The 144,179-nt window shown below is 46.1% G+C and overlaps 1 protein-coding gene, 1 long non-coding RNA gene and 1 pseudogene across 2 annotated transcripts; all 3 read right to left on the bottom strand.

The window, feature by feature from the left end:
* Positions 1–33,504: 33,504 nt before the first annotated feature.
* On the bottom strand, positions 33,505–34,402 carry LOC144142916 (uncharacterized; annotated as a pseudogene).
* A 19,973-nt stretch (positions 34,403–54,375) lies between these two features.
* Positions 54,376–70,602, bottom strand: LOC144141410 (uncharacterized). Its single transcript, XR_013316585.1, has 5 exons — positions 70,496–70,602; positions 69,144–69,314; positions 64,668–64,815; positions 55,467–55,586; positions 54,376–54,456 (listed from the first exon to the last, which is right to left on the bottom strand). It is a non-coding gene; the product is annotated as an uncharacterized LOC144141410 (long non-coding RNA).
* A 656-nt stretch (positions 70,603–71,258) lies between these two features.
* LOC144142915 (venom metalloproteinase antarease-like TtrivMP_A) lies at positions 71,259–136,469 on the bottom strand. Its single transcript, XM_077674753.1, has 9 exons — positions 136,399–136,469; positions 129,103–129,275; positions 125,181–125,273; positions 123,483–123,609; positions 123,333–123,382; positions 106,483–106,554; positions 106,265–106,404; positions 72,734–72,786; positions 71,259–71,269 (listed from the first exon to the last, which is right to left on the bottom strand). The coding sequence occupies exons 1-9, from the start codon at positions 136,460–136,462 to the stop codon at positions 71,259–71,261; spliced, it is 783 nt and encodes a 260-aa protein (XP_077530879.1). The 5' UTR covers positions 136,463–136,469.
* Positions 136,470–144,179: the final 7,710 nt, after the last annotated feature.

The raw sequence follows: 144,179 nt of genomic DNA, 5'->3' as shown, positions 1-144,179 counted from the left end.
GATGTAACGGAGAGGGGACAGTTAGGCATCTTATATACGGCACACAAAATCAACGAACGTTAGCAAGCTCGAAAAATATAGATCAGTGTTTTTCAAAGTGTTGGGGTTACAACAAAATAATGAATTTTAAAGCTGTATTTATAATCGTTGTAGCACGTACTGTCACTCCGTAGGCCCTGCATTAGACGAAATGCTTTCTCAGCCTGACAGTTTCTACACTTAGGCTTGCTAGATGAAATAGCACATATTTTCACTAACAGGTCTGTTGTCATTACACAATAGCTTGCGATGGCAGTACGTAAGCTTGTGTCGCAGATCGTAGCGTTCATACGTGAAAGCTAGCGTTTACTGAAGTTCCAAGCATGTCCCAAACTGGGAAGCTTTTGCATAAAGCTTCCTTTCAACTGCTCCTACAGTGGTGCAAAAATAGTGAAGTTCGGGTGCTGACTCTACACCGAGGTAGTTTCCCACTTACGCGTAGCAGCCGTTTATCATCAGGTGGAGTACCCCGGGTTTCACGCTATCGCCATGGAGCTGGACTGTAGTATCAGCCAGAGGTCTCAGCACTTTCAGCAGTGCTTCAGGTGCGCGCTGCTGAATTCCCCCGCTGGCCAGCCAACAGATTCGTTTGGATACTTGTTGTTGCACTGCTTTATCACCGAGACCACCACCGCAAACACAACAGGCTGCAAAGGCAAATGGATGATGGATGATCGTACACAATTGATGAGTATACTTAACCCTCTGACCAAGCTCATCCTGCTTTTTCCACCACTATCAGCTCCGACCTCTCTCCGGAACAATGGCGGCTATTAGAAAACGCCGCCCACATGCCCCAGCGCACACCTGCTCGTCCATCAACCAGTCGTTGGTCATCTGATGGTATCTTAGAGCAGAAAAAGGCGCATTCATTCGATTTTGCGTCCATTACCGCGCACTGAATTGAATCTCACAGGACGACATTTATCTAATGCCCTGCGTAATGATGCCTTGGACTGCTTACAAGAAGTGGAATATTTTTAGTAAATATCTTCGGTGTGGTTATTGCCAAATTTTAATGCAAGAGGCGGATAAGAGGAAGACAGCGTTTGCGACATCTTGTCAACTATAATAGTTTAACATTATGCTCCTTAAACTACGCAACGATTCTGAAACATTTGCCCCAACGATCGACACTTCTTCGGGGCATTAAGTGGACAACATGGCTGTGTTATGCCGGTTACAGGTATTTTTTCTAGACACTTTTGTGCACCTTTTCAGCGGCTGGATTAGGTACTAACATGCCTCGATGTGATGGACTCGTTTGGCCTTGTGGGTGTACGACGCGTAAGAACGGTACTCGAGAGGGAAGAGAAAAGAAAGTATATTAACAGCGCCACAAGAAAACGAGTCAGCGGGAAAAGCGGTACAATCGCGGAGCACAACAGCAACAAGACACTAGTCCGATACCCCTAACCAGCGTTCAATAGAGGGGGAAAAAAACGTTCTCACAGCCGCCTCGACGGTGGATTTTCGGCGACGTCGATGGCGGGTCGTCGCCGGTCCGAGACACGGTCGAGCGCTGGCCGTCTGTCGCCAGCTCTGCCCGAGCGAGACGGAAGAAGATGCACCACGTCCTACGTGGCGGGTGCAGCGCTGGTTGCGCCCTGGGCCGTGATCCCGAGCCTCGGCCAGTCGCACGATCGCGCCCCGGGCGTCTGCGGGTCCCACACGGGTCGGCGGGACTCACACGCCTTGTACTACTCGAACGGGATCACAGGAACTGCGGGTCCGCCCCCGGTCCTTGCCCGCTCGTCAGCTCCGAGTCTCCGCTGCTGCCGGAACCGCGTTCCACCTCCAGCCCTCCTCTTCCTCCTTCACGTCTTCGTGCGCCGCGCGTGGTCCACTTTTTTTCCAAGAATTATGGCCAATCCTCACAATCACCCCCCACTTCAAGAGGTTGTTGCGCTCAAACAACCTGCTCAGGCTGTTCGGAGGTTGTCCGTGGGCCTTGATGCGGAGCGTTCAATGTCTTTGACAGCGCGCACACACACAAGCGCGAGGATAGTTCAAATTAACGGGTATAAAAAAAACACACACCCGTTGATAAAGCGAAGGCAGAGATAAATTTCAAACAACCACACATCACTCTAGCCAAAACAAGTGAAAAATTCATTGCAGCGGTGGAAAAAAAAACAAGGAAAGGTAAATGAATACAGTTAGGGTGCGGACAGTCGACTCATATAATCGGCTCCAATGTTCTCCCTACCCTTGATGTATTCCACCACAAAATCGTATTCCATAAGAGCCAGGCTCCACCGTAACACACGAGTGTTGATGTGCTTTGCCGAGTTTATATAAGCTAGGGGCTGGTGGTCACTTTGCAGTATGAAGGGTTTCCCAAATAAATAGACGTGAAACTTCTTCACGGCCCATATGAGTGCAAGTCCTTCTCTTTCTATCGTGGAGTAGGCAGCCTCACGAGGTAGGAGACGTCGGCTGGCATACGCAACAGGGTGCGCAATTCCGTCATGCTTCTGCAGGAGTACGGCGCCAATGCTGGTCGAGGAAGCGTCGGTCCGAAGGATGAATGGTTCGGAAAAATCAGGAGCTTTGAGAATGGGCTCCTTGGAAAGCATTTGCTTCAGGGTGTTGAATGCCGCTTCCTCGGCGTCACCCCAGGCGACTTGATTCGGTGCTCTCTTTTTTGTAAGCTCCGTCAACGGATGACATACTTCGGCATATCGAGGTACAAAATCTCTGTAGTACCCAGTCAGGCCTAGGAAAGAGCGCACCTGTTTCTTCGTCTTGGGGCGTTGTGCAGCCTGAATTTTTTCAAGCGTCTCTACCTGGGGCCGAAGGAGACCATGACCAACCATGTGACCAAGGAACTTGACCGAGGAGTACCCGATCTCGCTTTTCTTCGGTCGAATGGTCAGGCCGGCTTGCCGGACCCGTCGGAAGAATGCCTGAAGAATGTCTAGATGCTCCAGCCATGTTTCTGTCGCGATGAGCACGTCATCAAAGTAATGGTAGACGTTTGGGAGGCCGTCGACTAGTTTTCGCATTAGCCGTGTGAATACTGCAGGTGCCGTCTTAATGCCAAAGGGCATGAACCGAAATTGGTACAGGCCAGAGGCGCAAGAAAACGCTGTCATTGGTTTTGACTCCTCGTCCATAGGCACCTGCCAATAACCTTTCGTAAAATCAAATTTAGAAAAGTATCTGCATTTGCCTAGTTTTGCGAACATCATGTCAACTCTTGGGATGGGCTCATTGTCATAGACGAGGATCGAATTCAGCTGACGGAAGTCGACACAAAGCCTTATGGTGCCATCCCTTTTTTTCACCGCCAAGATGGGGGACTGATAAGGGGACTCCGAAGGCTCGATGACACCTAGCTGTAGCATCTGCTGCACCTCTTTGTTCACCGGTTCCTGAATGGCGAAAGGGATTGGGTACTGGCGCACCTGGATCGGTGTGTCCGACGTGAGACGCAACTTGCACTGGACCAGATCGGTCCTGCCTGGGACATCTGAGAAAATAATTTTGTGCGTCTCTAGGAGGCCAGTAACTTGTTCCCCTTGTTCTTTGCGTAAGTCCGGGGAAACCGCAACGTCGTGAAACGTTTCTTGCTGGTCTACAGGCAGACACGGCGGTTCTTCCCCGTCCTCAGCCTCGAGTGCGACAGAAGCCTGTTGGCGTGTTTGTGCAGGTGCAATCCGGGGTTCATACTTCTTCAACATGTTTATGTGGAACAAGCTGGTTCGCGTTCCCAAGTCGATGACGTAGTCGACATCATTTCTTCTTTCAAGCACAGTGAAGGGCCCCTTCCATGTCAGGATGAGCTTGTTCGTGTCGGACGGGAGAAGAAGCAATACTTGGTCTCCAGGGCTGAGTTGGCGCCTTTTCGCCCTTCTGTCGTAGTAGCGTTTCTGCACTACCTTGGCTTTGCTAAGCTGTTCGTGTGCAATGCGACAGGTGTCTTCCAGGCGTCGTCTCAGATCGACAACGTAACCGTACGATGTCTTTGTGTCCTGATCCATCCCTTCTCCTGTCCATAACTCCTTCAAGATGGCCATAGCACCCCTGACGTAGCGGCCATAGATCAGGTCGAAGGGCGAGAAACCCAGGCTGGCTTGAGGCACTTCGCGGTAAGCGAATAGTAGCGGCGCCAGGTACCTATCCCAGTTTTTAGGGCTCTCCTGGCACATGCGACGAACCATTTGCTTCAGCGTGCCGTTGAACCGCTCGACAAGCCCGTTGGCCATGGGATGATATGGTGTCGTGGGCAACTGTGCAAACGAGAGGAGCCTGCTCAGCTCCTTCATCAGGCCTGATGTAAATGACTTTCCGCGGTCGCTAACGATTTCTCGTGGGAAACCAACGCGGGAAAAGATTTCCATCAACCCTTCGGCCACTTTCTCAGTCTCAATACTCGGTAGAGCAACTGCGTCTGGATAACGTGTTGCAAAGTCTACCATTGTCAGGACGTACCGATTCCCCTTCTGGGAGGTTGGGGAGAGAGGACCGATAATATCGATCGCCACTCGCTGAAACGGGGTCTCGATGACTGGCATACTTCCTAGAGGTACGCGCCCCACCAGATGTTTCGGTACCGTTCTCTGGCACACATCACACGATCTTACAAAGCGCGTGGTATCGGATCGCACGCCTGGCCAATAAAACTCCTCCAGCACCCTATCCGTTGTCCTTTTGATGCCTTGGTGGCCGGAGAGAACCCCTTCATGGGCCATTTTTAGAACAAAGTCCCGGAGACCGCTAGGAACGACTAGTTGTTCCATCTCCTTCTTCGATGGGAGCCGACATCGGCGGAAAAGAATTCCGTGCACGAGGACGAAGACCGTTTCTGCTGTCTTCGCGGTAATTTTCCTGCCAACCGAGTCGAAGCAGGACTGAAGCGTGCGGTCTTCTTTCTGCATCGAAGCGAGCTCCGTTGGGCTTATGTTGAGTGGGCTGATGGAAGCCACAGGTAGCTGGTCCACGCGTTTCGCTGCACTTGCGCATTCCTCCTTCTCCTCCTTGACGGATGGTGGTTGCGCAAATTGGCTTGGCCTACGTGAACTGTCGTTGACCTTGCTGGACTTCGACTTCCGCTTGGAAGAGGGATGTCCTTTCGGAGAGACGGAAGTGTGTTGCTGCCCCTTCCAGTTGACGTCCGGCGCTGCGGCATCACGAACGCCAGCGACATTTCCCAATATCACCTCGTAAAGAGGGTTGTCCATGCAGGTCGCTGTCACGTGGCCGGTGAAGAATGGGCAGTCAACATACACTTCGGCTTCAGGTAGGCACAGAGCAGTGCGGTCAAGAAGGTGCACAGTGCTCATTCCTCCTGTAAGCTTCGAATCGGGAACCAAAGAACGGTTCACGATTACAGTGTTACAGCCGGAGTCGCGTAACACGGTTACTCGCCTTCCTTCCAGCCAACCGTTAGGCATCCGATCCTTGGAAGCCTGGGAGGTTTTGTGGCTGAGGGCCAAGTTCCTTTGTTCATAAAGGGTTGCCAGCTTGTCCTCATTACCATCGCGACACTCCGTTGGACGGCTCAGCGAACATGACGCTTTGTTCGCAGAGTCTACGTTAGGGCACGTTTCCGCTTTGTGTCCGGTCTTGCGGCACTTAAAACAGGAAACAGTTTTTTGGCTAGTGGAAGCCCTGGTCTTCGACCAACAGTCGGCTGGCTTGTGCCCTCGCTTGTTACAAAGGAAGCGGTGAGGCTTTCCTTCGACATCCTCGAGGTCAAACATTCTTGGAGGCACTGGTGGCTTGCCAGACTCTTTCTCCTCTCGGCGTTTCCCTAGGTTTGTAAGACCTTGGGCCTCGAGGTAGTTGTCAGCATTCTCGGCTAACTGGTCTAGCGTTTGACAGCCCCTTTCCTTCAAAAAAATGGCCAGCTTATCGTGACACTTGCTCAAAAACTGCTCCGAGACTATTTTGTCACGGAGAGCTTCGTAGGTTCTGCTGGTCTTAGCCAGTTCCTGCCAGTTATCAAAATAGCCTAACAAGCGACCAGCGAATTGGCGGCCTGTCTCAGAGTTCTCTGGTTTGGCTCCACGAAACTTGGTGCGGTACCCCTCTTCAGTGTAGCGAAATCGCTGAAGCAGGGTCTGCTTTAGCTTAGCATAATTCAGCGCATCATCTGCAGCCATGCGTCCGACGACACTCAAAGCTTCGCCAGTGAGGCATAGGTTCAATGAAAACGCCCACTTGTCCTGCGGCCAATTCTGGCTCGTCGCGACGCGTTCGAAACGCTGGATGTAAGCGTCAAGTTCATCGCGCTCTTCATTGAATGTCGGGATCAGCTTGTGGGGGCTGTCGTACCCATGGGCGACGCTTGTAGCTGCAGACGTGCCTGACTCTGCGCTAGCGTTGGGCTGCTGCTGTCGTACTTGTAACTGGAGTTCAAGGACCGACCGCTCCATTTCTAAGCGAGCTGCCGCTTCGCGATTCGCTTCCCGTTCCGCCGCGCGTTCTTCCCTGAGTCTGGCACGCTCTCTGTCAACAAATTCTTTCAACTCAGTACCGGAGAGGCCAAATTTCTCCCCTAGGTTCACCAACTTCTCGAGCTCCATTGTTGTCCGTCACACACACGGTAACAAGGCAAGGCTCTTTAAGGTGGAATTAAGAGCAAAGTCCTGTCGCGGACGCCAGATTGTGATGGACTCGTTTGGCCTTGTGGGTGTACGACGCGTAAGAACGGTACTCGAGAGGGAAGAGAAAAGAAAGTATATTAACAGCGCCACAAGAAAACGAGTCAGCGGGAAAAGCGGTACAATCGCGGAGCACAACAGCAACAAGACACTAGTCCGATACCCCTAACCAGCGTTCAATAGAGGGGGAAAAAAACGTTCTCACAGCCGCCTCGACGGTGGATTTTCGGCGACGTCGATGGCGGGTCGTCGCCGGTCCGAGACACGGTCGAGCGCTGGCCGTCTGTCGCCAGCTCTGCCCGAGCGAGACGGAAGAAGATGTACCACGTCCTACGTGGCGGGTGCAGCGCTGGTTGCGCCCTGGGCCGTGATCCCGAGCCTCGGCCAGTCGCACGATCGCGCCCCGGGCGTCTGCGGGTCCCACACGGGTCGGCGGGACTCACACGCCTTGTACTACTCGAACGGGATCACAGGAACTGCGGGTCCGCCCCCGGTCCTTGCCCGCTCGTCAGCTCCGAGTCTCCGCTGCTGCCGGAACCGCGTTCCACCTCCAGCCCTCCTCTTCCTCCTTCACGTCTTCGTGCGCCGCGCGTGGTCCACTTTTTTTCCAAGAATTATGGCCAATCCTCACACTCGACAACGCTGGCCTTCAGCTCAAGACCAAAAAGTGCCGTTTCTCAGACACGCCTTCAGCCAAGAAGGAATTCGGTACCGAACCGGCCCAGAAAAGATTGCTGCTGTCAACTTCCCACGGCCTCAGCAGCAAAACGCTCTACGTAGCTTTCTTTGGCCGGCGTCTTACTTTCGACGCTTTTTCAAAAACGTTTGCTTCAATAGCCTCGCCCTTCAACAAACTCCTTAACTGTGGAACTCCCTTCGTCAGGATGGTTAACTGAAATAGGTTTCCAATAGCGGATTACTGCGCTGACCTCTTCGCAAGCACTCTGCCATTTTGACGAGTCCAGACCTCTCACTATTCAAATGGAGAATCACACGTATTTTCTAGCGACATTCACTTCCTAACTACTGTTGAGTAAAACTACACCGTCACTGAGCAAGAGTGTCTTGTGGTTTGGGCTGTACAGACATTTTGAGGATACCTCTATGGACGTCACTTCACAGTAGCGACTAACCCCTGTTCCTTATGCTGGCTAGAGATATTCTAAATTCTATGACGGTGCTTCGGACGCTAGTATCTACGACTACAGGAATGTGTCTTCTCCTTCACATAAAAGCATTTAAAGCACCTTTTCAACTAAGTACCCGTTCGTGGCGTGCTTTAGTCATCTAGGACTTCCGCGGTATTATCACCCGGCACTGCCTTCCATGTCGCACCCTAAATCGCACTGCATTTGATGACGGCCTGTCTAACCTGTCGACCCTTGATCAATAAATTGGCAGTTGGCAGTTAGTAAACAGAGATTTTTTTCGCAAATCTGAACGCCGCGGCAGTTGAGTGTCTGCCGAACACAGCCTTAGTCCTACAATGTGTAACAGAACTTCCATACGATATTGCACCTTTTGGGTTACCAAATCCAGTCTGTAATAAATAAGGCATGATTCTTTTCGTGCATGATAAGAGAATGTATTGGCGCCAGCTTAAATTATTTATTTATTTACACCAAATATGCCCGCACATAACAAGGTCACTTCTGGTTTAGTCCCAGCCTTTAAATTGGTATTGGTGTTATACGAGCGTTCGGCAACACGTCGCATTTTTCTGTAGAATACTTGCAGATTTCATGATTGCTTTTTTATCCTCCAACCCATTAAGAACATTATCGACTGCAGACCGTACAACTGCTTCAAGGCGTTCACTTTGCAAAGTTTCACGGGTAAATATGGCCGGTAAGTGTGTTTGTCACTAAAGTGCGGTCTTTGTGCTCGCTATGTATGTATTGGGGTATATTTCAGGCAATCGACATTTTCTTCAGAAAATGTTTAGAAATTATTGGGTTTTCTTTTTAGCAATTACAGGTGAAAGTTTGCTTCTGCGATGCAAAATTACGTTACTGTTTTTGATAACCGGCTTCCTCCCGACCAAGTTATTTCTAGGCGTACTCAGAGAAGTTTTCGATAGACAGGGAGATTTTGTCTGGGGCATTTTATCTTTTGCACATTGGTATGTTGCCTCAAATATTTATGAGTTCTGCGTATTGTTTTTGCCTACTCATAATTTTTTTACAAATCTGTATTGATTTCCGATAAGAAATACCCATCCATTCTTATATAAACATCCTTGAAAGGTACGCACAATAAAGTAATAAAATGAACCCTGATAAAAACTAAAGAACCTGTAACAAGAAACGTGGAGGGTCTAGTCCCACATATTTATTTAGCCAACCACAGACACACCGAGCCAACCTCCGTGGCGGCTCAGTGGTTAAGGCGTTGCGCTGCTGCACACGAGGTCGCGGGTTCAATTCTCGACTGCGGCGTCCGCTTTTCTGATGGAACTGAAAAGCAAAAACGCCCGTGTGCACGAGATTTCGGCTCACAATAAAGTTCCCAGGTGGTCAAAATTATTCCGGAGCCCTTCACTACGGCGCGCCTCATCGCCTGCATTGCGTCGGTGCGTTACACCCTTCAATCAATCAGTCATTCAAATTCTTCCAGCTTTTGGCACTCTGTAACGACACTCAGGACTTCAATACTGGAGAGTTCTACTATGGGGCGCCTAGTAGCCTAGATATAGCTTCGCCGGGTTAAAAGCCCAATTCTTTTATACGTTATGTTAACAAAAAATTCTACATGCGCCGGCTCGGTATTTCGGCTCTGACACAAGGCTATGGAGATATAAAGGGGAGTGAGATTAAGTGCTAGAAGCGGTGGGCCACGAAGAGTTCAAGAAATATGGCGGCCACTCGCCCCTGATTTTGTATAAAATGCAGGACAGTGAAAGGATCATAAATCAACAATTTAGTCCGGGTGAAAACTGGGTTGCTCCTCGTTGGTTGCCGTGCAGCCGCGGGGCATTTCCATTATCTAACCCCCACGTTACCACTAACTGGTGCACGGCCGTCACTTCCATGCGGTGGTTTAGAGAACAGACAGGTAGACGTCAAATGGTGTAAATGCCATACTTGCCCTATCGCTATCTTGCATGCGCAAAAAACCTCTGACAAGTATCACCTGCTACGTATCTACCATCACGCGAAACAGAAATTTCGATTGAATAAGAGAGCTCTCCTTGGCTATGGAACTCTCATTTGTTTTCATTTGTTAATCAGTCGATTGCGTTTCTCGCTCTGCTGGTCGCTGTAAACCGCTACTATTTTTTTCACAGTGAGCAATAGCCGTCAATTCTCCGTTAATTGTTAATTGTGGTTCATCCCATCAAACTTCCCAACTATCTCCTCCAGATACATTGTAAACAGTGTTCGCGAGATGTTATCTCCCTGTCGTTACTCATCGTTTAAAGAGGAAACAGGTGTAACAGAAGAAGTAGGCAACAAAAGCAGATGTAGACAACCGCGTCGTACTGCCATACAGATCGGGCACTTTCCGGTTTTCTTTAAAACATTCATCCTGCTCGTACATCGCTTATGTTTCTCGTCGGACCGAAGGTCACCTCTACTCCCTGGTGTTGCAATGCTTCAACGACAGCTACAGTGTTTACTGAATCAAACACTATTTGCCAGTTCATAACTACTACGTAATTGGGCATAGTACACTCCGGGGATCTTTCCTACCACTTGACTGACGACATGGATTTCGTTCATAATTAGAATCCTATCCTAAAACGAGCCTTTTCTCTGGGTGCTTGGAATCTAGTCTGTCACCTACAAGGCTAACTATTAGTTTGGCAAACAGTTCTTATGTCAACTGAGAGTTCGCTTATGGGTCAGAAATTCTTAATGTCTTCGGTATGTCCCTTCTTGAGAATCACAGTTGTGAGGCCAATAATCCAGGCTGTGGGAAATGTTCGAGTTGTTAAGGATTCGGAGATATTCAAATTAAAGAAAGAGAAATGGACTTAGGCAGGCATTGTACTGAGACAAAATGACAACCGATGGACCGCTTAGGTAATACATTTGGCGCCGAGGCGCGGTTCTAGAGGAAGGCAAATGACAATGCTTGATGAAGAACAAAACAAGAAAATTTTGGGGTAAATAGGCTCCACCAGCGGGGACCGGGGTGGCTAAAGGTAGACCTAAGAATATATAAGTCGGTTGTTCAGGATGGTGAATAATATTATTATTATAATCATCGGCCTGGCTGTGCCCAATGCAAGATGAACACCTCTTTAAAAGATCTGAAACGACGCCTATCGCTTCTGGCCCTATTCTGGCCCTAAATTGTCTAAGCTGATCTTTCCGTCGAATATTTGAGCGGCCCCCTTTTTATTTGAAGTATACTGAGAGCCACTGTTAAACGTACGGTCGATCTGTGGAGCCTTATACGAATAAAGTGGCCCGCCCACCCTGATTTCGTGGGTTTAATTTAATTTAGAGGGTCCTCTACACGAGTTGTTTCCCCAAACCGCCTCGCAGTTTTCTCATCTCTAATGGTGACCCTTAGTATACTTTTTTTCAATGCCTGTTCGGCTTATCGAACTTTTTATTCCAATGGCTTACTACGACCACAGAATGGGACACTATGTGAAAGAGCTTGTTACACAGTTTATTGACAATGGGATACGCGGCAATCGCGGTGTATGCATATGACCCTTCCTTAGCCCTTAGGTATTTTTATAAACACCACCACTTTCAAATCGTCACTTGTCTGTTGCCGATATTCGATGCGAAGGCCTCCTAACAAGGACATTGGTCTTGAAGGAAATCGCGTCTCTTTCATCTGTATAAACGTGGAGTTCAGGGTTGTTGGTTAAGCGAGCAAGTGTGTGTGTGTGGGGGGGGGGGGGGAGGTGGCGTGTTGCGAAGCCAAGATTCGTGTGCTCTACAACGACATGCCCCTTACGCTCGTGAAAGATTTCAACATGGTTGTCGCACGGCCAATGCAACATGACTGCGTCCTTTTTTTTAGTTCGGGGTGTTAGACAGTAACAATCCTAGGATGCGAGAGGGAAAATGAGAGCCCTATGTGTGTCTTTTTTTTGCGAGAGTTTGCCTTACGGCATAACAGCTATATATACAACATCACATTTGTGTCACGCAGAAACGTAAGCAGAGACCGGTACTGAGGCCCCCAGATCCACCGCTGTAGATCAGGGGGTCTCCCAGGATAGAGCCTGTGTCTCGGAGGTGTTGCCCTATGTGTGTCTGCTTCAATAAATTTCAGGTCCTTAAATGATTGATACAAAATAATGCGTTAGATGTATCCAGAACTCCAGACTGCAAAGAAACGTCTTTTCTTGTTTATTTTGCTGTTCATCCTTCTTCACAGAGTGAAGGGGCAACGAATATTTTACAGAATTTTCTGATTTTCGGCCACCCTATAAACCATCCCTGAAGATCAGGAATTACTGGTTTCGCGTACATACAGCTATTCCCTTGATTTGTTGAGCTATGTTTTCTTACCAGCGCCTTGCCGCGCGCGGAACTCCTATCTCGTGTTGTAAGTGAAGCGGGTGTTCCCTTCCATATCTATTGTACGCCACACCTGCAATAGCTTTTTTATACAGGAAAAGTGTTGCGTTCTGTTAAAATCCTAGAATTTCCTTGTTTATTAAAAATGTTCTCGGTCGAAATCGACATTTTTTGAAACGCCAATAAAAATGGGTGAAGGAAAAATTTAACGCCGTTCCCTACGCCGAAACTCCAGTGTGCATGCCCCTTTGTTGACGGTTTCTTCGCCTCTTGTGTTTTATCGTTGTTTTGAGTGCACAAGTTCGCTCCAATAAACGGCAATTTCTACAACAGCCTCACTTTGTGTATTTCCTATATGTCACTTTTGGTGTAGTAGCGAGACCCTAAAGTTTTAGGCGTGGCGTGATTGTATGTTGCACAGCAGGTGCTGACTTGAGAATCAATTTGCGCTCCTTTTCTTCTTCTTAATTCCCATCTTTATTTCACGAGAAGTAGCCAAAGCCTTTGCAACCCTAATTGCGGATATTGTGTGTCTCACATACGGCCTCGAACGTTAATTTTGAGTATTTTCAGAAATGAGGGCAAATGTTCTGACTACCTTCTTTTGCAGTTTTAAGGAATGTAAGCATCACAGGCTTGGAGGACCTGGAGGAATTTTTCGATGATTCAAAAGTGTGTAAACTTTTCTAATGGCCGAACATGGTTCCGGTGACATTGAAATTTTGGTTTCGCTCAAACGTTTGAAAAAAAAAACAAGATGACTGAGAACATAACGCCGGATACTACATATATAGAAAATATTATTTTGTTAGCATATAAACAATATTAAAGCTTATGAAGTGGTAAAGCAGCCTTTTTATTGTGGAAGATCTTCATGTACGTCACCACTATTGTCAGCAGTGGCCTTTGATAAGTGCCGCCATAAACTGGATGCCTAAAATACCTAAAATAGGCTACAAATATACCTTGCTTATGTCTGCTCTTCAAAGTACCTGAAGGTCCTTTCAAGTACAGTTTTAGGGAGCTTTGTTACGCTGGAATTACTTGCAAAAAAGTCAGAGTAAGGTTGTTTACGTTTACATTTGCTGACCTCATTTTGGTAGCTCGAAGGCAACATAGAAAACATTGCAGGAATGTCGCTTTCTAAAATTGGCACTACTCTGGCGACAGTGCCGTGAGGCCAAGCTCCGGGACTTCGAAAAGTTATACAGCAAAATCGTATTTGTCAGCTGTTATGAGGGAGTCATAAGTTAACAATTTCTCGAAGTATTCTTAGCCATTAAAGTGTAAAAGGCTCTCTGGCATAGACCTTTACAGATGCAAGTACTGTGAATGTAAATATGGCCTTTCATTTCATGATGAGAAGCAACTGTTCTTCAAAACATTGCTGTTTTCTGCAGGAACTAAAATCCTAGCACGCTAACGTATTGCTTGCATGTATTGATCACTACATTTTGTCGCCTATTCGCCCGCATCATTCCATGGTCAAACGTAATTTGCTCGTTCTGATTCCAGATGCCCTTGATACCTACAGATTTATTTGGGGAATCCATGAACACTATGCTGCTTACGACCGACTGTGTTGCTGTTGTTATCCTCCAAAAGCGGGAAAATATTTGCACTTGTATTACTCTACGAAGCCTGGCCAACCGTCCCCGCATACGTAAGTTCAAAAATTGCTCGTGCCATGCAATATTTGGTAATATAAGAAACGGATGGTTCAATTTTTTTATAATCTTAGAGCCCTTCATTGGGGTTTCATGTGTCGGATTTTCTGACTCCTTATGCGTTGAACCTTTTTAAGCGGTGGAACGTGCATAGCTTATATTCTTCAGCAATTAGCGAATAAAGTTATCAAGTGTAGGTGTCTCAAAAAAAGCTGTTAATCTCGGGAGCAAAGCATTTGAACAAAGGACAAGTGTCCTAAACTACCTAACACAGCATAGCAAAATTTATATTTTACAAAACACAACCTGCACATCCACAGGATTGCAAACTAGAGGTACGAGTGTTTAAAATACAGGGAAAAAACCTTTCAAATTGCGTATTATTTCAAGTTTATTCTATTACACACTGCCTGAACAGCAATGTAACACAATTTATCGAATATGCACGGTGGCTTTAAATGCTGGTTCTTGGGAGGCTGAAAAAGATGACCGGATTTTTAGTGTTTTTTGTTAATAGCAACCATGTTAAGGATGCGCTTCAAGTTTTTTGTGATGTTCAAACAGAGGGCGAAAAGAATCTTTAGGCAAACATTAGTTCTACACAAAGCTTTAAAGCAACACACAAACTTTATGCTCATGTGCTGCGGAGAATTTTTAACTATGTTATTCAGTTATGACACCTCGGCTAATTCAATCGGATCCGCCCTATTTGAAACTTTCATGTTCTTGCAGGTGGCAAGTAGTTCCCTCCTTTTCGTAGTTAGTGGTCCAGTTGATTCTCTACATGTTGCTTCTCCCACACCTGCTGCTGATTAACTGAGTTTCGATGTTAGGTTGTCATTTAGTTGGTCTATACTGCCAACATTCTGTTCGTTGAGATGGTGATGTTTTGAATAGTTATTTTGAACTCCTGTGATCTGGCCCTGACTGACTGCATGCGGATGTCTTATTTTTAACCTGCTTTCTTCTACTTTGTTTTGAGGTTCAGACTGAGCCTGTGTCCAACCAACCAATGACTGCTGCTCCATATCTTAGCTCTTCTACGTTTCGCACAATACCTGGGTTGTTGGTTATGATGAAGTCAATTTTGCTTTTTCTGGTACCATCGGGACGTTGGGATGCCCATTCCTATTCTTTCGTTTGTAAAAGGAAGTTGCTCATAAACCTCAGGCTGTTTCACTTCGCAAACCCCACCAGAGCATCTCCTCGACTGTTCGGGTTGTGTTTATGGAGGATTTTCACTGACATGCCTCCCATTTTATTATTGCCGACCTTAGTATTATATCTCCCGTCCCGGTCGTGAACTGTGTTGTCGCCTTCTTTATTGCTGATTGAACGTCCTCCTATGAGCTGTCTATGATTTCATCATCATAGCTTGTTGTAGGCTCATAGGCCTGACCAGTCTTTAACCTGTATCGCTTGTTTGGCTTGATCACAACAGCCGCGGCTCTCTTACTAATTCTAAAAACTCCTCCGCGTGCCCTGCTACTTCTCTGTGGATTAAAAATTCAAACCCGTGATTTCTCTTCTCTGGAGTCCTTTGTAGCACAGATGTTGCCCTCTAGTGAGCTCCATGAAGCCGTCTCATGTCCTTATAACTTCGCTTACCCCTATAGTACCCCAATTAATGGCCGAGAGCATCTCTAGTAGCACAGCGAAGATTACCTTGCTAGACAGGACGGGGGCGTTGCCCCTTGCCAAGTTTAAGTTCCGGTGGCGGTCGTTCTGGAATCAGATTCTTAGCACTATCTGCTATATCGTTCTTCTCGCCGCCGCCGTCGGCCGTTGCTCTGCAGCTGCTTGGAAATGATGCCGAGAGGTGAGTTGGTTAGCCATGAAAGGTGGCGGTCAACTACTACACGAGGGTGGTCTGGTTTTCCTAAGGTGAGGTATTGCTATTGCTTATTGTATCCCTAAGGACCTTCCTATTGTGGTTGAACCTTTCTAGTGTAGCTCCTTAGGGATCCGGGATGATGGGTGCGTCCGGAGCAGGAAGCATGCCCTACTTTCATGTTTGCGCATAGAGAGCCAGACAATAGCGAGAGGGAGAGGGAGAGACGTTTTACAAAACGACTTTGTCGTACAGGCGCGATGGGATACTGAGCCAGTGATTGTCGATTTTGCTTTTGATACGCGCAGTTGTGTAGGAAATGCCTTAGACACTGCCTTATGGATGAGAGAAGGATGAGAAAGGGAGCCAATGCCATGCTGAAATGTCTAACTCCGAAAACAAAGATTAGTTCGAGCCAGCCGTCCAAAGCGACCTATAAAGGTGTATTGCCATCATTCTTCGCCTTTTTAACACTATTGTATGACGAAGAAGTGCTTATCGTCCTTACTAATGCACCGAATCTAGCTAGCGGATAGTGCGAACGCATACCCGCGATATTTTGTTAACTAAGTTCAGGGAAAGCATGCTGATGTATACGTCACCATAGCGTGCAATTTCGAAATTTAAAGGTTTTTAAATATATAATTGCGTGATTGCCTTCCGAACCTGCAGAATTACAAGAGGACCAAGTTGTGGGAGAATTGTAAGGGTTATGCTTATGCACCATTTTATACAGAGTGTTTGGTGTTGACTAGATTCAGTCACCAGCTTAGTAGAGAACATTTAGATGCAGCCGAAGTGGATCGGCTTATCCACGCGTGCGTGAGCCTGGAATCTCTCAGCCTATGTACAAAGGATCATATTCCTTTTCTCTATGTGGGGATGTGCATTGCTTGTGAGACCACGAGCCGTCTTGTGTTTTCGGGGTTTGTATTTTTCCTATATATTAGGAAGGGTTTTACTTTTGCTCCGTACATGTTTCTTTACAATTGTTGACCCATTTCTTACGTACAACTGCAACAAAGTTCATTTTCTAATAAACATAAGGGAAAGCCAACATCTTTCTGACACCACTGAGCCTTTTGTCTCTTTTTTGCAGTCTTAATAGTTTCTTAAAAGTATGTCTAGACGGAAGAAACTTCCACTCAACTGTTGTACGCGTAGTGTTTGTACTGATTTTTCATGCAAAATTGACGTAACTGGCACTCCGTGTCCAAAAAACTGGATGCGTTGTCGTGCAGTGTAACAAAATTTGATTCATCAAGTACCTCTACTTCCAGGCATACAAAACCTGTGTAAGATAAGCAGTGCAAGATGCCGTCAGCCTAAAGGATAGTTATATGCCATACATCTCGGGGAAGTCACAAGGTCTTATCTCAGATCAATAATCCGTTATAACCTGACACAATAAAAGAGCGGCCAGGGACGAGTTTCGTGGCACACTACCTGTCATCCGAAACTTAGAAAAGTATTCATGATGACGGGTTTGATGCTTATTGGCGCAAGGCCAATCTACGGCAAACAACGCCAAATGAAAGTTACATGAGGGATCTTATCGGCCGTCTCCTAACGATGTAGCAACGAACATATTCTAGCGAGAATACCAGTAGCGTGGCACGAATGCTCGACATAGCAACCCTTAAAATTACATAGCCTAGGTAAACCTTTTTTTCTTTCTTGTGCTATCAATGCCTGAATCCTGATCTTGAGAAGATCCATGTTAGGTGAGAGTTGTGCGGCCCACACTAAATCCTTGCTGAGTTGGTACACATAAGCGCTTGACTCAAAGTTATCCTCCCGTCTAGATCAGACTAAAAAGAATGCTAAGCTGCAAAGCGTATAGATGGTCGTCCTTAAGTTTTATGTACGTGTTTCAAGGTAGATGCGGAACAGGGAACAATTGTGGCTTTTTATGAAGCAGCAACTGTTGATTATATTCGGCAGAACCGGGAATAGAACAAAAATAAACGCTTTCCCATATACCACGTGCACGCAAGAGATCCGTGTTTCGTAGTACGTAAGGAGAATATTCTCATCAACAGGTGCTGTGTGGCTGTGCCCCTAAGTTTCAGAAAGGGCGCAAGAAATGAAGTAGCATCCATCTAGCAGCTTAACACAGAAATGAGCTGCTGGGGAAACGCTTCTGAGTCCTCCACAATTCCCTCAGCTTCAGAGACCACTAGAGACACATTTTTATGCATCTGCCTTTGCTACTTTCGGTTATTGCAGTTGAGTTGCCTTCCACCAAAGGAATATGAATAAACTACCAACATAGTTATTTTCCATCCACCTGTATTTCTTCTGCTTAGCATTTCATGTGTCCTACAGCTGGTTGAACATTTTTTGGGGTGCGCTTTATTTTCATAGAGACGAGAAGAGCTTAAGGAACATTTAAAAACAACGTTTGCGTGTCTGCGTGCTTTACGACGGCCACCTTCAAAGAATATATTTAGGAGACACAGAACCCTTAATGACGACCACGGGCGAGAGAATTGCAGTTATTAAAATGAATACTAGCTCAGATCACCAACCTTCGCCACTGCAGCCACGCTGAACGAATAAACCATGTGTCTAAATGATGCCACTTCCACAGCGAGGGTAGTGACGACCTTCGGATCGTGATTGCTACTGGTGTAGTGAGTGTATATATATATATATATATATATATATATATATATATATATATATATTTATATATATATATATATATATAGACCGAAAAGATAAAAACCCACACAGAGCGAGCAAAAAAGTAAGGTTAGTAGAGACAGAGACAAACGAGAAAGACTTAGAAAATAAACATAAGTTTACTGACGTTTCAGGGAGAGGACTCCCTCTGAAGAAAGGGAGTCCTCTCCCTGAAACGTCAGTAAACTTATTTTTATTTTCTAAGTCTTTCTCGTTTGTCTCTGTCTCTACTAACCTTATATATATATATATATATATATATATATATATATATATATATATATATATATATATATATATATATATATATATATATATATTTATATTCATATATATATATATATATATATAGAGAGAGAGAGAGAGAGAGGGAGAGGGAGAGAGAGAGAAAAGACAGGGTAGCCAGCCACGAAATTAAAGGATAGCAAATCGGAATGGTCATTTTATTATATTTGATACAAACACAGTTTCTTGAAATAAAGTGGACAAAAACATGCCCGCTGGGTGGTCAGGTTTTCCCCACTTGTTTGTTTCGCCGTCGTAACTGTCGTTTCATGTAGTCACGGTACTCAAACACCGCGACACTCGTGTAGGCATCGCGCTAGGACGTAACACGTAGTAAAATTCATGGGGACACTCGTTTACGCCTCGCGCTTCAACGCTTCGTGCATCAAAGAAAAAAGAGTTTAACAGCAAAGCTGCGCGCATCCATCCCCAAACGATCTCATATCCTTTGGCAGAAACGCCAGGGCGCCACGAATACACTGACACTGCATGGCTTCGCGTAACTGAAGATGGCACGGGATTTTTTGGGCCCCTTTCAAGTGACGGGTGTCCATCTCAAACAAATATTTTTTGATTGACGCAGGACTGCCTAAGGGAAATCAAATAAATATCCCAACTCACCATTTCCTTATCTAGTTTTTGCGGCCCGGGTAAGTTTTTTTTGTATCTGGGTATCTCTGTGATTTTCTGCGTTAAGAATGAGCAATTCAGCGCTCTAAAATGCATGGGCAACAAACTTTACGTGTGAATGTCCGTACACTACCTTTCCACTGTAGGTATGGTGCAAATCAAGGTGACAAACTGTAATTTCATGCTGTCTATTCATTCCTAAAATTCTCAAAATAAAATAAAAAAAGATAAAATGCGTTTGTTTATTTCTGACGGCGAACAAAAGTACCACCGAGGACTAATTTATTGTGACGATTCTGTATATTTTTGCATGATTGGCAGTCCAGCCGAAGATACTTATAGGTTAAGGCATCTCGCGTAAAGGAAGCTTCCTATGTATTGCGTCATTCAGGAAATGTATAATACCAACGTAGCATATTGGTCAGGCTAAGAAAGCTCAGGATCCAAGGATGTTTTATTTGTTCCAAGGTTAGCTCCGAAAAACGCTCCGTCTGAAAGGATTATTGCGTGCTATCTGACAATGTAAAGCGGATGATAAAAAATTCTGGCGTTTTCGAATCATTATGGGCATACGCTCATACGGAAATTAAGTAAACATTGTGAGATCTGCTTTGAAAGCAGTTACTAGTAGGTGATCTAAAACTGTTTTAAAACCAAATATTTTGTCGCAAAATGCCTTCGTAAGCGAACTCCCGAGCCAAGCATTTTCTCATACACCCTTGTTTGAAATTGTACGAAGCGGTGAAGTAACAAATGAAACATAATTCATGTATTCTCTTAGTTTACTTACATTTATGATGTTTTAAGAGTCTGTGCCTTCCAGATAACCTATTGCGGGCGTCTGCGTATTTCTTTCGTAGCCGAATCATATACCACTGGTTGAAATAGTAAATTGGCGGAATTACTTTTCTCAAAATGGCAAATAAGGAACATTCATTATCAAAGCTTTCCCATAACCCGAAGATGACCAGAAATAATGAATTTTGAGACGGACTACTCATACACCACCATTTTCTGTGTCAAGCCAAAGAAAAATGAATAACCAAAGCGCACACTACAAACTTACACTTCCTGTGCAGCAAAAAATATTTAAACAAGAATAACGGCAAGGGGTCTAGAATAGCATTTCTACTTTTATATTACGTCTTTTTAGCTCTTTGTGACTATGATTAAGACGCGGTTTCAAAAACACAAATTTCAGAAACTTTTGTTATGTTCGCCTACAAATTTTGCCCAAAATGCGGCCGTGGCTGTTTTAACGCATTTTGTCATTGATGAAATGATCTCACAAAGAGTACCTTTTTTGGACAAATATGAGTTGTTGGTTCCCACACAATGTCAATTATACATCCACGCTGTTATGGTGTTTTATACGTGGGGGATGACTTGACCAACAAGTGCCTCTTTCCGTGAAGTTGAACAAGCACTAAGTGGAGTACAAGCGGCTTTCAGAGCTAATTTAATAATCCTGTAGGTTTTAGGTCATCAAAGTTAAGGAAGCATTTCGTTTAAGATTTAGTGCAAACTTTTATCATCTTTATATGTTTGTACTACTTTTATGAGAAAAAAACTGAAATATTTGTAAAATTTGATACCCCTTTGGGGGACATTCGAAGTAACTGTTGCTTGACCACTAAATTTTCAAAAATAAGACACCACTGACAACTTTCGCCATAAGGTACGCCAGAAATTCTTGATATAAGAAGTAACAATGTTTTCTTCAGCATTATAATAAATGCACTGCATGTGCTGAAAAGAATCCAAGTGCTTTATGGTGGAATTTTTAGCACAATGTCACTCCATGTCCCCGTGGAAGCCTTTGCCTAAATCAGGTAAACAGTCTGCTTTACATCGCTTGTGATAAACAAGGAATATTCATATGTTGTGCCATCTTCTCATATTATTGTGAAATGTCATAACAAGTGAAGCTTTTATAAAACCATTATTATTAGGATGTTACTCATTCGAAAAAAAATAAAAGAGGATCTTTACATTCAGGTTCATTTTTTTAAGAGTTCGGAAACTGGAAGTTGTGCAGAAACAAAAACGTTACAGGAGCTGTGCTTGCAGGAAAAGATACCCTCAAGCACAGCGTTCTCAATTCTGTGGGCAAGCTCGCGGATATACAAACATCATAGAAAACACTTGTTCTCGGAATACGGCTGGCCATAGGTCAAGAATTTTCGAAAACTACTCCTAAATACTAAAGTGTAAGAATGTCTTCCTGCTCTTATACCCATTTAAGGACAATAAATGTTGCATTGTAGTTTCTAGAGAGCCACAAATAAAAGTTCTTTAAAACGAAGTGCTGCATTATCCGCAAAACAAACTACAAGATTCCAAACGCACGTCTCTGCACAACAAAATACTGCCGTTCCTGGAGATCTTCTACGGAGTTAACATCATTTTGTTTGTTTCGGTTTTAAAGCCTTGTGACACCGAATGGTCATTTGTAAAAAGCAAATATGGGAATCACGCCGGTTACTGCCAATGGCCTTAACTGTAATCGCAACCATGGGACATAAAATATGGGATGTATTTTTTGAAAATGACTGCCTATACGTCCCTGAACAAGTAAGCACAATGTTGCCCTCATCAAGCAGTATTTTAGTAAAAGTGAAATTCATTCTTCGATGCTTGCCAAAACTGCAGCAGTAATAAATGTGGTTTTAGGTATAGAATAACCCTGGCCACGCCAGTAAGACAACTATATAGAGTATAAAGTGATCACTTAGCTTCACAATATTTATAGCGTTACACATTCATCGTAATAAGCCAACAAATGGAAGAAAGTTTTTAACCTTCGGCAATCAAACAGTTCGTCTCAGCGTGAGCACGTTTGGAAGGAGTGGCTGGTATTTTGTTGCGTAGGGGCACAGAAACAATAACATTACGTATAAAACACACGGTATTCAGAACGTGAGCATTGCGAAAGGAAGGAAGGCATATTCAAAAAAGAGGAAAGGCAGGAATAAAAATTGTACTTAGCAAAACCAACAGTTTGCGTTAAATGTTAGCAAAAACTGCAATCAAACGTGGAAACCAAGTTACTAAACACATTAGGCCTTCTTAAGAGAATTTTCGAATTGGTCTTCAATACGAGAAACAGTGCTGTGCCTGCACGCCTGTTCAAAGATCATCAAACTAATATTCGGTTGCTAGCATCTCTGGCTAAAGAAGTGCTGAAATTTTAAAAAATCAAACAAAGTAATTTTGCGTAGGTAAGTGATCAAAAACTATTTTTAAAACTGTTTTGTCGCAAAATGCCTTTGTAAACGAACTCCCAAGCCAAGCATTTTCTCATACCCCCTCATTTGAAATTACAGAAACCGATGAAGTAAAATACAAAACATAATTAACGTATGTTCTTAGTTTCCTTTAATTTATCATGTTTTAAGAACCTGTGCCTTCCAGGTAACCTATTGCGGGTACCTGCGTGTTTCTTTTGTAACCGAGTCATACAGCACTGGTTGCAAAAGTAAATTGGCGTAATTACATTCCTCAAGATGGCAAATAGGGAACATTCATTATCAAAACTTGCCTATAACCCGAAGATGCCCAGAAATAATGAACTTTGAGACGGGCTACTTATACACCACCAATTTCTGTGTCAAGCCAAAGAAAAATGAATAACCAAAGCCCACACTACAAACCTACCCTTCCTGTGCAGCAAAAAGTATTTAAACAAGAACAACGACAAGGGGTCTGGAATAGCATTTCTACTTTTATATTACGTCTTTTTAGCTCTTTGTGACTATGTTTAATACGCGATTTTAAAAACACAAATTTCAGAAACTTTTGTTATGTTCGCCTACAAATTTTGCCAAAAATGTGGCCGTGGCCGTTTTAACGCATTTTGTCATTGATGAAATCATCTGAGAAAGAGTACCTTTTTTGGACAAATATGAGTTGTTGGTTCCCACACAATGTCAATTACACATCCACGCTGTTACGGTGTTTTATACATGGGGGATGACTTGACCTACAAGTACCTCTTTCCATAAAGTTGAACAAGCACTAAGTTGAGTACAACCGGCTATCAGAGCTAATTTTAGATATCCTGTAGATTTTAAACATCAATGTTAAGGAAGCTTCTGTTTGAGATTTAGCGCAAAATATTGTCGTCTTGATTTATTTGCACTACTTTATGGTGCAAATACCTGAAATATTTGTAAAGTTCGAATACCCCTTTGGGGCACATTCGAAGTTAACTGTTGTTTGACCACTACTATTTCAAAAATAAGACACCACTGACAAGTCTCGCCATAAGCTACGCCAGAAATAAATGATATACGAAGTACAATGTTTTTCTTGTGCATTATAACAATTGCACTGCATGTGCGGAAAGCAAGCCAGGTGTTTCATGGTGGAAGTTTGAGCACAACGTCACTCCATGTCCCTGTGGTAGCCTTGGCCTAAATCAGGTACTCTGCTTGACATCACTTTTGAAACACAAGGAATATTTATATGTTGTGCGATATTCTCATATTATTGTGAAATATCATTACAAGTGAAGCTTTTATAGAACCTTTATATTAGGATGTTTCTTATTCAAAAAAATTGATGAGGATTTTATATTCCGGTTCATTTTGTCAAGAGTTCGGATTCTGGAAGCTGTGCAGAAACAAAAACGTTGTAGGAGGTTGGCTTGCAAGAAAAGATACCCTCAAGCACAGCGTTCTCATTTCTGAGGGCAAGCTGGCGGATATACAAACATCATAGAAAACAATTGTTCTCAAAATACGGCTGGCCATGGGTCATGCTTTTCAAAAACTTCTCCTAAATACTATAGTGTAAAAATGTCTTCTTGCTCTTACTCCCACTTAGAAGGACAAATAAATGTTGTATTGTAGTTTTTAGAAAGCCACAAGTAAGAGTTCTTTAAAACGAAGTGCTGGTATATTAGCGAAACAAACTACAAGATTCCAAACGCACTTCTCTGCATAATGAAACTCTAGCGTTTCTGGGAATCTTCTACGCAGTAACATTTTTTGGTTTTGGTTTTAGAGCCCTCTGACACCGAATGGTCATTCTTATAAACAAATGTGAGAATCACGTCGGTTACTGCAAATGACCTTTACTGTAATTGCTCAATGGGACATAGAATATAGGATATATTTAATAAAAATGACTGCCTATACGTCGCTGAACAAGTATCAACATGTTGCCCTCATAGCGCAGTATTTTAGTAAAAGCGAAATTCATTCTTTAATGCTTGCCAAAACAAGTAATAATGTGGTTTTACGTATAAAATATCCCTGGCCGAGCCAGAAAGACCATTATTTGAGTATAAAGGGATGATCTCGGTTCACAATATTTTTAGAGTTACAAACACATTCATTGCAATAAGCCAACAATTGGAAGAAGTTTTTAACTTTCGGTAAACAACCAGTTCCTCTCAGCGTGAGACACTTGTGGGAGGAGTGGCCGCTGTTTGGTTGCGCAGGGGGTAAAGAAACAATAACATTACGTATAAAACACACGGTATTCAGAGCGTGAGCATTGCAAAAAGAAGGAAGGCATATTCAAAAAAAAGGACACGCAATGACGGAAGTTGTATTAAGCAAAACCAACAGTTCGCTTTAAATTTTAGCAAAAACTGCAACGGCGATCAAACGTTGAAGCCGAGCTACTAAAATACATTGGGCCTTCTTAAGAGAATTTTTGTATTGGTCTTCGATACGAGAAACACTGATATGCCTGCATGGCTTTTCAAAGATCATCAAACATATGGTGACTAGCATCTCTGGCGAAAAAAATATTATGTATTTATTTATTAGTTTATTTATTTATTTGTTAAAGTACCCTAAGTGCCCGGGCGGGCATAACATAGGGCGTGATTGAGGTATAACACACTAATATTCCAATTATATAAAAAATAACATCGAGTGAACAAATAGCAAAAAAAACAGTAATAATACAAGAATTGCACTCAGAAATCGCACGGTACAAAGCTAAACAAAACTATGAAACAAACAATAACAAGCGATATGATGTCGTACCGGCAAGAACCAATATGTTTACAACATAACAGACACAATGAAATGAAAGTTAGATATTACTTTCAGTCGTTAAAAAGGGGAAAAGTGCTGTTTGAAAAGACGAAGCGTCTGTTAGTGTGGCTAGGTTTGCAGGTAAAGAATTTAATTTGTTTATGGCCAATACAAGAGGGGAATTCTGATGTTTTTTTGTCGGGGCAAAAATGTTATTAACTTTGTAAGCATTATCTACGCATGCCGAAGTATATGGTGCCGGAACAATTAATTTACGAGCAAAGGCCGATGGGTTATGGTACAGTCCATGGAAAAAGGTAACCTTGAAAATTGCCTGCGCAGGGTGAGAGGGGGAAGATTTAGTTGCTCTTTTAAGGCAGAAACTCTTTGGCATCGCGAGTATGAAGACATAATAAACCGAGCGGCTTTGTTTTGCACTGATTCAATTGTGTTATGAAGTCCAACTTGGTGAGGATGCCATATTATTTGCGCGTGTTCGAGAGAAGGGCGAATCAGGGTACTATACGCCTGAAGCTTCGTGTCAGAATTAGCCAGATGAAGGCGACGTTTAAGCAATCCCAGCTGTTTAAACGCCTTCGAAGTGATTTTTTTATGTCGGGACCCTAGTTTAAGTCGGAGGTATTTTTACGCCCAGGTATTTAAAGGATGAAACCGTCTGAATTTCGGAGTCATATAATAGATAATTATAAACTATCTGATCTAGTTACGGCAGAAAATCGGACGTGTTTAGTTTTTTCTACGTTTATTTGCATTTGCTATTTTTGGCACCATTCAGTTAATGTTGATAAGTCAAGCTGAAGTGCACTACCATTATTTAAAATAATAAAGTAAAAAAATAAAACAAAGTAAAAATAAAAACAAAAAACAATAAAAAATAAAAATAAAACAAAGTAATTTTAGATGCCTAGCCTACTTTTACATCCGCAGTCCTATGTACCTCGCAGCAAGTATCTGGAATGCTGGGATATTTCAGCATTAAGGTAACTTTGTTAACACGATCTCCTACAGTCTGGCCTTTCTTTGTTAGCACCCTTCGTTCTGGTTCACATGTTACTGGCGCATTAATTAGGTATCAACAGAACTTTACAAGGTAACAGTAAAAAGTTACTCAAAAACTGCTCTAAAATCGTGATTAAGTTGTTGCTTTCCTGGTGTGCAGCAATCGGCTGCTGTCATTCAGCACGTTGCGCGAACGCGACTTGGCCTGATAGTTTGGGTCGACGGGAAGGTTAACTATATCTCCTGCGGCTCTAAGCGGCCTTCTGTGCATTATCGATTTTATGAACATGAAATCGATTCAAAGGCAGATTAGGTGGTCGCTGATTTCTATCAGCGCCGTCCAATGCTGTTCCACAGCAGGGCCTCTGGCTTGAGACAATCAAAAAGCTGTTTTGTTATCCAAACCGTTGCCAATGAGCACGGGAGAATATTTCTGATTACGTGGTTTTGGGAATGCTTCAGGCCGGGTGTCAGGATGTTTTGATTCCGTTTTTATGAGGCTGGTCCAAAACAATCATTTTTTCGCAGACGTTGACGAGGTTAGTTTACCGTTTTCCATCAACTTTACTTAAAAGTGCATTTCGCGAATGTGCTCTCTCTGGCCCTTGTAACGAGCGTACATCCGTTGCTGCCAATAAAGATCTGCATCTGTGTCGTATGCGGCACGTCGTGTTTGGACTTCGTCCTCATCAAGTTCTGCCACTAAGCCACCTCAGCTAGCCCAGCCTAGGACGAAGGGTCTGTGCTCAGCAGCGTGCCTTCCTGCTGCCTCTCGTTCGTACTTTGGCATGCAATTGAGTGTTTTAGGGAGTTTTCCGGGGGTATGCAATGCAAGGCCAAAACAACATATGCACGGTCTTTGTATCGATGACATAGAAGACATTGCGAATAGTTTAGTTAAGGGAGGTACAGTAGTTTTTAATTCTGGACGCTTGTTAGAATCCCAGGAATTCTAGCAATGCAAGCAATGAAGTTAAGCAGAGTCGAGAGCAACTTATCTTTGCCAAGTGAGGCGTTGCATGATATCATCAGACACGCTGAACGTTGAGTTGTTAACTTGTACAAAAGGGAAGGGCTATGAAAAAATATCGCACTGTTTTATTTGTTCAATGAATGGTCCTTGAAGCTGATATAACATCAGAACAACATGCAACAATGAGATCGGCGAATCGTAGTAAAATCTTCCTTTTGATTTACGTTGTTCTTTTTTGACATTACAACCACAGTCCACCTATGGGGAAACTTCAGACCGTATATTTATGTGTAGGGTGATCGAAATAATCATTTTAATTGATATGCAGAAATTCCACGGTCCCCCGAAATTCACGCTTACTCTTATTGTTGGATACAGCTTTTTTTTTAATTCTTGCGTTAGGCACTTGTTGGGAAAGCTTAGACTGACCGCTAAGTTACAATATGGGTGACATGAACATCGTATTCGCTATTCGAACAGCTCAACTCGCGGAGAGTAAAGACACCTTTCGCGTAGCCACCATTTCAAGCTGGTTATATTTCTTGTAGTTGAAACGATGATGCCTAAGAAAATCATCGGACTGCATTTTGTCTTGTATACCAAAATATTATAACACCGCAATCAGTGATTTCCCATCAACGCAGCCCACGCCTCTTTTGGGCACTATTTGAACTCCTCCCTTTACAATATAGCAGACTCCGAAAAAATGTCAAAACTTTGGAGAACGTATTTATGATTGCAAATTTTGAATTAGCTGCTATAGACAATGACAAACTGCCGTTTTAAACTATCCGGACCATTTTTGTCCAAGTTCACTAGATCACATTTAGTCTGTGCTTTAAAAAAATCTTCCATGCACCGATGCCTTTTCAAGAGCATACCTCTCAAGAACTTCCTGAGGAAGAAGGATATCTCGCAGAAAAATTGGAAGCAAAAGCTATTATACGCCCAGGGGACACTTGATTTTCTCTTTTCTTAGATATGCGCGGAAAACTTCATGCAGAGGGTAAAAGCAATGACAAAAATCCGGATTATTCATCTGATAAAGACGGCAGGGCATGAGCTTCCAGTCCGAATGTTGTTGCGTTACAGGGAGGTCAGGAAAAAGTTTATTTCGGCTTTCCCACCATTGCCGTGTTTCTTCCATTGTTATCGTGGCGTCTCTCATCACACTGCTCGCTTCGGTCTAGATTTCAAAACTTCTCCCGAAGCTCATCGACGCAGGGATTGAATGGTATGCAACAACCAGTGTTATTACCTTAAGCAATTATTAAATATGCAAAAAAAATGTAGCCAATGATAGAAAGTATCCTCACCTTTTAACATTTCTCACACCTTATGCTCCAGGGCTAGTTGACGGCTGTATACATAAAAACATGCACCTACTGACGCCGCTAATATTGCAAAGTCTTTTTCTTATATGTTTTCGTTGCTGATGTTGTCCTGGTTAAATATGATCCATGGTACTTTGAAGATGATCATACGCCTTTATATTGAAGAAAAAACATGGCTATTCAGCAGCTCATTCGTTGCGTCGCTGTCTGTGAAAGGAGAATGGCTTTTTTTCACGTGTCTGAATTTTATAGTTCCAGACGTCCTATAGCATGCACCTAATATCGGCAGTAGCAAAAGGAGGCTGTCAGTGCCAGCGCACCGAACATGAGTAAGGGAGAGGATGAACAGAGACTAGCTCGCCAACCGAGAAATCCGTTCTTACCGTGCACTTTTCCAATACATGCTGGCATATTTTCAAATAGTTACTGCACAGCTTGTAGAAAACAGAAGGTAACCGTTCTAAAGCTTTTGCTCTTGTTTTATGAATGCTTTGAATGAAACCGTTTAATGACTGCTTTCGGGAACGCTGGGAGTGAGCAAAACTACCGAATTGTTTTTAACAATATTGATTTCGCATTCAGAACATTGAAGAAGTCTTAGTTTCTGGTGTTTTGTGTCCTTTCAAAATGAACTACTCTGAAACTGCACTAATGAGCCTAAAAGGCAACATACCCGATTTTAACTATGGCTTTCTTCTTAGGTAAAGCTTTATATTGCATTCAGTAGGACATTTGCATGATTATTGAAGCTTGCCTGTGCAACAAAACGTTTTTGAGTAGGCAAAATCTATATTGATATCAGGCTTCCCAAAAGGTGACAGCCGCTTCCTGAAAAGCTATGGTCCAATTGCCTAATACAGTAATCCCTCTTTGCAACGAAATCGCTTTACTAGAAATATCTCTTTATTTGAAATTTCTACTGGTCCCAACCTCAATGCATGCATTTTAAAGCGCATTACTCGAAGCGCACGAAGAGCTTGACCCGCTTAGAGCGAACTGGCGAGTGGAGGCACCGGCGAGCGGTGACGACCCAGAGGCGAGTAAAGCTGTAAACCTAACCGGTGAACCCAGGCTGTTTCCCCGGCGATGTTCTCGAGCCGGTCATGCTCGATGCGCCCCATGTGACTTCAGACAAACGGTCCAGATGCGAGGTAGGGGAAATGAATTTGTTTCAGTGATATTCATGAATGGCGTGGATGCGATGGTGCGAGGACACGGATAATCTAACCGTAGAATTAGCAGTGTCGTCCGTAACCTGGCGCCAGAAAACCCTTGTCACATCACATCACATCACATCACTTTATTACATTAAAGACCCCCCAGAGGGGGTATTACATAAGGGGCCGGAAGCAGCTACAACGAATGCAATACATATGCAGGGTGGGTATAAGTACGAACAGGGGTAACCACTACAGAAAGGAGAAGAATACATATGTAGGATCGGTATATATGTGAACAGGCGTAACACTTTGCCGAAAGAAAAAACAGGAAAAGGAGACACAGCGAGAACCAGGCGAACAAAAAGGAACAATTTTGAGTATTCAAATTGAAATGAACCGAGTGACATGTGTGAATGTTGAGTGGCACACTATGGTGGCACAATACTACCATAGTGTGCCACTCAACATTCACACAACATGCAACCCGCTTCCTTTCAATTTGAATACTCAAGAGTGTCACTTTTTGTACCCCTGGTTCTCGCTTTGTCTTCTTTTGCAGTTTTCTTCTTTCGGCAAGGTGCTACGCCTGTTAATATTTATACCGATCCTGGATATGTATTCTTTTCATTACTGTAGTGGTTACCCCTGTTCGTACTTACACCCACCCAGCATAATCCGGCTTTCTCTGGGGAGTGCCCCCACTGTGCGTGCACGTTTTCAAACGTGTTTCACATGTTGCGGGCATGCCCCACTACTCGAAGTACCCTCATTTTCCTTCCCACCCTCCGCGCGAGAGAGCTGGGAGGCTGCCCAGCTCGGCTGCTTAACCCTAGAGAGCCAACGTGCTCTCCTGGCTAGCGCCCGTGCAGCCGCGGAAGCCACAAGAGTTCGGGACTAGGGACCCCTCCTAGACATTGTAAAGGGTTGGTCCTTCAGGCCGTACCTATCTCTCTTTTGTAAATAGCTAAATAAATGTTTTTCACCACCACCACACCACTATGGTGGCAAGATCAACGGAAAGGCCATTCCAGTCGGAGGCTGCGTTAAAAAGAAAGAGGCAAATGTGGTGGTACGGGCACGTGACCGGGCGACATGAAAAGAATGGGTGGTGCGGTGAGATATGCTGGCAGGAGGCAAGATACATGGTTAGTGACCGAGTGGACTGCGATACAACTTGTGGAACAAAATGAGGCTTGAAACTCGGCGACGAATGTTAAGGTTTAAAAGATCAGATTCTTGTATAGGAGATGAAACACTCACGTTGTACGATTATCAGGAATGAATGAATCTAGCTGCTCGATTCTGAACGAATTCTAGTGTGTCGGTTAAGTATGCTTGATGAGGGCTCGAGATAGGTGACGCGTATTCAAGTTGGGTGCGAATTAAAAATATGTATGCTAGCACCTTTACATGAGGGGGTGCATGACGTAGGTGTCGTTTTAAGAAACCAAGCCATCTGTTAGCTGATGATATGATAGTGGTAATATGTGCGCGCCACGATTAATCGTCGCTCAAAGTGACTCGCAAGTACTTATAAGTGATGACATTTTCTCATGCAACTTTACGGATTTGATAAGAATAGTTGAGGGGGTTGCGGCGAAGGTGAAAAAAGAGGGACTTGCGTTTATTAGGGTTTAGTGTCATAAGCCAACGATTGCACCATTTAAGTACATGATTAATATCATCTTGCAATGCAAATTGAGCGGGTGTGTTAGTAACGGTACGGCATACTACGCAATCGTCCTCAAACATACGAAAATTCCTCGATACATGGAAAGGTATATCGGTAATGTATAATAGGAATAATAAGGGGTCGAGAACACATCCTTGCGGGACGCCTGGCGTTACTGCCCGCGGGTACCAGTTATGTTCATTACCAGTACAAATTGGGAACGATTAGTCAAAAATGCAGACTCCAAGTTAAAATTTTAGGGTTTAAGTTTAATTTCAAAACTTTTAACATCAGGCGGTAGTTGGGTACTTTGTGGAATGCTTTTGCAAATTCTAGAAAGATGGCGTCGGCATGTATATTATTGTAAAGGTTAGCGTGCAGGCCATGAACTAAAAGGGCAAGTTGTTTCACATGAAATATTTTTTTCATATCCGTGCTGTGCTTGATGAAAAACGTTATTGGAACAAGAAGTGCATGATTTCGGTGTAAATGACGTGTTCTATGAGCTTGCATGGCACGGTTGTTAAGAAAATGGGGCGATAATTAGGCGGACATGATATACAACCTGATTTCAAGACTCGCATGACCTTTCCTGTTTTCCAGTTGATTGGTAGGTTACCTGTGGATAATGGCTGACAGAAGAACAGTGACAAATATATGGCAGATATGTGTTTGATATTTTTAAGAACTTTTGCGTTAATATCGTCTGATCTCGCTGAGGAAGAGATTTTTAGTTTGTCCATCAACAATATTTTTCCTGCAGCGATAAAATCAATACTGACCATTACAGAGACGATGCTAGACGGAAAAATCGGAAGGAGACTGTTAGTTTCGTTTGTGAACTTGGAAGCGAATTCTGCGTTGAATAATTCTGCGCATTCAGAATCCCTAACTTCCCTCCGGAAGGATTATTCAAAATAATAACTGGCATTTTCTTAGGCCTAATCACCTCCCAAAGCTTCCTAGTGTTCTTTACAAAAATTTTCGGACGGTTAGAATGAAAAAAGGTGCTTTTTGTGGTTTGAATGGCGTTATAATAAAACGTTTCGGCTTCTTTATGCCTACCCCATGCGCTGGCGGCTGCTGCGCGTGTAGCTTCTCGAAAAAGTCGTTTATTTTAATTTTTAAGCCGCTTTAAAAGTTTGGAAAACCATAGATTTTTATCACTAGAACGGAAGTGAGTAGTGAAAATAATTTTTTTAGCTCGTTAATTTTATCTTAGAAAATTAACCAGTTATCGTTCACTGATCGTTCACTAAAGGTTGTTTCAAAATCAGGTAGGAAGGCCGCGAGTTCAGTGAATATTGCATTGCAATTCCCCATGTCGTATAAACGTATACTCTTACTGCATGATTTACGTAGTTCCAGGACGAATTCAAAAACAGCATAAACAACTTTGTGGTCTCTAATCTCGGGAAAGTGTGTAATATGTGATAAGCTTTGAGGCTTAGTTGTCAGTATCAGGTCCAGAATATTTGAAGTTTCACCAGAAGTGCGTGTAGGTTCTGTTATTGGCTGTGTCACGTTAAAATTTAGGCAGACGTTAATGAAATATTTTGTTCTGGAGTGGCCTGTGAATTATTGGTTGCCGGCATTACAATCGATTTCGGGAAATATAAAGACTCCATACAGTAGGACATACGAAGTACAATATTTAGTAGTTAGCTGGTTGAGCATATCGCTTAGATCTTGTGTGAAATCTGCGTTATTGTCCGGTGGCCGATAACACACACCTAGGAGAACTGTCTCCGGTACAGCTCGGCAGACTAATCACAGAATTTTGAGCTTGCAGTGGATATTATATCAGTGAAAAGGATAACTCTTATTGAACAGAAATAAGTACGCCCCCTGAATGCATTTGTTTCCTGTTTTTTCCGGAATACAACAAAATCTGGAAATTCGGCTAGAACCACACTATCCGTGACGTCATCCCTCAACCACGTTTCTGTGAGAACCAGTATGTTGCTGTCCGATGTCGATACAAGATTTGATACTACGTCGCGTTTTGAAATCATGCTACCTATATTAGTGATTAATACAAAGAAGGAAAGGCTAGTTTGAAATGTTGTAACATTCGCACGTTTTGTTCCTGTTTTTTTTTTTACGACGGGGCTATTGCTCTAAAATTTCGTTTACAGTTTCATATATTTCGTTGAAAACGTATGGTTTTTTACCAAGAAACAAAGTCTTGCACCACAGAGAGAGGGGTTCAGATTTGGTACTGGCAAATTCGACAAGTTGTTTTCGGGCTTTTCTAACGGATTCGGAAAGAACTTCTCCAATACTGTAGTTTGTGCCTTTCCGTTTACGTACATTCGAGTGAATTTTCTTTTCAGTTGTAAAGAAAATGAATTTGGCTGTCATAGGCCGCTGATGATCATGCGGGTGCCGACCAAGGCGGTGACCACTTTCGATTAGGTTAGGGTCAAGAGTTAGGTTTAGATGGTCCCGACAGTGGTTATTAACTATTCCTTCTGAATCTGCAAATGTTTCGGAGGGGTTCGGGTCAGGGAGGCCGTAGAAGGTGAGGTTATTTCTTCTGTACGATTTTAGGCGTCGTCAACCCGCGCCTCCATGGCGCAGATTTGACGGGCCATTTCTGCGGTGTTACCATTAATTGTTTCGAAATTCTTCCTAACTGTTAAAAAACCTTGGTAGTGAACTTTAAGCTTCGTAATACGTTTATTTAGATCAGCCATGGCTTTGTTTGTTGTTAGTAGCTCAGCTTTAAGTCCTTGCACTTCCGCGAGTAGTGTAGACGGAGCTGCAGATATCTTTTGCAATTCAAAAAGAATAAGGTTTGCAGGGAGAGGGTCTTTAGGCGGGGAGTCGTCAGGGAGAGAGTTGCGGCCGAGGTTGGACTCCACGTCCCCCGACAGAAGTAACAGAGCACAAGCGACATTCACACATTGAATGTCAAGGGCACAACAGCAATGAGGGCTCGGTAGCTGTAGCAAAAAACAATCATTATTTTTTTAGTGAAAAGGTCATGTGGTACACTAACCTTCATTCCAAAGACGAATGGGTTAGTGGACCGCGCGATGGCATAGCCACAGAGCCACAAAAATTCACGGCTGCACACCTCGGGAAATAAGTTCTCAGTGATCATGCAAAGCTCTTAGTGCAAGCCGGTCAATTTCCATGACTGCGCTTTGTACCCACAATGAGCAGTAATTGGTTTGTTTAGCTCAACAAATGAATATGACTCGCCCCGCGGCGTTCGAGGCACTTTCCAGCGCCAAACACTCGTAGCGTTCCGTGACACCAGCATGCCCGCGATAAAATTGGCGACTTCCACTGCCTCTTTTATGTGCGGCGTCCACAGCGCCATGCAATGTTTTGCCGAATTGGAGCAGGGGTTGCTCGCGCCCGGCAAGACCTTCAAACAGCCAAAGCTCACTTCCTTTTTGCACCTGAATGATGTTTTGCTTAACTGAATATATTGTGCTTTGATTCATTGCAGCTGTGGCGCAATTAGAGCTGAAATGCTTAAGCTCTTTCTCATATTGGCGCTTATATCAAAATAGCGCTGATAACAATTTTTGCCTTCCAGCAAACTTCGTTATAAAAAGGGATCACTGTACTTTCCTACTGGAGTTACAAAAAAATTTAGTGCCCCTCCACTCTGTGCAGAAGGATGACCTACAAAGCAGCGCATCTTCCACAGAGTGCAAGAAACAAAACACCTTTGTTTGTTATTTACGACTGAGCGTACTTCCTAGTCAATTACCTGAATGAAATTTGGAACCCAACCGAGCTCTATCCTAATGGACAAAGCCAGAGCGGTCTCTTTCCCTCCCGCGTCATACGCAACTTACCGTTTTTATAACATGCCAACCCAATCTTGCTGGTTTTTATAACATACCGTTTTTATAACATGCCGGCCACGTTGCACCTCAGGCCAACACAGCGCACATGTAATCAGTAAGGTTATGAAACCTATAACTGCGCCCCCCCCCCAATACTACCCTCCTCTCCCAACGCGTGCACGCATCAACCGCCAACCAGTCATGAGCGGGTGCTTCGAAGTGAAAGATACTGGCCAACATTTATCTCTAAAACGCTTTGAAGGGGGCATGAAGACAAAATACAGTATTGTTTTTTTCGAAAGAGTTCGTGTTCTACAGTGCCCCCAGCGCTCGTCCGGAAGCAAGCGATGCTTTATTACCGGCGAAATTAATCAACTTATGCTAAAATTTTTATTCTCACGCCAGAACGCGTGTTAGAACGACGTTTGCAATGGCATCGCCAGGACAGGTCTTTCAGCTCAACTTGGTGAGGAACGGAGACTTGTTTACTCTTAGCCAACCTAGATTGCTCCACCACACCGCAGTAAGCCGTTTTCTGCTTTTGGTTTGCTTTTGACCGTATTAAACCTGACTTGTTTTTTTATAGGGAAAATATTCGTTTCGTGAAATATAGTGAAACATTCTGGTGACGACGTCTTCCTTCTTCGCTTTCTCCGGTAGTAGACCGAGCTCGTGTAGGAGGCCTTGCTGTCGGTGGCGGGTACGAGTAACGCTTGCTTGGCGACTTGTACAGGGTTTAGGGTGCATGAACAGCGCACCTATACCAAGTCCCGCATCCCAAGACGACGCAGTTGTCATCAAAGAAACCAAGTTTATTGGAGCGAACTTGTGTTTCCCTAACAACTTATAGACTGCACAGGTGGCGAAGCAGCAGTCAATAAAGTGACTTGCGATTCGAGCGTCGGCGAGTCGAATACCGCGTGTCGGCTCTCCCGGCTTTTTGTCTTTCAGCGCGAGTGTTTCTCGAACTGTCGATGTATATCGATAACGATATAGATCAAAGAAGAATATTCTAGGCTATCGCTTTAGGCGAAACGCTCTCCTTATCAAAATGAGATAACCCGTACGCCATAAAACTAATGAAGGAAATATGCGCTTCGCTTGGGACACACATAACATAGCAGGGCTCCGTAGAAAGTAAAAACAAAACATAAAAAAACCCAATGCATGGTTCGCGGCATTACTCCTCTTTAACCGTGCATCGACCTGATAGTAAAATAAAATTACAGTCCGATCCAACAACAACAAAAAGTCTGTCATCTTGCCCAGTAAGTCTTAAGGCGAACCATGTGGACGAAATCGGGTCTCGTGCGCCGTCGTGATGTGCCGGAATCACCACCGGGGATCACTTTGTGCGTACGTTGGCCAACACGTCGTAAAACCAGGTAGGTTCCTAAATGGAGTCGCAGAAACTTCTCACTGAATTCTTTTCGCCTGATGCGAGTCCAAACCCACACATGATCCCCTGGTTGGTCCTCGGGGTCTCGCCGTCAGAGGGTGTTGCGTCCCGCATCGACCTGCTGTTTGTCTGTTGTACGAACTGGAGCGAGCTGGCGGGCCTCCTCCACACGCGGAAGGTGTCCTTGGACGTCGGCGTTGAGGTAGTCGTCTTCTACCTGCCGAAGCATTGCGACAAGCATCGTAGTCGGCTGTCTTCCGCAGACAAGCTCGAACGGTTTCATCTTCATAGTTGCCTGGATTGATGTCTTGCACGCAAACGTGACATACGGGAGGACTTCGTCCGAAGTCTTATCAAAATCGGCGAACATAGACAGCATATCCGCAATTGTGTTGTTCAAACGTTCCGTTAGTCCGTTCGTTTGGGGGTTGTACGCCATCGTTTTTCAGTGATCCGTGTTGCTGTAGCGCAATATTTATTGCATCAGATCCGCAGTAAAAGCCGTTCCGTGGTCCCTGATTAGGACTTCAGGGGCTCCATGTCGCAGAACAAATTGTTCACGAAGAACTTCGCGACTTTCTTTGCAGTCTCCCTGGGAATAGCGGCGGTCTCTGCGCAGCGCATCATGTAGTCTGTCGTTACGACAACCCACTTGTTCCGGGTTTGTTATGTCGAGAACGGGCAAAGGAGACACATTCCAATCTGTTGAAAGGGGCTTGATGGGACGTATATCAGCAGCAGAAGTCCGGCGGGTAACGTCGGCGGCGTTTTTCGTCGTTGGCAGTCACGGCAACTAAGAACATAGTGGGTGACGTCGGATGTAAGGCGGGGCCAGAAGTACTTCGCCTTAATTTTTGCAATGTGCGAGCTGTTCCAAGATGTCCAGAAGACGGGGTGTCATGGCACACTTCCAAACTTTCGTCACGAAGGTCTCCGGGGTTCACAAGTAGATTCGTCGTTCTCGTTCCTTGCTGAAATTTTTCTTTACAAGGACGGAGTTTTTAAGGCGAAATGCTGCAAAGTTCCGCTTGAACACTCTAGGCACGGCGACGTTGCGTCCTTCGAGGTAGTCGATCGTAACGCGAAGGTCGGGGGTGGCACGCTGCTGGGCGGCTAGGTCGCTCTCTGTCATGACTCCGAAGAACGCGCTGTCTTCTTCGGAGTCCTGTGGTGGGGTCGACGGAGGCGCGGGGCAGGCAGTCAGCGCCGGTGTGTTTCCTGCCGGATTTGTAGGCTATTGTAACATCGAAGTCTTGCAGGCGCAACCTCCACCCCCCAAGACGGCCAGAGGGGTTCTTCAAATTGGCGAGCTCACACAGCGTATTGCGGTCTGTCGCAACCTTGAACAGTTTACCATACACTATGGGCGAAATTTTGAAATGGCCCATATAATAGCCAGGCACTCTTTCTCGGAGGCATTGCTGGTTTTCTCCTCTTTCGACAGACCACGGCTTGCATACGCGATTACCTTTTCGCAACCGCTTTGCTTTTGGACGAGGACGGCACCCAAACCTATATCGCTGGTTTCCCTGGGCATTTCCGTTTCGGCGTTTTCGTCGAAATGAGCGAGCACGGGCGGGTGTTGAAGGCGTTGTTGCAGCTCGCCCAATGCTTTTTCTTGGGCGTTTTTCAGGCCAAACGGGTGCTATCTTTTGTGAAGCACGTGAGTGGCTCTGCAATGCGTACGAAGCCTTCGACGAAGCGCCGGTAGTATGCGCAAAGTCCGAAAATTCTTCGCACGCCCTTCTTGTCTTTCGGACTTAGTAAATTTGCAATGGCGAAAGTTTACGCCGGGTCAGGTAGGATTCCCGCGGCGTTGACGACCTGTCCCAAAAACTTGAGTTCCTTGTAAGTGAACAGGAAGTTTTTGGGCTTAAGCGTTAACACCGACGAGCGAATAGCCTCGAGTACAGACTCCAACCATCACATACCACAAAGTCGTCGAGGTATACGAGGCACGTGTGCCACTTCGGCCAGCTAGCACAGTGTCCATGGCTCTTTGAAATGTTGCTGGCGCCGTGCACAGCCCAAAAGGAATCACTTTGAACTCGTATAGGCCGTCCGCGGTTATAAATGCAGTCGTCTCTCGGTCTCATTCGTTCGCTTCAATTTGCCAGTAACCGGTCTTCAGGTCCATCGATGAGAAGTAGTTCGCATGACAGAGGTGGTCGAGGGCGTCGTCGATTCGTGGCAGGAGATACAAGTCCTTTTTGGTGATTTTGTTCAGCCACCGGTAGTCAGCGTAAAACTTTATTGTGCCGTCCTTTTCCTTCACGAGTACGATCGGTGCAGCACAGGGGCTTTTTGATGGCTGTATGATGTCGTAGCTGAGAATGTCGTCCACTTGTCTCTTGTCTCCGGCTGGCTTCCCGCTCGTGTTAAGACACGCGGTACAGTGACTGTCGGGTAAGTCGGGCTCCATCTTCGGTTTGCATTCGGCGCTTCGCTAGAGGTGTCTGACGTAATTTTAAGTTCGACGAACATTATCCACTGTTACGACGCAGGAAAACCAATAATATGTTATGTTCTTCTTGGGGTGGCGCCGGATTCACGTCGAAGAGATGCGGAAGCTTGATTGTAACTTCGAGTGCGCTTTCAAAGTCGGCGGCCCCGATGACATCACTTTCTTCTTGCGTTTCTTCCAGGAACGCAATTGCAGTGCCCTTGTGTAAATGCTGGTATTCCTCGGTGAAATTATTGATCAAAAAATGGGAATGGCATTGCCTAAAGCGCAATGCCTCTTCCGACAGACACACCGCAGTTGAGAAGCAACCTTTGGTCACTCTCTATATAGTGTGGATGTCAGAAGCAGCATCCTCATAGTAGACGGTGATCATCGCGCTTGCGGGGCGTGGCAGAGTGACGTGATCGTCGGTGATTCTTACAGCGTAACAGTGCTCGGGGTTCGGTACCGGTTCCGTGGAGTGATCGGAGGAAAACGTTACTGACTTGTCCTGTAGATAAATTATTGCACAGTTGTCCGTAAAAATTTTATTCCAAGAATTGCGTCGCGGGAGCAGCTAGGCAAAATGACGAACGCGGCAGGGTTTGTGGAGCCGTCTGTGGTGATGCGTGTTGTGCACGTTCCACTTGGCGTTACGAGATGGCCTCCTGCTGCGCGTATGTAGGGTCTGTCCCATGTGTTCATAACTTCCTTCAGCTTAGATGCAAATAACCCACTCATAATGAGTAGTCGGCTCTGGTGTCTATGAGGGTGATAAATCAAAATCCTCGATGGACAGCTCGACGTCGGACGCCGGCTTCCTGAAGTTGCGGGTACGTCGGGGCGTCGTATTTGGGCTTGTACGTGTTGTCGGTCGGGAACTGTGCGTCGTTGTTGTCGTCGGGTTCTCACCAGCAGACCCGGTCATGTCCGGAATGCGTCGCACTATTAGGTTGTCGTCGTGTTTGAGAGTCACAACAGGTTTAGTTAGATCGGGTCGTCGGGTTACGGGTATGGTGTTCCGTGCGCCCTTGCGTAGTTGGAGCGTTTTCGTTTTTACGCGGTTGTGCAACTTTACCACCAATGCTTCTACTTTTCACTACATGGGCTGGGGGTGCTTCCACGTTCGAAGTCGGCATTGCTACGGCGGTTAGGCGACTCGTATGCGAAGAGCGACGGCGAACGTTTGAAACAAGCTGGGCCACCGCTGGTTTAGATAGATATTTGTCGATCTCACTTGGTCGTTGGCTAAGAAGGGGGCGAGGTACGTCGACGGAGAAACCAGGCAGTCCGAGTCTCTTGCATGGGCAGTGACAACAGATGTGGTCGTCCTCTCCGCAGTGGTAGCACAGAGGACGATTATCGGGAGTTCGCCATACGTCTCTCTTCCTCGGCGTCTGGTTTCGGTGTACTGGTGGTCGGGCGAGCGACAGTGGGCAGAGGTACAGCGGGCCATCTTGAAGATGGGTTGGAGCAGGGCGGGGTTTACGAACAGCTGCGGAGTAGGTCATAGCGTGTCGTTCGCGGGGGCTTCTGATGGGTTAGAAGTCCCCAGTGCCTGTTAGAGTTCTTCTCGCATCACGTCAGTCAGGGAGGTGACTTTGGGGTTGCAGCGTCGTTGGATATAGTTTCCGAAGCTCATCACTGACGACTACGTGGGTTTTTCCCCGTTCGTCTTTCGTTGCGAATCCAGGGACGTTGAAGAGGTTCGCCATACACACGTTGGGTGGTTGATCATACTGCCTCGAGCTTATGTCGAGGGTCCTCTCGATCATGGAAGCTTCAGTCACGAATTCAGCTACGGGTTTAGGGGGTTGCGAATGAGTCCAGCGAAGAGCTCTGGTTTAACGCCCCGCATGAGACAGCGCAGCTTGTTTTCTTCTGCCATTTCGGGATCAGCTCATCGGAACAGCATATTCATCTCTTCAACAAACACTACAACATCTTTGTTGGGGTGTTGGATTAGCGACTCCACCAACAGCTCGGCGCGTTCTTTACGCACGACAGCTGTGAAAGTATCAAAATACCGTTTTGAACATGCTCCGTGATGTTAGCGAGGTCTCAAGATTTTCTAACCAGACTCGAGCGGAGTGTTGGATGTAGAAAAACGCTTGCCTCGCGGTTTTTTCATCATCCCACCGGTTGAAAATTCGAACCCGTTCCAGCTTCGCGAGCCACTCTTCTGGCTCTGCACTTGGCAAACCTCGGAATGAGGGAGACTCCTGAGGTTGCAGCAGAACAATGGGAGAGTTGGCTTGGTTGACCATCGTGCTTGTCGCGATGTCTTCCTTTTTCACTTTCTCTGGTAGTAGACCTAGCTCGTGTGGGAGGCCTTGCTGTCGGCGGCGGGTACGAGTGGGGCTTGCTTGGTGACTTGCACAGGGTTTCGTGTGCATGAACACCCCACCACCCCCAGATGTCACGCAGCCAAAGACGACGCAGTTGTCTTGAACTAAAACATGGGGTTTGGAGCGAACTTGAGCTCCCCAAACAACTCAAACACTGCCCAGGCGGCCAAGCAGCAGTCGACAAAGTGACTTTCGCAGGCAAGCGTCTTCGAGTCGAATACCGGGGCGTCTGCACTGCCGGGTCGTTATCTTTCGGCCGGCTTTTTATCTTTCAGCCACATACTCAGTTTTAATTAAAATGTCCATTAAGTGCTGCAGTCATCTTTGTTTACTTCTGCAGTCACATTTTTACTACCAAGAGGGTGCAAAGGTTGGCAATTCGAACGGGAGGAAAAATGCAGAACCCTGGTCTAGATCCTCTAAGGAGTGGCAGAAATGCAGTCATAAGTGTTAAAGGCTCCCCATTAAAATTTTTAGTTTGATAGCAAGGCTTTTCTTCTCGTCTTATCAGTGAACTTCGATTCCTTATTTCTTGACGCCAATCTTGTAAATGGTGAAGAGGCAACACTCATTGAAAGGTAAAAAAAGAATTGAAATATAGAACACGACACAGCATTCTATTTCTGGATATTTCTGGAGTCGTTTTGGTTGCGGGGAAAAGTCAAGTTAATACAGCCATTTTAATTTCGTGAATGCTATGAGGCTAGTGAAAAGTGAATGGGGTGCTGAGTATATACCGGGTGAAGATGTCGAGGGCGCTGCTCGCGTGGACGAGATGCGTATTCATCTTGTACATACCATGTTGTGTGAATGTAGAAGTTCATAAACTGTCAAGCAAGAATCAAAACGACAATGAGCTACACCACGAGAGATCATTGTGCAGGCTGCGTGTTGGGACCCCACACATTTATTCTACGGCCGTTAATGAGTTCTAACGTGCCACGCCAGATTCCGTTAAGCAACAAAGACGCATCCCTCTAGCCCTGCGAGATTGCATCCGAGTGGCCCCAATCCCTCGAAATATGCGCGCCAACTACCACATTGGCCGCCGGGCTTCTCGGGCTCGAGCCCTTACTGCGCGATACGGGAACGACCCCAGCGCCCTGTACACCAATGCTACCCCCTACCCTGCGCGCGCCGGACACGTAGCCTGTGTAGGGACACATACTGGCCAATGCATCAATGCCGCTACTACTCGAGCAACCTCAATCGATGTCGCTGAAAAATAGCCATTGCCCTGGCCACCACTTCCCGCTCTCAACCAGTTACTATCCTCACCGATTCACAGACAGCAAGCCGAAACTACCAGATTGGCCACATTTCATTATCAGCCCTACTCATCCTCCGAAACTGTTCGACAATCCCCGATATCTGCATCGTCTCGGCTCCTGGACACGCCGCCATCCCCGGCAATGAAGCGGCTCACGCCGCGGCTCGCGATATATTACACCGAGCTATTGCCGACGTTGGCCAATGTTTACCCCCTCACGATCAACTCCACCCAGTCAGTGGCTACACGGAGATTCTCGCGCATTACCAGCAAACTCGCCGTCGTCTCCCACCACCACACTGGCGCCTCTCCAGAGAGGAAGCTACAACTTGGCGACGTCTCCAAACAAATACCTACCCACATTGCACCCGCCTCCACCTCATCTTCCCCACCCAACAACCTTCCCTCTGCGCTTACTGTCCCCAGCCTTGCACCCTCAACCACATCATATGGGAGTGCCAATGAACTCCAGACTTGCCCCCCGTTTCCAACCCAACCGTAGAGCAGTGGAGGGCTTCCCTGGCCAGCCCGGACCCGGATATCCACCTTAAGTTGGTGACCCGAGCACGGACGGCCAGCCAAAGTCAAAGCATCCCGGACTAGGGACGCCTTCCACGGACCGAGGCCCGCAGATCAGCCTCTCCTGCAGAAATAAGAAATATTTCTCTCTCTGTCTCTCGAATTCAAGAGAAGTATCGCCCAGTTAAAAGGAGGTAGGTTGTTCCTTATTTGTGCCAGATGTTTGAAGCCTGGGTTGCGAGAAAAAAACTGACAGTGAGATGTTATAGAGCTTTTTACGCTACTGAATAACCGAGAAACGCGTGGGTCATTGCTGCGTAATGGCAGAAAAAAAACCTGTGGCGTTATTTTATGCTTGCAGATATTTTTTTGAAAGCTGTAAAATATTCTCGCTATGGCTTTTAACTACTAGGTGTCCTATGGCGTTCCCAGACCATTTGCCATCATTTTTTCGAATATGCAATTCAGGGTATGTCACTGTTGTGACGAAATATTGATGCCTAATATAAAAGGCGAATAAGTGCGTGCATACCTTGTTATACATCGTATGATAAGGGTGATTGCTTTTCTGCTGACAAATTTCAATTATATTTGTCAATACGTATTTCTTTTTCTTATTGGAATGTAACGGGGTTTGTATTTGGCCTACGCCAGAAGTTTTAGGTGATGTCATTTATTTATTGCATGAAAATGCCTACAGCAAAAACTAAAGTGTTTACACCGGTATTTGTTCATATGAACACTACGTACGTTACGGCGGTTAAGTGAAGATTCAGAATTTCACGCAGTGAACAACTGCTGTCCTTTTCAGATCGTTTTCAACGGTAAACATTTCAAGAGACTTTGCATGCTTTTTGTAACTCTCGTCATTCAAAATGCACATGTCCAAGAGAGCACTAAATACTGACGAATACGCTTCAAAGCACTCATATCAATTCTTTAGTTAAAACGCGTGCAAAGGTAAATAATTGACGTCCACGTTGAGTCAGCTACGACGCCCCGTTAGCAGGCGCAGCTATCACGAGCACCGCAAACTGCGTTTGCATGTAGGGGCGCCGCAGATTGCATGTCTACGCAACTACCGGCAGTAAGCAGCGTGAAGCGACGTGTCACTGACACGGGGGCACCAGCGGATATTCATGCATCCACATGCCTACTTGCGGAGCCGGGCGGTGCATGTGCTTCTAATCCGCGCCCACCGCCGGCTTTTGGGAAATATGTTGTACTGCGGACCCGCTGGGACTGCTTTGCATAATATTGTCACGTACGAAATATCACCGGCCATGCCATCGCCAACTTCCCCCCACTGAACAACGGACGTTCTTCACGTAGCCCGTCTGAAACTGTACCCCGGTCCACGACCTGCGTCGCTTTAATTAGCACGGAGACGGCGCTTTCAGCCACGGGGGTTATGCTACGCAGAGGAAGAGTTTGTGCATAGCCTATGTATGTATCACATTGGGACATGTGCGAGGTACTAGCCAAAAGAAGATGACGGTAGTGTGTTCGGACTCGGGTAACGAGCTAGACGACGAAGTAGAAGAGGATTTTTTGCCTTGCCTGCGCGGTGCTCTCAGGACTGTAAATACACTGTGTGGATGCCTCTTGTACCGCTTGGCTTCACGTCTTCCTTCACGTCACCGTAATAATATATTACGGTGACGTGACGTCGGGGATCTGGCGCCGACATGGACGCCAGTCGCTCATTCCTGCTTTTTGTTCAGATTGCGCAGGTTGCGCAGGCAAATTTCGGTGAATCCGGACCGACAACATGCCCGCTTCTTCAAGAAACTTCAGCCCTGGATGACGCCTGTTCTGTTTATCGTGGGATCTGCAACTGCTACCCAACGCAACCAGAGTCGCCGCTGCCGAGACACTCCGATTATCTTCACTATGGCTGGCAACCCGGGACGCGGCAAGACGGCATACATCTACATAAGCTGTTGCTCCCGCCCCTCACTTTGGGATCTGGCGCCGACATGGACGCCAGTCGCTCATTCCTGCTTTTTGTTCAGATTGCGCAGGTTGCGCAGGCAAATTTCGGTGAATCCGGACCGACAACATGCCCGCTTCTTCAAGAAACTTCAGCCCTGGATGACGCCTGTTCTGTTTATCGTGGGATCTGCAACTGCTACCCAACGCAACCAGAGTCGCCGCTGCCGAGACACTCCGATTATCTTCACTATGGCTGGCAACCCGAGACGCGGCAAGACGGCATACATCTACATAAGCTGTTGCTCCCGCCCCTCACTTTGGGATCTGGCGCCGACATGGACGCCAGTCGCTCATTCCTGCTTTTTGTTCAGATTGCGCAGGTTGCGCAGGCAAATTTCGGTGAATCCGGACCGACAACATGCCCGCTTCTTCAAGAAACTTCAGCCCTGGATGACGCCTGTTCTGTTTATCGTGGGATCTGCAACTGCTACCCAACGCAACCAGAGTCGCCGCTGCCGAGACACTCCGATTATCTTCACTATGGCTGGCAACCCGGGACGCGGCAAGACGGCATACATCTACATAAGCTGTTGCTCCCGCCCCTCACTTTGGGATCTGGCGCCGACATGGACGCCAGTCGCTCATTCCTGCTTTTTGTTCAGGTTGGTTATACTTACCTTTCTGTAAGCGGCAGACCTTTCAAAAAGTCGGTGCCAGATCCCAACTCTCGCCTGGCTATTGTCGTTTGGAGTGTTCTTGAGCTCTTCGCGAATTGTCTGTCTTGTGTCACTGCTTTGCGAAAACAATTGCTGCTGTCCGGTGACATAGAACAAAACCCGGGACCCCTGACAGAGGATCAACTAAGCCAAATGTTCAACGTGGTCATGACGATCCCTTCAATGCAATCAAAACAGTTGGAAATACTTGAGGAAATTCGTTCTATTCGGCAGGAACAACAAGTACTTGATAACAAGTTATCCGAGCTAACTGAGAAGGTCAAGGCTGTTGAAAAGGACGTTTCGTCGGTATTACCGATGAAGGACGATGTGGCGCGGCTTGTTTCTGAAACTGCTGCTCTTTCTTCTGCGTGCGCAAGGCTCGACAACTGCCAAGATGATCAAGAAAACAGGTTAAGACGGAACAACTTGATTTTTTATGGCCTTCGAGATGACGCAAACGAAACTTGGTCCGATGCAGAGGCCACTGTTATTGCGTTCTGTTCAGAACAACTAAAAGTTTCAGTTGATCCTGCCTCTATAGAAAGGGCCCACCGACTTGGCCGTTTCACCCCTACAAAACAGAGGCCCCTAATTGTGAAGTTTCTCTCCTTCAAGGGCAAACAAAAAGTGCTTACGGAGGCCGCTAAACTAAAAGGAACTGATCATGCGATAGGTGAAGACTTTTCGGCTAAGGTTAGGCAGGAAAGGCAGAAGCTGCTTCACTTTGCATGAGAACAGGGTGGGGAATACAGACTACGGTTTAATAAACTGAAAATGGGTAAAGAAACTTTTGTTTATAACAACGTAACGGATGCTGTGGTCCCATGTAGTTCGTAGCCACGACAGACAATTCATTCTTTGGGTAGAGGGTCTTCAGGTAGCCATGACCTTGTATGCATTTTAGTTAACTGCCGCAGCCTAAAGAATAAAACGGCCGAATTCAACTCGCTAATAGAAATTTCGAAGCCGCATATAGTTATTGGTACGGAATCCTGGCTTGACGGCGCCATAAATGACGGGGAAATGTTCCCTTCCTATTATTCCGTGTACAGGAAGGATCGCAATTCCCGTGGTGGTGGCGTATTCATCCTTGTTCATGATAGCATAGTAAGCCAACCTATGCACTTCGAGACAGAGTCTTGCGAAGCTGTCTGGTGCAAGGTTCTACTGAAAAATGGTGTTTCCGTGGCCCTTGGTTCCTTCTACAGACCGCCTGGGTTACGAACTCCTGAGCCTATGTTCCAACTGAGTAACATGTTGTTAAGCTTGCAAACAAGTTATGTAGTTCTTGGTGGAGACTTTAACTTGCCTGACGTTGAATGGCAGTCCAGCAAGCCGATACTGCGGAATACATCTCTCTTGTACTCAGCCTTCTACGAAATGATCAATGCGCATTCATTATCCCAACTCGTAGAAACACCCACTCGAATCAGTGCTAGCAGCGCGACATTGCTCGATTTATTCTTTTGCAATGACCCTTCCCTTGTATCGTCTGTACTCACGATTCCCGGTATTAGCGATCATGATATTGTTATCGCTAACGTAACCTGCACGGTCAAGAGCCACCGGCCTACAGAACCAAGAAAAGTGTTCTCCTATGATAAAGGCAACTACAGCTTGCTCTCGCGTGCGCTAGATGCATTTTTGCCTGAATTCCAGCAGCATAGCTTATCTCTTGGCATGAACGAACAATGGAATCTTTTTAAAACAAAGATCTTGTCCCTAACACAAACTTTCATTCCTTCGCGCATTATCTCAGCTAAGCGCCGCACTGATAAGCCTTGGCTCAATAAGGAACTTCGGTCTTTGATAAACAGAAAAAATCGGCTGTTTCGAAAGTATTGTAAATTGCCCCAGCCTGAGCTACGGTCCAAAATAAAAAAGATGACCAAAGCAGTGACGAAAGAAATGACCAAAGCGCATGAAACTTACCTAAACTCCCTGGGCGAAAAACTGAAAACCAACCCTAAATTGATGTGGAAATATGTCAAGAACAAAAATAATTCTAAGGCTAGTATTCCTGACGTCATGGACGGCATAGACTACACAGGAAATACAAGGGGCAAAGCCGAAAGCTTTAACGTGTACTTCCAATCAGTGTTTAATCGGCAAACTTACCCCAATACTATGCCGCAAATTTTGAACCCGCTTGCGCCTATGCAAGAAATAGTAATATCCGAAGCCGGCATCGTGTCTCTCTTGGGAAAACTGGATGTGCACTCAGCTTCCGGCCCAGACGGGATATCAAACTTTATCCTAAAGCACTGCGCTGCGTCCATAGCCCCCTTTTTGACCCTTTTGTTCCAAGCATCACTTCGGCTGGGTGTTTTACCGGCTGACTGGAAGAATGCCAATGTAAATCCGATATTTAAAAGTGGTGACAAAACCAATTTTTCTAACTACAGGCCTATCTCGCTGACAAGCGTTTGCTCTAAAATACTAGAACACATCATTTATACAAACCTAATGACTCATCTACAAAAAAATAACTTCTTCTCCCCAATGCAACACGGTTTTAGGGCGGGCTTCTCGTGCGACACGCAGCTTATTGAATTTGGGCACGATATTGCAACTTCCATTAACGCAGGCACTCAGGTTGATTGTATATTTTTAGATTTTCGCAAGGCTTTTGATTCTGTTCCGCATCCCTTGTTACTGCGCAAGCTATCTGTTCTTAACATACCTACTGAACTGCTGAAGTGGCTGGATGCTTATCTTTTCGAGAGAAAACAGTGTGTGGTGCTTGAAGGCCTGAGTTCTTCTAGTATTTCTGTGTTATCCGGTGTCCCGCAGGGCTCAGTTTTAGGCCCACTTCTTTTTTTAATATTTATTAATGATCTCCTGAACTGCACTTCCAGTCGCACTAGATTGTACGCTGATGACTGCTGCATCTATCGTGATATAACCAGCGTAGCAGATGCGGACCTTTTGCAACGCGATCTTAACTCTGTTTTTTCTTGGTGCCAGTCGTGGGGGATGACGCTCAATCTAACAAAGTGTAATCTGGTAAGGTTCACCAACAAAAAGCACCCTCTACTTGTTGACTACTACATGGGCGGGGCATGTTTACCGGTAGCCACAGAGTTTAAATACCTCGGAATCTTTTTCTCTTCCAACCTGTCCTGGAACCATCACGTCAATTATATGATAGTAAAAGCGAGCCGTGTGCTAAATTTCTTAAGACGCAATTTCAGGCGAGCTCCTACTAAGGTCAGGGAGACTCTGTATCTGACGAATGTGCGCCCCATTTTGGAATATGGTTGCAGTGTCTGGGACCCCTACACAAAGACAAACGTTGATGCACTAGAAAGAATACAGGCTCGCGCCGCTCGCTTCGTAACAGGTGATTACGATTTTTCTAAAAGATCAGCTGACATTTGCAGAAGACTTGGATGGCCTCTACTCGCTGAAAGACGCAAATACCTCAGACTCTCGTTGTTATATAATATATTCAACTCCAGAACTGGCATTAAGAAAGAAACTTATTTAAAACAACCAACATACGTATCCCCTCGTTTAACATACGTATCCTCCCTGTTTAAAGATTCGCGAGCTTAACTCCAGGATTAACACATTTAAGTACAGTTTCTTTCCCAAAACAATACATGACTGGAATGCTCTACCGGAGGAAATTGTCTGCTCTCCCCCATCTTGTTTTGGAAAGCGTTTGCAGGATTATATGCGTCAGTAATATCCCGCCGCCTTGTTTGCCGGGCTTACGGGTTATCTGTGTTACGAAGCGCTTGTTGTCTGTACATCCTTTCTGTACATCTTCCTTTCTTGAAGTGCTCCTTTTCCAACGCCAATTCACCGCTTTGATGTATACTCATTATTTAAGGAAACGCAACCTGTTTGTTTGTTTGTTTATGCGACAATTGTATTTGTACTTTGTGTCCCTTTTTTCTTATTCCCTCTCCCCCCTACACTAATGCCTGTAAAGGCGATGTAGGTATTTGAATAAATAAATAAATTAGACTCCGGTTTAGAAACTTCTGTGCCCTATGCGACGTTCAAAAGTTGGATTTGAAGGTATCATTGCTCTTCGTGAGGGACTGGTTATAGTGTATATTGGAACCCTTTTGGGAGTGTTAGTGCAGCGTGTCTTTGGGCTACTTGTACTTTTATAACGCATTTCAAGAAAAAAAACTGCACGTCAAAGATAAGACAAAAAGTTGCAGAGACATCTACGTTTGTATCCTAAGATTTAAGGCACGATAGCAATACTTCGACTCCCACGTAGAGTTTCCGTGCGCAGCTGCTGCATTACCGATCTACGCTTCACGAGCACAAAACGTTATCTAAAAGAGAAAGGCTAGCAACCAGGGTTATTAATGACCGCGTCCCAGGAGAGACAAAGGCTCTCTGCGCTTCTGTGGCTACAAATGCGAGCGTGAAAGGATGTAGATGTGAGGTGTTTGTCAGTTTGAGTGAGGGTGATTCAGTTTCAGTGTATCAAAATGTTTATTCAGTGATGTCTAGGCCGGGCTGAACAATTTTGTTTTTTTTTCAATGAGAGAGAGAGAAAGAGAGAGAGAACGAGAGACAGAAGATCTTTGATCAGGAAGAAATAGTTGGGGTTTACGAAAATGGGGTAAAGAGATGGCAGGGAGCTCATAGGTAGAACCCGTGCCTACGACACCAGTTGTAGCAGCTCCTTCCCTTGCCCTCTCAATTAGCTCGCGCTGTTCTTGAGGTAACCACCTGGTCAGATCTGTCTCCCATGCTACGAAGAAGCGGAACATGCTATGTTTCAGTTGTTTCCCCATGGCCCTACCTTTGGACATGGCTAGGTTACGCCCAAGAGGGTAGATGTTTCCCCATTTTAGCAGAGTTCTAAGTTAATGTCTGATGTTCCAACCGAACAGCTTAAGGCATATGGATTTTCCGATAACTCTATTTGTTTTCGTACACAGAGTATCGGATTCCTTGGCATTGATACCTCGCAGCAGGGGGAAAGATTGCGTTCCCAGGTGTAGGATGAGGATTCATTCTGGAAGTTTTTCGAAGAGGGCAGTGTGGTAGTCGGGGTCACACGGGGCTCGGTGTGTGAGTGCGTGCGCCTCTTTCATAGTGCGTCGCTCGCTTGCACACCATTCGATCCGGCGGTCAGGGTGACGTTAACTTTCTGAATTATAAGTGGGGATATCTTACCTAAGCGCTTGGTATTCTGCCTCCAGAAAACTGTATAATGTTTTTCGTGACACTGTAATGATGTTATACTTTTATTTAACTTTAGTTATTGGGATCGCCAAGGGGATGGCTCCAACTTCCACTTCTTTGTTCATGTATGTTGTAGGGTGATGAAGTCACAAAGATTGCCAGAGTAGTAAACTACGACAATTGGGTCCTCGTGCTTGCGTATATCCCGGAGTCGATGTATACTGGGGTCTCATGATATTGCAACTTTCCCCGAATGAGCTTGAGCCTGCCATACCGCCCTTTCTTGTGTAAAATTGTATCCATGTTTTTGGTAGAGAACAGTTTTTATCCGGGGCCGCTAATTCGGTGCCATTGCTGTCATGGGGTGCAGTAGTTTCCTTTCAAAGGGGCGGAGAGGGGGTGCCTGTCTTTTATTTTCTGTTTGGGGGTGCCGCTTCGGGGATACCTTTTCAAAGGAGGAATTATGGCCCCCGCTGATTTTGTTTTTACATCCACTTTATTGGTGCTAGAAGCGTGCATTGGTTTTTTTTTTCTTGAAATGCCTTAGGAAGACACAAGCTGAGGACCTATACATCGTCAATATCTCCAACACCCTAGTTTGTACGACTGCAGCGTGACGGCCTCTCCGATTGACCTTCACCTGCAGTTGTCCTGCGCTTCCCGAGTCGATTCTTTCCTCGGAATGATGCTATTTCATCCCTCCATCGAGCAAATGGCCATGCCCGTCTGCTAGACCCGTCTGTGCATGTTCATTCTGTTGCCTTGGTGGTCTGCCCTTTGTTAGTTTGTGTCATAGTCAAAATTGCGAGATTGAAAACTGCCTTACATGCTGTCCTAATGATGGTGTTTCTTTCATTTTCTTTGGTGCGGGTAAATTTGTGGTATGACAGGCTCTGCATTATTCTGGTCATGATGAATGGTTACATGAGTCTTGTCGTTCTTTTTGTCTTTTTCTTGCTCTTTCTTGATGGGAAGTTTCGCTTGCGGGCAATGTATGGTGAAATAGCTTCTCTTTTTGGCAATTGTGAGTTGGGAACTACCTGCTTGTCTAGAACCCCACCACGCATTCTTACGTGGCTGCTCTCTGGGAGAGTTAGTTTCATTTGTAGGATTATTTTTAACTTGGCCGCATGGCGCCATCTGTCGTTCACCAAACCGAGCTTTCAGCGAAGCCACACCCGTGGGAATATTGAAAAGTGTGTTGAAAACCTGTGAGATTGGACGGCTTATATTGGGATTAATTTGAGATATTTTCGACTTATAACCTATCCCATCTTTGATTTCTGAGAGACCAGCATTAATCCTTTGTCCCCTGTTCAGTTGTCACCCAGTGTCGGTTCCCGCATAAGTCCTGGTGAAAAACACAGCGCCGTTGCTGAGTGGGTAAGGCGTGGCCCTGCTGAGCGGAAGGCCGCTGGTTCAATTCCCGGCCGCGGGCGTCGTTTTTCTGATGGAAGCATCAAATAAAAACGCCAGTCCGTCTACATTTCGGCGCACGTTAAAGATGCTAATGCGGTCAAACTTGTTCCGCAGGGTTAAACTACGACATGCCACATAGCCCACGAGTGGCCTCGGGAAAATGGATTACCGGAAATTTACATTTTTGATCTTCCGGTGGAAACGCGATTTGGTGTGATGGCGTAAGTTACATGCACGGGTGGAGACGATGCCTGCCGAGCACGCTACCGCTGACTGGGCATAGAACAAACTTCACCGCGGAGGCGCAGAACATGGTGAAAACGCGTGTCCTGTCTTTCGTAACAGACGTTATATCATTGTCCTCCTTTCCAAACTTCTGTTACCATTGCCTTACTTTACTGGTTCAGCGGAGCCCTAGAATCTTGCTGCCGCCGTCGTGGTTTCTGGGTGGCAGCGGTGACGTATTACGGTGCACGCCTGATGAGCATGGCTGATAGCGAATGGCTAGAAGCCACGGGGAAATAAAAAAATGTGCCTAATACCGCTAACCCGCTAATAAGGAAGGGACATGGCAGGCGCAGACCCGTTAGTTTGCAGGTTCGATTGGTCGCGTTGTGACACCCCTGTGTGCTGGGTCTTGTTTTCTACGTCCCTTTCTTTTTAAGGAATGCTTTGATAAAATCACCACCGCTGCCAAGCCAGCGAGACAAGATGCAAACAGCAGATGCAAGACAGGCCGTTAACTTGGGACGAAATTTATAATCAATGTGCATCAAACATTTAGTTCACGCAGAATGAAAGATGTAATTATACATTTAGTGCTTCCAAGTGTGTCCCATTGAGTAAAATAAAATGTTTGGAGGGATTGCGTTTGTATGCTGAAGATTGTGTAACGCACACACTTGCTCGCGGTGTGTTGTGTTTATTTCCGCACTGCACTATTTCCGTTGTTTTATTCGACAATGGCGTATAAAGTCAGAACAGAGGGACGTTACAGCCTCTATTAGGCAATCTAAATGAATAAATAACAAACGAACCAAACTTTTGTAGGTAGCCAAAGGATCACTTTCAAACTGAAGGTTTCCAAGCATTTACAAGACGTCCTTTACGTAAATTCAGTAATACATCTAAAACCTATTATACAGGTGCTTTAAATAACTTTTTAAACCACATTTTTCTGGACGTTTAAGAAATTGGACATCCTTCGTCGAGAAAAGGGTTAGCGAGGTGGATGTTAGCGGAGCTATGAGACGTCACCGCAGCAGTGGGCATTTTTTCTTAGACGCTTTTGTGACCTTGTTTTCATCTGGGACACACGCAGCATATACGTTTCGTAACCCTTTGTGATACCTGGAGCGTATGTATCATACACCACGGCACGAAAGCAAAATAAATTTAGAAAGATCGGTTGGCGGACTCTAGCTTCAAGGTTGGTTATTCGGGGTTCTGAAGCCTGTCGCCAGACCCACCCGATTTGAGGTGGTTCGTCGCTGCCGTCAGGGCGGTGCGATAACACGTGGCCAGGGGAGGTATGCCCACGCCACCATGGCGTGGGCATACCTCCCTTTCACCAACACCCACTTGGTTTAGCCGCGGAGGTAAGCTCCCACTTACCCTGCTGCTGCTCCATCCTTCACATTAGCGCGCTCGCCAATCCCTCGTTCCGCTCTTGAAACCTCCGGCAACATCTTCGCATCACCAACAGGCTACACTACCAACGTGTAAGACGGTTCTACTAGCTGCTATTAAGCGGCTATAAAGTAAAATTTCTTATCGAATGAAAGCGATGAAGCGAGTACAGTGTTCCTTCTCACTCTGTCTTAACCCTGCAATCGCAGAGCACCTTAGTCTTGCCCATATTGTTATTCATCACTCCTGCCTGCGGAAATTGTGTAATGCTCTTATCCTCAACAATTAACATCCCAACCTAGCCCAATAAAACCATCACCACATACGCAAGCCTTCAGAAAGGAACCTTTATTCAGGAACGCGTTTGATTGGATAGTTCGGTTGTTTCTTGACGCATTCGCCGTTTATGCAAACCTGAAAAGGAAACAAAGACTCGCGCTTCAAATGGTTTCCCACTTTCTCAAACCCAGCAACGTTAAAATGTATGTAAAAAGCGCGCATTTAATCTTGACTCCCGATTTCAACCGACCTATTGGCATTGAAGAATTTCAGGCAGATACCAACGAAACTGGAAATACGACATTTTCTTTATTCCTCGACGGTTACGGAGGAAGACAGCATTAAATAAATTAATAAGGTCAGTGGATGTGTTTGTACTAATTTGAGAAATTGAGAGGGTCACACTGAGCATGCTTTGAAAATTTTCTCTATAAAACGGACTATGTTAAAAAATTTATTTTAGAGGTTCGGAAAGCAAAACAAACTAAAAGATATTTAGTGTGACTGTAGTTACAAGCTAGGTTGAGGTAGAAGGGCAGGGACGTTTCGAGTTACAGCGCTTAAAACACACATGAAAACATCCAGCTGCAGATTATCAACGCAGAACAATAAACTTAACGTTAGTTGTGGGTGTAGCACACGTTTGCCTAAGCTTGCTTTAGTTGAAGCGACGTGTAAAAGAATCACGTTACAAATGTGAATAGCCCCTAAAACCATGTGAATTGTTTGCAGTATTCTCACAAGTGCGCCAGTAGAAGTCGCCAAAACTGCTTCCAACAGCGCTACACTAGACACGCCACGATTACCCGGAGGTGTTGCGCGGCATGCATAAGCGGATGCTGCTTAAAGCGAGTGCATTGTATCCGCAAACCCTAAACTACTTCACTACAAGTTCTCAAAGTGTAATCCCGCTGGTTTAAAACGCCACGAGGGTGTAGGTACCTTGTAGTGCGTAATTTCTCTTCCTATATAATATTTCGTATTATCTTCAGCGCACACTGCTCTTTTTAAATTTTTGTTCTAAGAAGTACCTTCACATTTTTGGCTATCAGTAGCTGTGCCTTTTAACATTTTGCTTCATTTGAAAATTCACTCATGCGGCAGTTCTCAATAAAAATATTCTTTTCAAAATTTATTACACATACCATACGATGTGGCTTCTTTCCGTAACACTTGGTGCCGTCGAGGAGGACTTGATTCCAGAAATAAAGGCCTTTTTCCCACCACACGGCGCACTGTGTTACGCAACCAATTGTGCGGTTTTTCTGCATGTTTCATAAAAACAAAGATTCAGTATCAAACAGGCAACAATAGTACCAGCAATATTTCTGATGTGTTGTCAAAAAAAAGTACAGTGCGCGATACAAACCGCAATAGCACTTCCGTTTATTCCATGCAATCGATGTACATGAATGAATGGAAGTTAATAAGGGTAGGGCTTCCCTGGTTTTCTCGGTGAAAAGGCCGTCCTACCAGAAATGCACAAAGTAAATTCGATCTCGTGGGAAAATATTTTTAGTGGCAACTAATGTGGGTATCCGGCAGGCTTACAGCACTGCCTGCGTCCATCGCGTTTCCGCAGTTGGAATACCAACAAAAGAACCACGGCTTTAGAATTCCATGCTCCGCGGCATAGTTACGCTGCGGCTTTACATTACCACCGGGCTTATGCTTTGAGGTACAACGTCGTAAAGCGTTACTCGTACCCTGAAGTGCAGTTCATTCTCCGTTGCTAGGTAACTTTATTCCAGGGGTTCTATTCCAGAAGGCCCGAGTTTGAGCGAAACTCGGGCAAGGCGGACCTGTGGTCGTAATATTATGCTCATGATAATATTTCGGGGAGGAGTTAAAACACGTTTAGAATGCGAATTTTACTATTTACTGATTATTGCAGTGACGTAACCTGACGAGGGCAGCGCGCTCCAACGATGCGCAAATTGGCCGTGGCGCATCTTTCATTGCATTCTCTCGCTCTACTGATGCACCAGTGGCTACTAGGGCAAGCGAATCCAACTACTTCATTTTATTGCAAAGTTACGTTGTTAATCTGTATTTCACTACAGATATGATTTATTTTTTATTCAAGGCGTTTGTATGAGCTTTTTGTTTGAAATTTTTCGTCCTAAGATGTAGTTGCTACCATCGGTTGCAGACAATGTCATCAGGTGACTATGGCCGACTGGCTAAAAAGGTTGGCGGGTGATGAAGCGCGCCACATTTAAAACAGTTGCTGCTCCTATTACATTTTTGAAACGCTCCGCTTTTCTATAGAAATCTCTTCTCGGGGCACGCTGCTTGCGTGCTTTAAAGACGAACGCCTGGCGATACGTATTAACCGCTTCTTTACTGGTACATTGTACCTGCGCCTTTTTACTCGCGTTATTTTCTTTGTCTCTTGGCACGGATTAGTTCGACCTGCTTCTTTTCTACTAGAACGTCTCTGCGTCAGTCTCGTCTCTTTGATTTGTCCGTCTTAGTGTGTGGATTACGTCAGCAAGCCTACTCGAACACGCCGCAGCCTCCCTAGAATCGGGGTTCTACGTGATTGGTGTGCAGCTGTTCTACTCCCGTGACATCACATCCACGCGAAAGACGGCACAGACTGTCTAAGAACGACACAGGCTTCAAATTCACGGTGTTAATTTTCCGAACCGGCCGCATTAGCTCTTCAAAGCTCCCCATTTCTGGCTAATTCCACAAGGGGCCGTGTGCTAAGAAGGAAAGAATAGTAACACAACAACTTTTCAGATTTGTTTGCTTTATTTCGTTTTTCTCTTCCCCGCTCTTGTTTCACGAAGCTCCCCACAGGTGTTTTTAATAGATTTCAATCCCATCACTCACCTCTCTTCTTTCGCCTCTTTCCACTCCCGCTTACCCTACCTGTGGTGTCACGCGGTTACTTTATTTATAAATTGTTCCCTTTACTAGCTTTACGTGCTCTGCTTCCTGCCATATGACGGTGACACTGAAGAAAACCAATTGAAATGTTTGTAGATTGCCTTTGATAGGAGACAGGCGCCATTTATTGTATACGTGTACACGTATAAGCTATCCTGTGGTTATGTTTTAACAAAAAAATGTGCGACAGGCAACGCCTCCTCCGCGTTGAAAAATGAAACGCACGGTCATGCAACGCCTCGTTCGAAATTGTTTTGCGAGCAGACGATAACCGAAGCACACACTCCGGCTGCCGATGGATAGACGGCCGGTGTATCCTGCGTAAGCTATGCCCGCCGAACCACCTAAATGAAAGGCGACATGTGGGAAACACGTCTTCAGTGATCATATTGCGAACACACCGCTTGGCTGTCGACTGGTGGCGGTGGATGGTTGCGGTCCCTAACAACGGTTCCGTGAGAGCTGACCGTCACGTACAACTGCAGTACACAGAACACTTGCTCCACGATGGTCATGGAGGGAAAGCCGCCTCTAAATCATCGCAAGTGGGGTTTGTCGCCAAATCACTGCACAGCTAATGCACAGTGCTCTTGTAAAGATAGAAATGAGCTCGAAAATACTCCTTCGTTTAAAAGGCGTGTTGGGGTTGAAATATGCCTGTTACGCCGATCATAACAATAAACCACGCCAAAGCAGCGGCCGCCACGGGCGTCACGAGTTCAACTCAGCCATGCAAAATCATGGCCGAGTTTCCTCCGAGTTCAAATGTTAATTGTAACACACCCAGCCTATTCGTGCGCATGGCGTAGCAACAGAAGCCACACCCACCCATGGCGGCCACTTATGTGGGCGCCATGAGTCGGTCACCTCCGCCGCCACGTAGTCGCCATTCGGTGCCCGATAGCGGTGAGAAGAACTTAGCACCAAACAAAAATGAAGTCCCCAAGCCACTGTGAGCCAATGCGGCCACAGTCGTGGTGGTGTTCTATCCCAAGTGGGGTGCACTCTTGTCCGAGGCGATAGTAGCCGCCAAGGGGGCATGGTTTTCTCACGACAGCCTTCTTCATATACCGCGAAAACACAGTCGCTGACAAATAATAGGACTTCAACGTCTAAAACGCATTCGCCAATGCTCAAGCACGCTCTTGACACGCTGAATTGGGAAGATTTCTGATAAGCGCCCGCCCTGTGCACTCAAACAAGCCGTAAACAAAAGCCAGATTTGATGGTTGGGAGCAGGGCGGGTTGTATTCACTGCAGTGGACCCTTTTGCTTAGTTGGTTTGTGCTTGATGACAGTTGCACTCGGTCTACCCTCAAGCAACGTAGCAAACATAATTTAGCGGAAGAACAGAACCCGGAGAAAAACGGACCGCCCCTCACCGGGCATGAACTACACCTACAGGCTGGTTATTTCAAAGTAATAGTGGGATTATCTAGTTTGTGCTAGGGAATGAGCATTGCAGCTCGATTTCAGATAGCGCTACATGCGTATGATATCACAAGCCGTACTTTATTAACATAAGCGGCGCGAATAAAGAGCGCTGAATATGCCAGGCGTGATGTGCGCGGTTGCGCTGTTTCTCTCGAGGTGCCTCGGATGCTCCGCTCTCATTACATTCATAACCCAAGCCGCTTGAAACTCAGGCCTTCTGGAAAAGCGCCACTGGTTCAGCTCCGGATGACAGACTTTTATAGCCTTACTAGGAAAACAGTAGTTAGAGTGTAAGACCTAGAAACATCATTCTTTTTTTGGCCCTGAATAGTTGCAGACACTTCATTAGGCGTCTTTGTATGTGTCTCAGTCTCACCCGGGTAACGTGAGGAAATTTTCTTTGCGCCCGTATACCTAAGTAACTTTTGTTTGTCATTCTGTCCTTGAATTTACGAGTATAAAACCAAACGTACCGAGCCGTGAAACCATTGTACCGTTTCAACAATTTCTGTCGCGTAAGTTTTTCAAATACTCTGGTTTCTTAAACCATGCACTTGCAAACGAGTTCACACACGGTTTCTTCCGCCTTTCAAAGTATTAGTTCTCTGTTTTGGTTGGCGATTTTCTCCTTCCTACGGCTAAGTGCCGCCAATGGGGTCCGAAACTGTCGTTGAAAATCTCCATACCACCTTGATACACGTCATCTGAACCACGGCCCACACCGGCATGGTAGCAAAGAGGCAGAACACAACACGACACGAGGACATACTGTAAACTTACGTCGGTGCAAACCTCGTCCACTACTAACACGCCAGATCAGCCACGGATCAGGTAACCGCGTACCATGGTATAACTACGCATTACATCCAGGCTCGCCATGAGTACCTTCCTGCCCACTTTGCGGTAACCAACAGTCCAAAGCGCTTATGGCGACTCTCTCTAAGAAACCTCCCCTTGGCCGGCCGAGCACTTCTGCACCTCACCATTCCCCTCGCCAAATTGTGCACACTGTGGAATCCTAGTCGAGGTGATCCACTTCATGTGGGCCAGTCCTCATGACTCATTTCCCTGTATATTTATAACAAGCTGTGTGAAGCAGCGCTGCGCAGCTCGGACCCAGAGGTCGAGATTCTTCAGGTCACCCGCGCTGGCAACGCCGCCGGTGGTCTCAAACGGACGGCAACAAAGCTGCCCTGAACCAGCCTAAGGTTCAATAAAGATATTTATTTCTCTCTTCCTCTGTCTTCAATAAACTGAGCCGTGCAGGCAAAAAACAGCGATGAAGGAGGTAATGATAGAGCAGGTGATCAACTGGCTGAGGTATTCCAGCTTCTATGAAAGGAAAGGTTCGCCTCCTCGTAGTTGTCTTTATTCTGAGCCTATCAGTTCTGAAAATTTCTACATTCTCTCATAGCTAGTAGAGAGTGATTGCGTGTAAATGGTCGTGCACAGGCAATGTAATTAAAAAAAATGTTTTGGTGCGAAGACGTCGTATGACAAAGATGAATTCGTGCAATAGTATTAAACTCTACAACACAAATATGAAACTTAAATGAGCAGTTCTATGGAGTCCATACACTTTCTAACAGCTTAAAGCGTCATATAAGAGAAGACAAGCATAAACTGAAAGCATTGAAGACGGGGTGCAAACACACCTAATATTCAAAGTTTGCGATACGAGTTTCCAGGAATGGTACTTTTGAAATTTATGTGTTGATGTTCTGTTTCCTGGCCCCACGCCTTCAAATTCCACAAGTTCTGCAAAAATCACTGCAACTGTTAAAATAAAACCCAGCGCAACTTTTGTTAACTTTCTTGCTACCGATTTGTTAGTGTTTTTGCATTTAAACCCTTGTTTTTTGGACAACTAATTTCTAACACAAGTTTATTATGGTGCGGGTCGTGGTATCCAGTACTGCATATATAACGGCGCCTTATGAAGCTGTCTTTTTGTTTACATATTGTCGTCCCCAACAAAGGAGTAGGTGCGTACCCAGAGTAGACCACTGGAGTCCGCAATTTGCCCACGCAATACGCAAAAGGTGGTGAGAAGGTTCCTGGGCCTTTGCTCCTACTACCGACACTTCATTCTGAAAGTTTTCTACTTCACGAAGGAAAACGTTTTGTTGGAATGGACTTATGAACAGCAACGGCCACTCGAAGAAATCAAAGGTGGGTTACAGTCACCACCTCTTTTGTGGCAGTTCGACCAGGAGGCAGCGACAGAACTTCAGATTGACGCAAACACCAAGGGGCTAAATCAGCGGGGCGCTGATCAAGCCATTGCATATTGGAGCTAAGTGCCCTCAACGGCGAAAAGCAATTACTCCGCCACTAAAAAAGAGTGATTCGCTATCGTTTGAGCAACCACTAAGTTACGCTCCTCTCTTTATGGGCCCCGATTCCTTGTGGTGACGGATCACCAGTCCTCAAGCTGGCTGGCCAACCTCAAACACCCGCCTGGTCGCGTACAAGGGTGCAGCCGGAGGCTAAATGTTTTCGACGTCACTATAGCTAAAAGTGTGGGCACAGGCGCAGTGACCACGACTGCCTCTCTCAGGCTTACATGGATATGTACAGGCGAACTTGGAGGCGCGTCAACAGGAAGAGGCTGATTTCCCGCAGATGATCCGCTATTCGGACGGCCTATTTGGAGTGTTGTCCCTACAGCCTTGAAACGTGTTGTGCACGCGCTAACGTTTTGGGGCAATGTTCCCTACAAGAAAATTCTAGGCTGGTGGCCAGTCCGGGCTCCTCGTAGTCCAGGACAGCCTACGTAAGAAGGTTGTTGATAGTTGCCACGATGGTCCGTCTTCTGGACACGTCTGTTACAGCTGCACGCTATTCCGACTTACCAAACCTGTGCGTTATTACATCAGAACATGCCGAGAATGGCGGCGGCGAAAGAGGCGCCCAACACGCCCTGGTTTACTTTTAAATCCAATAGAACCACCGATTGCTCCCTTGCAGCAAGTTGTAACGAATTTGCTAGGTTCGCTTCTTTTATCAAACGTACGTAACCACTGGATAGTAGTGGCTATGAACTATCAACCAGGTACGCCGAAGCCAAAGCTTTTCCATTCGCAACCGTATTGGTAGCTGCTGTTTTTATGCAGAACATTATTCTATGACATGGTGCACCAGAGGTCGTAGTCACCGACTGCGGTTCCTCATTCACTGCTAAACTAGCGCTAGACATACTGCGACTACGTCACGTCAGTCATCACCAAAATGCGGCGTAACACCGGCAAACAAATAGAATGAGAGTGCGCCTCAACAACAACATTCAGATATGATGGCGGTAGACGTCGACGTAGAGTATCGAACATGTGATGAGCTTCTAGATTTTGTGACCTTGCGTTCAATACCGCGGTCCAGGAGGCAACAGGATTTTCTCCGTTTTATCGAGTTCACGGAAGGCAAGTCCCCGCAATGCTGGAGGCCATGTTGCCCTCTTGCCCAGTGGCGATACTCAATAGGACGCTCAGCTAGTTTCGCAGACCGTGCACAGAGGGCGACCGGCAATAAGTCAGAAACCGAATTTCCACTAAGAAGTCAGGCGGTGCTTCTCGTTACAATCTTCGCACACTTTACGGAAACGTAAGACCAGGTGACCAGATTTGTGTTTGGCCACCATTTCTGCGCCGCGGGCTTAGCAAAAGCTCCTTAATCACTCTTTCCGGCCTCAAGCAATACCGCGCCTTATCAGTCCGTTCGTAGTCCCACCGAACATTGTGTCCGGATGTTGTGCGCCTCAACCGCTAAACTTGGTAGGGTACTTTGATCAGTAAGATTTCAGCCGCAGATTCACAGTGCCGCCTTTCAGTTTTGCTATCCTCCTGAGGATTGAGGTATTGAGTTGTAAAAACCAGTTTTGTTTTACGTAATAAAATTTTTCACAGTAAAGATATGCTTCTGATATAATTTTTTGTTTTCATTGACGTTTTGGTGAAAAGCTATCAGATGTGCAATATATTGCACTTTGAGACTAAGTTGTCAAGACTCCATGAAACATGACGTCATAGACATTCTGTGTGTTGTGTGTGTGTTGTGTTGTCTGTTTGTGTTGCGTGTCTGTACTTTGTGTGTGTGTGTGAGTGTGCGTGTGCGTGTGTGCGTGTGTGCGTGCGTGCGTGTGTGTGCGTGTTTGTGCGTGTGTGTGCGTGCGTGTGTGTGTGTGTGCGTGTGTGAGTGTGCGTGCGTGTGTGTGTGTGACTCGCTCGTTGCGATGAAGATAAAGAAGGCGATGGGCTGCAGAAAGTCTGTCCCCTTCTTGACATTAGTAGAAACGTTTGCCTCCCTTGGCTGTGCTCACCAAACATCCCCGCTGACGTGCAAATTATTCCCCTAACAGGTAAGTGGCCAGTGACACAGTTGGTTCCTGGGAAGTGCAACTGAACTGAAGAATTTTATCTTGGCTTACCCTGAAGTCATTGTATTAGATGTTCAAATTTTTCAGGGAAAAGAAAGCCTCACACAAAAGAAACAGCATAGACTCGGGGCTGCTTGTCCGCATTTGCCAAAAATCCTCTCAAGAATTTCGAAAGCAGAGGCAACACGGGCATCTAGAGAAATTTTATTATTGATTTGGAATAAATAGACCCTAATTTTAATAGCTAGAAAAAAGCGCGTCAAAATCATTGTTTTAGCATAAATGTAGTCACAAGGGGTAAACATTTTCGTCACGTACAACCGGCGTCCCATCAAATTGGGGAATGAAATGGAAAAAATACTGTAAGGTCAACGGAGAAATTGCAGTTGTGAATGATATCTTTGTCTTTCATGAGCTCATCATGCGAAAACCCAGAGCTTCACTGTAGTTTTAAACACATGAATTTGATTTGCTTTGGCGGCGTCGATAGAAATCCGTCGGACTGAAAGACGCCGTTGATGTTCGCTAGTATGGGCGCAATCTCGCACGTACATGTTCATGAAACACCGACACATTGCACCACGAGTCGCTGCTGTAGCCTGGAGATACAGGTTTTGGTTTCGCGTTCAGCCAATTCTGTTTACCGAGTGCTAAAATCCTAATGTGCACTGCGGTGCACCCGGGGTCTTAGGAGGCTACCTAGCCGCATCGGGACGATGCCTTCTTTAAGAGGGGGGTAATGCCACAGCCGTTACTACCCATTTACACGGCGAACGGCTAACCCCACTAATCAATCGTGTTGAGCTCAGCTCTCTTCATCATCACTTCACGATTTGCAATTATATGCGACTGACGGCCGGAGGAAGACGACGTCGTTCGCTTTCTGCAAGAGCGCGGACACTGCTTAGAACCGAATGAGTTTCTGGGAATAAAGCCTATTCTATGAACCCGCAACCACCAAGATCTATCGTCGCATTGGTTACAATATTTCTACTACATTGTGTTTGGTACAAATCGTGTTTCTCTACAAGTAGGTGTTCCTCTTATTTCCCTTTGTATAGATCTGCCAACAACATAGAATCATTTTATCTTTAGGAACAAACGATATTCGAGGTGTTGTAAGCTACAAAAATGAGCAACTTTTACACTTTCCTGCCAACAGTGGCAGGTGAAACCCTGCATCGCCGGCTAAAACTTAAAATTGGTTTTACAAATTTATTGCCGAAATGCCTGCCCTTTTTCCCCGGTTTGCTCAACACTTATTACAAATCTCTTGATATGACTCTAGACGCTACTGACACATAAGCTCACTGATATTTCCACCATATAAATAATAGGTCCCACTGACGTATGAACTTCTGAAACAAGTAAAGTGTGTTTTCGCAGCTACCGAGGATTAATCTAATAAACACAGGGTATCATGTTTTGAGAAGGGTAAATCAGATATACGGGATTCTGTCTACGAAATCGACCGCTTTTTCGTGCTTTTGTGTGACTGGTTTTTTCATTTCAGCTTACTCATGGTGTTTCAAAGCTAGCTCGTTGACTACGGGGGGCAACAGAATACAACTAGTCTACTTAATATGTGATAGGGGAGGTTATTTTCTGTTTTTGAGTAGAGATGAAATGAAAACGTACATACTTTGTTGTGATAGGTCCCCGGGTTCGCTAAATAGCTGAGTTTGCACTGCTTGTCCCTGCTCAAAAAATGTCCAGGTAATGTCTTCGATTTGTGCTTTTTTAAACGAGTTCCTGTAGATATCTGGTAAAGACAATCGATATTTGTTGCCCTAGAGAAAAAAACGGCCATAATACATTCAATTTTGATACGGCTAAGAATCAATTCTTTTTTGCAAAACCTAAGTACATAGAACATGCAACTGCTTGAAGCACCCGTGCAAAGACCATATCTGCAGCAACCACAAAATCCTCCATCCCTTATAAGCAGTTTTAACTCCTGAGGTGAACCTTGCATAACACACGCACAGTCAATATAGTCACAAGGTTAAACGTAACTAATATAAGAAGGCAATCTCAGAAAGAATCGGCGTTTGGACCACTACAGTAAACTGACCTACTTTATTTTTTTAAGAAATGAGAAAATCGAATATTTTCTTTTGCCTCAGACGGACAAGAAATGGCCGATTTGGAATGTCTTTTTCGGTGGCGTACAGGCCATCTGCACTGAAATTTTCCCCAGCGTAAAACGTTTGTCATCCAATGGCGCATAAAACAAGAATGCAAACTGCAAAACACTGCGTTTCAAACAGGAATGCGGTCGGCGCAAACGGCTCGTGAAGATTGGTGTTTTCGGAACTCAACCCCGAGCGAATGGTGGCCATTACCGCCGCCTGACTTGACGTATAGGTGATGGAACGGGAGCGGGCGTGCCCGCGCCAACGGCCGCTCACAGAAGCCTCCAAATTCGCGTTGTTGCGTCGCTGTATCGCAATGTTACTTCCGCAGAAAAACTTCGACTAACATTTTGCAGAGGAAAATAAAGTTAGGCGCGATTCTGGCTTTGCTTTGCTATCAACCGAAGTTAAATAGACTCTCAGCAGTTTTTGTTGCCTGGGAATACCTGCCTGAGCAGCAGTCCTTGGCGTTGCGAGTAAAAGTGCAGGTTGCTTGCTCGCTTGTATGATAGCAAAAATCAGCTTTGGTTAGCGGGCGCCTTGGCTATAAGCCCGTATTTTCTTTGTTTTTTGTGGGGGCCGGGAGCGAATTGGGCACGGGCGGCGATCAATGTGATAAAATGTTTTTGCTGAAGCAGAGTGGAAAGTCGGGCTTGTTCAAAATGGTTCATGACTGGTTACTCCGTACAAAAACCGTTTGTGTTTTGTGCGTGGTGAGTGTTCTTTTCTTTAGACCAGCTTTTTTGTACGCAGTCATTAGTCATGTTTTTGGTTTGTATTTATCTGCACACAGCTTTGTGAATGTTTGTTCAGTAACTTTCACCTCACTGCACATGATTGAATTGTAAAATTGGTTTATGCGTATGACAGCTTCCGAAGCTAGATGAGGCCCTGAAGCGTGAGAAAGACCTATGTACTGCAATTTCGTACTTCCACGAGGGGCATGTGGAGTTGATAATGTTGTACTTTCAGGTAAACTAAATTTAACACTTTACGAAGTAAGTACTTTGCTTGTTTATTAACAATAATGCACTTTATCTTATAGCAGAGGAGACGTTTCGTTAGCTTTCGCACTTAGGGACGATGACGGCGGATAATTGTGCTGTTTTTAGCTCACTGAGCGAAGCAGAAAAAGGTAGCCCGAAGTGTTTCTACCGACACCTAGAACAACTCAAGTTAGGTCATCCAACTTTTGGAAGTGTATAATGGTTGGAGGTAGTGTGGGTCCTGCCCAGATACCGCAAATATTGCCCCGCCGGAGCACGAAGAGTCAAGGATTCATAAAAGATTTTTTTGTGGCAGATGCAATAGGAATGATAAATGGACAGGGAAATGCGGGTTTCGCGGTATTGTTATAAGCACGAGTATTATATTCAAGCATTAGGTTTTGCTAAATCCAGAAACATCACAGGCACGCGCATAGTTTCTTGGCTTCTCGAAAGAATTCGGGTTGTGCTGCCTATGCGGTTAGTTTTAAAACACGTGGAGCTGATGGCGGGACAGCGCGGCGGTGTAGCAGAAAAATTCCCAGCGAACGCATCCCTGCGCACGGCAGCGCGTTATGCCATTCGCCGGGGAAGCGCGAACTCCACGGGACGAGTTCCTCTTCTCTGTCACAGGCCATTCGGAACTTGTTTCGGCGACTCTCCACCTCTTGCAAATGTCGTCTGCTCGGAGCTACTTTAAACGCTTCCAGTTAGTGTTCTAAGCAGGTATGTGGCCTGGAACTTCGCCATGGTAATGTTTACCGCACAAGCCACGTATTCGGATCATAATTGGACAAAGAAAATTGAGTGCAGTTGGCCTGTAAGACTCACACGCGCATCATTGTTTTTCGTGGTCAGCCTTCATAATGCGTGTGCACATATGAAGCCGCATTTAGGTACGAAATAGGGTTCTACACGTATGTACTCTGTTATATTTGGTCACCAGTTTCCACGCTCCTTATTAGAAGAATTTTGGAAAGCTATTGTGACTTAGATCGAACATGTTTCCGCGTCAAACTTGTTTGTAAGATGTTAAACGACGTTACCGCATTAAACGATCGATTTATTTCTGATTTCAATCACTAACGGCAAGGAGCCCCGTTTGACCGAGGCATCAATAACGGATCACTTTTACAGATTTCATCTCAGCAACGAGTGTGGTTGGTAATCTTTCTGCCCAGTCAGGTACGATTTTTTCAAACTAGTTCCATTTGTGAAGCCTTGACACAGAAATTGCGACCACTGAAGTATCTGTTTCGTAGTTTCTTGTATAAAAAAATAATATGAGTGGTAATTACAAAATGCAGCGTTGAAATTGTCCATAAAAGAAATTTTAGTAAAGCATTAAACCACACCGACGGTTTAGTTAAAGCGACGTATCTGGTCAACAATGTAAAGTTTTCCTTACCCCGAACATTTCTAGATGACGCGCTTTTGCTCTTACACCAACCCGTAGAATATTATATCAGGAACAAAAACTGGCGGTTCCTAAATAGTCGAAGGTAAAATGGCCTCCTCACATCGTAAAACCCCCCGAGTGGCTATCTGAATGGCTTTTGGCCCACTACCACAAAGTCGTCACAGTTATTATCAGTATGCCTTACAGTATGGCCCGTTCTAGGAATCATCTTCGCGACTCCTCTTGGTTCCTCCTATTACCCTAATTTAACGAAGCCACGCGTACACACAACAGTAATGATCCACGTTTTCATTACCGTACAATTGGTACAGGCGCTTTTAGAGCAGCACACTGAAGAGCTTAATACCAGGTATATTTTCGTTTCGGGCTGTGTGTTCTCGCCATGTGAATATAGACTCCCATTCCCACGCATTGCTGAAAGCACGGGTCGTGCGTGGTAGTGGTATTCCCCCACGCTAGGGTCCTAAAACAAAGCACTTTCGCTGTATTGGAAGATACACCTCATGTACTCCGCTTATCTGTACATTTATATGTATGCTTACCCTTCAATAAACTTCAAACTTCAAATCATGTTTCGGCTATTGTACTTCAGAAAAAGAATGGTCTGTTTTTTTACACGACGGCGTCGCTTAACCTAAACCGCAGCCCCAGCTGTGACTTCACCTGGTCACTTGAAGTGATCGCTAACACATTTTGATTTATTTATTGTCATCTGACACTAATGCAAAGAAAACTGGGTGTTCTGCAAACTTGTCCTTAGTGTGTAGCGTGAGAACCGTAACTACCACACACAGATCAGATCTTTATTTGACGTTATCGTATGACACCACACCACTATAAACTGCATAGCGAAGCCTATTTATGACAGGTTTTGGTATTTAAGATTCAGCTGCATAAATGTCGCAGTCGTTCTTCCGAAAAACTGGTAGTCTTGAGCTCTATTTCCTGTCATGGTCGCACTTATATTTGTAAGGTGACCGAATGCGCCAGTAGCAAAATTATTAAACACACAAGTGGAATAATTTATTGCGTATCTTTCCGCTTACAGTCGCTTTTTTTCAAGGTCGCAGAGTGAATAAAACATCCTGCATAGGCAACCTTTACCATGAACAAACTACATCGGCGCCTTGCCGTATTCATAAGCACATGCAAAAAAAAAATTTAAAAAGTGGTTGAAATAAAGTTTCATATCTATTTTTGAGGACTAGTAGCATTGTACCACGTAAACAAATCTGTTTAAAATATACATCCCCCATATGTATGTAATATTAGGCCGGCTCTTTATTACCATTTTAAATATTGTGAAGCGTCTCAAAGGCAGTATAACGGTGATCTAGCGCCACGTTTTACCATTTTCATGGTGAGAGATCCTTACCCGAGATACAAAAATATTATCGCATTACAAGCATGACGAAACCATTGTACTTCGGATGCCAATGTTAAGCTAGCGATAAAGCCATTTTTTTAAAAGCTATTCTTAAAATATGTGTACATATGCCTTTTGTACACATCTAACAATATCAATTGGCCGGGTTTTTAAACTATTAAGCAAAACTGTGGGTGAGAGTCATGCTTACTTTGCTACAGTCGACATCGAACGGTCGCAGCAGGAAGAAAATTTCAGGCTATTCGCATCCTTAACGATATAGCTCATTATATAGCCATCCGACCAAGGGCACGCTGTGGAATTGGCGTAGTAGCCGGGAAGGTAGGTTCCTTCTTCTGATTGATCGTGGGCACAACCTAGGCTGTGAAAAAACACAATTGGTATAATTTATGGATACGCTGGAAAAAAGTAAAAACCGATAGCGGACCACTTATATTAATATCATGCATAACTAAATCTATTCACTCTAAACAAGTGGGGAGTTTTAATTCAGAACATTCCGTAGCACAAAATATATAGTACCATATATTTACTTTTTCGGCTTTTGTCTTCCGTCTTCTGCTAATGATGTGCTATTAAAAAAACAGTAAACTTTTGGAATGCAGCAAACAGTTTACAGTTCTGCCTATTTTTCTTCACTATAGCCCTCGCGTAATGGCAACAATCGAACGTCTGAATGACGTTGGATCACGTCAGAGTTCTATACCAAAGGTGCTTGTGTCCAACAAAGTAGCCACGATTGGGAAAGGAGCGAATAAGATTACATTAAAGACCGGTATTTTTTTACTTCACACGCGCTTCTATTTTAAGAAAATTGTGGGATACAGTCGCCTATAGGACCACAAGTGGAGCTTCATTTGAAGTAACACGTTCGAAATATTTCATTTTTGCTAAAGAAGACCAACTTCCTCAGCTGTTTAGTCCATAATGTATAACATGTAAAATAAATCTCAATGCTGATGATTTAAAATACCTAAAAAGCCTTGGTTGCTGCAAATCGTCATAAAGGCTGCACATTGTTCCGCTTATAACTTTGCAGCTTTGCATTATTATTTTGGTTAGCATTTGTCTGCCATCCTGCAATTTTCTCATGCTTCGTTCACAGGCTTCAACCTCTGTAAAATATAGTATACATGTATGAACTGTTCAAGAGTCATTTACAAAAGTAGAGGTACGGAAATGTTACTGCAGAAAAATACGCTTCCTTTGTGAGTATTAGGGCATATAGAAGTGAAAGTTATTGGCATCACGTTGTTGCTATTGTTGCTTCACATTCTAACATCTAACATTCTAACATCACATTCTAACATCTAACCAATTGGCACTGATTTTTAAATAATTAACAACAAAAATTCTTTGCGCAAGACCACGAGCCGCCGTGGCAACTAGGTAAGCCATAGGTACCTCTCGAAATAATCACCCCACACGAGAGGTGTACCCATCGAGTGTGCGTTTTTACAACATCTCGCAGTCATATATATTGTTTTACAGAAGAGCCGAATAAAACCTACTAGCCTAGAACTCAGCGATTTTTTCACTTACGTGTGAGCCAGCTCGTGCGCTATTGTCCGGATTCCAGCGTAGGTGTATGCGTAGTCTTCACTAAAGCCAACTCTCTCTGCCTTGCATACGGATGCAACGAAGGCAAATCCTGCAGAATTGATAAATACAAAAAGAAATATTGAGTTTAGTAGAATCCCTTGTTCGACTTCAACAAAATGAGGAAATCCGAAACTAGTGCCACGTTCCTACGTAGAATTCCGTTATAACGACAGCATTGCTTAAACATTTTGGATGAAAATACCGCGTCCAAAAAACGTAAAACTGCCAACTGATAACTCAAAAATGACCGATGCGCTACCCGGAAATCGGCGAATGCTCAAAGGATAAAAAATTGCGGATGTTACATGTAAGATACAATCCACGTAATGCGGTAGACCTGGGTTGATATCAACTTGCGTGGGATATTTTTATGCTAGCGTGGTTGGCGCAGTTGCCTATTTTCTAGAAAGGTTAACACATGCGAGTGCGCCGAGAGGTGCCAGACGCTGCGAAAAGCGTTCCTCCCTGTTTGTGAGCCAGCAGATCTGAGCGTAGAAAATCCGATACACGCAGGAACTGGTGCTTCGCAGCAGCCAGTGAAGCCAGTCGCTTCCCACAGTGATGTCAGCACTATTTGGGAAAACTTCCCCTTGTTTACTCTTGCGAGTCGCTTTCCGGACACCACGGGCGCGATCAGTGCTAGCCAGTTTTATCTCGTGTAAAATAATACCCAGCAGCGCACGCTGCCAGAAAGCAGCAGCCATTAGTTAAAAACTGCGAAAGGAGAGAAAAGCTGCCATTCTTTAAAAGCAGTTGTAGGCCAAGAAATGGTCTTTTTGACGCCAAAGCTCTTTAGAGACCTCCTATCAGAAGAATGAACATTAAGTAAATTTTGCGGTTGACGGGAAACGGTAGACGATCAAGAAACCCTTAAAGAACCACAGATAAAACTTTCTTGCTGACGAAACATGAACGTTTCAAAAGTTTGAAAAAAAAAAGCAACCCGTAAACGCGCGTTCGGACCGTAAATGGTCGTTAGAACCATGAACTATTAACCATCTGCATCAACACCAGCTGCAATACGTCGCAGCGCATGCAATGGATGTAATCCAATCCACATTTCTACCGTAATTCTTACGCACTGACTCCGTTAGTAGCAGGGCTGTTTTGTTGTAAAATTGTTATTCCGAACACAACTTGTTTAGACTACGTTTGACAAAAATGGCCGTACACACACAGGCGCTCTGTTGATATTTGTCACTTGAGTGGTACATCTTGAAAAACTGCTAGGCGGCATCATATTTGGCCGGCTATATTTTTAGCAGCAATGCACTTCATACTCTTGTTTGCACTTATTACTTTTATAGATTGAGCTAGATTAAAAATAGGGTAAGATAAGACGTGCACATAATGCCAGTGAGTTTACTTTGGGGGTTACGGGCGCAAAGTGTACACCACATCGAAGGCCTCATAACACGCCCTTAACGGTTATACACGTATATTTTGGTAAAAATTGACGCATATTCACAAGGTTTACAAAACCTATCCCATTCTTTCGATGTATTAAACAGACAAAATGATCAAAAAACAGGCAATTCTATATTTGAGCTACGAATTGATTATGAGCAACATAAGCAGTTTTATGATGTTTGCAAAATAAAAACCCAACAACTCTTTTTCTACATTGGCTAGCAGTTAAACCTTTTATGTTACACCGTATTTCTTGCCCTGCAACAAAACTGACAAAACAAAGATACGACATGTAAACTCGTGCATTAATTGTACTCCTTAGCTTCTAACGGCATTTGTGGTTAGATATGTTTTCTTAATAGGGAGAATCATTGCAGCATTAAGGACACTCTAACATAATTCAACTTGGGCTACTTGGTTCTTGGTTTTAATAAATAGGTTCTGTCATGATTTTCGAAAGCATGTGGCTGATATAATTAAACTGGGATTTTCATTGTTTGGCTGTAGGGTTCCACAGTGTCCAACATGTGATGTGACTTGTGTCGCTTTGTCAAAGGTGCAAAGCATGGTACGTTCAAAAGATTACCAAATCTTTTTCAAGTAAAAAGTGTTGGCCGTGACTGCCATACTCATCCAATTTTTTCCTCGGCTGCCACATTTTCTTTTCTGGATAGCATGGATTGTATACTTTTTCCAAATCACTGAGAATGATAATTAGATAAAGACGTACTTTTGTAAAAAGGTTTGATAGAAATTGTGTATACTTGCCTCGATAACTCGTCTCCCACTCGCCCTTCTCATTAACACGAACCATGTCGTAACTGCAAAAACCAACCATTGATCAGTGGAAGCCTCATTTCAAAACTGGCATTCGCCAAGGCAATTTTAGTGGAACAAATTGTGTCGGATGCAAACAGAAGACTCCGGCCAAGCAAGGCACCAGCCTTAGTTTTGGAACGCTTCGTGCCTGCGTTGAGCATATTTCAGACGCAGTATCAGAAATATACGTTGTTCGAAATAAGTAAAACATCCATGGCCTACGTGTCTTTTTTTCATAAGAAAAGTGAGCTTGGGGAATCTAAAGTTATTTTAACAATAGAGTGCCACTTTGTGCTTTTGCTTCTGAAGAAGTTTTGTCCTCGCTGCTTTTGTTTACCGAGAAAGATAGCTAAAAAAGAGTGGTCGTTTTGGTCTTTAGATGTAATAAATCGTAAATCTATGTAGTTGTCGCTGTCATACAACCGGTCCATGCCCACTGAAGAAGGCAGCTGTCTCCTATAGAGCTTCAACAATTACCGTTGCGCGATCGTTCAGTATTCTTTACCCGAATTCTATTTCCTACGTCTTTCATATAGTAATCTTCTTCTCTTACTCCTAACCGCATCTCTATATAACCTACTAGTTGGCCAACCATTGCCTTGGTTTCTGGAGGCACATTCCCGCAGTACCACTCTTTTTCCCTTAACATGAGCCAACATGTGCTCCACGCACTTTTTGTCCCTTAACATCAACCCTCCTTTCCAAAACCGAAATAGTACGTAATTTCATTCCTCATTTGACCAACCCACATTTTTTTTTCATATTGTCACGAATCAAGGACGACGCAGTTGTCTTGCAGGAGAAACAAGTTTATTGGAGCGAACTTGTGCTCCCCTAACAACTCAAAAGAATACAGAGGCGGCGAAGCAGCGGTCAACAAAGTGACTTGCGTCAGCGAGCGTCGCAGAATCGAATGCCCCGGCGTCCGCACTGCAGGCTTTTTATCTTTTGGCGCGCGTGGTTCTCGAAACGTCGATTCGCATCGAGAACATAGTAGATCCAAGAAGATTATTCTGGGCTGTTCACGTTAGATCGGAATGCTCTCCCTATCACAACAGATAACACATGCGGCACAGAAAGAAAGAATGGAACACGCGCTTCCCTTGGCGCAGAGATAACACAGACCGGCGCAGCCGGGCGGAAAAAGCAAAACACAAATAAACAAACCCAATGTATGGTTCGCGGCATTACCCCCCCCTCTAAGAGTGCATCGACCCGATGCTAACATAAGCGACAGTCCGAACAAATGAAAATAAAAGTTCGTCATCGTCCGTAGAAAGGTTTTAAGCGAACCACGTGGACGACTTCAGGCCGCGTGCGTCGTCGTGATGTGCCGGAGTCACCATCGGGGATCACTTCGTAGGTAAGTTGGCCAACACGTCGTACAATCTGGTAGGGTCCGAAATACCGTCGCAGGAGCTTCTCACTGAGTCCGCGTCGTCGGATGGGAGTCCAAACCCACACACGATCCCCTGGTTGGTACTCGGCGTCTCGGCGTCGGAGGTTGTAGCGGCCCGCATCCACCAGCTGCTGGTCCGTTATACAAACTCGAGCGAGCTGGCGGGCCTCCTCCGCACGTTGAAGATATCCGTGGACGTCGGCGTTGAGGTCGTCGTCTTCTACGTGCGGAAGCATGGCGTCGAGCATCGTAGTCGGCCTTCTACCGTAGACAAGCTCGAACGGCGTCAGCTGTGTCGTCTCCTGGATAGCCGTGTTGTACGCAAACGTGACATACGGGAGCACTTCGTCCCAAGTCTTATGTTCAACGTCAACGTACATTGACAGCATATCTGCGATTGTCTTGTTCAGACGTTCTGTTAGTCCGTTCGTTTGGGGGTGGTACGCCGTCGTTCTTCGGTGATCCGTGTTGCTGCAGCGTAATACTCCTTGCATCAGCTCCGCAGTAAATGCCGTTCCGCGGTCTGTGATTAGGACTTCCGGGGCTCCATGTCGCAGCACAACTTGGCTTATAAAGAACTTCGCCACTTCTTGTGCAGTCCCCCTCGGAAGAGCGGCGGTCTCTGCGTAGCGCGTCATGTAGTCTGTCGCTACGACAATCCACTTGTTCTGTGATCGTGACGTAGGGAACGGGCCTAAAAGGTCCATTCCAATCTGTTGAAATGGTCTCGATGGGACGGCGATCGGTTGCAGAAGTCCGGCGGGTCTTGTCGGCGGCGTTTTTCGTCGCTGGCAGTCACGGCAGCTCCGGATGTAGTGGGTGACGTCAGAGGTAAGGCCGGGCCAGTAGTACCTCGCCTTGATTTTTCCAATAGTGCGGGCTGTGCCCAGATGTCCGGAAGACGGGTCGTCGTGGCACGCTTCCAAAATTTCGTCACGAAGGTCCGCGGGGATGACGAGAAGGTAATTCGCTCTTGTTCCGGGGCTGAAATTCTTCTTCACAAGGACGGAGCTTCTCAGGCTGAATGCTGGTAAGCTGCGTTTGAAGCTCCTAGGAACAGCAACGTTGCATCCCTCGAGGTACTCGATTATGACGCGTAAGTCGGGGTCGGCACGCTGCTGGGCGGCTAGGTCGCTCTCCGTCACGATCCCGAAGAACGCGCTGTCTTCATCAGAGTCTTGTGGTGGTGGGTCGACGGGGGCGCGGGACAGGCAGTCGGCGTCGGAGTGTTTCCTGCCGGATTTATAAACGACTGTAACGTCGAACTCCTGCAGGCGCAAGCTCCACCGCCCAAGACGGCCAGAGGGGTCCTTCAAATTGGCGAGCCAACACAGCGCATGGTGGTCTGTTACAACCTTGAATGGCCTTCCATACACGTATGGGCGTAGCCGGTCTTCAGGTCCATCGATGAGAAGTACTTCGCGTGGCAGAGGTGGTCGAGGGCGTCGTCGATTCGGGGGAGGGGGTACACGTCCTTTTTTGTGATTTTGTTCAGTCGCCGGTAGTCAACGCAAAACCTTAATGTGCCGTCTTTTTTCTTTACGAGCACGACGGGCGCAGCCCAGGGGCTTTTCGATGGCTGTATAATGTCATCGCTCAGCATGTCGTCGACTTGAGTCCGGATGGCTTCCCGTTCGTGTGAAGAGACGCGGTACGGTGACTGTCGGGTAGGTCGGGCTCCATCTTCGGTTATTATTCGGTGCTTCGCTAGAGGGGTCTGACGTAGTTTTGTGCTCGACGAAAAACATTCGCTATAGCGACGCAGCAAAGCCAATAATTTTTTCCGTTGTTCTTGCGGTAGCGCCGGATTCACGTCGAATGGCTGCGGGAGCTTGAATGTTTCTACGGGTGTGCGTTCAAAGTCGGCGACTGCGATCACATCACTTGCTTCTTGCGTTTCTTCGAGGAACGCAATTGCAGCTCCCTTGTTTAAATGCTGGTACTCTTCGGTGAAATTAGTGACCAAAACGTGAGATTGGCGTCGCTTAAAGTGCGCAATGCCTCTTGCAACGGAGACACCGCGGTCGAGAAGCAACCTTCGATCACTCTCTACGATAGCGTCGATGTCAGAAGCAGCATCCTCACAGTAGACGGCGATCATCAAGCTTGCGCGGGGTGGCAGGGTGATGTGATCGTCGGCGATCCTGACAGCAGCACGGTGATCGGGGTTCGGCTGCGGCGTCGTGGAGTGATTGGAGGAAAATGTTATCGACTTGGTCTGCAGGTCAATTATTGCGCCGTTGTCCGTCAAAAAGTCCATTCCGAGAATCACGTCGCGGGAGCAGTTAGGCAGAACGACGAACGCCGCAGGGTACGTTGTGCCGTCTATGGTGACGCGTGATGTGCACGTTCCACTTGGCGTCACGAGGTGGCCTCCTGCTGTGCGTATGTGCGGACCGTCCCATCTGGTCATAACTTTCTTCAGTTTAGACGCAAATGGTCCGCTCATTACCGAATAGTCAGCTCCCGTGTCTACGAGGGCGACTACGTCAAAGCCGTCGATGGACACCTTGACGTCAGATGCAGTCGTCCTCGAGTTCCGGGTTCGTCGGGGCGTCGTATCTCTGCTTGTACGTGTTGATGGTCGGGCACTGTGCATCGTCGTTGTCGTCGTCTTCTCAACGGACGTCTCGGTCAGGTCGGGTACGCGTCGCGGCGTATAGCTGTTGTCGTGTACGGGAGTCTCGTCAGGTCTGGGTCGGGTCGTCGGGATGAGGGCATGTTGTGAGTCACTGTCTTCCGCGAGTCGTTGCGTCGTTGGAGGGTTTTCATTTTTCCACGATCGTGCAACTTTACCTCCAGAAGTTGCTGCTTTTAGTTTCCCCCGCGTGGGCTGGGGGACCTTCCACGTGAGAACTCAGCATTGCTACGGCGGTTCGGCGACTGGTATGGGTAGGGTGACGGCGAACGGTTGAAACGGGCTGGTCGACGGCTGGTGTTGGACAGGTACTCTTCGATCTCCGATGGGCGCTGGCCAGTTCGGGGGCGGGGTGCGTCGACGGAGAACCCTCGCAAACCGAGCCTCCTGTAGGGGCAGCGACGGTAGACGTGGTCGGCCTCTCCGCAGTGGTAGCACAGCGGACGATTGTCGGACGTTCGCCACACGTCGGTCTTCCTTGGGGCAGGGGGTTGCGCCGCAGGTGGTCGGGCCGGCGAGAGGGGACGACGGTACGGAGCCTCGTGACGATAGGGTGCAGGTGGGCGAGGGCGATGTACAGCAGCCGCGTAGGTCATGGCTTGCGGCTCGCGAGGTGCTACTGGCGTCGTTGAAGTTCCCAGCGCTTGCTGCACTTCTTCTCTAATGACGTCGGTAAGAGAAGCGACTTGTGGTTGCGGCGGCGTCGGGAGCAGTTTCCGCAGCTCCTCCCTCACTATTTCGCGGATAGTGTCGCGTAGTGAGTCGGAGTTGATAGCGCTGGCACCAAGCGTCTCCGAAACCAGCGCATTGATTGGGCGGTCGTACTGCCTCGTTCGGATTTCGAGCGTCTTCTCCATCGCGGCGGCCTCAGACGCGAATTCGGACACGGTCTTGGGGGGGTTGCGAACAAGGCACGCGAAGAGCTCTTGCTTCACACCTCTCATCAGAAACCGTAGTTTCTTTTCTTCCGTCATTCCTGGGTCCGCACGGCGGAAAAGTCGCTTCATTTCCTCGACGAAGATTACGACTCCTTCGTTCGGGTGTTGCGTTCGAGTTTCCAGTAAAATCGCAGCTCGTTCTTTTCGCACCACGGTCGTGAAGGTCTTAAGGAACTCGCTTTTGAATTGCGTCCAGTCGGTCAAGACGCTCTCGTGGTTTTCAAACCAAGTTCGGGCTGCATCCTCCAAGTAAAAGAAAACATGCCGGAAGGTTTCTTCATCGTCCCACCTGTTGAAAATCCGCACGCGCTCCAGCTTCTCCAACCATTCCTCTGGATCTTCAGCGGGGGCTCCCCGGAACGGTGGCGGTTCCCGGGGCTGCTGCAGCATGATTGGCGACGTTGTTTCTTGTACCATGGTGTTGGTTGCAGCGTTCCTTCTCTTGGGCCCTTCTGGCATCAAACCGAACTCGGGTGGAAAATCTTGCAGGCGGAGGCTGGCTCTTGTTGGACTGGCTTGGCGGCTTCCCGAGGTTGCAGTGGGCATGAAGGGTGCGTACCCAGCACCTCCACCAGATGTCACGAAGCCAAGGACGACGCAGTTGTCTTGCAGGAGAAACAAGTTTATTGGAGCGAACTTGTGCTCCCCTAACAACTCAAAAGAATACAGAGGCGGCGAAGCAGCGGTCAACAAAGTGACTTGCGTCAGCGAGCGTCGCAGAATCGAATGCCCCGGCGTCCGCACTGCAGGCTTTTTATCTTTTGGCGCGCGTGGTTCTCGAAACGTCGATTCGCATCGAGAACATAGTAGATCCAAGAAGATTATTCTGGGCTGTTCACGTTAGATCGGAATGCTCTCCCTATCACAACAGATAACACATGCGGCACAGAAAGAAAGAATGGAACACGCGCTTCCCTTGGCGCAGAGATAACACAGACCGGCGCAGCCGGGCGGAAAAAGCAAAACACAAATAAACAAACCCAATGTATGGTTCGCGGCAATATCACCAATGTTCTGCATCGTGCGCCTTCAACACCACTGCAGATTGGTGGTACAACACCTTTTTTTTGTAAAAACATGTATGTTGATGTTTTTAGGAGTGTTAGCGCGCTTTTCGTGTTTGTGCGAACGCAAAGATTACAAAGGGGACTTGTTCATGGCAGTCATATTCCTTTTTAAGAGTGCTCTTTTTGGGGGTTTGTGCGAATACAAGGAGTACAAAGGGCACTCTTCATGACTGCTGTTTATCAATAGTTAAGTTAGGCATCAAAGCTTGACGTCACGGCTAAGAAGCAATGCTTAGGCCTAACTTAATAAAGCTAAGTTCGAGGCTAACAGGATGTCAAGCAACGTCGTAGTGATTGTACTTCTGGGGCCTGCAACAATTCATGACGTTAAACATCAACGCGCAATGCCTGGCGTTATTGGTGGCCCTCAAAAGGTGTCGTCGCCACCTTTTTTTAGTGAGGCACCTTCCCGCACGCGAGTTGTATAGCGCAAAAACAGAATTCACAAATGGGGTTAATGAAAGAAGATCTGTAGAACTAAGCTCCACCAATGTTAGGCCATCTACGATTTCGTGTCATTATTTTTACCTTAAGCGTCGTGTCACAGCAAATAGGTATGTAACGGGGGAAGCGTGTGTTCTGCCACGGCATATGCTCGTTCTGTTCACGGGGCTGGGGCAGCGAGGTTTGGCCATGGTAACAGTCTTTGCTACAGGCTACTGTGGAGGTGGTTCGCTCATTTAAAGTGTATATTTGAGGTTTAGGGCATTTTGATTATGGACTAAGCGACATGCATATGCGGCTTGCGGGCATTCCACGGTAATTCATACAGTATAGTGAATTCTCATCCTGTGCAGACGGACTCCCGATACGAGTGGCCGTTTTTATTTCTCTTCTTTATCCCCCTAGGGGCGATACAATCCGGCGACACTTGCTGTTTCAATAAATTCGGCCCACAACCTTTCACATTTATGGCTACAAACATGCAACCCTACAAGATGGTGTTCCAATGGTAATAAAATAAGCTGCCGACGTGGGACTTACTTTCTCCACCAGTAAGTCAGAACTCGATTGATTGATTGTCTGATTAATTGATTGTCTGATTAATTGATTCATAGATTGATTGATTGATTGATTGATTGATTGATTGATTGATTGATTGATTGATTGATTGATTGATTGATTGATTGATTGATTGATTGATTGATTGATTGATTGATTGATTGATTGATTGATTGTAGGGTTTAACGCGCCGACGCAACGCAGGCGATGAGGCGCGCCGTAGTGGATGGCTCCGGATTGATTTTGACCACCTGGGGATCTTTAACGTGCGCCGAAATCTCGAACAAACGGGCATTTTTGCTTTTTGGCTCCATCAGAAAAGCGGCCGCCATGGCCGAGAATTAAACCCGCGACCTCGTTCTCAGCTGCGCAATGCCTTAGCCACTGAGCCACCGCGGCGGGTAGTAAGTCAGAACTCATTTTGGTATCGCAGAAGAGGAGATCCAAGGTACCACCAGACATTAGAGTTCATATAGAAAACAACGCGATTCCAGAGGTGTCTACCATTAATATTATGGGGATTTGTATCCAAAATAATCGGGCTACCACAAAATTACTCCGAAAATTAGAACAACATGTTATTCACACTATAGTACTCATCAGACGACCTCCAACCGCCGAAGGGGTCTCAACGGGGAGGAGGCAATCCGACTGAACCAAGCTTTTGTTATCAGTAGGATCCTTACCTGCCTTACCTTAACCCGCCTGCCACAGAATTAGATATGATTAATTGGCTCATCCGAAGGGCATAGAAATCTGCCTCCATCTCCCTTTTAAGACACCCACTATCAGATTCGCAGGCCTTGGCCTGCTCAATACGACAGAGCAGCTCATAGAAGCCCACCTTCCCAATCAGGTAGTCCGTCTGTCTAAACCTCCCACTTGAAATCGTATTCTCAAGAGGCTAGGTACAGGTCGTATTGACTACCCGGAGGCTAAAATTCCCCTCCGTTTTGGAACCGATGAGAACATTATAATTAAACCAATACACCACAACATGCATCCCATACACGAGGCGAGCCGCTTAGAACAGAGAGCACGTGCTATCCAAAAAGGACTCCTCACTCGATGCGACGTGGTCGATGTGTAGGCTGCAGAATAAAGGCACCGTTCTGAATTCGCCATCGCACTTATTAACGATCCTGATAATCAACGTCGCGACTCCGTAACCTTATGTACTTCCTATCCCGCCACGGCGGAAGAGGCGGCAATAGCTTTAGCCCTCTAACAAAGGTCGACCCCCTTAATATTGATCTTCGATTCTAAAGCGGCTATTCAAAATTTCGAAAAAGGCCACGTTCGCGACAGGCAACCAAAATTATCTGACGCCACCGACACGACTCTGGACTCCGGCGCACGCTGGCCTCGCGGGCAATGAGATTGCCCACAATACGGCTGGAGGGCTCACAATCCCAGCCGCGGTAAGCTTGGAACCTTATACGGGGCCAGGTCCGCCAGAGACAGATTTCGTACGTACATAGAAGGAAGCGTTCACTACCGCCTCGACCACCATAGGTAACCCCCGGCCCACGTAAACCTTACTAATTCCGAAGAACAGACGCGACGTCTCCTTCAGACGAAAACGTTCCCTAATCCCGCTATACTCTACTGAACTTACCCTTTCATACCCTTCCACAGAACACCCTGCATGTGGAGCCCTCGCCACCCTTCTCCACATCTTCTGGGGGTGTCCCAAGGATGCCTTTCTCTAATTTCCTCGGATGAGTAGTGGGAGGAGGTGCCAGGAGGTGCAAACCTCCTTGGTGACCGGATCTGCCTATGACGCCGCCCGGAACACTCCAGCGGCTAAAACCGCCCCTAAGCAACATAAAGCTCAATAAAAATGTTTTCTCTCTCTCTCCCCCCCCCCCCCCCCACCCCTGAAAGTCTCCTACTTTAAGAGTAAAACCACAATCTGCGGGAGTGCGAGCAATGGGGACTTGGACAACAAGGAAGCAACCATCTTAGTACAGCTTTCAGTACGTAAACCGAAGAGAACATCACGGCTTCAAGGTAAGAGTGGCCATGAGAACTGACCGGATCAGTTTCCATCAACGCGCACCCGCGATAAAACAACCGAAGGAGGCGCGAAACTTACTGGCGAATACCTGTCGATGTTAAGGGGCAGTTTGACGCACGTTCGCCCTACCTACTCAAGTATGACGAATACAAGTCATATTCGAATTTGTGCTCATTGATAATAAACAATCGATGGGAATAGGTGCGGCCACGTTAACGCTCAGGACGGACAGGACTCAAAAACAGCTCCGCTGTGGAAACGGCCTCAATGTGTTCAACTTTCGGAAGCGCGGTGAAGAGCATATCTCTCTTTATCAGCAAACCTACATCACCCCCTCCCCCTCCCTCCGCGTATCCTGGTCCTTTCGTATGATAGGGTATTTCGGAAGCGTTACATCATAATAATTTACGTCCCTGTTAAAGCAAGTTTTTGGGATTGCTAGAAATAATAGTTCCAAGCTTAAAAGTAAAGATTCTGTTGAGGCACGAGGGTCCGATCTGTGGCCGCGGCGGACAGATTTTCGGATATAGACGAAAACCGAAAATTTCCGTGTCTTCATGGTGTCGGCGCACGGCAATGACCCCCAGGTGGTCCAAACTAATAACTAATACGGAGCTCTCCACTACAGTGCCCCTCATCGCATGTGTAGCGTCCGCTAGTTAAAAACTAATACCCAATCAAAAGTAATGACTCAGTCGCGTCGAGTTTGCTGTCCATACTACTGGCAATGACTTTTAGAACAGTTACCGCACGCGATCGTGAGCCCGACGAGGGAGTAGTACAGGTTTACTGTTTCATCTGTTGGGCCAGGATGCAGTGAGGTTTTTTTATGGTACTGTAGCGGAAGCCTCACGTCACTACCGCGCTGGTGGTTCCCGCCGATGGAGCCTTCTCCTTTATCTCCTCTCTGCCGCCCGCGTGCCGAGAATGCTTCTTTTGTAGCGGACGCTTCTTGGCGACGCCGCTGCCTGCTCACTGCGGGGTCATTTTCTCTTCCCCTTCAAAGGTCGCTTTTTGGGGATGCTTATCTTGTTGTTAGGCAAACTCTTGGCGCCGCCTCCGCTTGGTCACTGGTCTTCCGTTTTCGACTCCCCTTTTAGGAGAAGCCGCGAGTTCGCCTCATTTCCCTCATCGGGGACCTACTTGACGCATGCTCCTTTTTAAAATAAACATTGTTCCCGAGCTGCTACAAAATTTGTGGCGCGGACAGCGCTCTTACGAGCACAGCAGGGCGAGCCTGGATGACAACGCTGCTTCCTCCACGCCGGCAGTCCTCGTCACAGAAATAAAGCTACAACATATTTGGCCTAAAAAACCCAAGGGTTTGGTTCAGCCAAGGTGAGGGCAGCTTCCAGCTTCGGGACATCCCGTCGCAGTCGACGAAGTATGTTCACATCGTAGCAGCCATGCCCCCAGAAATTTCCGTCGACATCTTTGTATCCCCGCAATTACAAGATGAATGTGATACCCTCAACAGATAATGTTAGATCTTGCGGAGGCGCCTGAAGACGGCATGCTATTGCAGCTCTTATCCCAGAAAGAGCTGGGCGTCCGGATGCGGCTGCGCCTGCTGCACTGGATGCGGAAACTGCTCTGTGTTTACGCACGTCAGGACGGCCAGCTCCCACTCTTTTGTGAACTTTTTCTTCGACCGCTCCCCTCAGAAGGTAGCGTAGTTCTCGCGGGTTGAGATTAGGCGTCTCTCGATTGAGAGGCGAAAACAGCCGACCGTATCTCGGAATGCTCTACTCAAACCTTCGCGCCCATAGCTGCTGCAAGAACACACAAACATCCAGATCAATTGTCATGCCTCGAGGGGAAACTGGAACAACTTACCGACATCATGCAGCACGTTTCGCTGTCTGGCGCTCCCCAGCACGTCGTTCAACGACGTAACCGATACTTTTCAAGAAACCCAAGCTCTTCCCAGCAAAGCTTGTCACGAGAGAGACAGAAGGTAGTTTACTGGTACCTCCAAATGCTCAGGCCAGTCGTTAGCGGGCGCCTACGACATCAGCCCTCCACCGTGCCAGCTGTTATTCGTAGTTGACCGCGTAAGCAACACGCGAGTGCCAGAAGCAACGGGCTCCAAACTCTGCATTGTCCCGTCAATCCGCGAGGATTGCCGTCGTAACACGAACATGCCGTCGCTGCAGGCGGTGAATAAGACTTGCATTTCCACGTACGGCTTCAGCTTACTGACAATAGACGTCGGATTCAGAAGCTTGTTCGCTTGGCCTTCGCGTGGCGGACGTTAATTTCGCCATACTGTTACCAGACATCTTGAGCCACTTCAATTTGAATGGGAGTGTACGCAACGGGTGCTTCAAAGATAACAACACATCCCTCAGCGTGCATTGGTTGGAGTCACACATCTACTCATCTTGCATCTGCGCTTCCCAGCCAGTATCTGCCTACCACCAAGTCCTGGGTGAATTTCTGCCTCTCACCAAGGCCTGCAACACAGAAAAACCTGTGAGGCATAACGTCACTCACCATATTGTTACCACCGGACCAACACTAAGCCCCTTGCCACGAAGGCTGTCCAGTAGGTGGCTTCAAACTGCACGCGGGGAGTTTGAACTTATGCCGCAGCTGTAAACCAGTCGCCCTTCATCGAGCAGCATTTATCTCCTTGCACATGGTGCTTAAAGACAACGGGGACGACTGACGGCCGTGCGGTTATTACACAGCCTTGAACGCATCAACATCGCCGGACCAGTATCTCCTGTCGCATATTCATCAATGCAGAGCGTGGCTGGGAGGTGGTAAGAGATTCAGCAAGATAACCTTGTCACGGCATGCCACCGAGCCCCCGTCTAAACGGAATACATACCAGGAAGGGCAATAACAACTCCATTCGGCCTATTTGACTTTGTCCGTATATCCTACGGCCTGAAAATCCGTCACAGATCTTTCAGAGGTTCCGGGGGGAGGCCACCCGAGATCTTTCTTTTGTTTTTGTCCACCTGGATGACATTTTGGTGGCCAGCAGAACTCCGAGCCCGCCCAAAATTCACATCCGCCAGCTCTTCCAGCGTCTGTATGAGAACGGTCTTCTGCTGAAACCTCAGAAGTGCGTATTTGAGTTCGAGGCTCTCGACTTCCTCGGCCACCACATCACTGAGGAAGGCATTATGCCAATAAAACCGAGGGTGAACTCCATCAGGACGTTTTCTTCTCCACTCTCTTGCTGTAAATCTTCCAGAGTTCCTCATGACTGTGAAAGTCTACCGGCTGTTCTTTTCATCTTGCACTGGAGTGCCCCAGGCACTGACCGACTAGGTGCGTCGAGATTCCCCAAAGGCACCAAAATTCCTTTGGTCTGAAGAACACCAAAACGCTTTCCAGAGAGCTAGCGAGCCTGCTATGGCTACCCTTCTCATTCATTCAGTGCCTGACGCCCCTACAAGCCTCATGGTTGATGCCTTCTCCGCGTCGGTCGGAGCAGTGCTACAGCAACAAGAGGGGAAAGAGTGGAAACCACTGGGGTTTTTTTTGGAAACGCCTGAAGCCTACTCAACTGCAGCACACCACTTTCGGAAGAGAGATGCTCACAATCAATTGTTACATCAAGTGTTTCTGCTACTACGTCGAAGGTCGTGTGTTTTACAACTTGCCAGACCGCAATCCCTTCACCTACGTATTCAACAACAATTCCTCCTGCTCCTAACGGGAACTTCGTCAGCGCGCGTTCATCTCTGAGTTTTCTACAGACATTGCCACGATTCCGGGGTAGAAAACGAAGCAGATGACGTCTTCTCTCCAGTCATAGCTTCCGGTACAAAACGTCTTGTCGAGAAAGCTTCTTTTCTAGAGTACGCTTCCTAGGGACGCCACCGTTTGCTCATTGTGAAGTCATTTCCTCGTCCTCTAAAACGGCCGCCTTGCGTTGCTTTCCGGCCGACTTTTGGTGCCGCTTTCATCTGCTCGCTGGGGGGAGGGGGCTTTTTTCCTCTCTCTTTTGGGAGAACGCCGAAGTGCCCCTCCTTTCCCTAGTGGGGTACGCAATCGACGTACTCCTCTTTTGGCAATAAACAATCGTCTTGAAACTGCGAACCGACACAACGTATGTTTTCCAGTCTCATTCAGCAGCCGACATCCCAAGATGCTACAGGACATTTATCTTTCTTTTTGATACCAGCATGATTCCTTGTCATATCTGCACAGTCTGACATTGAATAAAAATTCTTGGTCTCTGGATTTTTGGTTAGATTCTGAACTGCTACAGAACTTTCGCCTTTTTTATCAAGTACACAACAAAATATCGTCTCTGGATGTAAACGTGATCCCTTAAGTTAACACTCTGTATGTGTTTGGTTTATCACCGCCAACCAATGGTTAAGTATATCCGTCCAGGTTTTGTTTCGCTACGGCTTCCATAGTCGCTGTAAGCGCTTAACTGCTATTGGCTGCGTTTTTGCGGTACCCTCAGTGAAATGTCGCTGATATGTTTCTCAAGGGAGTATTTTTTTTAGGAACGGGAATTCCGTGAACAATTAGATTTATTCTTTGAAAACGATTTTTAAGTTTATTTGCGCCCACTTCAGAGTCAGCTGCTGTCTTTTGCAGATCGAAAACATGTTTCATGCACCCTTTATTCCTAGTGCCTAGCGCACACAAACATTCCCACTTTTTTTCAGTGAATGCAAGGCAATATTTGCTGTTTGCTGCTACGTCTACGGACTCTTTTTGCAATTTTTCAGAGATGGTAGTCTTTCTTCAGCTACTTCAACGAGTAAATGTTCGTGTGTGTATTTCTTTCTGTCTCTCTGTCTGTCTGCAACGTGATTCAGACACCCGGCCAAAGTGAAACATTCTGCACAATAGTTTTATATACCCAGAGCGAAATCTAAACGTCTAAGCCTGCTGCCCATCTTCATACTTTGCAACATTGTTGAACAAGAAAAAACATTGCGCAAACATAAAGCAGAAAATCAATACATAAGTGGTATTTGCAGAGTTCCTCTATAACAAATTCATGGATGGTTCATGGAAATGAAATACTGCATAAGCTGCCACAAACTTTTTACTCGTGGCCTGCTGTCAGCCGCGCCACTAAAGCTTCTAGCGGCATTTTAGGAAATTAAATATAAACAGTTACGAAAGGTTCCACTATATAGGTTCCACACTCCGCTTGGAACACACGAGAAACAGGAAAACGCGGTTCGGTAAATGTTGAAGTTGGGCGCGTCAATTTACGCGCGTCTCTGCCGTACGGCAGCATGGAATCCGGGCACCTGGCCCGGGGCAGTGAAATGCGGTAAATTCAAATTGGTTTGACCAATCCTCTAGCGTGTTTACATTGGGATGAACGCGACGGGAGAGAAACAGCATGATAGGTGAGTGGGAAATCGACGGAGGCATTTACTTGTCAAATGTCGACGAAATACTCTTGTCTTTCGTGGACACTTGCAACGAAAGTAGCAGATACACGGAAATTCTTCATTCCAGCAAGATCGGGCCTTCAATGTATTTCCACGTAATAGCACCAATAAGTTTTTCATGATGAAAACAGCGCCCCTACAAAATAAACTTAGGAGCCTTGAGCAGAGCATTGAAAAGCAGCCGCGGTAGCTGAACGCAGACTTTCTTATTGCGCCATTTCGCCGCAGGGCATCATAGTAATTGAAAGAAAAAACGAAAGTTGCGAGAGAAAAGCAGCTTCATGCACTACAGTATGCCATACGGGGCAGATTCAGCAAGAATGTCCAAGAGCTGCCTGTAAACGGGAACATGTGTCCACCTATGAATATCGGGCGCGCGGCCTCGTCGGTGTTCTGGGGCTACCATGTGCAGGGTTCGGGCTGGCTGGAGTCCAGCCCGAACCCATTAGACCAGGAGGTGGTCTAATGTCGCTTCCGCAGCGGAAACAGGGCAGTAGGGGCAGGTTACATAGGTAACCGCAAAGCTATAAGTCCATCAGGTGTCCAGCAGGCGTCAGTGCAACGCCCAGGTGAGTTTCCTGAAGCCTGACCTCCTCACGGCGGGATACGCCCCCAGGAAGGTCAGCCCCACGCGGAGGAAGAAGGCCACGCGTGGAGCGCCCAAGAGTCTCTTTTTTGATTAGAAAAGCGTCCTGTAGGGACAGCTGCGGAAGCGAGAGTGGGCAAAACTTGCGGAGGAAGAGGAGCAAAGTCGGACTCGACGTGGGTGGGCGTGCCACGGCGAGCGCAGACGATGCGACCAGGGCACGGGAATGATTTCAGTATCCGGTGCACATCGCATGTAATGCCCGACGGGCTGTTTACGTGTCGCATCTCGTGAGTAGCCTGTGTTCAATCGGTGTAGATGATCAGGCAAGACGGCGGGGAAACACATAGACAAGGGCCTAGGGCACACAAGCCATCACGGATGGCGACGAGCTCTGCCAAAACCGATGCAAGTGGTGCCTCTCTAACAAACGTTCATGTCTTGTTTAGAGACGGAATAGTAGGGCAAACTAGGCTCGTGTGGATGATGCCATTGTTAACCCCTGTATCCACATGGGCCTGTAGGACATCCGGTGTGTCGATAGGGGTGGGTGGGTTTGTCTGCGGCTCTGTGCGAATAATTTTATACGCCTCAGGAGACGGTTGTTGGTGTCTTGTGGGTGGTGCTATTGCGGTGGCTCAGCTGGAAGCGGTATCAGAGGCGATGCGGGGTCATAGTAGTGCTCTAGTGCTGCGGCGGCAGGAATCGATATAGTTTTAGAAGATGAGTCGATAGACGCTTCTGTACCAGCTCGTCCATTGTGTTAATTTGTGCCTCCGCTTGCAGGGTTGGAATGCAAGTCATGCGTGGAAGGCCGGTGATCACTCGCATTGCCGCCCTGTGTGCGGTTTCCAAAGTATCCCAGTCGCGCAAAGTGAGGTGCTGGAACTGGGCTTGGTAGACGATACGCGCTGGAAAGACTTCCAGCACTAATACATGAAAGAGACGGGAGCAGACACTCCCCGACGTCTCGCCGAAACGGCGGAACAAGTGTAGCATGCTGGCTCCTTTTTGTCGAGTGGAACAAACCCATGAAGCTACAGAACCTTCTGCGCCTATTTCTAACCCCAATACAAAACTATGAGCAGCAGTTGCCAGGGGTTCGTCGTTCAAGGACAGGCATTTTGGTGTCTGTGACAATCGGCGGCGACCCCTGCGATTGGTGACCGATATGTATGTAGTCTTTGAAGGGGACAGATTTAATCTAGTGATTGAGAACCACCATGAAGTATTGTCCAACGGCGTCTGTGGACCTGCTTGAAGACGGTGCAGTTGATTGTGTACAGACCACACAGTCACATCGTCTGCATGTACTAGGATGTGTCAGGTATTTCAGCATGAGTCTATGTAAAAATACCAAAGGCATCATGGCCACGCTAAATAGCACTGGAAACAGCACAGAGCCTTGCGGAACGCCTCGCTCCAAAACAAAGTGGCCCACAAGGTTTTTTTCAAGTCCGATGGACAAGGAGCGGCTCTGAAGAAAAAACGCTACAAAAATTCATACTGCTGGTGGAAGGAAAAGCCACTGTAGAATACTGATTATTGCAAAGTGGCTCACGTAGTCATAGGCGTTGTGGACATCCATAGCCAGGATCGTGCGGATTTTGTTCGATCTACCACCTAAAAGCAATATAGACGACAGGTGGTCTAGACTGTCTTTTGTGACCAGGTGCGTACGAAACCAAATCTGAGCCGAGTGGTACCATTCCTATCGTTCTAGACACCATGTAAGATTCGTGGCTAGCATCCATTCAAGGAGAGCTTACAGGCGGTCGATGTTAGTGCGATTGGGCCAAGACTACTCCGATGGTCAGGAGCCTTCCCAGGTTTCGGTATCAGCACTACTTCGGAATGCTTCAAGCGGCCCGGAATGTCACCAGAGCTCCAGATAGCATTCAGCCAGTCGAGTAGCCACTGTATACTGTGACCGTCGATGTTCTTGAACGCTTCTTAAGTTACACCGTCCGGGCCCGGTGCTGCCTAACTTCGCCTTGTCTATTGCCGCTATTGCCTCCAAAACCTCAGTCATGGTGAATGCTGTCTGGACCCCGTCAAGGTCTTCCTGACGGGGAGGCGAACCAGCCTCTGGTGGCAGAGTAGGTGCCCGAGCAAATGGTGGTAGGGATTCGTCGTACTTTTGAAAGAACTCTTTGGCCTCTTGCGGAGCAAACTGGCACGCGGTCCGTCCAGACGCGAGCCACGCAGTGGCAGCCGGTTTTTGGGGGCATCCACCGAGTTCCATACGACAAAAAGTGTGCCAGATAGACGCAGTGGTAGAGGATGGCCGTAGTGAGGCACAACAGTCCAGCACGCAGACATTTGCTAAAAGGTTTTCTCAACTGCACAATCAAGGCAAACGGGTTGACAATACGCCCGGTAGCAACGGTACCATTCTCTTTTATTCCCGGTACAAAGAGCTGTGGTCTGATGCACAGCGGTGTCGCTTGTCTATTTTTAAGTACTACTCATGCCCTTTGCGTTGATTTACCAGGTAGGCTGATCCAGAATTCTTTGGCGTCCGGAAGCACTGATTATAAACCCACGTGGTCGGCGTAGTCACAGATGAACATTGGATGAGTGCCGCGTGGCGTTATTTATGGCTTAACACCATGTGAAGCGTCCCCGGTGCTGATGGAAGCTCTCAAGGCTGATGCAGAAGAAACACTTGCAAGCCGTTCTATAGGCTGCCGTTGTCGTCTACTGGAGTTTTGTGGTACCGCCCGCACTTATAAACCAATTCGGGGAAATCCTTTACAGCAAAGCTTTCTACCGATCACTGATGTCGCCTGTACTTTATCTCAAAACCAGCTGAAGGAAAGCAAATTTTTCTGTGGATGATGATGATGGGAGTGAAGTGAAAACAAAATGGTATCCTTGATCAAAATCAAACCAGGGTTTCTCGCATTTTCAGCCGTTTGCTATCGGATTGCGCCAATCTAGCACGATTGAAGCAATTTGTATTTGCGAGAGGGCTGTACCTACATGCAAAACAAAACAGCAATGGATTGCCGTAATCCGTATAGCCCTACACAGCGTCTCCCAGTCTTGTCGTCCTGTCGAAGAGGTTGTTGATTTTAATTGAGCTTTCTGACCTTCCCGCCGATCTATCATCGTCGAACTTGAGGTCTTCTGAGGCTCAGTGAGGTGGGATAGGGATGGGGTCTAGTTACGAGGAATTGGGTACCCAGATCCTGACGCATGCTTGTTGGTGGCGATCTGACAGAGACCAGGACGCCAGGGTGGGGAACGCTAGGCAGACATTTTGAGCTGGTGGCCGGACCCATTGTTCAAAATTCGAGCTTTGTCATTTAGGCAGATGGTACAGTGGTGCCTCGCTCGTAAAATAGGCACTCAACGATTACGTGACCCAAGTGAGCTCGTACCCTGAATAGTCGGCAAAGAAATGCCGAAGGCGCATGCGATTGTTTTCGTAGAGAGAGAGTGAGCGAAAACTGAGAGGTAGAACGTTTTACTGTGGACTGGGGAGGTAAGTTCTGCTAGTGCAAGTATGGTGAGAGTAGTTTGCTTGATTGTAGTCGGCGAATGAGTATGAGAAGGATGCTTTTTTTTCTCGGTAGACATGTACCTGCACACAACACGGCAAACTGACCTGCTCTGGCGACATCCTGTAAGAAATGCGTTAAGCTTCCAGACGAAACACCGGGTGAGTGCAGAAGCACAAGAGGGAAGTACTGCGTGCTCTCCAAACAGATGGGTCACCTCGCTGTCGACTCTGACTAACGGGCACAGAAAAATTTCCAGAAGAATGGCAAGGAGCGTGATGCTGTCAGGATCCATAGAAGCTCCCGTCGACGATGGCGTCATCTATTAACGGTATGGGGAAAAATGTCGAAATATCTGTCCGTTACCGTCGCTCTAGTGCGACACCCATCGGGTGCAGCCTGCATAAAACCGCCAACACAGCCAAACACCGTAGGGCTTACCACCTGTGAACGGGAAGCAAATATACCAAACGAAATGTAAGGAACTGGAGCTTGAGCAGCAACCGAGCCTGTGTGTCAAAATTCCGCCAACTTGAGCAACAAATGGAAAAACTACTCAGTGACTTTTTCCGATAGAAAGGAGCTGATCGTGAATGCTTGAGCTATGCTAAGTGTAAACTAGTTGACACAATCCGCAAGGGGAGCGAATGTATTGAGCGCTGCTGGTGGACAGCCCAATGGCAACGCTTCGACGCATCGCCACAAGTGGGGCAGCAGGAAAACCGGCAAAGCCCTACCTTCGAATCGGGCAAACCAAATTAGCAAAATCCCACAACGAGTTAAAAGGTTGCAACAGCAAAAGTGCAGCAACATGTACCTTCGCCTAACGATGAAACAGAAACTTGCAAAGCAAACGAAACTGACTTGGGTAATCAACTCCTGCAGGCTTAACATCGAAAAAGTGGCCGTGTATCTCCTCGTTTTGTTGCAAATGTCGTCAAAATACGATCAACACCTCTCATGCTGTTCCTGTACCGTCGTACTCATCCCAAGGTAAACACACTAAAGGTTTGCACCAGGCGATTTGAATTTAGCGCGTTCCACTGCTACAGGCCGGGTTCTGCGATGAGAGCGCTGCAGTACGGCGGAGACGCGCGTGAATGGAGGAGGCCGAATACAAGGTTAATAGAACCGTGTGGCCGTGCTCCAGGTGCTTTACAAGTATAACGTGGAACCTAGCTAGTGAGACCTTTCGTTGCTGTTGCCTCCGGATTTTTTATATGCCGCCAGGAGGCGGCGGTTTTCTGCAGTAGATGTAGAATATCATTTGCTAGCGAAAAATTAAGCATCCATGAATTTTTAATAAAGGAATACTGTAAATATCCTTTGTGTACTAATTTCCTGTCTTATATTTGCGGAATGTCTTGTTTTTGTTCTAAAAAGTTGACAAGTATGAACATATAAACCCGGCTTAGACGTTTACATTTCGCTGGGAGTATATATTACTATTGCGCAATACCAATTTTACTTTGGCCGGGTAGCTGAACCGAGTCACAGACAGAGAGACAGACAGACATGCAAACAGACCAAATTCGACGTTGTGTATGCCAGGTGGTATCCGTAGCTATCTAAAAGAAGTTGTGGGCTTGTCACGGTTTCTGTGCGCACGGTTTTCGTTAGAGTTTTTCAGCGCAGTCACTAGGAAGAGACGGTATAACGATCTCTGCGCCTTTTTTGAATGCAGAGCATTTCAGTAACTCACGATGTCACCTGCGTTGACGTCCGTAGTCGTAGTCCGCATCGCTCCCCGTCGGTCTGTCATTGGATTGGATTCGGTTGGATTGGCTTGGATTGGCTTGGCTTGGCTTGGCTTGGCTTGGCTTAGATTGGATTGGATTGTTTTGGATTTGGATTGGATTGGATTAAAGTGGATTGTGTTGCGTCATAGCCGCGCCACGTTGGGTCATAGCCGCTCCACGTTGCGTCGTGCCACGGGAGGGGGTTCACGGCACGTTTCACATTTCACCATCTTCCTGCCTCTCGCGTGCTGTTTTAAATGCAGAGCATTTCAGTAACTCACGATGTCACACGCGTTGATGTCCGTAGGCATCCGTAGTCGTAGTCCGCACCCTCCCCCTACACTATATAAATACCCATTCATCGGCTGTGGTCACAATGCAGTCAAAGAAGCAAACGTACATTAAAACATTAAAACATACATTTAAAAAGCCTGAACAGTATTTGTCACAGTGATGAGCGAGTGAACGATCCTAACCTCTTCAGGGAGCAGTCTCGGTCTTCAAACATCCCCCTCGGAAGGGGCACGATCAAATGCAGAGCATTTCCGGGGGCGCACGACGTTTAGTTTGCGTTACGTTAATGTTGTTGCACTTGTGGTAACTGCCGACGAGGGAGCGCTCGTCAGCAGTAATTTGAATGAGCCAAGGATATAAGGCGCGTTCGTAGCCTCCCATTCTGTGTGTGTCGGCTTTGTGGCGCAGTGGGTAGAGCAACATGTACATTGCGTTCCGCCCAAAGGGTCGAGGGATGGAAACCAGGCGCCGGGTAGTATTTTTTTCCAATCCCTATGTACAGAATTGCTCACTCGGCTGGCACGGGTCGAGATGTGTTAATACGGGTTAAAACAAAGCCAGTTTCACCGGGATGTGAGACATTTTTTTCAACTACACGCCGGGACACTCCTTCTGAAAACATGGATGCAAGAAAAGGGCCTTTTTATGCCGTGGGGTGAACAGTATTGGTCATGCAACAAACCGGAAACCATTGAACATGTTTGCATTGACTGTTGGGACGGGGTCTCCTTCTGGGATGTGCTGCAGCGTACGCTGAAACAATATCTGGCAATCGATGCCAATGGTATTCGGTATTTTTCCGTTGAACATGATGATGATGGGGTCCCTCTAGATGTTATATTGTTACTATATCTGCATTGTATGAAAAGATGCCGAATGGCCAACTGCCACTTGTACATTGATTCGCGGCCGGTAAATGAGTATTTCCGAGAGGCCATATTTCCTTTTATTGAAGTGAAACAGGCACGGCAATGTGTTCCAGACAGGTTGTCACAAGTGGAGAAGTTAACAAAAATGAAAATATTTTAGCAGCCAGCACTGTAACTTAGGGTGGAACAGTGATTTTAGGTTTTAGTGTAATGGGTTTGTTTTGTTGCTGTGTATTACGTTTGTAACAGCGGTGTTTGTCTGAAAATAAAAAAATCAAAATTTCTCGGTTTAAGTAGCCCAAGAAGGACTATCGTCTTTACTACACGAAGAGCAAATTAAAGATATTACTTTGGCACGAATTGTACCTTCTGTGGTTTGACAGCAAATGACGCCTTCCATGCCACTGCTTCATCAACATGTTGCAGTATTACTAACGTTATCGCAGCTATCACAGGTGACCGGTATTGTGGCAACAGTATTATCACCTCCAGAGTATCTGTAGTGGATGTTCTGCGGGCTCTGAAAGTGCGCGACAGAGCCATGAAAGGACTTCCGATTTACCCCAAGCTGGTTCCAACACCACTTGCGTGGACGGGGGCTGTGACTCGAATTTCGGGGTACAATGACTACTTTCAACTAGCCATAGAACATGACGCACCCAGTAGTCAAAAACAGTCGAACGATCCTTTGGCACAACGCGCTGTATTTGTCCGTCACGACGTTTCCCACACGCAAATCGGCCCTGCTCATTAATACAGTACTTCCGGGAGACAGCGTCCGTACCTGCGGCAATGGAGAAAAGAATTGGAGTCCTTGTTTCCTTATACAAGCGGTCTGACACGAGTTGTGGCCGTAAAGAATCTAAGGTTCCAATGAAAGCTAGAACAAGATGATTCATGCGACGAAACAGTACCCTAAACACGGTTGCCTTGTGGCTGAGCACGTTAACATGGACCATCCAACGTGGGGCCATAGAACTACCGACGAATGAGGAACAAATCTCAAGGAGATTGCCGACGCTCCGTGCCTTACGCTCAATTACAACTTACAACATCGGGTGAGCGCTGACTTCATGCACGCCCGCGGCTACTACTGGGTGCTTAACAAGAGCAGACCCCGACTTTGTACGGCAATGTCGCTGTGGTGTAGACTCAGCGATCTCTGACGCCTAGTCATTATTGCCTGAACTAATCACATGGACATTTGCAAAGCGGAAGTGTTCCGCTCAAACGGTCTGTTATTATGCTTTCCGATCTTCGATTGAAATGTACGGTGGATTCCTTGCTATTCCGCCCGTTAAATATAAAGTTCCAGGCTGCACCCTAAACGTCCGTGTGAGCGAAAACATTCCTTCCCCTAACAATAACCCTGATAATGCCTGGAAGAGAAGGAGCAGCCATATGTCTGATATTTCAAAAACGGAAGATTTTTCAAGGACCGTCTCTCGGTCCAAGCAAAACCGGCTCAATCTCGACGCTACGCCGAAGGACTGGCAAGGACATGATGGCTGGACCACTGCAACTGCCTTCATAAAAGGGTGGTTCTCGCAAGCCATTCACATCTTCCGTGCCATGGCGGGAAGGTGAGAACCCCCCCATTCAGTCCGTAACATATACTGGGCGATCAGACCTTTCTGTGCAGAAGTTCGATCAGGTGGCTTTCAACTTTTTCTGCGAGCAAGCGTGGCCCTACCACAGCAACCTCCAGAGAAGATTTTACTCGGTAGGAACTGGGGATAGCACTGGAGGCGAATAACGTGAAACATCCTCCTGGCGAAGTTGACATCGCTTAGGGCATTCTCCGGAATCCTGATGAAAGCACCAGGATCCAGCTTGTCTGAAATGAACACTGTGGATGTCTGGTCAACATCCTATCTAGTGGAACTACTTCGTGTTTCACCAAGCCATGAAACAGGGTGAACAAGATCAACAGCATGCGACCTATCTCATGATCTTCGACGCAATGCAAGCTAGCTGAGCCAGCTCTTGCCGTACTATGCTGTGACGCAGACCAGGTGTCGACGAGAGCTTTGAACCCCCGAGAGTTTTATGCTCCTGCATAGATTGACCGACCCAAAAAATACCACACATCAACACCCCTGCCGTACTTGTGCCACTGTAATTTGAGGCTGCTTTCAATGCCGTTGGACATAAGCCTGTGATTGGAACTACGGAAGGCTGTGGTTTTTTTACGGATGAATAACTAGGTGAAGTGGTTTTTAATGGCCCCAAATTTCAATTCTGAGCCTCCGCACAGAATCCAGGATTGTTGAACTTTGCTACTGCAGTTCCACAAGGAGCAATCCTTTCGCCAATACTGTCCAATCTGATAGTACAAAAAAAGTCAACAAAGTTCGTGACATCTCACACCTGCAGCTAGCAATGCATGTTGGCGTCAAAATCTGGGTTGACCCTTAAAATACGGCACTTGATGTGGCTGATGCAGTTTCCACAGTTCAATGTGATGTTTTCCCTACCGCCAATTGTCTTCCCGCTATCATAATGGAGTCATCGCTTGAAAAGACTAAAGTTCACGTCATTCCGGGCTTGGACCACTTGCAAACGCAAGAGCATTTGATGCTGAATGAGAATCCATCAAGAGGGCGGCTTAATGATGCGTCCACCAGCTTGGTGTGTCGCTCGACGAGGAGGGAGAGCAACCGAGTGGCCCCGACAGCTCAGCACTGTTTGGAGGCACGAGATTGACATAATTTGGAGAATGGGAAGGTGCTTCAAAGACGCAATGATGAAGGTGCGCACACTCACGCCGACAGTTATGACGACCAACGTCGCTAAGAGTTCAGTATGCTGCGGTTTTAGGAATGCTCACCTCCAACAGAAGTTCTGTCCAGTGAAACCCTCAAGGCCCATACGGGCCTACCTAAGCTCCCACGCGTGGATTAACTTTACCTTTATGACTGCCTGACCGCACATACAGCTATCAACAAAGAGTGCTATGATTCGCACTACAGGACACGAGCGGCCGTCCACGCTGAGAAGGTTGCACACCGCTTACATGTCAATCACGTCGACCTACTTCGCACCGGTTTTTTTTTGCCATCTCTTCGCACGACGTCTCAGTGTGAGTCCCAAAGCCTCTGCAACGCCAACGTAGTCACGAATATCACTGACAGAGCCGAGCTACATCCCCACTCATCAATCTTCATGCAGACGCCATCTTTAGTATTCCAGCGAGGTATAGCATAGAACTGCGTGTCACAGCAGCGTGTACTGACAGTTTTACGCTGATATCTCACGCGTTCCAGTTACAAAAAAGGCACGGCACGTGCGGCACGGAACCTCAAGCAATTCTTTTTTTTATACATTATACTGAGGCGACCTATGGCACCAATGACACCCCAAAGTTGACTACGGATATCCGCGTGGCTATGCCTTGACTAGGTAAGACACCCTGTGTGAGAACTACTTGTGGCTTAGTGAAAAATCAGGAGACCCGGATAATGGATGTGCGGGTATACTGTGTACCACGCCCCGAAGGCAGAATGGGTAGTAAAACAGCTGATGCTTCCGCGACCGAGGTTGTACAGCGTCGCTTTAACCTGGCCTGTCCAGTCCTGTTCCTATGGTGTGATTCCGATGCAGGAAAGGTCAAAGCCGCGGCCAAGAAAGCGTCACAGAAATCGCGGCGGAGTTTGATTCCAAATGACCCTGCTTTATTGCACTTCATATTTGCTAGTAGCGTCGAAGTGCGCCTACAGAAGGTGCGGGCACTCACCGAGGATGTGCACGCGAAATGGAGAGCCTACATCCACAAGTGTCATCAGCATGTTACCCGGAGCCACCACCCACGATGGCGGTTACCTGCACCAGCTGCTCCATAGAAGCTAAACCAACGGTGCGTCATATGCAGTGGAAGGGCGGGACTTCCAAACGCGACAGTGCGAGTATAATCTCCTTGGTGTTCGGCGTATTCCATACTGGAGGAATCCAGTTCAAATCGCCGACACATGGATGAGTTGCTCCATCTTTCAGAGTTTCCAGGTTGCACAGGCTTTGACCATTGAATAAGAATCACTTACCGGACACTCTTTTTTCTTTTTTTTCGCTCGCTGACCCACGGCTCATCTATCTACTAATAAGGTTCTGTTTTTATATGTTATTTCTTTTACCTCAGTCATATGCTTGGTGAAAGGATGTTAACCGGTTCTTTAGGTTTTGCTTGTTTTGTTTTTTGCTAAAAGTTTATTAAGTAAAGCAGGTTTAATGTTTTCGGTGGTATACTAGCTACCAGAAGCGGGTGTTTCTCCCAATACAGCATCGGGATAATCTTTTTTAAAGGCATCCCCATTTGTGTTACAGTGGAACCCCGATAATACGACGTTAAATGGATCCCGAGAAATTGTCGTCTGACCAGGGTGTCGTACGACCGGGGCCCAGGTAAACACCGGCCTAGTAGGTGGTCTCACGGGACAGACGGGCTAAGAATTCGTTTAAAAAACTGTGATTAGTGCGTTCCCACGTGATTTCGGAACCTTTATCTCAAATCCCAAATTAAAAAAATACGAAGGGTATGTTGTGCCCCGCTCTCCTCCACGGCGTTAGAGCTATCCCGCCAGCCAAGTTCCGTGCGGTACGCGACACCCGCGCCCTCCGGAGCTATTTATTGCCCACCAGCCACACGCCTTGCGTACCTGAGTTAATGCCGACGTGCTCGAGCAAATGAAGAGGAGGAAAAGCGAATGTGAAACTGCCAAGGCTCAGCTCAATGAACGATACTAGAATGCGGAGGTAAAAAAAATTACGCCCACCTCCCGTCGCGGGAAGCCTGGTGGGATGCGACGCTGAGGGGGGTTCAAGCGCAAGCGGAGAGCAACCGTCGACCGAAAGGCCGCCGGAGAGCGGCACAACAGTTATATGCGCAGCGCGCCCGAAAGAGAGGAGACCAAGGAGAGAAAGTGACGCAACACAATCCAACACAATCCACTTTATTCCAATCCAATCGAAATCCAATCCAATCGAAATCCAATCCAATCGAAGTCAAGCCAAGCCCAGCCAAGCCAAGTCAGTCCAAGACAATCCAATCCAATCGAATTCAATCCAATTCCCCTCGCGAGAGAGTGCTCGTTATCGGAGAGGAGATGGGGAGAGTGGCTGCGGACAACAACGGACCCACGCGGACAACAACGGACGCACGCGGACAACGACGGACGCACGCAGGAAGGACAGGGCCGCCGACAAGAGATGCTCTGAGCGTCGCATCTAATAAACGAAATTCCCGTACAGAGTGGAAACACCCTTTGGACTGTCCCACGCCGTCGGTATTGTGTTAAAGTGCTAAAAACATTGGTATTCTCACTTCCCACAAGACGCAGCAACGCGACATAGAAAAGATGACTCAAACTTCGCGGGTAAACCACATTGCAACGAAAGTTATAGCGCGGTTTTGCTACACTGACTTACGGCGGAAGCCAGCGAGTGAAACAAAACGGCGATGCAATCGTATACGTGTCTCCACCCTCGCCGCGGACGTACTTGAGTGTAGGCACCCTAGAAAAGAAAGAAGCGGATTGACAACTCCGCTTTGAAAGACACTGGTAAGCTGAGAGCGGTGAGAGGGGGAGAGAACTTCGTGAAAGAAAGAAGCTTGGATCCAAAGGGTGAGAAAAGCCGGTGTGTACGAGTACCCTCCGGCTTGCTAGTGTCTGTTCAACAGGCGGTCTCGCCTGCATGCGGATCTTTGCGCATCAAGCCGCTTCACACGCGGGTGATGCAGTCCGGTCGGGACGAGGTGGCGAAGCGGTGTGCAATATTGAAAAAACAGCGGGTTATCAACGCCAGTCACCGTCGTATGAAGCGGACCGCGTGCACACGAACGTCATATTATCGGGGTTTTAATTCATAGTTTCCCCCCGCACGGAGCACCTTGAGTATTCATGGTGACGATGAGCAGCGACACCGCGGACCCGAGCTCCCATACATAGGCCGTGTCCAACCGTGGCGAGGTGTTTAAAGGTGAAGGGTAGAAGCCGTAAACGCTGGCCGTCGGAGCCTTGGTCAAGCTCCGGCCGATGGGATCCCTGCCTGTCTACCAGGCAGGGATCTCCGGGACCTCTTTGACTACCAGGGTAAGGTCAAAGGAGAAAGTACCCCCGTCTTCCTGCTTTTATACTATGCCGTATGGTATTTTCAACCCCACCCCCCCAACCGTGATCGCCCCCTAAAAGGGGCCGCACCGAAGTATCGTTTCCGCCATTGCCATCTTTGACATTTTCTGAACCAGATGATTACTCTCGATTTCTTGTCATGGAGTCCCTCAATCCAACCCACCCTCTTGAATCTCAGTCAGTCAGTCTTCTTGATCGCCAAGTATCTTGAAGCCGTAATAGGAAAATCGTGTAAGTGCAAAAAACAAAGGTCTGGTGAACTCCTAATCGAAATAAATGACAAGCAGCAGTCTGCAAAGCTTCTAACTCAGACTAGACAGGCTGATCTAGACACCAGGGTCACACCGCATCGGAGCCTCAACAGCTCGCAGGGTGTGATATCCGAGACAGATCTGAACGAAACGGATGCGGATCTCCTAGCCGGCTTGAAGTATCAGGGCGTCACTGCCGTGAGATGCATGACTATCCGCAGAGACGACAAGGAGATTCCCACCAAGCACATTATCTTGACTTTTGACCGCGCAGTTCTTCCACAAGACATAAATGCAGGTTTTATCCATTGCTCCATCCGTCCGTACATCCCGAACCCGCGGCGCTGGTTTAAGTGTCAGCTGTTAGGGCATGGTACAAACTCTTGCCGTGGCTGAACGACGTGTGAGAAGTGCGCGGCGCATGATCATCCGAGCGACAATTGTCCATCCGATACCCTGTCTTGTGTGAACTGCAGCTGGCCGATGCAAGCGCACTCCCGCAAGTGGGAAAAACTCCAACTGGAAAAAAAGATAGTCAACATCAAGTTAACTGAAAACATCACCTTCCGGGAGGCGCGAAAGAGGTTCGCCACTTTCTCTCTGGGGAGGTACGCTGATGCAGCTCGCCGGGGGGCCGAGCGGCGTCTGGTATCCACAGGGACCCAGTTCAGCGAGTCTGACCTGGTCTCGCCCCTGCCCCCCGCTGGGTTGCCTCACGCAGCCCAACCCGGCACCACGCCCCTTGCTGAGGCAGCAGCGGTTGTGGTGCAAACCACTTCTGTTGGGACAGGTGCCGCTCCCGCCTCTCCCTCCCCGTCGTCGAGTACGTTGGAAGGTGCCGAGGGAATGGACACCACGGGGCCCGCATCGGCCCCCAGCGCCACCACCCCACCCGTGCCACCTCTGGCGACCCCGACGGTGGCGGCTCAAACGAAGGGCTCCCAAAAGGGTGCCAATTCTGGGAAGTCCTGTTCGACGGGCACCCCCCGGACATCTGAGGACGAGATGGACGTCACGCCGTTCTTGCCTACAACGCACCGCAGGGAGCGGCCTCCGACGGCCAAGCCAGCAGAAAGACCTAAAAAGCCCAATCCAAGAGGAACAGCCCCGAAAGGCGACACGTGAACACACATGAACACACACACTCGTCATTCTTAAATTTAAATAATGAGAACAGAAAACATCATCCAGTGGAACTGCAGAGGCCTCCTTAAAAATCTTGACGATGTGTATGAGATTCTGCATGCCAGTCAGCCAAGTATCATGTCTCCACGAAACCCACCTGAATTCTAAACAAATTTCTTAAATAGGTACATGGTATTCAGAAAGGACAGGGTTGGCTGCACCCACTATTCAGGAGGTGTGCCCATTATCGCATGGAAATCATTAGCATACCACACTCTCTCTTTATAATCTGTCCTCGAGGCTGTAGCGATCCGTACAACACTATTTAATAGGTTGATAACGGTATGCTTCATTTACATCTCTCCTGATTTTGCACTTCCGAGCTCTGATCTCCAGGCACTGGTTGACCAGCTGCCCAATCCATACATACTAACAGGCGACCTTAATGCGCACAACTCACTTTGGGGCTCCTCCAGAAAGGATGCCCGAGGTCGCCTGATAGAAAAGTTTCTTACATCCTGCGGTGCATGCCTTTTCAACAAAAAACAGCATACATACCATAACTTAGGACACAATACATACTCGCATCTTGACTTGGCTCTTGGTTCCGCAGTTCTCTTTCATTGTCTTGAGTGGGATGTGGGAACGGACCCATATGGTATTGACGATTTCCCCACTTCATTAATGTATATAGGTACAGGCCCGAGCAGTCCATCTTCCCATAAACGTTTTAATGAATCAAAAGCAAACTGGAGCACATTCACACAAACATCTCAACTACACCACACATTCATAAAACACCTACACGTGCAGGAAGCCGCCCAACTCATCACGGCGCACATCCTCGTCGCCGCCGAGAAGTCCATTCCCTAGGCCTCTTGCGCGTCCCGTACCCCAAGGTGGCCCTGGTGGAACGAAGACTGCAGGCGCGCGCGCAAGGCCCAGAACAAGGCGTGGGGTGTCCTTCTTCGGTACCCCACGTCAGATAATCTGATTTCTTTTAAACGGGCAAATGCTTTTGGGAAACGAGTGCGCCGTGAAGCGAAAAGGGAGAGTTGGCGCACCCTCCTCACTTCCATCAACTCATACACTGACACACACAAAGTCTGGACACGAATACGCAAACTGAACGGACAACAGACACACAGCCTGCCTCTGGTGAGTACAACAGCGGACACACTGGAAGACCAGGCTAACACACTCGCACAACACTTCCAACACGTGTCCAGTTCAGCGCACTAAACAAACACTTTCATGAAACACAAAGCATCTGTAGAAAACTCCCTGCTTGATAACAACAAGGCGCACAGTTCTTACAATTGACCTTTTTCAATTCATGAGCTGACGGCTGCTCTGAGCACATGTAAGCCCTCAGCCCCTGGTGCAGACAAAATGACATACACCATGATACAACACCTACACCCAGACACTCTTGAAACACTCCTACATCTATACAACAACATATGGCTTTCGGGGCACATTCCGCGCTATTGGAGGGAGGACATAGTAGTGGCTTTCTTGAAGGAAGGGAAGGACCCATCCTCTCCCGCTAGCTATCGGCCCATCGCCCTTACAAGCTGCCTCTGCAAGCTCCTCGAGAAGATGATAAACAGGATACTTGTGTACTTTCTTGTGTACAACGGTCTTCTCGAGGGCTGCCAGGCAGGCTTCAGGGCGGGGCGATCTACAAGTGACCAACTTGCCGCCCTTGAATCATATATCAAGGACGCTTTCATTCACAAACAGTTTTGCGCAACGGTGTTTTTTGACGTTGAGAAGGCCTATGATACCGCTTGGCGTTACGGGATCCTCAGTGACCTGAAGTCTTTCGGTGTTTCGGGATATATGTCCAACACCCTTGCTAGTTATTTGTCCGAAAGAACATTTCGCGTGAAAGTAGGTAGCGCACTTTCAAGAGTTCATGTGCAAGAAAATGGCGCTCAACAAGGTGGAGTTCTAAGCTGCACTCTGTTCATAGTTAAGATGAACTCCCTTTGGAAGGCATTGCCACCTTCCCTTTTTATTCAATGTATGTAGACGACGTCCAGGTATCTTTTAAATTATGCAATATGTCCACCTGTGAGCGTCATGTCCAGCTCCGTGTCAGAGAACTTGCCAGCTGGGCAGACAAGAACGGTTTTAAACTTAACCAGGAAAAAAGCACCTATGTTGTCTTTTCCAGGAAGCGTGGGATCCATCCGGACCCAGACATTACCGTTAATGGCGTATCGATTCCTGTGAGCAAGGTACACAAGTTTTTAGGTGTGGTTTTGGATGAAAAGCTTACGTTCATCCCTCACATTAAAAATCTGAAACATAAATGTCTTATGGCTCTCAACATTCTTAAAATCTTGTCCCACCAGTCCTACGGAACGGACAAGCAACTCCCGTTATGTATTTTCCCAAGCCTAGTGGGGTCTAGATTGGACTATGGGAGCGTTGTGTATGGGTCAGCCACGAAAACAGCACTTAAAATGCTCGACCCAGTGCTTCACTTTGGGCTTCGCCTCTCTTGTGGCGAATTTCGTACGAGCCCTGTACAGAGTCTTTACGCAGAGTGTAACAAATGGTGCTTATCACACCAGCGAACTTATGTTGACTTGTTATATGCCTCTAAAATTTCATCAATGGACAACCATCCATTTAAACCGGTTCTTAATGATACATCCACATCACACCTCTTTTTAAATCACCCATTCATTCCTGTAAGCTTCTCGCAGAGAGTGAGGGTCGAGGTCACTATTCATGAGCTATCCTTTTTAGACACATTCAAGTCATCTCACACTAATCTTGTAGCACCATGGCATCTTCGTCCTGTTGCATGTGACTTGTCTTCCTCAAAATACAATAAGAACAGGACACCAAGAATGGGATTTTGCAGCATTTCATGTATGTGCAGGACAAATACAGGGCTGCAGAGTTTTTCAGCGATGCATCTAAAACGGTGACTGCAGTCTCTTTTGCTGCGCATGGACCCAATTTTGAAGCATCTAGAAACATAAATGTAAAGACAAGTATATTTACGGAAGAGGCATATGGCATTTTTATGGTTATAAGTCACATAGTTGAACATCATATTTTTAAATCCATTTTCTATATAGATTCGCTGAACGTCGTCCGTGCATTATCATCGGGACAGTCATCGAAAAACAATGTCATTAATCTTGCCCTCAAATCATTTATGCTAGCTTATTCGTCAAACCTTGGGGTGGCTGTGTTGGGTGCCAGGCCACTGCGGCATTGCCGGAAACGAACTGGCCGATGAAATGGCCGCCAGTGCTGCACTCCGAAACACAGTAGACTTAACAACAGTACCTTACACAGACCTCAAGCCACAAATAAGACAGCAACTCCGTAAAACTTGGCAAGCAGACTGGCGCGAACAGTCACACAACAAACTACACGCAAGAAAACCACAATTGGGACAATACACTACTGACTCACACAACAGGCACATTGAAGTTACCTTAGCTAGGTTACGGCTAGGCCATACGCATGTAACACACTCGCACCTGCTCACGGGATCTCCGAGACCCTTGTGTAGCAGGTGTAGGGAGGGCATATCCGTGATACACACCCTCATTCAATGCAAGGCACTCGACATTACACGACGGAAACACTTCGGAGAACTTTACAGACAACATATTTCATTACATCCCTCATACTTTTTAGGAGACGATGCCTTGTTTTCTGTCCAGCGCACCTTCACATTTCTTTCAGAAGTTCAATTCTTACAGCTCATCTCATACCACCCATAGTTTTACCCCTGGTCCTATACACCAGCCACCTCTTTTTTTTAAACCACTCTTGGTCTTCATCCTTGCCCTTTACACCAGCCGTGCTCAGTCTTTAATAGATTTTATTCGTGTTCCCACTAACCTTTTAGTTGTCACCAATTCATCAAACCACTTTCTTGGCGCTCTTTGCCCTAGCTGGCCTTGCGCCATTAACCTTCAAACATTATCATCAATTCATAGTTTCTATGGGGAGTTTGCCGGGGCGGCGGTGATTCGTCGGAGGAAGCGAGTCGTCGTAACTCCGCTGGCCGTACCATCGGGGTTCCACTGTATCTCTTATGTGCAGCTTAGTGTCTAATACTTTCTTTAAAACATTACAAGATAAAAAACTTTCTCTGTTTCAACTCAGGCGCTTCGTAAAGCTTGCTATCAGCTACTACTAGAGTGAACCAATGAGTAAGACTCGAAGTACTCCTTCGACCATCAACACTTTTCTCACCTTCTTTGTATTGTATTGCAACGATTTTCACTTTTGCCAGGCCGTGCTTTCTGGCCACCTAAAGTGAAGGTTTTTTTGCAGGTGCGATTGGAACTTCATAGGGTAAATGCCGAGCCCATAGGCCAACTTCATGGCGCTATCCGCAGAAATATTTCAGACGTCACAGTACACCTGGTAGCGTGTTCGCACCGAAAGTAAGTGTTCTTGAGATGTAAAATTTTGTACAAAACTTTGAGTTAGCGTCGGGCAGTTTTGAATCAACACTGTACTGACAAATTTGAGAAAAGCATTACCTTACCCTGTCAAGACCATGACAATGTCATATCGTTGATATTTGAACTTGTAGTCTTCGACATATTTTACCAAGCTGTAGATCGTCGCAATTCCGTCGACTTTGTAATCGTCGAGGTATACGTAATAATCGCATTCTATTTGCTCCTGTGGGAAAGGGCTTTTAAATGAAGTAGTCGGGTGTTATTTAGCATATGTTTCTATAAAATAGGCAGCATTCCTTACCGCTAAAACTTCAATGGCTCTAAATTTTAAATGGATGGCTGGATCTCCTACGGTGAGGTATCGGATCCGTATCTGGGAAATATAACAAATGATGTGTTCATATAAGTGAAACTTCCTTCCAAGAGTAACTTTTATGCGCCCTAACCAACTGCCATGAATGTTTTCGTCCCTAAAACGCATTTCTAGTTTCTGCAATACGCATAGTTTGCTCCTTCAGAGCAGCCTCAGTTGTCTGCCAAAGTTAGCTTACGCGCGAATGCAAGTGTTGTGAACACGTATAAAATCACTCCATGCTTTTTTGTTAGGCGGGGTTTGAGCAAACACATAAAGTGAACGCTCACCCCTTTTTAACGAGTTACTAGGAAACATTCACGGACGAATCACGTAGCGAAAACAAATGCTGCACGGCGTACTAAACAATACCTGTAAAACATCTTTTTATGTCGCACCATTCAAGATAAATCAATCAATCAATGTTGTCAACATTATTCGCCAAGGAGATCGGTACAGGATAAAGAAGAAGCCACAAAAAGCTGCGCGGAGCACTTTGACGGGGTGGCTGCCCCAGTGTGGTTGTGAGCGATGGAGCCGAGCCGATTAAAACTACAGCAGAGAGAAAAAACAAAAAGAAAACTTGAAGCACGTATCAAGTAAACGCTACACAAAATGGTAAACAGTCATGGTTAGCAGGGTACCAAAAGCAGACATATGAACGACATGTGATGTCAGATGTACTTACAACCACAAAAATACAACAGATGCAACACACGTTACAATAAATATTCTTTCAACGCCCATTTAAACGTTTACCGATCTCAATTGAGTAAATTGTAAAGTTAACCAACAAGTTGCTTAAGTGAATGTTCAGGATTGACGGTCGTAATTGTGGTGAGGTGTAGGGGTATACCGTGTGTCTGGATTGCGTGTGTGGTATGCAGAAATATTTGCCTTCAATTTCGCTGAGCCCTCCTAAAAGCGGGCGCTATTTTTATAGCTGCAAAGTTTGGCGTGGCCAACCGGTATTTGTAATAAGTGCTAACTTTAATTACTTTAAAATATCTGAAAGCTTTGGGCGTGTGGAAATAACATGGCACATGCGATATTACCCTTGCACCTTTTTTGTGCTAGAGAAAGGTGTGTAGAGTTCCCGCTGGTGGTCGTGCCCGAGACCAAGTGTGCATACGTAAGTTGCGGTAAAATAGTAAAATAAAGAGCAACAGTTAAATACGTTGAGGTAATATATGCCTACATTTATTGATTACGCCTGTAGTTTTACATATTTTCTCATTAATTAGTTGTATCTGACAGTGCCAAGTCAGATTTTTAGAAGAAAGTAGGCCAAGAACTTTTACACTATGCTCCACCTGGATTATGTTTCCGTCAAGGTACACCTTTAATGATGGAGCGAGTTTGTTGTGCGGGCGAAAAAGTACAACTATTGCTTTATCCACATTATTCAGTAAAGAATTGCGCTGTCTCCACGCGAAGTGTTGAATCCGATCTTTTTTTTATTTCTTCAGTTGTTTTACCTGTGATCAGCAAAGTTTACGATCAGCATAGCATATCGAATACTGAAACTCAGGTCTTGACAAGAGGGAATGCAAGTCATTAACGTGAATGGAAAATAGGAGAGGCCAAAAAATGTTGCCTTCGGGCACGCCTGTGATTAGAGATTTTAGTTCAGAAGAATTTTCGTCTTTTAATACATGCTGCTTACGGTGACTCAGGTAAGAGAATAGTAGGTCACACGCAATACCACACACGCCATACGAATGCAGAAGCAAAATGGAGAGACGAGATAGTTGGTGAGCTTCCGTGAGTGAAACTTAAGCGCAAGCTGACACAGGGACGAGACAGGGAAACGACACCAGCGCTTACTATGAACTGGAAGACTTATTCAATCGAATGCACATATATACTATGCCAAGACCCAACGGTTAGGCACGTGTGACCGTCGTACATGCGTGCGGCTGAACATAAGGGCAACCACACCCTTTCCTTCTCATTTTCTTTCTTTCATCGAAAAGCTGCAGATACTCTTTTGTTCTATAGTTTCGGAACGAGTGTCGTGGCAGGTGTCTTTTTATGGTTTTTTAGAAAAGGATTTAGAATCTTTGACCATCATTCATCTGTTTTCTGTGCGGAAGTCTGAGGCGGTAGTGGGGTATCTGTACTCTGTTGATTTCTTCAACATCTCGGACACTAGCGTAAACGTTGAAGACCTGTTTTGCTTCCTGCCTCATGATGTGCTGATGCGACGTACCAGAGATTGTATTACGAACGACAATGATGAGCTGACTTTGTGAGTCGTAGTGGAATTCCGTGGCGGCGTTTTCGTAGCTCCTAAGCTTCTACCTTCGGAGTAGTGTTGTGGGGTTTCAAGATAAGGTGTAGGTACAAACCTCCAGGGTGTGCATTGGTCTAAGGTTGCTCCAGTCCTGACTAACATTTTTCTTGGCAATGTTGACTGTGATTTGCAGCTTGGTTTACATGGCGTTGCCACTGTGGCTTTCCGTTATGTGGCGATGTTTCGGTCCTAGACTGCAACATACCCTGCGCAACACACTTTTCTTTAAAACTGAGTTTAGCTACAACTAGTTACCTCTCAAAACTGCGGGCTCAAAGTTGTCACAAAAACGTTGAGGTCAAAATATATGGTTAAGACTCCAATATGACACAATAGTTTTCTTCAAATGCTTTTTCGCCAACTCAAGATAAGGCTATAAGGACGAACCCTGTGTTATAGACAAGTGTGTTGCCCTTTATACAAATTCAGCCCTTCGAATGTGCTGTTCTTGATGCCTTCAAGGCAAAAGGGAGAAGGTTTGGAGTTTATGGCCGAAGTTCCCGTTCACGGCACCTTGAAATTTCTTGACCTCGAGCTCAGTTTGTCGCAGCATAATACAGGCTGGATGTACGCGCCCCGTTCTTTTACGCCGCTCATAAACTTCGCTTCTTTTCATTCGAAGCTAGTTAAGAATAGGATAGCCAAGACGTGCTTCAAATCCGGTGTCAACAATTCCTGTTATGATTCGGCGCAACAAAGCTTCATGCGCAAATAATTCGGCTGGCTGGAGAACGCTGGCTTCCCCCTCTCTGTGCTGCAGTCCATGTGTCAGCGTCTCGTAAAGCAATTGAAAGGGTTTGCGCATCACATAACGGATGCCGAACAGAGTAAAAAATACCCGCCGTGGTGGCTAAGTGGCTAAGGCGTTCTGCTGCTGAGCACGAGGTCACGGGTTCAATTCCCGGCCGCGGCGGCCGCTTCTCCGATGGAAGCGAAAAGCAAACATGCCCGTGTGTACGAAATTTCGGTGCACGTTAGAGATCCGCAGGAGGTCAAAATTAATCCAGAGCCCCCCACTACGGCGCGCTCATCGGATAAGTTGCATTGGCGCGTTAAACCCCCCCCCCCCCCCAATCAATCAACAAGAGAAAAACGCGTTCTAATATATCCTGTGAACGTGGTCGGAAAGCGAAGCTGCAAACCACAACCACAATGATTACCTATGCGATGTCACTTAAATTCCTACAGGTGGCTCAACAAAGAGTGAAACCAGAGACAAGTGAAATGCACTTAACCATACCCTTTATATCTTCCAAAAGATATTCTTTGCTAAGGTTAAATCAATTCATGATTCAAGAGCGGGTGTTGGTTGAGTTGTATTGGTGAAGCACATGTGTGGAAACTCTTTTTTTATATATATAAGCGAAGCTGCAACCCCGTGTTCGACAATCTAAGTTCTCCGTCTCTGCCGTCAACCGGGTAGCCTCCGTCGGCGGCGGCAGAGACGGAGAAGTGAGATGTCATGAGTTGGTGTGAGCTTCCTCTGATTTTTATTATAGGTGTGAGCTTCCTGTCATTTTTTATAACTCCTAGCGCATACGCAAGGCGCGCACACGGCCGCTATACGTGCCGTAGGCGCAGCGCACTGAGACGTAGAGGTCGCGTGACGAAATCAAGTGGCATTTAGCGAGAACGCAGGAGGTAAACCCCAGTGCACCGTCTGTCTCTCTCGTCGCCGATGTACTTGTAGCTCAATGGGTAAGACAGCGCGCTCTTGCTCTGTTTCTCTATTCATCCCAGTTTCGATTCCTGGCGGTGCCAGCAACTTCTTTTATTTATTCGCGGGAGTTTCCTGTTGACACCAACGGTCACGGCCGCACCCTTGCGGGGTTAAGGTAAAAGCTTCGCTTTGAAAAGTGGCGGTCATACCGTATGTACACGCGCTGTCGCATCGCCTTAAGAATACGGCTGGCAGATTCGGGGTTAAGGTGGTTTTCTATGCCAGGAATAAGCTAGGTAGTTTATGCAGCATGGTAAGCAACAGGCTTGATTCCCGAGACAGTGTTTTCACTGTCTCGGGAATCAATCAAACAACCACAAGTGGTTGTTTGATTAAACACAGGCTCCACCTTGTTCGGTGTATGACAAATGTTGTGTACTGCATTAGTATGTCCTCTGGCCGGGTGTACTTCAGCCAGACCGGCCGTTTTCTCAATGCACGCTTAAGGGAGCATCATTCCTTCTTGAAACGAAGGCCCTACACACACCTGGCGCTGCACTGTTTAGACTGTGGTTGTAAGCCATGCTTCACAGACACACAAGTCATTTTTAAACACAGGGACCGTGCTGCGAGGGAAAATACTGCAGCCTTCCATATCTGAATTAGGGGTTCGGATCCTATAAATCACTCGTCAGTTCGCATTCTTGTGGTACTTCTTAAGGAGAGAGGGTAGAAATCAAAGAAAGAAAAAGAGAATGAAAGGGGGATGGTCGTCCTCATGTACACCTGTACGCCTGTGCGACGGTCACACGTGGCTGATTGTTTGGTGTTGGCATGGTATATATGTGCTTTCGATTTTCATAAATCTTTCAGTTGATAGTAAGCGCTGATGCCATTTCCCTTTCTTGTCTCTGCGTCAGCTCGCGCTTAAGTTTCATTCATAGATACGAGTGCAGTTTGCAGAGGAGAGTCTGATGCTAGAGTAAATAAAAGGCCTGAGATCAGTCTACGCAAATGCCTAATTGTAAATGGAGAAGTGAAAAATTCTGAACAGTGCTTTCTTTTTGCTGCAGTATCGCACTTTCTGTGAAATGATTCTTGCGAAAACAATGTTGAAAATCATGTAATAGTGCGTGCTTGGAAAAATATGTAGTCAACCTGGCATCTATAGGTTTTCCTATTCCTTTAGAAAAAAACAGCAAGATAGAAATATGTGTGTAATTGTTCGAAAAATTTTTGTCACCACCTTTAAACAATAGCTTTACTTTCGCGATTTGCAACTTCATTGGAAATACACCTAAGGAGAGTAAAAGATTGACATTTTTGGTAACACAGTGTGTAAATAAACGAGTTGCGACAGCACGTGCCATCTTTGGGAGCTCTGTAGGTTGGAGCTGTCCTCTGTTCACAATGCCTTAGTTCTTGTACTGAGATGGACCGTCTCCTTTAGCATACGTTCGATGGCTATACCCGTGCTGCTTAGTAGCTCCAAGCCCCGCTGCAGTAAAATTGGGTGGTCGTGCCATTGAGTTACATACAATATTAACAAGAGGGGAAGCTGGTGCCAGTGAAACGGGAACACCGCGGCGGCGCTTACGCTTCAATTGAAATTGAAACTGTGCAGGATGAAAACGAAGCAGTGATTTATGTCGGCTCCGTGATCGTGTAGATATTTTTGAGTTTGCAACTCTCTCCTCTTCTCGTCTTGGGTGGGAGCAGTTTGGTAAACAACGTGGGAGTCTTGGTGAGCTGGTCGCTTGCTTTTTATGCGAACTTGTGTGCTTCCAGGACGCTTTTACCAGTTAGGACTACCGTCAGCTTGCAGACATGTCTTGCTGCCAAGCCAATGCAATTACACGATCACCTGCCATGATTTTTTATCTTACTTATCGTTGGTGAGGAGCTGGCATGTTTTCTGCAACGTGTTACGTCACTAGTGCGCCTCGCATTCCTACGAATGCTAGGAACACAGTTCGGAAGCAGCGGAGTACATACCCCTCCCAATTTGGCCAATCCCAGAGGCCACACTCCTACTAGCTCGATACGTACCTCAGCTAGCCCGGAGCGCACTTCAAGCACGCAGCTCCAAATCTATCAACGTCATGAAGAAGAGGATATTCAGGATAATCTTCATCACGAACCATCGTCAATAGAAACGCTGCAGGATGGCCAGAACATCACGGCTTTATCAACCACACCAGAGGAAGATGTATCTCGCTTTTTTGGGAGTGACATTGTAGAGCTATCGACCATTTTAAACGATCCAGGCAACAAAAGACCCGTCAGTGGCTGAAGGAAGGTACTCGAAACTTTCTTGCAGCACAGGATGATAGTGTTATGCACGCGGCTCTCACGTTCTGAAGGCCAGATCAAGGAACTACGCACTCAACTTTTAAATTCTTTTCGCAAGAATTCCGAGCCCCAGGATTACCCACTCATCGCAAAGCAATATGTGGAGGCCATACGCAGTTCACAAGGGGCTATTCATTCCGGCAGTTCCTCGTTGCCTGTGCCGCGTTCATTTATTCATACGGACAATGAAGCTGCTGCTAGACCTTCAACTCAAACGAACAATTGAAACTACGTTTTACACCTCGCTCCGCTCCTTCCTACAGTTAACCCAGGCCCCGAGATTACTGCCGAGCTCAAATCTACTTTTGGAAATGACCCCTCTGAATTCGGAGAGAAGCACGTAAAGCTCATCCCCACACGCTCTGGTCTGACAGTCGTATCAGCCGATCAAGCTTCAATAGGCAACCTACAAAGGGCGACAGAGTCCCATGCTCACCTAAAGACTGCACTGAAGACATCCCAACCTGCCCACCACCTACCTCCAATCAAGATATCTGGGATGGACCCCAGAGTAGTTCCCTGCGTTGCTAAGGAGTAGCGTCAATGCCAGAAACGATCTCAACATTCCTGACCAAGAGTTCAAGCGTGGTACATATTTCAAAGAACGGTCTGGTAATAATGTGCACATTGTAGAAGTATCTTCATCGGTCTATAAAATATTGAAGGACAGGGAATGAATCTTGGTTGGTTGGACCTCTTGTCCAATTAAAGAAAACTTTCATGTGGCTGCCTGTGGTAAGGGCTGCACATACGGACATGTCGCAACAAGAGGCAATGCGTAAATTCTTTGCTGTGCCTATTGTGCGGATTCTCATGCGTCGGCAGAGTGCCCAGTGACTGATCAGAAAAAATAGGTGTGCAGGGAATTTCGAGCAGCGGGTCGGCGGTTCGACCACGCTTTTAATGCGCCCTGTTTCTTCACGGTTGCGTTTCGAATCTCTAGACTAAAAGCTAAAACTACTTACGACCTACCTTCTACGCCCGCTCTCTGCATTCCATCCACTGCCTAAAGTACTTCCACAAGCCATTTCACTTCATTTATTTATTATGGCTCCACTAAATTTCCTGAGAGCTAACCTCAACAACACGCGCACTGCAACTTCTCAATTAGTTGACTTCATCGATGCGCATCACATTGACGTGGCTTTTATTTCTGATCCATACGCCCGGGGGTCAACCGTAACAGGAATGCCTCACCATTACCTCAAGTTTTTCAATCAGGAGGCTCCTCATTGTATGATTTTATTGCCCCGACGAAACTTTGATGTCTTTCCTGTTTATTTTGCTCCTTAAGTGGTTGCAATTAAAATACAACACAATGAATTCATTATGCTTTTCATTGCTACATATGCTGCGCCGTCCGTTCCACTAGATTACATACTCACTTTACTGAAGGATGTTATCGAGCGCTACAATATTGGCAATATGGTACTGGCAGGACATTTCAATTCCCGAAACCCCTTGAGGGGTGGCACCGTATTAAACACTCGTGGGCAGCAGTTAGCACATTTTTTGCTTGCCAGTGGACTGCAGCTACTAAATGATCCCACGTCACCGCCGACATTTCTGAATCAGTATGCAGAGTCGTGGATTGGCCTGACGATGGTGCTTGGCCCTTTTTGGGAAGGTGGTCATCATTGGGAAATCCATGACACGCCTTCTTTGTCAGACCATCGCTTAATAGTTTTTAGCCCTCTGTCAGTTACATTTCCTCATAAGAGACGCCTAACGAAAGCGGCTACACGTTACATGATTGAGCACTTGACAAGTCATTCTTGCTTTCACAATATCGATCCGCTAAGCTTTGCCACGCCCGAAGCCCTCAATTCTGCACTTCATACATTTTATACAAAGTTTCAGCGTGTCAAAAAGAAGTACAGGAGCGTCCAAAAAGAAACACAGTGGAAACATGTGGTGGACCGATTCCCTTCTTAAGGAGAGGCCTGCACTCCGTGCTCTACGTCGGCATTTTCAGCGATGCAAGGATGCGCTTCAACGTGCTCATCTCAATTTTCCTATTACAAAGCCTTAAGTGACTACAGGATTCACATAAAAGAAGCGAAGGTCACTGCAGCAAGACAGGCGTGTTCATGGGAAACAAGAAGAAGCTTATTCGGGCGTCCCTTTGAAGCCCCATTTAGCCGCTATACAGTTCCAACAGTATTGCCCCCTCTTCTACAAGCTCACGGCAGTTCTACAACTGGCACCATACAATCTGCCGACCTTCTTCTAAAGACGCTCATATCAGAGGATACGAGGGATAGTGATACCTTGGCTCGCATGGCATTACGCACATTTGTTGCCCACAGACCATATCAGACGGATCACCAAGATGTCTACTTCACCCAAACCGAATTACGAACAGCCGCCCGCTGCCTGAACCCTAATTCAGCCACTGGATTTGACGGTATTACTACTCTTATGACTCAGCTATTATTTACCCACATCTCCCATTCTTCCTCAATCTATTTAACACCTGCCTTCAGCTTGAACACTTCCCGTCCCAGGGGAAAATTACCCGGGTTTCGTTCCTTTTAAAACCTGGAAGGCCACGACGTCAACCCTCGTAATACTGGACAATTTGTGTTACATCTATGCTGGGGAAGCTGCTGGAGAGGATGCTAAATTCCAGTTTATACTTCTTCCTTTATCAATCTGGTCTGCTCCATCCTCACCCGTATGGTTTTACTAAGGGGAAGAATACCCCAACTGCCTTTGTGGATCTCCGTCGCTCCCTGCAAGAACGCAGGGATAAAGGAGATTTATCTTTGGTCATATCTTTGGACTTTGCCAGCGCCTTTGACTCAATTTGGCATCTAGGGCTTCTATATTTCTCCCGTTCGGAACGGTGCCCTAGCAATATATACCGGCTATTGCATTCCTTTTTGGAGGGCGGAACATTGTCATTTCTTTCACACTCCGGAAGTATTACCCATGCAGCGACAAAGGCAAGCCCGAGAGGTTCACCTTTAAGCCCGCTATTGTGGAATGCTTATATCCATGGTCTGCTCTCTCTTCCGATGCCTGATAACGTATACCTTCAGGCTCACGAGGATGACACGATCGTTGTCGTACAATGGCATACGCGAAGGCACCTTGAGACACCGGCTCGCCAAGCCTTGGAGAGAATTACCACTTCGAGCAACAATGCCAAACTTCGGATCAATCCGACGAAATGTTCCTGTTTACTGGTTTCGGGAGGAGAACGAGGATCGAGCCGAAAAGTCACACAGTGAGACTTTACGGGACGTAGATACGATATGTGCCTGAGATGAGGCTCCTTCGGGTTGCTTTATACAACCATTTAACCTTTGTCGCTCACGTTAATCACCTCAGAACCGTCGTCGAAAACCTTGCAGTCTCCATGATACGCTCCAGTCATATGCACACCATTGTAAATAGACAGCATCTTCACCTATTACATCATTTGGTTGGGACGCCGGCCGTTTTGTACGCCGCTCCTGCGTGGTGGTATACGAGTCAACACTCCATGCTTCGGGACAGAGTATGCTCGCTTCTCAGATCTACACTGTTTGCGGTCACAGTAGCGTACACGACAAAACGAACAGGCTGCTCTAGAGGTAACAGCTAATACGTTACCTGTAGACATACACCTAGCCATCCAAGTACTTATGTTTCTCCTGTTTTCTGAGCGGCAATCCACCACGTTCAACTCGCCTAATTGCGTAACATCCCACGTAAACCTTCCCTTTGACTCTCTCACTCATCCAGCCAGATTGATTCGAATTAGCAGCGGGACGCCTAATGCTGCCGATGCTAAACAAAGATTGCGAATCCCTGGCCTACACGCCTACACAGATGGTACGCATACTTCTACGTCAGATGGAGCTTGCTTTTTATCATGTCTGGGCCTGATTCTATTACAGCAGTGCGTCGTTACGGGCTCATTACCCCAACCTCTTCATTCGACGTAGAAGCACTAGCCCCGAACAAACTACTTCACTTTTTACTTGATAATCCACCTTCTTCTCCGGTTCACATCTACACCGACAACCTCTCGGTCCTAACCTCCCTTGATAACCTGGTTAATCAATCCACCGTAGTTCACCAATTGAAAATAGCCATCCTTTTTCTCGCGAATGTTGTTTCTGTTCATCTTTATCACGTACCGGGACACTCAGTTCTTTGGGGTGACAAGCTGGCTGGCGGACATGGTGGCGGCAAGTGTGGCTTATAAGAGGAGAAGATGCCCGCAGTAAACTGTCCAAACGCATGATGAGATCTCGATTAACGAAAGAGGGCCGCCTGCAATGGCAGCGAAGGTGGTCGACGGAAAATACCGACACAGAACTGTACAGATGGATACCCAATGTATTGGACATTCCCTCCTTCTTTCCTCCACCAAAAAAGCTAACTCAGTTGATCACTGGACATGGACGGTTCCCAGATTATTTTTGTAGGTTACAACTGACGGTAACATGTCGATGCTTCTGTGGTCAAGACGCACCTTGCATTTCTCACTATTTACAAGACCGTACAAGAACAGTTGTGTGCATTCGACGACTCCACAATGCAATAGGAAAAGCTCTGGAAGCACCCTATTTACGGACAGTACTGAATGACTGTGTAGCAGTTAGAATCGTAACGGAACTCGTTGAGTTTGTTTCAAAGGCACTGCCTGAAGTGTGACAGATATCCAGCACCCCGAGCCAAGTGGTACTTTTCCGCGAGTGATATGCTCAGTTCTTTTTTTCGTGCGTAGTGTGACTGGCTTTTGTTCTTTGCAGTGTGCGGGGCTGCAATACCACATGAACAGCATTTTCTAGTATAGTGTGTGCAGTGTGCGGGGCTGCAGAGTGTGATTTAAGCACATTGTGGTAGCTACCGTATCCTGATTTGCTGTGGCACTGGAGTTCTCCCGTACAAGCGCGACAGTCAGTGACTGTTGTCTGTCTTTTTCTTATGCAGTGTACACGGATATAGTAGCACGCTGTTTCTCTCCGCTTTTGAACCGTTGCGAGATATGCTTTGAAAAGCTAGTCATAGGTGCCACTTTTTTGTTTACTGGTGTCAGCTATATAGCGTTGTAAGCCGTTTTTCGGGACTGTGCGATGCCACATAATATCTGCACTGTTTACCTTTTCTTTTCGCAGTGTGCGGGGCTGCCTTAGTGTGTCTGTTTTATTTGTACTGATTCCGATTTACGTTTGTCATTGGTGCTTCACCAGTTCGCTATTAGCTTGCTGCCCGCGATTTGGGTAAGCGTGGAGAGTTTGGTTTGGTGCTAAGTATCATTTTTATTCTCATCTACAAATTTGGTTCTACATAAAAACAATACCTTTGGGCTAACGCTCCTTTTTATTTATTTTTTATTCGTTGTTAACCTGCCATAGCTTGGCTAGAGCGGGTTTCGTTCCCGGAATTTTTTTTTGTATTTTTTTATGGGGAACACGGAATCAATAAACGAATTAAGGGGTGTAGTCAAGGGGGTTTGTGGAGCTGGTTTGCCATTTGCCGCCAACTACAGCAGGACAGGGACTTCTTTAAAAACTTGCTGTAAAAGTTTTCGCGCTTGTCGTTTGTATTACTAAGAAAAGTTTTCTACTCTTAAAAAAGAAACCGATTAATTTGAAGTCCTTTTAACATAAATTGTTGATTTATCAAGCTGTATTCCTACCAGCTACCAGTACTGCTGGTCTGCGCCACAGGAGTCGGCGTTTACTAAAGGTGTGGCTTTTCCAAGCGATTCCTAACCGCCGTCATACTACAATATATTCCTCTGCCACCCACGGCGGTGGCTCAGTGGCTAAGGCGTTGCGCTACTGAGCACGAGGTCGCGGGTTTTATTCCCCGCCGCGGCGGCCGCTTTTCTGCTGGAGGCGAAAAGCAAAAACGTCCTTGGGTACGAGATTCCGGCGCACGTTAAAGATCCCCAGGTGTTCAAAATTAATCCGGAGCCCTCCACTACGGCGCGCCTCATCGCCTGCGTTGCGTCGGCGCTTTAAACCCTACAATCAATGTTCCTCTGTCGAATGAGCAGCGCCGCAGTTCCTGATTCGTAGGCAACTTTTCCGCACAGAGCCCCAGCATTTGTGTTTTCGTGCTCGCTGTGCTGCAATAAATTGATAAGCCATCCGATTCGCAACAAACCTCTGCGTTATAAAGCAGTTGCCCTCAGGGAGGCATCAATCCGCGTGCGGCGTTAGGTTCAACAAGAAACGTATTTTTGAACGCTTCATCCACAACCCGCGTAGTCAAATGCTTTCATGAACGTCCAAAACGAAAACGAAACTGTCTGCGCGATCGAATCTATAGTAACATCCGCAAGCCATCGACCGCCAATTCGACCAGAACTACCCATCACGTCTATTCCGGCGGACGATCGCAGCGCCAGATTCCTCTCTACTTGTTATTGTATGAAACTCTAAGGGTCATGAAACGAATATGTGAAAGATGTACCTATTAAGGCACAAAAAGATGGATAAAGGCTGAAAAGTGAATGTCATAGAATATCAGGCAGATTCAGGATAATTGTCAAAACAATTCGGCCATTAAAATATGACTAAGAACAAATTATTGTCATCCTTGTGTGTCAGTAATTTACAATAGCGCCCTGAATGCTCCTATTTCCGCGACTTCTGGGCAATATGCCTATTGTTTTCTCCAGAGCTACACGCAGACCAGGATCGGTCAGTAATATTTACAATTAAAAGCCTGTACGATAAAGCAATAAGCCAAGGCGCCACATGGCATGTCACACCTAAGCTCTCCTAATGCAAAAAAGTCGTTTTCACTATTGGCTGCGCTTGAAATATTTTTGATCTGTCTTTAAAGTGCGAAAAGTAGTTGATATATTGATTTATTTCGCATCTTCTTTTAATAAACCATAAAAACCCTGGTATAGGCTCAAAAAACGACAAGAACGAAACGAAAAATTAACAGGGCGCAAACGGCACCGCCAAGTACCTGCTTGTTTTTTACGTGCTATATTACGATACGCCAATGAGAGCACTCATTTTGGTATTTGTATGATATCAACATCAATTGTCTCCCTGCGGGGCACCGCCCCTCAATAAAGCTTGGCGTAAGGCAGCGCTGGAAGGCCCAGCATTTCCTAAAAAGGATGCCAATTTTTGGGATTCTTTTCAAAAAAGGGTCGAACACAGCAAGATTGTTCAAATTTTTCATGCCTGTGGACAATATTTGGGCTAAAGGAATAAGGCTGTAGGAAAGCCTAAACAGCACCCATTGATATAAAACAGAAGACTTTCATCTTCTCACAATGCTCTCACCGCTGTCTTAGGTTTTCAGTTCCGTACGTGCCACCCATATATTGCTACGCATAGCTATAGGGTCTTTTTACTGCGAGAGCAATGTTAACGCGGCGAGCCTAATGGATACCCCGTTAGTGCCTCCTAGAGTGGCACCCTTTTTTTCAACAAAAAGTGCGGAGAAGTACATTGTGCAATTGTTGCAGTTTGTTGCTGCCTCCCCCACACCCGCTCCTATGATTTTGCGTATGTGTTAATGAAATCAAACCAGCCATCCACCATCTAACCCACCATACCACCTCATGAACAGACCAGATACCTAAAAAGGTCCTCCGCAACCTTGATTACGTTGCCACAGAAAACCTTCTGGAATTTTTCAACTCCCATTGGCAGGCTGGAATTTTTCCCAGAATAAAAGCACGCCGAAATCACCCTCATACCCAAGCCCAACAAACCGCTGATTACGAAGACCCTCCGTCCCAACTCTCTGGCTTTCTGCGTCAGAAAACTTTTTGAGCCCATGGTGTGCAACAGACTCCTGCCCCACATTGAAGGGAACGGGTACTTTCCACCTAACAATGTACGGCTTTCGCCCCCACTTATCGGCGCAGGATATCCTACTTCAGATTAAAGACGATGTTCTGGATACCCTGAACAATCAGAGCAGATAATCAATACTAACCCTAGACATCACAGGGGCATTTTATAACGTAACACACCAGCCTATCTTGCAAGGTCTTGGCTCTACAAACCGCGGCGAACGTGCATTTTCCTACATCGCTCACTTTCTTACCAACCGTGCGGCAACGATAGGCATTGGGCATCTCCGTTTTGACCCTTGCCCAATGGCGCCCAAGGGATCCCCACAAGGATCCATCGTTTCATCATTCTATTCAACTTAGCTATGAAAGATCTGCTGCCGCTCCTCGCAGCAATCCCCAATTTACGCCATGCGCTTTACGCTGACAATTTCGCTTTGTGGGTCCCCACCGGCTGCACCGGCTCCCAACAAGACGTACTTTAGGACGCTATACAAATCACTAGAACATACCCCCGATCTGGTGGTCTAGAATGCGCCCCAGAGAAATCCGCCCTCCTCATGCCCAGCGCGCGCACTTAGAAAAAACGAACAGACCCACTCACCGATCCGGAGGTGACAATTAATAACCTCGCGGTATCCACAGTCCCCAACCTCCGCATACTTGGTCTCAACATACCAAAAAACGGAAGCGGCTCTGAAACTTTACCTGCATTAAAGGGCACCCTCACAACACCCACGCACCCCATGCGACGCATCGCCCACTGGAGCTACGGCCTACAGGAAAACAACACCATCAGAATGACGCAAGCAATACTGATTAGTCGTTTAAATTAGGGTACACCATACCTCGCGCTGGAATCTGTCGAAAAGAACAAGTCAATACTTTTATCCGCTAAGCCTACAAACTCGCCTGAGGCCTACCCCCCTCACATTCACGCGCAATTTGCTACAACCAGCGGTACACAACACTTCGGAAGAATTGCGCAAAGCTCATCGTTGTTCTCAAACAACCCGTCTCAAGCTCCCACCTACCGGAGAAGACACCCTTACAGGCCTCGGATACCCAGTATCGCCCAAAAAGACCAGCCCCAACGTGTCCCCCTCCACATCCGTCAACACATTTGTGTAGGTCCCGTGCCGCTGTATATGCACCCCCTTTACGAAAAAACACGCCGCAAAGCACGGGTCGATGCGGCCCCGAAGAACCATGCAGGGAACCTACGCTACACGAGTGCCTCACGCTACACCCGCAAACCCGCCCACACAGTCAAGGTTAACGACCACCAGAAAACTGAAGTCATAGCAGCCGCGATATGCACCACCGCTACAAAGGCCGCTCAGGAAATAGCCATCGCCCTATCAGCCACAACAAACACCGAATACATTACAGTCATTACGAATTCGCACGTCGCATGCCGCAACTACCAGCTAGGTCGCATATCAACCTTCGCCCTCGAGATCCTTAATACAATCCCGCAGCATCCCGACATGCATATCGTTTGGGCCCCTGGACGCGAGTCTCTCCACAGAAGTGAGGCGGCACACGCCGCTGCCCGAGTGCACACCCTCATGGCCATTTCCGAAAAGAGCCAACATACGGAGAAGACCCCACACACACTGAATGGCTACGCGGAAATTCTCTCTCACTTTAGACAGGAGCGTCAATGGTTCCCTCCACCAAACTCCCACCTTTCCGAAGCCGAAGCGACCACACTTCTCCGGCTACAGACCAACTCCTACCCACACAGTACCCTTCACCACCATATCTACGCCACCCAATATTATAGCACCTGCCATATTTGCCCCAAGCCAGCCACCCTGTACCGTTTGATCTGGGAGTGCGAACAATTCTCATCCCTCGAACCCAACTCCCGTCCCACGTACGAGCCGTGGGTGGACCGGCTGTCCAGCTTAGACCTCTCGACCCAGCGCATGCTGATATAGTGGGCACGAGCAGCCAGCAAGGACCAGGGCATCCCGGACTAGCGGACGCCCCTCACCGGTGCTCTCACGATCATGCACCATTAAGCTCGAAATTAAAGATGTTTATTCCCTCTCTCCCTATGTACGAATTGTGATGCATACCGCTCTCCAATATTGCAAGAGGGTTTTAGCATTACGCCTAATATAAATGCCCTGTTTATTGTTGCGTGTGCGCAAGCATTCCTGATAGAACGGCTGTTTAACATCGTTATTATTTGTAGCACATTTGGCTCGATTGGGAGGTGCCGTTTTTTTTTTAGTTGTTATTTAAGGTGATCCCCAACTTTCCAAAAACGCACGAAGCCTGTTCAGAATTCTCATTAGTCAACTAAATTTTGGCGTAGAGCTTACATCCTTCTTCTAACAGGACCTACTGCTGATCTGTTGTACAAGTGTTTTGCGGATGCATAAAAGTAAAAATAACATCCAAAGAAATACAACAGAACGTTTTGTAAAAACGTAAACGTTTCACTCAGGCTATTGATCTCAATCATGAGGTATCTAGCCATGGCTATTAGGCTTTTGAAACCAGCAGCAAATGGCTGATCGACCACAAGACGGATCTCAGGGTGAACCGCTTTGACCTTTCGGCGATCTGAAAAGCCAGAAATTACCAATAGAAATGAGTTGCAACCAAAACAAAAACTTGTAAAAACTAAAAATCTAAAGTCGGGCGATCGCAGGTTGTTTTCTTCGAAATAACGAAGTGTAACTGAAACATCGGCACTTACCTACGTTAATGACACGCCTCGTCCCCTGGTCATTCCTGGCTTGAATGTGCTCGCCTTAAAAAAATCAACAATCTTTTAGCGCTTATAAACTTCCGCAAGCATCCTAGCATGACGAATTTTAATTGAATAAATAACATTCAAACCCAGTACTCACCGTGTACTGTTTGAATATTCTCGGGTTCTTTGCTAATGAGCTCTAAAGCGTGCGGAAAGAAGCCTTCGTTTCCACGTTCCGCTCCTTCTAAAGGCCTAATCTTGAGGTTTGGCCCGACCACACCTTCCTTTATGCGAAAAGCGGGATCATGAACAACCAAAATCAGCAAAAACCAAATGTGCATACCAAAGATAGCTAAAGAAAAATTATCGTTACGCAATAAAAGCTAATCGTGAGCTATAATATTGATAGGTAAAAATGGGGCACGTTACACACTAAAACTCGTTGCACCCCATTTCACAATTCCCAGTATAATCCTCGAATATTGCAAGGCTGTGCTTGAGACACCCAAAGTAAAAAATACCCGTCAAGTCTCTATATTTATATAAAGTTGATGTACTTAACTTCACTGGGTTATGTTAAGTATCGCCATACATATAAACGTCAGGATAGGGATTAAGACAGCCGCTGCGACTTGCTCAGCGCAAAACATTCTTAATAAATCGGTACTAGTTATAACTGCTACCGATCTCTACACTGTATTGTTTCCATACAGGGTTATAAAAAATAAGTCCACATGTTTTTTTTTTAAATTAGGTGCTTAGATATACGCGAAGACCAGCTCTACAGTGAAGTTATGCGCTTAGGGGGACGTAAAATTAGGTGATAAATATTGATAACCGGGGCTTAATTAACTAAAATTGAATAATTACTTTTTAGCAGCGGCAATAGGCCGGCATGTTTGAATTGAAAAGATAGACGCAATCGTGTTTGTACGCACTGTCATTTCACAGAATTCTTCTAGCGCATCCGTACTCCCAGATATCGAGCTGCGAAGTTTAATGGCCGTTCGCATGATTACGCATACAAGACAGCGAGAACCGGTGCTAAGTTCCTCCCTTTTGTTGTGTGTTTCAATAGCGGTTCCGAGTACTGCAGATTGCGAAAATGCCAGCCAAGACAGAAAGGGTTTCTGTTATCAGTTTTTCTTATGGCTCTACCCTGTTGATAAACTAAACACCGTATCCGTCAGGCACGCCAAAAAGGGGAGCAGATTTGCGCCGGTTCTCACTGTCTTGTATGCGTAATCATGCGAATGGCAACTAAACTTCGATGCTCGGTATCTCGGAGTACGGATGCGCTGGAAGAATTCTGTGAAATGAAACGGCGTAGAAACACGATTGCGTCTAACTTTTCAATACAAACATGCCTGCCTACCGCAGCCACTAAAAAGGTAATTATCAATTTTAGTTAAGTGAGCCACCGACATCAATATTTATCACCTAATTTTGTGTCCCCCAGGGCGCATAACTTCATTGTAGAGGTGGTCTTCACGTATATCTGAGCGACTAATTTTGAACAAACAAAACCTGTCGACTTAACTTTATTCATCCTGTATATTAAATCAAAAGCACACAACAATTTGGTGGCAATTGACGTAACTACGCACGAGGTGGAAAACGGCGTCGGGAATATTTCTATAGGGTATAAAATTGAATCGCTTCTGTAGCTTTCAGCTTGATTTAACGAAGTTTTTGCTTCAATTGCTAACTACTATCACTTCTACACTTTGAAAGAGGGCTTAGGCCGAAAACGCTGGTAAAAGTATTAGTTCACTGTAAGTTCAGCACCTGTAGGTTCCGGAAGGGACCGTTAGAGACACGTTTTCCGAGTGTGCGTAAATTAACAAATACGTACCACTTTTACGAAGCCATTTTCTTCTGTCACAAAAACCGAGGCCAATCTAGTTTCGTCATGATACAGGTCCTCTTCAAACTTTTCAACATCGGGCTATACGGAGAAAAATTAGAAGGTTTATAGTTATAATGACAATATATCTTACATGGCGCTAATCTCACAACTGACATTCACTGGCACGCTCACATCATCAAACATCCCGGATTTTCGCCCACCTCCCATAAATTATAATAATAAACACTACACGGGATTTGTTCATCCGTTTCGGGCTAATATTCGTGGCGTATATAAGGGTCGAGCAACTTGTAGGCCTGATATACTCATTTTTGTTTTATTTTTAGGGCCTTTTTTTTCAAATTCGATGGTTTTCAGTAGATTTGCTTCGTTTTACCATGCATAAACACAAATACTCCCAAGTATTTGTATAGCTGACATACAACACTAGTTTCAGATAATGTGTACCTGTAGTTATCTTGAGTGTGTGTATCGCAGTGTGTATTTGCTTGTGCGTGAGCGATGGGGCGGCGGATACTACTGGAACCATAATGCGGAGAACTGATAACCGCACGAGGGATTATAAAGCTACTTTTTAAATCGCGGTAAGATATTTGCCCGAAAAATTAGCACGAAGGACTGAATTCGTAGTCTCCACCGACGTGAGCGACAGCTCAGGGCTTGAACAACAACAAAGGCAGCTCCATTTGACTGGGTCTTTCCGGTAGTAGAATTACACACAGTGTCCGCTTTGTGAAAAAAGCGCCCGTGTCATTTTTTTTGCGACCTTAACGAACACGCCATTTTCTTTGTAAAAAATTGCTTAGGCAACACGGTTGCCTCAAATCTCGCCGAAAATTATCCCCAGAATAAAACCTTCCTGAAAATGTGGGTAAAATAAAAACCGAATTTTTTACAAAAACGACACCAGGACAAACCCCTGCTCTCTAATCACGTGAGAATTTGTAACCGCGACTTCTCTTTATATGCTGCCACTAAGTTACTCCTGAATTTTGGCTAGTATTATGTTGATTCCTAAAGTATGCATTCTCAATCAGGGTATCGCCAAGCATACGTTTGTCTACTTTATATTCGTCTTGTATTTCTTGTTTTCGAACTATAATAACCGGACCTGGAAATCGTTGTTCTTATGCCTATTAAGGGCTTAACCTTTCGTAACTCTAAACTTCAAGGGAAGGGCGGGTGTAGTCAGGTCAGACTCATTGCATCTCAAGCTGCGGGTGCCGATTGACATAGTTATACAAGGCAGAATTTTCGCCCTAAGCGCAAACCATTGTGTATCTATGTCCTTGCCTTCCCCAGAGCGCAAGAGATTTGGAGGCTACCGCATATCCACGTTCTGTGCCACATGTCTGAGGGTACATGCTAGTTGGTAATCCATGAGCTTCACAGCGCGAAAATGAACCAGACACCACAAGAAGAGGAACTACACCTTGTTCCTCTTATCTTGTCAGCGCCAGTTTGTTGTCCCTCTTCTTGTGCCTGGTCCTTTTACGCGCTGTGAAGCTCACAACACATGTCGCCGGGCAGCCAATGGGAAATATCCATGCTACAAAACACTGCCTTGAAACCTTATGGGTACATGAGGCCACGGGAGCCCGTGTTTACAGTCACATCCAAGGCATACACGCGTCGGTGGTGATAGGACAAATACGCGGAAATTGGGAGGTTATGCCAGTGCACAGCTATGTTCGCAGTAAATTGGAATTGGCCGTCGCAACAAAGAGCACTGTTGGCCCCATTTCCCTTTCTCTATAAACCAAGTAAGAAATTTCGGCGGTGTTTGCAATGCAGATGTGGGAGCAATTTTTTTTTTCAACTTATTCGACCAATCAGTCAGCAAGGATCCCGAATCTATAATTTCTGGCGCGAGAGCTGTACGTTCATTTTAGAATGAAGTTTTGTATCAGCCTGCTAAACCAAAGGATCACCTGATGAATCACTACAAAGCGAGCGATGAAGAGGTGGCTGATTTTCACTTGCCAGACGTTTCCCAGGCACGGTGCCCACTCATCAAACACTATCTGCTTGCTAAGGGCGCGGGTTCGATTCCCGGCCATGGCGGCCACTTTTCGGATGCTGAGGGGGCGAAAAGGAAAAACGCCCATGTGTTCAAGATTTTGGCGCACGTTAAAGATCCCCAGTTGGTCAAAATTAATCCAGAGCCCTCGACTGTGGTGCTCCTCATCGCCTATGTAGTGTCGCCGTGTTAAACATCCTAATCAAATGACTATCTGCGTGCTGGGGTAGGACGAGTGTTCCGTGTAAAAAAATTGGCCGCTTATCTGTTCCTTTTGTTGAAAACTTCTTCGAAAGACGAGAGCCGTTCGTCAACACTTGCCAAGTGAATGCCTTCCTTTGCTTTCCCGCTCACATTTAATGTTATTCCTCGCCCGTGACGCTGCTTCAAAGTAAACACACTAAAGGTTTGCTCACGCCAATTTAAATTTACTGAGTTCCACTGCTACAGGCCGGGTGCCTGGATGGCAGCGCTGCCGTACGCTGAAGACGCCCGTGAATTGAGGAGCCCTACTTCAACGTTTATAGACCTATATTGCCCTACCCCTCGTGTGTTCCAATCGGAACGTGGAACCTAACTAGTGGAACCTCTCGTAACTGTTTCTGTTTGATTTGTTAAAATTCCGCTAGAAGCTAGAGTGGCTCGGGTGACAGAAAGCGGCCGCCCAAATTTTTCTAGGCAGTAGATGCAGTCTTTCATTTGAATCAACATCTATAAATTTGTTATAAACGAACATTGGAAATAGCACTGATGTGTCGATTTCTGTCTGATATTTACGCAATGTTTTGTTTTTGTTCAACAATGTTGAGAAGTGTGGACCTTGCCACCTTGCTTAGACGTTTAGATTTTGCTTTAGGTATTTAAATCTATTGTGCAGAATATGTTTCACTTTGGCCGGGTGGCTGAGTCGCCTTAGTTACAGGCAGGCCGGCACACAGACATACAGAGAGACCAAAATTTTCTCCTTCGAGCAGCCCAAGAAAGACTATTGTCTGTGAAAGCCCCGTATGCCCCTTGCTTCTCAGCTCCAAGGCGGAAGCTAGCCCAGCCAACATCAAAGCACCAAGGCTGGTGCTTACCTGAAACTTCGTTAGCTTCGTGCAGAGCGTAAAAACTCAGCAGCACCCATGGTCATATTCTGTACTCTTTACATTCGCTGCAGAACCCGCTGTAGAACACCGTGCAGTATGTACCATCACACACCCCTCAGAGGTAACGTAAATATAGCGAATTAACCAAATGCCGGATGAATAAATGCGCACTAATGATTTCATTATCCGTCCCAAACCTAGCCTCGACAGTGCTTATCGCTGACACAGCCTCACCCTACGGCTTTCAACTTGTAGCCACCACAGCAATTTCTACAGTTCTCAAACTATCTTCACATTCACCGCGAGAACTGGCATAGATTTTTGGAAGACGCCTATTTTTTTTTTGCCCCACGCAGTTCAAAGGCGAATCCGAGAGCCTTGTGTACACGTCTGGCCCTTCCCTTCCACAAGTATACAAATCATTACATTGTGGTTTTACCTTACGAATAAGCACAATAATTCGCACTCGCAACCTTCCCCGAAGTATTATTGAGACGTATGCTGCAGTATTGCTGCATCATACATTCTAACCCTTCCTTTGCAATGTTTGTTATGAACACAAGGGTGCAGATGATTTTAGGTCGTTATTTTTCTTCATTTCCCTTCATTTTGTTGCTTCAAAAATTAGTAATAAGATAGTCTACGTGAATTTCTTTTTTTGCTATGTCAACAAAGACGCCTGAAAACTAAAGTCGTAGATTTGTTTTAATAAACCCATTTGCACATTCGTGATAACTACTGCACTCTCGTTTGTAGAAATACTGTGCATCAAACGAAGCAAATAATTATTACTTACATATGTTACTAGTGGGACACCGTCGCGATGAGTTTCTAAAAAGAACTCGTCATGTAGAACGGTGCTTTTTTTAAGCTGGAGGGTCACTTCGTCATTGATTTTTAATGTTTTCGTTCCAGACTCGTCCCGAGCATTGAAGAGTTCCGGAAACACAACTTCTTCCTTATTCTGCACTATTTTAAACAAGAATATATGTACAATAAACAATCACTCAGAGAAATGATTCGGTAAAAGCATTTTAGCATGTACAATATTTTTTGCCACACATCCCACACTTATTTGACATCGTAAGATGTCCTACGAGTCGCCAAACCGCTTGCAGACCCACCGGCGTGCATCCCGCTTTCAATTCCGACGTGCTTTTCCGCGACATAAATGAGCGGACTACCGGTTACACAATTTTGCTTCCTATTTTATCACTAACTCATGGCATGTCTTCAAACAGTAATTTTTGCCCGCAATTCGTGACCTGGAACCAAAAACCGCAAGCATTTCTGAGTGTGCGGCAGCAATACTGAAGGTGTGTTAGGAACCCTACAAAGATTCATTTGAAAGGATGCCGAGTTTGCGGAATTTCCAGTCAAGTAAAATTGGAGGTGCTGAAGGCAGACATGCGTCGTGATGACTGCGGGTGAGGCTTCTTTTACGACATTTTATTTGCTTATTTATTCTAACAATTGTTGACCTAATGAAAAATGGGCATAAAACAGAAAATGCAGAACGAAAGAATGTACTTTTAACAATGAAACAAGGACAATTGCAAGATCATGAAGATACATTTTATGTATAAATTGTTCGATGAGCAGCCCTTAAGCTCTGAGGGGAAGGTGCTAAAGTTTCTTGATTGTTATGTTCACGTGAAGAACGCAGCGCAAAAGGTAGTGGGTATTTTTACAAGCCGTAAATACATAGTCACCATAACGCGAAGCGGCGGGTGCACGAAATAAAAACAAATATACAAAGCGCCTTACTCACAACTTTATATTTCCATAAAACTTTATTAATAGTGCTCAGCCAGCACTTTAGGTTTGGCCACAAACCTTGAGGACTGTGTAATTTCAGTTTTACAGGTGGCACGCGACTAACATTACGAGGTTAATGGTCCCGCTTTTTTCAGGCTTCACCCACACAAGCACATCACGCATAGGAATAACTGTTTGCAAACAGTCATATTTATTTTATGATTGCATACGTATAAGTGCGCATTTTCACTTCACAACATTGGGTCATGACGAACATTTTATGTCGTATTCTCATTAGCTTAGCTCCAAGGCTCACTCCGAAGAACTCAATCAGTTACTGCCGCTCCACTAGGCCCAGTGACCTAAGCTCATCTTTGCAATCTTAGTGCCCCCATGGCCGTTAATCTGACACGTTAATTTATTTACAAATGCAATGCTGGGGAGATCCCCAAACACAGGAATTTATCAAAAAGTGTTCTTATCCTAAAGCGAAAGACAGCGAGAAAGATAATAAACTTCATTGCAGGAAATTTCAGAGATAACGTATCTTGAACGCGATTTTGCGGGTTAGCTCGAGTAGATGGCTGTCAGCGTGAACTGATAAGCGATCTCGGCTGCCCTGGCCCCTAGACCGACCGGTAGTTCTGGGTCCGAGCGGGAGCAGGGCGTCTCCCACCGTTCCTCACTGTCAATTTCGGAAAGAAATTTTCGGGCAATCCCGTATGACATCGGGTGGTGTGACATTACCGCCGCACCCCTCAACCCAGACAAATCATCACGTGCGATCGACTTATTACGGCCAGACATTACGGTTATACTTTGATCAACAAGATACGCAAAACGCTCACATCCGATGCATAAAAATGGTGTCTGGAAATTATTTGGTGCTGTTTCACCAATCACATCAGGACTAAGACGACACCATACAATATGGACAGCACCCTAGACCTAATGACGTGCATTTCAAACAGCACACCTAAAAAACACAATAGCTGCTCTATTGGGTATTAGTCCAGCATTCGATACAGCAATCTGTTTTCATATTCTCGGCAGCGATGTCGAAATAGACATTCCGAAAAATATTTGTACTCGATCAAAGGTTTCCTATAGAACATAAAAGTGTACATGAGCACTAGCCGAGAAATAGTCAACAGTTTTATGCTGTTGGACAAGGCGTTCCTCAAAATTTTTGCTAGATTCACTGTTTTTTTTTAAATTGTCATAGCGATGTTGGCATTATTCCTTTCAGTGCAGCTGCAGATGACCAGGTGTGCCGAATATGTCTGCTTTTGCTACACCTGCGCTTATCAATTGTCGACTCTAACTGCTCTCGAACACGGGTTAGGCAGCCTGGAAGCGTTCCTGCGCGCCCGAGGAATTGACACCTGATAAGCCAAAATAGGTCTTCTTGCTATCACACAACACGAGCTACCTGGGTTACGGCTCGACACACGCGGTCAGCAGATCCCTTGAGAAAATGTCGTTGCGTGGTATATGCATTCAGAAGTGGCTGACATGGCACGGACGTATCGATTATTTGAAACTCAGGGTAATATGTGCAGTAAACGATTACGCAACCTCGCCACTCACAGCTGCGGTTTTTCATCGAATTATATATCGAAATGCTTAAACTTGTATCACAAACTTGTTCATTTTTTATGTTGTTTATTTATGGTCACGTCGTCGAAAGCAAAGGCTGCGAGCAATTTAGGCCATAGAACTCGGCCCCTGCTCCGCTCTCCCTCCTGCGACCCCCCTCCCCCGCCGCCGCCACCGTTGGAAAAAATCATTCTCGCGGAAGAAAGGCATTCAACTGTAAACAACTTTGCAGAGCAGTAGGTGCGCTGCTATTATCCGCCCCTCGAGGTGCTGAACGTGACGCACCCTTTAGTTCCCCTTCACCCCTATTTAGCGCCTAAGCTTTATGAGGCCATGGAATTGAATATCATGGCGGTGTGTCTGGTGTGTAGATGACATCAAAGCGGTCAGTTGGCTTGACAAATTGTTCTCTCCTTTAGCATCGACGCGGAAATCCCCAAGACTAAAAAACACCTGTATATGCACTGTCACCAATTCCGATTCCTATTATTTATCCGCATAAATATTATGCCGACCCTGTCCATATGTACAACATCGGATACAGCAGCGGATCGTCGTCACATAATTTATCTACGTGTCAAGCGTTCACACACCGTATCGTTGGCATTGCGAAGATTCATTCTATACACATTTCAGATCAGCTAACAATAACCACTATTGTGGCCATGGGTGGGATCTTCGTTAGGTTGACTTTAATTTCCTTCTGGCGACGGCCGTAATTGTATTGGTACCCAAGACGTCTTCGGCAACATCAGCAAGGGAGCCATGGGAATGAGGATTTGTGATGAGGAGCTCCGACTTCTGCTTGTTTGTATTTCGGAATAAAACAGGGTGCATCTTAGAGTTTGTGGGCCGGTCTCTTTGGAATGCGAAACCACATCTAATGAATCTGTACATTGACGCAGTAAACGTTATCACTGATGCGGCTTTACCTCTAAATAGGTGGTCTTTACCGACTCAAAACCAGCTGTCGAAGCAGTAAACGCACCTGCCGCTTGCGTTAACAACAATTTCTTACTTCGGCAAATCTGCGAAATCCTCGGAAATAGTGAGCACAACACACATCTTTTTAAACGAGAATTTGGTGAAAGATGGCAGGGGTTCCAAACCCTATTGGAAGCGCCCTTATTCGGATACCATTATCCTGGCGGACCACCCGTGCCTTACGACGACTTTGTATTGTGCGAGGTCTGCGTTTTTTAGTCTGTCTGCTCACGGCGCAACCAAGGTAATATCTATGAAGGAATTCCTATACACATTGAAATACGGGAAAATTTGGTAGCTGACCAACTATCTGAAAAGGCTTGTTTCGATTCCGCACGTAGCTTCGGGCTTTTTGCGAGAGATTATTAGTTTGTTCCCAAAACGCTAATAAAAAGACAGAAACAAAAAAGAGAGAAGAAAACTTAAACGCTACTTCGGGCAGTGTTATATCTGCAAACATATATGAGCTGTTCTCTTGTGTCGCATCTACAAAAAATGGTCGTATTAGTTTCTAACTCAACGCGGAGCCGATCACATTAAGCTAAACAAAATATTATTTAAAACACACCAGTTCCATTTGCTTCAGAACTCGCACTAAACGCCTCACTCCGCCTGCCTGTCTTCGGTCCTATTTCCGTCCATTTGTATGACTTTGACGTTGTTTCTTTGGTCTAACGGTATCTTTTTGCTTGTGCATGTCCGCGGTGATTTAGTCTGATGCGTTCATCTTTGTTTGCAATTAGCAAACAAATGCTTCCGTGTCCATGGGCCCCATAAAACTATTTCGTCTTATTATAGCTGTCCACAAATTTTCTATTGTAAGTTTAACATTTCCCTTTCGAACAACACTACGCCTTTTTCTGCACTGAACCCCAGTGCAAATGCTGCTGCACATCACGGCCAGTGATATTAATTTCTAGTGAACCTGGCGTGGTCTCATTTGCGCTGCTGCATAAATTGTATATATTTATTACCTCTGTATGCAAGTGATGATGTCTCTATTTCAAAAATGTTGCAAAACATTACAAGAGCTTTTTCATGAGTTGTTAGCACTGCCTACTAAAAAAGATATCCATACTGAAACCCCCAACGCCCACGTTTATTCGATCAGTCGCAACTCTACCTGCGGAGTAACTGAAGCCTACACATTTTTTTCAGTGGAAAAAATTCACAAGGCGATTTTACAAAAGGTGAACATACAGAACACGTTTATTGCATGGGGTTATGCTACTTCTAACAGTAGAGAGTGATTGTTAGCACGCGACGCCCTTCTCTTATAAATATATTAGAGCTATTCCTGGTGCGCAATGAAATGTGTTGATGTTAGGTGGCGTTCCCACTGAAAATTAAACAAAAAAGCCAAAGTATTACTGGAGAAACCGGCGCGCGCTTCTAGCGCATTTGTCCTCCAATGTCACAATGTCAGGGTTTGAAGGAATAAATGCAAAGTATAATTTCAAAGCCATGCACTTCTGTGCGAACAATGACGCAGTAAGCCTCGAGGTGCAGTAACATTTTAAGTGAAAAGATCTAGGTAACTCCTATAATATGTCAGTTCTTCTGCCCCTGGGAAACACTGGAGCGGGCTCAAGCACCACAGCCCCGCATACGTGCCTCCTATGGTAGTATCATTAAAAGTATTTCAATTCTTTGTGCTTGTAGTTCGTAAATTAAAACTAAAAATTGTTTCTGTTTGTTTGAGTAACATGACTGCAAGAACGAAAACTAGGAAAAGCGTAATAAATACGCCAAATCACTTCTTGTCACATTCCAGAGTCGTCTCTGAGACTGGCACGTCATAGTTTTGTCCTTTTTTATAGCAACGGATAAAATCAATATGATATAGTAACCATCTTGGTAGCCGATATCAGCTATAAAGCGTGGAAAGTCTATGAATGCTTGCATTAGTAAGAAATTTTTACTTTTTATTTTATAATGTTGCCTGAAATGTCTAATGGAACCAATATTCAATACGGACAGTCATAACGTGAATAATTAGTGTGGGTTAACTGAATGCCGTGCACAGACCGAAACTCATATTATCTTTGTACAAGCAGCTTGGTGTGGGACATGAGCTGAGGGCTGTTTTAGGTCCTTGGTCGAGCCCCAGTCAGGCTGCACGTGCAATCAAAGCTTTTTTGGAGTTTCTTCAGAGCACAGAACTGGTCAGAGTCTTGTGATTGAATATTTTCGGGGCATCAAATGACATCTTGTCGTTTTCACATTGTTTTCTCTTTTTGTTTGTCTTCTCTCGTCTATCGCCGCAAGCCAGCCTGACGATTCGGCTATCATCGCTGGCCTTCACTAAAGTTATTCAGCCTCTCTCTGAATACTACATACGTGTGAACAGTTGGTAACAAGAAACAAAAGAGAACAAGCAGCTTACGGACTGTTTGTGACACCTCTTAGGTACGTTCCGGCCCATTAATTCAAAGGCATACTTAACTAGGCGTATTGTCCCAAAGTGAGCGGACAATAAAAAAACCGGCGGGACTCTTATTCCGCCTTCAACCACCAATTCTCTATTTGCTAACTCACGCACTACAACAAAAGGTGGAACCTTTCTCTCCCTACACCTAACCCGCTTTATATTCCGTGGCTTAGAGATAAGGTGTTGCTAGCATCTCAGGTACTTTATTTCATCCAGTCAACCCTCATTAGGAAATTCGCCGTAACTTTGATCGCACCAACTATATCAGGTGTAGGGGAACAAGAGCTCATGCAAAATTCCCCTACACGTTTGAAATACGAAGACTTAAGAAATGAGGGTAAGACGGATCATATTTGACCCATGTTTACATGTTAGCCCACAACATAAATAAAGACTGTTTAGGAATCAGATTGCCGCAACACTGTGTGAAGCAAAATACACCTCCGCCACGTCAATGTCGGAAATGTGCTGTGAAAAATTTATTTGAAAATTTTGTTTCTGACACATTTTCTCACTACCGGGTTCAACAGTTCCTCTGCACCCACCGTGTTGCCTTATTGCCTAAGGCAGGTGAAGACAAGGCTGCGGGTTCGACTCCAGGCCGTGGCAGTTGCTTTACTGATGAAGGGGAAAATAACAACGCCCATGTGTTCGTGACTTCGGCGCATTTTATTGATCCTCAGGTGGTCCGAATTATTCCGAAGCCTTGAACTACGACGTGCCTTATCGCCTGTGTAGCGTAGGCGCGTTAAACCCCCGCACTCATTCAGGCAAGCAACGGTTTCTATGCAACTTTTGTGGGTATACACGTCCAGTTCATCAAACTAGGCTGAGAGTAACCGAGTGTTTTTGCATAATACTGCCACCGTACTTTTAATCCATCTTCTCTACTTGTTGAACGCTACATCAAAGGTCCGCAATTATTCCTTCAGCCAAATATAGAAGTTAAATGCAGTATGAGTGCCGGCTGGAATTATTTCTTGCTACTAAAATGCCTTTTCGGCTTAACTATGCGAAACTAGTACCCGGGTGCTCTTCTTTTCTTTTTTCGAGATCATGGTTGATTTAACCCTACCTGACGAAACCTTATAAACCTATAGACAAACAATATGCTCAATAACGGCTGACTGAGAGGTCCAGTTCATATATTTTCGAAGCATAGAACACCAACATTTGGTATAGAATACCATGCAGCTTTCTTGCAAAAAAGAACCACTGCATGTATCTGAAGCACAAACAATACTGTCGTAGGTCCAAACGATACAGCATTGTTCAGTGTTAGTTTTTCTAGTACGTTTGCACAAACAAGACACAACTCACAACTTTCGCCAGGAAGAACGCCAAGTGATAGGGATGTGCAAATTAGCAGGAGTATTTCCAACATTTTAACAAGTTACCTGCACCTGCAGAAGAGAAGGAAAGTCTTTTTATGATGGAATTGAGACATGAACCACACGCTTAAGGTTTATAGCGGCCTTTATCTAAATGACTTTGACCGGCGTCTTAGTATATAGTTTAAAAGAAATAAAAGCGTGCAACTTGAGCTGCCAGCTGGTAATACCATTAGGTGTCATTTGAAAGAACGTGTTCTTGGTGGTTTCTATCAAGCAAAAATTACACTGAAAAAATCAAAATAAGGACAGTGACGTTCAGATTTCCGTCAGTGTGAATTTGTTTTCATCATTCGCGGTGCATGCAACAAATCGCAGTAGTTCAGCTCCACGTTATCTCGTGCACAGTTCTCCCATCGCTAAGCCTATGCGCCTCGTCAAACGATTGATATAGTTGCAAAACCCACTTGTTCTTTCACTACGATGAGCCATAAATCAATATCATAAAGCTGTCTTTAGAAAGTATCAAGAAATGCTTATTGGCACATACGTAGGAAATAGCGTTGTTCTGATAAAGGCCACGCAATTTCACATGTTAATTCAAAATCGTATCTACAAAATAGTAAATTTTCGAGAATGTCTTTTTCTCCGAATAAATCACTCGGACAAAAAAATGTATATAGACTAATTGATTTATTGTAGGTTGCAATGCCCCTACGATACTAAGGCGATGAGGCGCGCCGTTATGGTGGGCTCCGTATTTATTTTGACCACCTGGGGATCTTTAACGTGCACCGAAATCTCCAACACTCGGGCACTTTTGCTTTTCGTCTCAACCACAACAGCGGCCTTCGTGGCCTCGAATCTAACATGTGCCGTTATTACTAGCAATATAACCAGTCTGTGCCAGTATTGCGGCCCGTGTCCACGAAATTGGCGTCCGTGGATGGTATAATATCGCAAAAAAAAGGCTGATTTCAAGTAAAGCACAAAACTTGGAAATGATAATATTATAAACTCCTAATTAGCATGTTTTTGGAAAACATGAAACACTAAAGCGCAAATACAACAGGAAAAAGCGGATAATTCGTTGACGTTACACGGTATAACGTACCACTTGGAAAATGCTGTAAACGAACATCCAAAATGTGACAGTACTTCTGTTGTAGGAAGCCCGAAGCTATTGAACAGGCTTCTTCCTGTTAGCCACAGATAGTTTGAGTGGTTTATATGTCCAGTTTGGTTTTTGAGAGACGGTTTGCCGAATGCGCGCGTAAGCTCGGAGCTATCGTTCTTCAATCGAAAAGCTACAATAAATATTTTATGCGCCTAAGCTGTAGAGGCATGAATCCTGGCATACCGCAGTTGCGTCGCACTTGGCTATTAGGAACGGAGCAGCGCAGGAGGATTGCGTGAATTGTACTCCCTTAGCTATTCCTGGCCTCTTTTTGTCAAACAGGCACTGTTACGGGTCACAGAGCCGTCATCAAGATTTTTAGGACCAAGAGTTTAGACGAGTGTTGTTAAGCCTAGAAAAGCGTCCTGGACGTTCAACGTTCTTGGACAAGTGGTGTACCAGTCCCAGTGCGCACTAGGTACATCTTTGTATTCACACACGCTGCTCTGCTAAAGTTTGAGTCCTGTAAAAAAAAGTTCAAGGAGAGAACATTGCCCTCTGACTTTCAAGAAGATATTTACTTCCCGCCAAAAAAACCAATTAAGGTCGAGGGGAGGAAAAATGTGAGCAGCTGATTTTTAACATGAGGAAAAAACAAATAAAATTTAAAGGCAACTCCAGAGCAGTGCGAACAAGCATGCGAGAGGCGTGCACTGTACTTAATAGAGGGCCACTGTATGAGCTAAATACAGAAACTGCTAAAACATCGGCAGAACTGAGCATGTGGTGTGACCAGTAACATCCGCCGCCACACCACATTGAATGCGGCACTGCCCCTACGCAGCCTGGGTAGGACTCGTGAAGAACTACAGGAAGATCTACGCGAAGTCTAAGCAACACTTCGCCTCCACGACGTCACTGAGTTGTATTCCTGGTCACGCTGGAATTACAGGCATCTCGTTAGTGCATAGCCGCGCCACGAACTTCTGCACCGGGCGCCTGCGATTATCTGGCCTTATCAACACACGTTCGAGACTACTCCCAACAACAAACAAGAAACAAATATTCGCTATGAGAAGATCAGCGATACCCTGCGTACATTTCTTGTTCAGAAATATCTCGAACCACCACACAACAACAGAGTTTTCGATGCGCACACTTCGAGGGGTCCTGAAAAGCTTTTTCACCAAACTAAATGAACTAGCACAATCGTTAGGTTGGGTGGCCAATGGGCTCTGTGTCAAGTGTAACAGCTTTACATGCAGCAGACTGCTGACGCTTTCGTTTCCGAGTTTTTTGCAGCGTTCCCACCCTTCCCGGCGTGTTTTGGGGCTCCGCCGTGTTCCTGCATGTACGGAATCAATTCTCCCATGTGCTTCACAAAGCGGAAATCTTGCAAATGGACAGAGTTTTCTCTAACTTCCGGCGAAGACAAGCGTCGTCTACTCAGCGTCGATTGGTCACGGCGGACACTTTGGTTAATTAGGGCTTTCTGCAGCACGCGTAATGATATCGTGTTTGTCTACATTTATCGTCTTTGCTCTACTGTCACGCTTCTCATGAAGGTGCGTTGGATAGGCCGACACGACGACGACACGACGACGACGCAGACTTCGGAGTTGGCAGACCGCCTTGTCACGCGACGGCTACACGAACACGTCGGCCGATCGAAAGTCTGCAAGACGCCGATAATTCACATCGGCTGAAAGGTCGGTGGGAACCAATCGGGGCGAGCAAAAACGGTGCCCCGACAACGTTCCTGCAGCAATGAATCCGGCTGTGTGCTGTTAGTTCCTAAACCGTAATAAACATAGTAAGGTCAATCAAGCCCATACAACTCAATAAAATCGCTAATGAGATCCGTAGTTTGTTCACGATGCTTGGGCCATTCGTTTCGCGGAGTTGCAAACTGCATAATCGTGTGCCACAAGCGCGGCTAGTACAAAATATAGGCTCACTTGACGTCATAATAGGAGAGAGAGAGAGAGAGAGAGAAAACGTTTATTGAAACAACAGGGACGGGGTAGGGGAGAAAACGAGTTAGGAGCTGTGGGCGGCCATCCTATTCCGGTAGGCCGCGAGCCGCGGCTGCCATCCTCGCCCGAGAGATCAGGGCCTCCTGGTCTTCGAGCTGGCAGCTCTGCAACGCACACTCCCACTGCTCAAGGGTAGGGGATCTGGGTGGTGGAGGGTTGGTGGGGCACGTCCAGACGAGATGAGCTGTGGTGTTAAGCTCATCGCATTGGGGGCAGTTAAGTGGGTAGTTAGTAGGGGATATGTGGTGGAGATGGAGGTGATTCTGTTACAGAAAGTGTATTAAGTAATAAGGAATGAATACCAACCAAAGTTTTTAGCCTAAAATTTAAAACAAAAGGACGGTGAGCACTATTCCTGCAGGACGAACTTGCAGTCACAGCCGAAACAGCACTGTTGCTGGGGGACAGCTATGGTGGGTGCGTTATGGAACCTTGCTGCCCAACTTTTATTCTAGGAATATTCAGTTAACCCGCCATAAGTCCTTAAAATGAGATAGAAAACTTTGATCTGAAAGAAAGGGTGGGTCTCAAGTAGCATACAGGTTATCAATGCGCAATGCCCTGTCCACTTGTGCAATCAACTACAGACTATTGACCATTGTTTTGTGCTGCGCGGTGACACAGTGTTTTAAGAGTGGAGCTGTTTAGCGAATCGTAATTTTTCGTGTCCGCAGTTTAAAATACCGACGAATTTCCCAGCGCACCCAAGTGAGCGCACGCACGTAAGCGCGGGCCCTGCGGCGACGGCCCGGTCGTTAACAAACCGAAGAAAATGCCTAGAAAATGCGAAGAAAATGCGGGACAGGCACTCCTGTGTGCCTGTCCCGCGACCACCGCCTAGCGCCCCCTAGTCACGTTTGTCAAGCTAAGAATGCCCACTAAGAAAGATTGGCCAAGACTGCAGCGACCGTCCGCCAGTTAAAAAAAACAAAGAAAATGCCTATACTCTGTTACAACTTAAGAACTGCACCACCTCATGTAGTGTATCACTCCGCCGAAGCGCCGGACCCGTGACGTCAGTACGCGCGCGTTTTGAAAGAGGATCGCGGCAAATGCGTGACATCATCTGCTTTTCTCACCGAGTTTGTCGTACTGCAGTAATTTATAGGCAGATTAAGTCCGATAAGTCATCGAAACGACTCGTGTCCGGTGTGGTTATTGTGTGCCTGCGCTGGCGGTGATTGCTATCGGTTGTTTATCTTGCGTGTATCATTTTAGAACTGATCGATTGTCCACACCTCAATCCCCCAGTTCGTGGACGGCGCGAGATTTCGTAATTATGGCGTACAAATGGACAAATAAGTTTTAATATAGCGCGTAAAACAGCGACAGCGTCGTTAATTTGTATAGGATTCACCAGGCTGCAAACATCGATGCAGTTATACGTACGTGAAGTACTCGATGTGCTGAAGCATTAATTTCGCGAGATACGCAACATTCGGCGCGTTCGATGACGACGCGGAGAACAATTTTAGATTTTTAGATAATTTTGATGGGTAATAAAAATTGCATCAAACACTCATCTGTTTAGTAATGTGTGCACGAAAGCAACGCTAATCGGAGGTGCACATAGGTTACGCGCTGTGTGTAAAAAGAAAAACAATAACAGAATTGCTCCTTTCAGATAACGCGTGAAAAATAACTTCGCTTCTGGTTTGTTATTACGCGTGAGTTTATTACTTTCTATTCCTAGTTATTTCTCCTTACATGTGCATTGCCTAAGCATTGCCGTCATTTCACCGACTGTCCTAATATCACGCTGTTTCGCGTTTTCTTTCACGCAGTCTTGGCAAGAAAGCCTGCAGTTTACAGCCTGCGAACATGAAGTGTCTGCGTGTAAAAAATCGTGCTTCACGACGCTGCACATTTTTGGGAAAAAGCGCTTTTAAGCTTAGTTCTGGTCAAGTCTCAACGCAATTCTGATGGAGTGTACGCAGGCGTTTCCGAATGGATGGTAAATTCTCGATTCCTGAAAAATGCTCTTTCGCAGCTGCAATGGCAATTGTGATTTAAAGAAAGCCAATATAGGTTATAAAAGGCTATTTTACTTTTTTCAGGTTGTTATACGCCCTAACACACGGCATTTGGAATGTCATTTTACAATACTGGGGAAAATGCCTGTACACGGAAATTTTTTTGCTGTCATAGTTACAGGTCACCTTTGTATGCCAATTGCTTGAATTTATATCTTATGGGGGCAAGCTCAAAGAAATCAGGGTCCAAACAGCAAAAACGTTTGCTTTTTTCTTAATTATGCGTGGGAGTGAATTATTCACACTTATAATTTGGCTAGAGAACGGCCACTTATAAGCAGCATTTGTTTTTATTTCCTGTTGTGCTGAAATGTTTCTGAATGGAAAGTTGTGCCTCCTATGCAAATTCAGGTGCGAAAACAAGGGCATGATGCAGACTGTCTCACTTGTAGACGTACTCATAGATACGAGCTTGAAGTATCAATTTACAAATATAAAAGGTTATTAAAACCGAGGAACATTAGCAGGCGCCTCTCCCACCCCAACCAAAATAAATTGGGCCAAAACGCGTTGTTGTTATGACATGAAGCTTCACTGAACACCAGAATGCATAGTGCGACAGGTGATTCCCTGAAGGCTTTCCATCTGGATTTACCACTAGAGCACTACCGCAGGTGTATGAACACATTCACAGTGCCCGTACGAAGATTTGTTAAACGTTTCCTCCACATTATCACAATAACACACTGCTAAGAACCTCGATATCTCACATTTCACTCTGTAGTATGCTTTACAGACCAGATGTTGAAACAGCTGCTTACACTTCTGTTCAGCTGCTTATTTACATACGTGACGCATTTTCGACAAACTTGACACTCAGTCTTCTTGATCACATTAAAGCAAAGTTGCATTTAATGAAAACAAACTTGCATTCAATGACCGCCCCCTGCCCATAATATGACAGTCACATTTTATAGTGTCCTACAATGAGCCTGATATTATTATACATGCATTTGTTATAAGCAGTGTACTCTACGTCCGCAAAACTCGCCACGGCTGCTTTTCTGATACCATTGAACACGACACCAAATCAGGGATGCATTGAAGAATTGCAACTGCACCGTCAATTGTAACTTTTAATTACATATTACATACATTGAATTACACTGCAAGCTCTGACTTGAAGTCACATACCAGCACACCTGTAGTAAGAGGAAAATGTACACATACTCAGTGAAAGAACAAAACATCCCATACGTGGTGCTGCCATGAGAGGTCCAAGCACATAAGTAGCATATGATGCCACTTAGAACACCGCGGTGATTTCCCTTATACCGTACTTCTAAATGGTGCTGGTGCAAAGGGGCTTAGTGAGATGGTTATACAAGTCGTTTTTTAAATGCATAGCATTTTAGTAACTCACAATGTCACGCGGCGTTGGCGTGCCTTGTCGTAGTCCGCATGCGCGTCTTGTCGTAGTCCGCATGCGCGCCTTGTCGTAGTCCGCAGCCAGGAAGAAATAAAATAACAGTTTCCGGCGCCCGGTTTCGAACCCATGACGCCGCGGGCGGAACGCAAGGTGCCCGGCGCCCTACCGACCGAGCCACGAAACCGACACACATTTCGATGCACCGAACGCGCCTTATATCCTTCACTCATTTCTCGTTTGTTTCGAAAGCGCCACAAGTTGTCCCGCGCCTCCAAAAGATGGCGACACGGGTCCCGCGATCAAGAGATACGACTTGCCGGCGTACCCCCTCGGAAATGCTGTGCATTTGATCGTGCCCCTCGCGAGGGGGATGTCTTTTTGCTAACCTTTACGGGTGTTTTCGACTAGCCTTTAGAGGTCGTGCGTAGGTGGCGTTCTGGGAATTTCAAACTTGAGTCACTCTCGTCGCACTTTCTATGATGCCGCACCTCCGCTGCCTTTGTTCCCTTGTGTGTGCTGCTGAGCTGCGCTTGTGCCGACTTTGCGTTTGAATGTAGCGAGGTCGTCGTTTTCCGCATATACATAAGCGCAGCGTTGGCGTTCCAAGTCTGCGAATGCGCGTTCAGGCCGCCCCGTTTTATTGCTGCAAAAAGCATTTGAGGAGCATCCCGGGAGGCCCCCCTGCTTGCTCGCTTTGCCGCCGTATCGGTCAACAACACGAGCAGGTGGTGGCGTTTTGTGGGGACCCGTCGAGAAAGAGAGAAGCACGAAATATACGTGTCTGTTAGTGGAGAAACCGCACATGAAAATTGAGTGTATGGCGCCTCCTAGCGGCGCCCTTTTATGAGGCTTCGGCTTGTAGGGTCAAATCCAGTATTGTGCTCCCTGTGTAAGAAATTAGACGGTGGAGCTGCAGAAAGACCTTACCGCGGCTTCAGCCCTTCTTTTCTTAGCAGTGTTGGTGTTCGGGGTTCCGACGTCTCTGCAGCGTCTCTCGTAGACCGGTGTGGACGCCGCTGGCAGGGTCGCCGCTTACGAGCTAGCGGGAAAAGATCTTGTATGACAAAGGCATACGGTCCATTCCTTCACATTTGTACAAGGTAGCGTTGGGGCCGAAGGCCAAAAGCTCCGTGAACATCGTCCGATCCCGCATGTCCCATCCGTTTTGATGGCTTTTCCCTTTCGAGGGAATGGGGTTGAAATGCCCTGCCCAAT

This window comes from Haemaphysalis longicornis, unplaced genomic scaffold, assembly GCF_048455015.1.
Source record: "Haemaphysalis longicornis isolate Haplotype H1 unplaced genomic scaffold, Haemaphysalis longicornis Haplotype H1 scaffold_6, whole genome shotgun sequence".
NCBI classification, from domain to species: Eukaryota; Metazoa; Arthropoda; class Arachnida; order Ixodida; family Ixodidae; genus Haemaphysalis; species Haemaphysalis longicornis.
Note: the sequence above shows the minus strand (reverse complement) of the source record. Positions and strands in the feature narration are given on the sequence as shown.

Bases quoted from the DNA above. Each gene is read 5' to 3' on its own strand.
- LOC144142915 (XM_077674753.1), bottom strand. From the start codon at position 136,462: ATGTTGGAAATACTCCTGCTAATTTGCACATCCCTATCACTTGGCGTT. The intron at 123,383-123,482 runs GTGAGTACTGGG...GATTTTTTTAAG, and splicing joins GAATATTCAAACAGTACACG to GCGAGCACATTCAAGCCAGG. The intron at 72,787-106,264 runs GTAAGGTAATGC...TGGTTTTTGCAG, and splicing joins ATTGTCATGGTCTTGACAGG to TTACGACATGGTTCGTGTTA.